At 45.0% G+C, this 144,179-nt stretch overlaps 7 protein-coding genes across 11 annotated transcripts; 5 read left to right on the top strand and 2 right to left on the bottom strand.

Moving 5' to 3' along the window:
- Positions 1-22,757: 22,757 nt before the first annotated feature.
- On the top strand, positions 22,758-29,386 carry hsc70 (heat shock cognate 70). The gene is made up of 9 exons (XM_084336970.1): positions 22,758-22,872; positions 25,518-25,723; positions 26,303-26,508; positions 26,616-26,768; positions 26,855-27,410; positions 27,770-27,972; positions 28,157-28,355; positions 28,654-28,886; positions 29,058-29,386. The coding sequence occupies exons 2-9, from the start codon at positions 25,519-25,521 to the stop codon at positions 29,268-29,270; spliced, it is 1,968 nt and encodes a 655-aa protein (XP_084193096.1). The 5' UTR covers positions 22,758-22,872; position 25,518; the 3' UTR covers positions 29,271-29,386.
- Positions 29,387-31,170: 1,784 nt separating this feature from the next.
- Positions 31,171-39,239, top strand: LOC311246216 (chymotrypsin-like protease CTRL-1; the record flags this gene model as incomplete). The annotated part of the gene is made up of 7 exons (XM_084336337.1): positions 31,171-31,216; positions 32,163-32,266; positions 33,170-33,249; positions 33,383-33,464; positions 35,356-35,536; positions 37,212-37,339; positions 39,078-39,239. 7 exons carry the CDS (start codon positions 31,171-31,173, stop codon positions 39,237-39,239), a joined length of 783 nt encoding a protein of 260 aa, XP_084192463.1.
- Positions 39,240-41,737: 2,498 nt separating this feature from the next.
- On the top strand, positions 41,738-46,053 carry LOC311245969 (chemerin-like receptor 1). The gene is made up of 2 exons (XM_084336003.1): positions 41,738-41,796; positions 44,303-46,053. The coding sequence occupies exons 1-2, from the start codon at positions 41,787-41,789 to the stop codon at positions 45,370-45,372; spliced, it is 1,080 nt and encodes a 359-aa protein (XP_084192129.1). The 5' UTR covers positions 41,738-41,786; the 3' UTR covers positions 45,373-46,053.
- Positions 46,054-47,723: 1,670 nt separating this feature from the next.
- Positions 47,724-48,569, top strand: LOC311246569 (C3a anaphylatoxin chemotactic receptor-like; the record flags this gene model as incomplete). The annotated part of the gene is made up of 1 exon (XM_084336719.1): positions 47,724-48,569. The coding sequence occupies one exon, from the start codon at positions 47,724-47,726 to the stop codon at positions 48,384-48,386; it is 663 nt and encodes a 220-aa protein (XP_084192845.1). The 3' UTR covers positions 48,387-48,569.
- Positions 48,570-50,364: 1,795 nt separating this feature from the next.
- Positions 50,365-118,718, bottom strand: lin37 (lin-37 DREAM MuvB core complex component). The gene is made up of 10 exons (XM_084337038.1): positions 118,685-118,718; positions 118,457-118,537; positions 89,865-89,940; positions 89,727-89,777; positions 89,100-89,129; positions 81,069-81,154; positions 79,795-79,955; positions 73,172-73,303; positions 55,526-55,599; positions 50,365-52,044 (listed from the first exon to the last, which is right to left on the bottom strand). The coding sequence occupies exons 2-10, from the start codon at positions 118,488-118,490 to the stop codon at positions 51,957-51,959; spliced, it is 732 nt and encodes a 243-aa protein (XP_084193164.1). The 5' UTR covers positions 118,491-118,537; positions 118,685-118,718; the 3' UTR covers positions 50,365-51,956.
- A 158-nt stretch (positions 118,719-118,876) lies between these two features.
- Positions 118,877-141,343, top strand: proser3 (proline and serine rich 3). Of its 4 annotated transcripts, none has more exons than XM_084336282.1 (13): positions 118,877-118,985; positions 119,298-119,406; positions 119,558-119,844; positions 120,323-120,474; positions 121,468-121,583; positions 127,598-127,683; positions 127,765-127,895; positions 128,869-129,086; positions 129,792-130,243; positions 130,880-131,093; positions 131,915-132,086; positions 133,602-133,683; positions 141,176-141,343. In XM_084336282.1, the coding sequence occupies exons 2-13, from the start codon at positions 119,344-119,346 to the stop codon at positions 141,213-141,215; spliced, it is 2,013 nt and encodes a 670-aa protein (XP_084192408.1). In that variant the 5' UTR covers positions 118,877-118,985; positions 119,298-119,343; the 3' UTR covers positions 141,216-141,343. The 4 variants fall into 4 exon arrangements, with proteins under 4 accessions (XP_084192408.1, XP_084192407.1, XP_084192406.1 ...); XM_084336281.1 differs by having other exon boundaries at positions 118,886-119,221; positions 127,783-127,895; XM_084336280.1 differs by having other exon boundaries at positions 118,886-119,221.
- hspb6 (heat shock protein, alpha-crystallin-related, b6) lies at positions 141,261-143,360 on the bottom strand. Of its 2 annotated transcripts, none has more exons than XM_084336284.1 (3): positions 142,943-143,360; positions 142,415-142,537; positions 141,261-142,101 (listed from the first exon to the last, which is right to left on the bottom strand). In XM_084336284.1, the coding sequence occupies exons 1-3, from the start codon at positions 143,105-143,107 to the stop codon at positions 141,946-141,948; spliced, it is 444 nt and encodes a 147-aa protein (XP_084192410.1). In that variant the 5' UTR covers positions 143,108-143,360; the 3' UTR covers positions 141,261-141,945. The 2 variants fall into 2 exon arrangements, with proteins under 2 accessions (XP_084192410.1, XP_084192411.1); XM_084336285.1 differs by having other exon boundaries at positions 141,343-142,104.
- Positions 143,361-144,179: the final 819 nt, after the last annotated feature.

Genomic DNA, 144,179 nt, shown 5'->3' with positions numbered 1-144,179 from the left:
GACGAAGTCTAGCGCCACATGTGACCAAGGACGGCTTGGAACGGGAAGTGGCTGTAAGAGCCCGGAGGGTGCCTGGTGTGAGGCCTTGCTGCGGGCACAGACCACGCAGGCCAATACGAACTCCTTGACGTCGTTCCGCATGGTGGGCCACCAGAAACGACGAGCCAGGAAGGAGAACGTGCGATGGACGCCAGGGTGGCAGGCGAACCGGCTGGTATGGCCCCAAAGCAGTACCCGGGACCGGACAGAGTCGGGGACAAAGAGACGATGAATAGGAACGTTGCTTGGAGCACGCTGGAAGCGTAGGGCACGTCTAACCACACCCTCGATGCCCAAGGTGATGGCTCCAACCACTCGGGCCTCCGGGAGGATGGGAGTAGGGTCCTCAGAGGGTGGAGCCCCCTTGGAGTGTAACCGGGACAGGGAGTCGGCCTTCGTGTTGCGGGAACCAGGGCGGAAGGTCAGCGAGAAGTCGAACCGACTGAGGAAACTGGCCCATCTCGCCTGCCGACCGTTGAGGCGCCTGGAAGCGCGGATGAACGTCAGGTTCTTGTGGTCCGTCCAGATGGTAAAAGGCTCCTCGGCTCCCTCTAGCCAATGACGCCACTCCTCCAACGCAGCCACGACCGCCAGCAGCTCCCGATTGCCGGTGTCGTAGTTCCTCTCGGCAGGGAGGAAACGACGCGAGTAGAAGGCGCAAGGATGTACCTTCTGGTCCGAAAGAGAACGTTGGGATAGGACAGCGCCCAGTCCAGTATCCGAGGCGTCCACCTCCACAATGAACTGTCTCTTGGGGTCAGGGTGGAGCAGGATAGGGGCGGAAGTGAACCTCTTCTTGAGGGAGCGGAACGCAGCACATGCCGCTGGGGACCAGTCGAACGGCAGAGCGGGGGAGGTCAGCTTGGTAAGTGGCTCCGCCACTTGACTGTAGTTCCGGATGAACCTTCGGTAGAAGTTGGCGAACCCGAGGAAGCTCTGTAACTCCTTCCGAGTGGTGGGTTCAGGCCAATCCTCCACAGCTTGGATCTTGCGAGGATCCGCTCGGGTCAAGCCCTTCTCAACGATGAAGCCCAGGTAGTCGACGGAGTCGGAGTGGAAACGGCACTTCTCCGCCTTGACGAAGAGCCGATTGTGGAGGAGGCGCTCCAGCACACGGCGGACATGCTGGATGTGTTCCTCGAGGGTCCTGGAGAAGATGAGGATGTCATCCAGGTACACCACCACGAACACCTCCAGCATGTCACGAAGGACGTCGTTCATGAGTGCCTGGAATACCGCCGGGGCGTTGGTGAGGCCGAACGGCATCACTAGGTACTCGTAGTGGCCCCTGGGGGTCTTGAAGGCGGTCTTCCACTCATCGCCCTCACGGATACGGACAAGATGGTAGGCACTCCGGAGGTCCAGCTTGGTGAAGACGGAGGCCTGGGTCAGTGGCTCGAAGGTGGAGTTCATGAGAGGTAGCGGGTACTTGTTTTTGATGGTGATCTCGTTGAGCTGGCGATAGTCGATGCAGGGTCGCAGGTCCCCATCCTTCTTACCAACAAAGAAGAAACCGGCCGCCACCGGGGAGGAGGAAGGCCGAATGAGTCCTGCTTCCAATGACTCAGAGATGTAGAGATCCATCGCCTTCTTCTCCGGAACGGTCAGACTGTAGAGGCGGCTGCCGGGAAGGGGAGCCCCTTGGCGGAGGTCGATGGCGCAGTCATAGGGGCGGTGAGGTGGAAGGGCCTGAGCCCTGGACTTGCTGAAAACCTCCAAGAGGTCGTGGTACTCGGGAGGTATGGACGAGAGGTCCGGAGGCGACTCACCAGCGGGCCTCCGGGGCGGGGGACAGGACGCCGCCTGCAGACACAGGGCGTGACAGGAGGAGCTCCAGCCCTTGATGGTACCGGAGGACCAGGCGATGTGGGGATCGTGCAGCGCGAGCCAGGGCCTACCCAGGACCACCGGGACAAGGGGGGATTGGGTGATGAGGAACTGGATTCTCTCGACGTGGTTCCCAGCGATGGTCAGCACGACTGGGCCGGTGCGTTGAGAGATGTCGGCCAGGCGGTGTTGGTCCAACGAAAAGATCTCCAAGGGCCTCACAAGGTCCTCAAGTGGGATGTTGGCTCGGGTAGCAAACTCGAAGTCGAGGAAATTCTCGTCTGCCCCAGAGTCGATGAGGGCCTCCACCGTGGCTCGTTGGTCCCCCCAGGCCAGGGTGACGCTCATCAGATGGTCAGGTGGTGCGCGGCTCTGGGAATGGGAAAAACGGCTCACCAGGATTTCCCGGGGTCTCGGCGAGCCTGATCTTTTGGCCGGGTGGGGCAGTCGGCGATTCGGTGTCCCTCCCTTCCGCAGTAGAGGCAGAGACCGGACCTGAGCCTTGCCTCACGCTCCGCCTGGCTCAGATGAGAGCGTCCCAGCTGCATGGGTTCCTCCTCGCGAACCGAACGGGAGGACCCGCTACCACCAGTTGTGTTGAGGACAGGGCGTCCAGGAGTGACGTCATGCGTCCGGGGAATCCGGGGTACCTCAGGAGGTAACAGTCGGGTCCTCTCGCGCCTTCTCTCCTGGAGGCGTCCGTCGATGCGGATGACGAGGCTAAACAGGTCCTCGAGGGAGTCGGGCACCTCCCGGGTAGCGAGCTGGTCCCGGACTGCGTCACTGAGCCCCCTCAAGAAGGTTAGGCGAAGTGCAGGGTCGTTCCATCCACTCTCCACCGCCGCCAGTCGAAACTCCAGGACGTAGTCAGTTACCCTGCCGCTCCCCTGTCGGAAGGTCCCCAACCGGGCTCCAGGGTCCAGACCTCGGGCTGGATGGTGGAACACTCTGCGGAGCTCCGCCACGAAGTCTGGATAGGAGAAAACAAAATCTGCATCCATTGCCCAGGAGGAAGTGACCCACTGGGCAGCATGGCCTGAAAGCAAGTTCGTCATATAGGCCACTTGGGACCCTCTAGCAGTAAAACGGCTTGGTTGATGACGGAAAACCAACTCACATTGCATGATGAATGTGGCACACTCCTCGGGATTGCCGTCGAACAGCCGTGGGACGGAGAGACGGGGTTCCCGAGGTGCGGGATCAGCTGGGGCTGCGGGGAATGCTCCTGAAGGATGTGAGGGAAGTAAAGCATTAACGGTGTCGCTCAGCGAGTGAAGCTGAACGAGAATACCAGATTGTTGTCCCGCCAGAGCGGCCAGTGACCCTTGAATAGGCAGGACCTGTTCCCTGAGATCCTGCACCGCAGCCGCAGCCCTCTCTAGTTGGTGGCTGTGATCCTTGGTCAACTCGATTTGATTAGCAAGTGCGGTTCTGACCCTCTCTGTGTCGGCTGGGGTCGTCATTTTGGTTGGATCGTAATGTTATGGTTTGACACCGACCCCAAACGCAACGACACAAGAGAGTAGGATTCACAGTTGCCAAAAACAAGGGCTTGTTTATTAAGACTAAATAAACAGCACAGACTTGGAAGAGTTCAAACAAAGACTGGAATACAAGCAAGGATGAATGTTGCTGCTCTGCAGCTTCTCCCGGGATGGTAGTCAGGGGAAGCAGACGCTGACGTCAGAGCCGCTCTGCAGACTTCTCTCGGCAGAATCTCCGAGGTGGTTGCGGGACCGAGAGAGAGAGAGGGAGCGAGTTAACTCAGAATGCAGGTGGAACAGAGCAGGTGAACAGGAGAGGTGACTTGTACCCGAAAACAGAGTTATCCAAGTGACTGAATCTTCGGTGTAAATACACACTGTGAGTAACGTTCCAAACACAATCCCAAGTGATAGATATCTTCGGTGCAAAATAAACACTGTGAGCGAAGTCCCAAAATACAAATCCAATGTGATAATATCTTCGGTGTGTAAACACACAGTGGGAGATGTTAGGCCAAAATATTATCCCAATGAAACAATCCAAAAAAGGCTAAACGCTGGGTGAGTGACTGTCTGATAAAAAGCTGGAAATCTTCAGTGTTATATAAACACACGAAAAACGGAATTGGATCAAAGACAGTCATAAAAAACTCACCCAGGCGTTGTGCGTAAAGAGCCTTGGAACAGAACGGAGCGAGCGCGTCACCACGGGAAAAGGGTGTCCAAGAGGAATGCTTCTTGAATATCCTGGAGGCAAAGCACAGGGAAACAACAGCAGGCAGCAGGAACGGCGAATGCAACTGAAATATCAAAACGATCCAACAAAACTTGAATGGGGAAACGGGGTATAAATAATACGGGAATGCTTAATTGACAAGCAGTGACAGCTGAGGGATGTGATTGATAAGCGTGTGGACGGGGGAGAACCAATCAACGACGTCTCTGGGAAGAAGCGTGTGAATAGGGGAATGAAATGATTAACAGAAAACAATTGGAAACAGAGCGAGTAGGCTTAAAGGAACAGAGCGAGTAAGTGAGCAAAGGACAAAACCTCACAACATTAGAGCGGAAATACGTCAATCACACTGAATATTGATTGTTGCGCCATGCCCTTTTTTGGGGAAAACAACTTTGGGAATAAACAGGGATTGAATGGTGTTTGTTCATAACTACAACTTTAGGACAAAACACCCCAAAGACTATCAAGACATAGTCATAACCTCTAATTTTAGGTCACTTGGAGATTCATAAGCGTAATATTAACCTCGGATCGGGCAAAATGGGTATTTTTTTCTTGCATATCCAAAGTAATTAGCTATTTTCTTTTTTTTAACACAATTTAAAAAAAAATAATTTTGACATGACATAAAACTAGACACACAAACATTAAAAGTAAAAATCCACAATAAATCATAGGACTATGATAGTCCAGTATTTAAATCAAAATAAATGTAGATTAAAGGATATACATAATAATTACGATACACTACAATACATACAAATGCTCTTGCTGGCTCTTCTGCACCCTTCCTTTCTCCTTCCCCCCCACCCCCCCCCCCCCCCCCCCCCCCTCAGGACCCCCCTTGGACAGTAACCACCATTTCGTTTAACACCAAGGATTACAAATTCAAATGCTGTGCTTTATCTTCTCCACCATATCTGACAAAAATTGCTATGTTGGCTTTATTGACACCTAGAATTTGTGCGGTAGATATCTCTAAATAAATCACATCGAGATAGGTAAGAATCCATACCTTCAGGCACATTTTATCCGGTTGAATCCAGCGTGATGCTATTAGCTTTTTGGCAGCCGTAAGACCGGACAAGATTAACCTCTTAACATGTACTGAGTGTGATAACTGAGAGACATCATTCAGCAACAATACCGAAGGCAGTACAGGTATGGTCAGAAACAAAAGTTCTGGTAATTGTGTGGTTACTTCTTCCCAGAATATCTTAACAGGGGGACATTCCCAATACATATGCATAAATTAGCTATGTATTATACTTTACACTTATAGCACATGCATGAGTCTGGACTCTTTTTAAAGGTAACATTCTGAAGTTTCTTACACAATAAAGAAAAATCGCTTTGAGTGCTAATGAAATAGAGTAACAGAGGTTTGAACACACTGAAGTAAAAGTTGTGTGTACTCACATTTCTTTTTACTGGTTGCCAGATGCCTGTTTTTAAGTCCAAGGTGGGGAAATGAGGAAATATCCTGCAGCTGACTGGGGGAATAGACCTGCCTGAAAACGAATCAAACCTAACTTCTCACAATGGTGTGAACGCTCAATGGTGGCCAATGTTGGACAGTAATTGCTTGACTTACTGTAACATGATGCAAAAACAAACGTTTTAAACAATGTAAATGTTCTGCCGACAGTTTTTATAAAGGCTGAATACAATGGCGGTCAATAGGAACAGTGTCTGTGTTTTCCCCAAAAGTAGGTGCGGTCGCAAGAAAAGCCAAAGTACCAGGCTTTCTGTATGAGAATTGTGTTGCCATATTAGAGTATGACATCGTCTAATATCCTTCATACACAACACTGATTATGCAATTATTTGTGCTACCAAGCCACCCAGATAAAGAAACTTGTGCAAATTTTCAGCTCCACCTAGTATGAATCATTTCCTTTTTAACTGCAAAGTTAACAAAAACTTCACAAGCTGTTTATGGCAGATTTCACTCCCTCTTGACTGAGATCAATTTGCAATTGAAACAGTTGTTGTGTCAATGACTCCTGTCGTAATAAGCATACAGTATGTACAGTATAGCTGGTTATGGACTGGGGGTGCTTTTCTGCACTTTATGTATTTTCAATTGAACTGTAAGTACATGATAGAGGAAGATAGACATCATACAAATGGCTTGCTGCTATTGGAGTGAAATTAATAGCTTACAACTACAAGCAAGTGGTGTTTTTTTGGTTAAAATAAGTGTTAAATAGCTCTACATTTGGGCGGCTACGTAGTGCAGTGGGCAAGGCGCTCACCACGAATACTGGAGACGCTGGGTTCGCCTGTTCGAGCCCAGCGCTCCACATTGCTTTCAGTTTAGCTGGTCGTCCGTACTAATACACATTGGCAGTATTAGGGGGTGGGAAACTGATGGGTGGGGATCGGGCGTTGTGGACAGCGACTCCTACAGGTCGGTTGGTGCACCTGCGCAGTAGAATCAGGAAGCGATGGGGGCGGGGCCCCTCCAAAGAGCAGACCCCTGACGCTGAAAGATCGCGCCGCGCAGGTTAAAAGATGCGACTGCTGTTACCTCGAGTATCGGAGGGGACTCGTGCTATGTATGACTTAGTCCACATTGCAGCCGGCTTGTGGGAGGCAAGAAACAGCGTTCGAGACAGGGGAGGGTTGAATTGGATGATACAAAATTGGGATGGGAGAAAAATAGAAAATGGGAGAAAATGTGGATTAAAAAAAAATAGCTCTACATTCTACAACAGTCATTACTGAGTGTTTGGTCATCAGTGGCTATGTTTGGTTGCACTGTTGGTAAAACAGCTAGAAGTTCCTTGATGTTGTAGCTCAACTTAAGTCCTCCATTACTACGACTTACTACAATAACCGTCTGTAGTGTGTAAGTGAAAGCGTTAACACTTTGTAGTGTGGTAGTGAAAGGGTCAACCTTCTGTAGTGTGGTAGTGAAAGCGTTAATCTTCTGTGGTAGTGAAAGGGTTAACCTTCTGTAGTGTGGAAGTGAAAACGTTAACCTTATGTCATGTGAAAGTGTTAACCCTTTGTAGTGTGGTAATGAAAGGGTTAACCTTCTGTAGTGTGCCAGTGAAAGGGTTAACCTTCTGTTCTGATGCTGATAAATGCAAATTTGTTAACTATAGTCTTTCTTAGAGCTATGTTATAAATATGTCACAATATTGTCAGTGTGTTACATATACTTTGCTCATTGAGAATGTTTATTTCCCTGTGTACCAGCATTTCCCAACTGTATTACAGTTGGCAGTTTGTTTGTGTCATCGTAAAACATTCTTCTGCTGACGCTGCCTTTAAATAAATGTCGGAAATGATGAATGTGATGTACTTTCTTGTCCTCTTCTTGTTCGTAACATGTTCTTATCGTTGCATGTTGGTTGAGCAGACGCCACATTGTACTACTCAGTATGGAAAGAAACTGTAATGTAGGCTACTGTTGTAGTAAATCTGTATGACTATGAACAGAAATGTCATTCGGAAAGAAGGGATTGCCCAGGAAAAGTACTAAATTCAACAAATTTCTATTAACCAAAGTACAGAGAGAATTAGATTAGATTAATCCCTTCCTCATCCCTTCAATATGGAATACATGTACATCCCTTCGTCCAAATATGGTCATGTAGATATATAAAAACAATTAAGTAATATATATTGTTGACAGAGTCAGCTATGGAGCGACAATAATATGTTCATGATGACAAGGTTTCTCTTTAGCCTTTGGCGTGGTTTATTTCACATTGCACCCAACAGTACACATGAGACCTTCTCTTGTGAGAGCGACGGAGGAAGAAAGTGAGGGGGGAGGTAACATCTCCTTTTATACCCCTTACCCTTAGCTGTGGTGTTCCACAAGGAAGCATACTAGGACCGCTACTGTTCCTAATTTATGCAAATGACATGTCGTCAGCTTGTGACTGCAACTTGTTCCTGTTTGCGGACGACTCAGCCCTGCTGGTCTCTGACAAGAACAAGTTACAGGTTGAAAAAACCCTCAGCTCGGAACTAGGCAGAATCTGCATATGGCTCGCTGATAACAAACTATCATTACACATGGGCAAAACAGAGTCCATTCTCTTCGGTTCAAATAACAAACTCAGCAAGACCGACGGCTTCTCAGTTACAGTGGGTGACAATATTGTCACAAGGAAAGATGAAATTACCTACCTGGGTTCCATCCTAGAGGCTAATCTCTCCTGTGACAAAATGGCATCCAATGTAATAAAAAAAGTCAACCAACGAACTCGATTCTTGTACCGGATCTCCTCTCTGGTAAACAAGAATACCCTGAAGACTCTGGCAGGAGCACTCATTCAGGGGTACTACGACTATGCTTGCACCTCATGGTACCAAAGCACCTCAAAGGCGCTAAAAACAAAATTACAAACATCTCAAAACAAACTGGTCAGACTACTGCTTGACCTTACTCCTAGAACCCACCTCACCCCTGCCCACTTTGACAACCTAGGATGGCTTAGAGTAGATGACAGAGTACAGCAACTTGCAATGGGCCTGGTCTACAAGATACACTACACGACCAAGGTACCCATGTACATGGCAAAATACTTCCCAAAGGTCAGTGAATACCACGATCACAACACCAGAGGGAGCTCCACAAATCATGTTAAACCCAGATTCGGCTCAAATAAGGGACTAAACACGTTTCGCAATTATGCCACATCAATGTGGAACGCCCTACCCAAAGCTGTAAAGGAATGTGGATCACTACCCACTTTCAAAACCTCTCTCAAGAGACACCTACGGGAGACTGCAATTCAACACTGGCCCCTGTAAATATTCAAACCCAACCCCCTCCAATGTACAGTCATTTACCTAGTATGGTTTTGTCAATAGTCCAATGTACAATTTTGTTTGTTTGTACAGAGTCTCCCCCCCCTCAATGTACAGTTTTGCTTGTCTATACAGTGTGCCCCCCCCCCCCCCCCCCCAACCACCTCCAATGTAAATTACCCAGTATGGTTGTCAATATCCCAGTGTACCCAACCCCCCCCACCCAACCTCCTCCAATGTACAGTTTCTACGTCAAATGTATATACTCCCTTTTCTTGACTCCTTCTGTATCACAAACAGTACTGTATTTGCAAATCTGGTATGTCATAAATGTATAGATGTAGCAGTACTGACTATCTGTATGTCATGTATGTCATATATGTCCTGATGAATTGAAAATGGGGGACCCTGGTGGAAACAAGACGAAAGTCTTTCTCTGGTCTGCATCCCCTTAACAATTGTGTGTATTGAGCTGTACTGTATTGTACCCATTCTGCAATCTGTTAATAAAGTTTTCAATCAATCAATCAATCAATCAAACCTGGCATCAGCTTCAATAGCTACGCCTATAGCGCCCTCTTGTGGAAACAGTTAGACAGTTACATGCAATCATACATAACTTCAACACTACCACTTATGGTTGTCATGTATACTGTACAACTATTTCAAAAACAATTTTCAGAGAAAATAATACAGTTTAGAACATCAAAAGAATATGGCAGTCAATATTACATAACAGGCAATATTTACACACCAAACATGACCTCTGAAAATCTTCTCAATTTCAGTTTGGAGACAGGCTTTGTCATAGCGTCTGCTACCATGTTGTCTGTAGGACAATAAACAAGTGTCATCCTTTCTTCCCTGATGACAGATCTGATGAAATGATATTTTATATCCACATGTTTACACCTGTCGGCACACAGGGTTTCTAGCAATTGCAATGGTTCCCTGGTTGTCTTCATAAACAACAGTTTTCTATCCATTCCTTCGAGCAGTTGTTAATAGATAAATACATTCCTGTATTGTCATAGCTAGAGCCATGTATTCGGCTTCACAAGTTGACAGTGCCACTGTGGGCTGTTTCTTTGTTTTCCACGAAACCAGTGAGCTGTTTGTGTTCAAACTCACACAATACCCTGTGGTACTTCTTCTGTCTGTGGCGTCTGCCGCCCAATCTGCATCACTGTAGGCTTTAAGCCCTAAGCCCTCGCTGCTCTTTCTGAAACAAAGCTGTTTATCTGCTGTACCTTTGAGATAACGAAAAACATGTTTTGCTGTAATCCAGTGCTCCTCTGTGGGGTCAGCAAAATGCTGTGACAATTTACTCACTACAAAACATAGGTCAGGGCGAGTACATGTTGTCAAATAAATGAGGCTACCTACAGCTTCTCTGTACATTTTTACATCTGTCAATTTCTGAGCATCCTCTTGGTAGTCTAGTTTTTGATCACATGGTGTTTCCCTTGTCCTACATTCCTGCATGTCAAAACGTTTCAGGATCTTCTCCACATATCTCTTCTGGGATATTTTTACACAACTGGCAGACTGTTCGAAGTCCATGCCTAGAATATGCTTTAACCTGCCTAGGTCTTTCATTTTGAATGTGGTGGAGAGCATACTTTTCACCTGCTCTAGGTTTCTAGTGTTGTCCGCTGCGATGATCAAATCATCCACTTCTGTATTTAAACATTGATCCTCTTCTGTATTTAAACATTGATCCACTTCTGTATTTAAACATTGATCCACTTCTGTATTTAAACATTGATCCACTTCTGTATTTAAACATGGAATCCACTTCTGTAATTTGGGTTTTTCTAGCTTACACACTAGCTTCTCTCCTTTCTCCTCGTAGCCTTTAGCTACAAACCTGGCTTTGTACTTGTCGTGGCCTTCAATACCCTCCTTTATTGAGTACACCCATTTTCCTCCCACTGTCTGTCTGCCCTCTGGTAACTTGGTTAGAGTAAAGGTGTGGTTGTCTTCTAGGGACCTCATCTCCTCATCCATTGCTCTCTCCCATTTTCTTGATTCAGGGGACACCATCGCCTCTTTAAAGGTCTGAGGTACTCCACTCACTACTCTGTAGCAGTAATCAATGCTGGTAAGTGTACTGTCATCCTCGTCACTTTCTCTCCGGGCATAGTTTTTCAGATACTTTGGGGGTTTGTGTTCCTGTGAGGGATACCTCCCACTGCATGAGGCACGTGACGTCACCCTCGGGTGCTCCTCGTCATCATCCTCTGGGGGTTGCTGACTGTCTGTCTGCACGACTGTGCTCAGTACACTAGGCTGAGGTGTCTCTGTCTCTTCACACCTTACTCTGGAGTCCAGCTCTGGCTCCTCTGTCTGTGTCTCGTTCTCACATGTTGTCTTTGTGACAAATTTGACTAGCCTGTGTTTTTGCACTTTCCCTTTACTGGGATAATAGACTAGAAAAGCGGGGCTTCCTTTGTCGTGCCCTACAAAGAGTCCTTTTTCACATCTGGACTCGAGCTTTCCTCTGTCCTGCTGGTAAACATAACACACTGATCCAAATTTGTGCATTCTGTCTAGATTACACTTCTTTCCTGTCAGTGCTGTGTACGGGGTGGTGCCCGTGTGCTTATTAAAACACCTGTTTCTGGTGTAAGCTGCTTCTTGTACCGCATAATGCCATAGACTCTTAGGTAAGTTACCATCTATTAGCTTACACCTAGCCATTTTGAAAAGAGTACGTCCTTCCCGCTCTGCCACCCCGTTCTGGTGCGGGGAGTACGGACATGACGTCTCGTGTCTTATCTTTTTCCTTCTCAACAGTGATTGGAACTCTCTATTTGTGAACTCGGTTCTGCTTTATTACTACTGGGCAGTCCAGTAGGGAGAGACAGAGGAGAAATGGGAGACAGAGTGGGGGGAAGACATTCGGGAAATAACGACGGATTCGGGAATCGAACCCGGGTCGCCCGTGTCGCGGCTGAGCGCGCTATGTGGTTCGCCACTGGGGCGCCCCCTTCATTACCCCTTTTCACTTGTATTCTATGTATCTGTTTTGCACTTGATTATTTTGAATACAGTATATATTATTTCCCTGAATACTGTTTGCCTGCCTCTTATTGCAAACCTTATTGTAACTGAGGGGTTACAAAACCCTGACTGTATTAAAGATTGTGATAGATTAAACCACTGCTAGGTATGTACTTTAATTACTGGCCAGACAGTACATCGAATATAGATGGTGAACACTCATAATAACACGGCATTGACAAAGAAATAGTATTTGAGGGTATTTTATTATTATGCAACATTAGGTTACAGAATGAGAATTAGGGTCGCGCTTGTATGGCGAAGAATATGCATAAAGTCAGTCAGTAGCATGAGTCACTGGGAATAGCAGGATTCCTACGATGGGTACTAAGCTGACGCCACCTGGCATATAATAGCAATTATAGAAGGCAACGCTGGTACCGCCTGGAGACACTGGGTTCCTCTCAGAGTTGTAAGGTCTAGAGGATAGAGGAATGTTCGGATACTCAGTCTGATTCAATGAAGAATAAAGGGACTCCACGTACAGAAGCCAGTCCTTGTAAATCCAACGATCAGCAGCAAAAGCAATAACTGTAATCCAATGCTCGATAGCAAACGATGATAGCTAGCCAGCCTCTGTCCATGAGGCCAGCCCGAGTGTAATCCTCACGAGGTTAAATCCCAAATGATAGTGGAAATCAACGAGGCTCTTCTCCGGGTAACACGTTCCAAATCAATATAATCCAACCAGTAATGGTTCTGCAATCGCCGCTGCTGGTTCTCCTGTGCACATGTCCAACGGTTCTCCGACTAGGCCTCCTCGGTACTGGCACCAACGTATTTAGGCCACGCACCCTGGCTAAGGTTCACTAGCTAACACGAACGAACCGTTAGGTAATGCTACACACGAACAAACTGGGTTGGCACGATATACAATAATGAACGACTATTTACTTCACATTAAACTAGGTAGAACTTGACGTTACTGCATTAAACTCTGACACTTTACTATTCTATTCGCACGTGTTCTCAACGCTCTGTTAGACGCACTGCTGTTCACTTCACTGTTACCGAACACTTGTCACACTTTAGACAAACTGCTGCTGTTCGCACCTGCGCCAGCATATATACTTAAGTGGTTATCTAGTCCCAAACCTCAGTTCTTGTCTGGAATCAATACGCTGTCTCCGGGCATGTTACGACATGCCTGGGCTTGTCTTTGAACCTGACTTTGGGGGAGACTGCTTGGCGCCACCGTCAGGGGGCATTATCCTGGGGGAAAGCGAATATTACTATGGTTCGAACGCAGGTTTAAAGGGATATACCATGTATATATAAATAATATACAATGTATATAAAACAATAAATGTAGATTCTCAGCTTTAATCTGGCCCTTCACAACAGCCGCCTCCTAATTAGTCCGCACCTAATTAGTTAAGGGAGACAGATTAATAGTCCAGTCAACGGCTCAATACTTGTTGTGGGGAGGGGGTCAATCTACAATGTCAGTGGGTCATGGTCGTCATCAGGGGGGTCAGGGAGCTCTGGCAACTCTATCAGCTTCGCCAAGGGCCGGGTGTAAGTCCGCCCTTGGACAATAACTTCTGCCGCTCTGACATTCCCGTCGGCACCAGTGATCACTTTGCTTACGCGGCCGGCCGGCCACACAGCTCGGGGTAGTGACTGGTCTATTATCATGACGACTATGTGCCACCTTCAGGTTGTCCCTGTCCTTTACCCACTTCTGACGGGCTGGACGGGATGGTAGGTCGCTTAGGAGGAAGCGAGCCCGAGACTGGTTGATCTGTGCTTGGCTGTGTCTCCACATCCTCCGCCTGTTCCTCTTGTTCGGTCTGTACCCCGTCTGAGGAGGGGCCGGTTCCGGCCGCCCCATCAAGAGGTAGCTTGGGGCGCTGGGTTCGAGGTCAGCTACGTCGCTTGGAGCGCAGCTGAGGGGGGTGGAGTTCGGAACTCCCTCTTCTTGAGCCCACGGTTCTCTCACAGGCTTCTCGTCTAATGTCAATAGCCTCTCAACGGGCGGTACGAGAGAGTGGCCTGTGTCGCTCACCTTTGCGTACAGGCAGCGTGTAGACGTGGGTTGTCTGGCAAGTCCGTAGAGAGGGCCTTGGAGCGTCCAGCCCAGGCGGGTCTTGACCGCGACTGGGCATCCTTTGGGTCCGATGTGGGCCGCCTCAATTGGGACAATGAGGTCCGCGTGGTCGGAGCCTATGAGCAGGGTCGGTGTGGCGCCGTCGATGAGCGGTATAGGTAGTCTGCGTAGGTGCGCGTACTTCACCATCAGCTGTGGGATGGGGTAGTTGTAGCTTGACAGACCTATGTCATGGCCTGTAAATGCTTTAGTGATGCTGTACCGCTTCTCGGGCTGCCCGACCGCTGCTATTGTGAATGAGACGTTCTTGCCCTTTATGGTTTTCAGGTCTCGCTGAATAGTACGGATTGTCATTGTTTCTTTGGTACCCCGCAGGCCCAACTGGGCTGCGGCGGAAGCGAGGAGGAGAGTCTTTTCAGACCCATCGCCTAGGACGGCGTAAGTGTCCAGGACCTTGTCCTCGTAGCTCAGGAGCACTCTGACCACTTTGATGAGCACTCGGGGGCTCCCACTATACTTGGGGTCTATGTGGAGCACTCCTGTTGGTGGGTTGCCCTGTCGGGCTAATCTTCGCTGGTGGGCCCCGCACAGTGATGCGCGGTGAGCGGCGCCCGCCGTGTACGCCTCACGCCACTGATCAATGTCGGCGGGGTTCAGTGTCTTGTATTCGTCGCACTGTGCCAGCCGGTGTCCGCCGTCGCAGTAAGTACAGGCGATCTGCCATTCCTCTTTAGCGAAGGACCCACTGTAATTCGTCGGCGGTGGCACCGACTCGTGGTAGTACGGGTGGTGCTGTGGGTCCCCGTGTCTGCTGCAACAGTCAGGACACCAGGGGGTGGTTTCAGGACTGGTCTGTGGTGACACCGCCTCGGCCTGGTACATCACCGTGACGGGCCTACTTTGTGGTCCTGGCGGACGCTTGTTGGTCTCATGCAGGACGTCTAGATGGGCGCCGTCACACTTGCCGCATCTTTTCTTGGCTGCCATGTGGCCGCACGCGCAGCGGAAGCAGCGGCGTTTGCCCTTAAGCCACTGACCTATTTCGGCTGTGGTTAAGTCTTTGAAGGCGTCGCACTGTGACAGCTGGTGTTCACTGTCACAGTACTGACAGACAGCCTTCCACTTCTCCTTGTGGGGGTTGTGGCTCGTGTGCCGTGACACAACCTCGGCCTGGTGCATCACGGTCACGGACCGGCGGTTGTCGTTGAACCTTCTCGGTCCATCTCTAGGGTCAGAGCCACTCCACACGAATGTGTCCAATTGTAGACTGCTGACCTCCCTGGCGAGGAAATCAGCCAGGTCTAGGAGGGATGGTTCTGGGCCGTTGGGGTCACTGTGGTCTCTCTGCCGCCGAAAACGCTCTTGACGGGCTGGAGGGAGCTTCTCCAGTATCCGCTCCACGTTAGAATTTGCATACAGTTCATATCTCCCCTTCTCCTTTTGGGACCCCAGCATCCCCACAAGGGATTGTACCTTGATAGAGAGGTCATCGAGTGCTCTATTGTCTTTGGCTGGGGGGAGGCGGTCGATATCTCGTATTTCTTGGATCACGTAATCCCATATGCGTCCATAGCGCGCGTCGAGGGCCACCAGAGCATCTGAGTAGGGGGTTCCTGAGTTCGAATATGCCAGCGCTATGTTATGCGCTCTGGGCACTTTAAGATGCTTGAGGAGGATGGCATATTTATAAGACTCGTCGTGGACATCGGACATTATAGTCTCTAAACACATGCGTAATTCTGTGTACTGTGCTCTGTCCTCGCGCGTAAAGTCTGGGAACGTCGGTGTTCCAAGGTAAGACGCCATGGATGGCTGGGACACCGATGAGCGTAGGGGGAGGGGCCTCCTGGGCGAGTCTCCCCGTATGGGTGGTCGTGGGTTAGTGCTGGGTGGGTACCAGAGGCCGGGCCCCCAGGTGCTGCTCCCCGGTGCTGACTGTGTATTAAACTCAACCCTGGGTTGGATCGGGGGTTTGTAACGCAGTGGCTCGGGGCTGAGGTCGGGGCTGTACTGGGCCTCCTGGTCCAAAGTAGGTTCGTGCTGGTGGGCTCGATGTCCCTCCTCTTCCTCCGCGAGGTCTTGGAGTCTTCTAGTTAGTCTATCGGCGACGTAGGCCGGTTCCTCCCGTTGGCTGGGTCCCGTATAGACCGGTCGGGGAGGGGGCTCGGCGACGTAGACAGGTTCTTCCTGTTGGCTGGGTCCCGTATAGACCGGTCGGGGAGGGGGCTCGGCGACGTAAGCAGGTTCTTCCTGCTGGCTGGGTCCCGTATAGACCGGTCGGGGAGGGGGCTCGGCGACGTAAGCAGGTTCTTCCTGCTGGCTGGGTCCCGTGTAGATTTGTCGGGTAGGGGAAGGTGCCCTCGACCCGTGTCGTGATGATCTCCGGGAGCTCCGTGTGGAGGAGTGGGGGGTCGCCCTCTGGATCAATTGTTCTATCATCTGCGCCTGCAGACGGTCTCTCTCCGCTTCGCGCTGTGCATTGGCGGCGTCGCGCTGTGCATCGCGTTGCGCGTTGGTGCGGTCTCGCTGAATGTTCTCTTCAACCTGGAGGCGCCTCTCTTCCAGTCTGATAGTCATCGCTGCGTCAGCCTGGAGGCGGCTCTCTTCCAGTCGGATGCGTTCTCTTTCGTTCTGTTGTTGCGCTTGGAGATGTTCGCGCTCCACTGCAGATTGTTCGCGCGCACTAAGGGCTTGTGCTTGGAGTTGCGCGTGGAGGCGCTCTTGTTCCGCTGCAGAGTGTTCGCGCTCACTAAGCGTCTGTGCTTGAAGGTCGCGCTCACCCTGGATACAGTCTCTTTCGGTTGAAGCTGTCAGCGTGGCGATGAAGGCTTGCGCCAGTCTCTGGTCAGCCTCGCTGGGGGATGACACTGATGGAGGTGATCGGGCGCTGACAGGGCTTGGTGGAGACCTGTTCTCTTGGCGCGCTCCGAGGTCTATCTCTTGAGCGCGGTACTCTTCTCTTGGTTGCGCGCCGAGGTCTGTCTCGGGTGCGCGCTCTTGGGTTGGTTGTGCTCCGGGGTCCATCCCGGTGGCGCTTTCTTCATCCTGGGGCGCTCCGGGGTCTGTCCCGGTGGCGCTGTCGTGAGGTATAGTCACGTCATGTCCCGCTTGGTCCCCCCCGTGAGCTAAGTCAGTTTCGTTTGAACCCACTGGGGTCTCTACTGGAAGGGCCGACAAGTCGATAGGATTGGGCATGCTTAAACTATCCGTTTTATCCGTATTTAACGTCTTTTTAGATAAGCTAGGGGGTAAAACGAAAGCGAAGTCCTCCAGGTAAGGAGGTGGCTGACGTTTGCGCTGCGGGCGCTCTAGTTTGGGGGAGCCGTTTGGAGAGTGTCCACCGCTGGCCATATCAATATTAATATCATATTAAATATTACTGATACCCTCCGGCTCGAAGGACCAATTGTAACTGAGGGGTTACAAAACCCTGACTGTATTAAAGATTGTGATAGATTAAACCACTGCTAGGTATGTACTTTAATTACTGGCCAGACAGTACATCGAATATAGATGGTGAACACTCATAATAACACGGCATTGACAAAGAAATAGTATTTGAGGGTATTTTATTATTATGCAACATTAGGTTACAGAATGAGAATTAGGGTCGCGCTTGTATGGCGAAGAATATGCATAAAGTCAGTCAGTAGCATGAGTCACTGGGAATAGCAGGATTCCTACGATGGGTACTAAGCTGACGCCACCTGGCGTATAATAGCAATTATAGAAGGCAACGCTGGTACCGCCTGGAGACACTGGGTTCCTCTCAGAGTTGTAAGGTCTAGAGGATAGAGGAATGTTCGGATACTCAGTCTGATTCAATGAAGAATAAAGGGAATCCACGTACAGAAGCCAGTCCTTGTAAATCCAACGATCAGCAGCAAAAGCAATAACTGTAATCCAATGCTCGATAGCAAACGATGATAGCTAGCCAGCCTCTGTCCATGAGGCCAGCCCGAGTGTAATCCTCACGAGGTTAAATCCCAAACGATAGTGGAAATCAACGAGGCTCTTCTCCGGGTAACACGTTCCAAATCAATATAATCCAACCAGTAATGGTTCTGCAATCGCCGCCGCTGGTTCTCCTGTGCACATGTCCAACGGTTCTCCGACTAGGCCTCCTCGGTACTGGCACCAACGTATTTAGGCCACGCACCCTGGCTAAGGTTCACTAGCTAACACGAACGAACCGTTAGGTAATGCTACACACGAACGAACTGGGTTGGCACGATATACAATAATGAACGACTATTTACTTCACATTAAACTAGGTCGAACTTGACGTTACTGCATTAAACTCTGACACTTTACTATTCTATTCGCACGTGTTCTCAACGCTCTGTTAGACGCACTGCTGTTCACTTCACTGTTACCGAACACTTGTCACACTTTAGACGAACTGCTGCTGTTCGCACCTGCGCCAGCATATATACTTAAGTGGTTATCTAGTCCCAAACCTCAGTTCTTGTCTGGAATCAATACGCTGTCTCCGGGCATGTTACGACATGCCTGGGCTTGTCTTTGAACCTGACTTTGGGGGAGACTGCTTGGCGCCACCGTCAGGGGGCATTATCCTGGGGGAAAGCGAATATTACTATGGTTCGAACGCAGGTTTAAAGGGATATACCGTGTATATATAAATAATATACAATGTATATAAAACAATAAATGTAGATTCTCAGCTTTAATCTGGCCCTTCACAACACTTATCACATGCTGTTTTTTTGTAGTGGAGGTTACCTGGAGCTAGCCGGTAACAACAGTAAGCTTTAATTTCTTATTTAATTTATTGACAGGTTTTAGCCTGTCTGGCGCCCAATGCACCACTGTAACATTTACACTTTGATTATATTGGGCTGACCACCGCTACAAGGGACAGAAATGGGTGTTTTAGATAGGTGGTGGACTAATAAGATAAGGATAACGCAACGTGCCTGTAGACATTCACAACGTTTACACAGCATCGAGGGCGTGGGAGGGGCTTGCAGGGAAAATATATAGCAAACCTGAAATGACAGTATGAAATGACCTGCAAGTCATGCCATAGTAGAATATAAAAATGCTAAAACCAGAGAGTAGGAGCTCTAGGAAAGACCCATGGACAGTCTATGTACAGAGAACTCCCGGCTTTCAATTTCTTCCTGCAGGGGTACCTGGAACCAAAGGATCGTTTCCAGAGCGGCGGGAAAGATCACCCACAAGGCAGAGTCTGACAACGGGAGGCCGTGTTGCTCCAAGGACACGGCTTTCCTAAAATGACAATGTTTCGATGCATTTGGAACAGAGACAATGGGCGTGTTTATTGTTTAATCATAGACAACAGGGACATTCTTTCAGAGTCAATCAAGAGATCGAGAGACAAGACGACAATGTGAAGTCCTGTGTGTTTATTGATAATAATTTACAGAAGTATGAGATATGTTGAAAACCTTATTATGTTAATGTAGTCCATGTTAACCATTTCTCTAGAATTGCAGGAAGCTTAGCATCAAAGGTTTTCTACAAAAAGATAGCAGGATCTAGGGAGCTGAGAGGTGAGTTCATAATGGGTCCACAAAGAGGGCATTGCAAGATAGCAACAAGCTAGAATGACTGAGAGCAGACAGAGGGGAGGGGGGACCAAAGACAGCCAGGGCGATAAGACAGCCAAGGGAGGAGTTCCTGGGAGGGAGCCCTAATTGTTAAATTGTTATGAATCATTGGATGTTGTTGTTTTAGTGGTCTGTTTCGGTTTCCTTTGTGCACGAGGGGAAGTGCGACAGACATCAAAGCAGCAATATCCCTGGGTTGAGCCGTCTTTGTCTCTTGTGCACGAGAGATGAGGTGGTTTTGCATCAACAACTCTATTACTGTAATCAATTGAAAACCAAGTAGTTTGTTGATTCTAAAGGGTTGATTAAGATTCAAAGGGAGGATTGTGAGATCCGACTTGTTTTTCAATGTGTACATAATGTAACTATCTGTAGATGACAGCATCTACTCTGACGGATCTATAGATCTTAAAAGTGGAGGCAGCCAGTGTGTGTGTTTCCAAGTTAGACGGTGGGAGAGCAGCAGGCAGGGTGCTAGAGATAGAGCCAAGGTCATTGGCCGAGGTGTTAACATCAACAGAGCATGCCGCTGGTAGGGGAGGTGTCAACACCGTTGCTATGGGGAGAGATAGAGAAAGAGTGGGTCAGAGGTGACAGGAGACGTAGAGACGTGGTAGGGGAGGTGTCAACACCATTGCTATGGGGAGAGATAGAGAAAGAGTGGGTCAGAGGTGACAGGAGACGTAGAGACGTGGTTGCTATGGGCTATCAGCCGTCGCTAGGGACTATACCTTATAGATGAGAGCTCTTCCGGTTTGACGCAGACTAGGAAACGAAGCTGACGTGTATACACGTTGACAGAGCGACACCAGTGAGCTGGAGCGGTGGGGGTGGGGGAGGCGAGGCTCCTCCACCCTCCTAGGCCAGGAGGTAGCTAGCTTTGGCTAACAGGGAAGGCTTTTGGCTAACCACCAGGCCTAAAACTGATAGCAGGAGAGACCGGTAGAATTTAAGGAATTCAATATACTTTTCAAAGACCTTTCAGAACTGTTTTCCTTCTGGTACAGAAGCTATGTTTATGGGAATAAACATCAACAACCAAGGAAAGGTATCACGTTTCCAGTGTGTCGTTAATTCTTCTGAGTCGAATGCATCACCAGGGAGAGAGAGGGTATCAGTCAGTACGATGAGTAAGAGATAAACACAACGCAGACATCACAGGAAACAGAGAGATTACTGGCTGAGAACCCGAAAATTCAACAACTATGTAATGTATCACTATGTAACAGAACGGTTGATTGATTGATTGATTGAAAACTTTATTAACAGATTGCAGAATGGGTACAATACAGTAAAGCTCAATACACACAATTGTTAAGGGGATGCAGACCAGAGAAAGACTTTCGTCTTGTTTACATCAGGGTCCCCCATTTTCAATTCATCAGGACATATATGACATACATGACATACAGATAGTCAGTACTGCTACATCTATACATTTATGACATACCAGATTTGCAAATACAGTACTGTTTGTGATACAGAAGGAGTCAGGAAAAGGGAGTATATACATTTGACGTAGAAACTGTACATTGGAGGAGGTTGGGTGGGGGGGGTTGGGTACACTGGGATATTGACAACCATACTGGGTAATCTACATTGGAGGTGGTTGGGGGGGGGGGGGGCACACTGTATAAACAAGCAAAACTGTACATTGAGGGGGGGGGGGGGAGACACTGTACAAACAAACAAAATTGTACATTGGACTATTGACAAAACCATACTAGGTAAATGACTGTACATTGGAGGGGGTTGGGTTAGGATATTTACAGGGGCCAGTGTTGAATTGCAGTCTCCCGTAGGTAGTGATCCACATTCCTTTACAGCTTTGGGTAGGGCGTTCCACATTGATGTGGCATAATTGCGAAACGTGTTTAGTCCCTTATTTGAGCCGAATCTGGGTTTAACATGATTTGTGGAGCTCCCTCTGGTGTTGTGATCGTGGTATTCACTGACCTTTGGGAAGTATTTTGACATGTACATGGGTACCTTGGTCGTGTAGTGTATCTTGTAGACCAGGCCCATTGCAAGTTGCTGTACTCTGTCGTCTACTCTAAGCCATCCTAGGTTGTCAAAGTGGGCAGGGGTGAGGTGGGTTCTAGGAGTAAGGTCAAGCAGTAGTCTGACCAGTTTGTTTTGAGATGTTTGTAATTTTGTTTTTAGCGCCTTTGAGGTGCTTTGGTACCATGAGGTGCAAGCATAGTCGTAGTACCCCTGAATGAGTGCTCCTGCCAGAGTCTTCAGGGTATTCTTGTTTACCAGAGAGGAGATCCGGTACAAGAATCGAGTTCGTTGGTTGACTTTTTTTATTACATTGGATGCCATTTTGTCACAGGAGAGATTAGCCTCTAGGATGGAACCCAGGTAGGTAATTTCATCTTTCCTTGTGACAATATTGTCACCCACTGTAACTGAGAAGCCGTCGGTCTTGCTGAGTTTGTTATTTGAACCGAAGAGAATGGACTCTGTTTTGCCCATGTGTAATGATAGTTTGTTATCAGCGAGCCATATGCAGATTCTGCCTAGTTCCGAGCTGAGGGTTTTTTCAACCTGTAACTTGTTCTTGTCAGAGACCAGCAGGGCTGAGTCGTCCGCAAACAGGAACAAGTTGCAGTCACAAGCTGACGACATGTCATTTGCATAAATTAGGAACAGTAGCGGTCCTAGTATGCTTCCTTGTGGAACACCACAGCTCACTGTGAGGGGGGGGGGGGGTTTAACTATTTAACGTATCACTATGGAACAGAACGGTTAACTATTTAACGTATCACTATGGAACAGAAAGGTTAACTATTTAATGTAATTGGTTATGCATATCTGGCTGGTATGTGCCTTCTCTGATCCATGTGTAAATAGTTATCTACAGTCTGCCTACCACTTATCACACAGCCTAAAATAGAGAGCATGTGAACAACATTATCTACACGTCTACGACCTGCTAAAGAGAGAAATAACAGACAGACTGTATTAATTTACTTTTTAATTTAAATAAAATTGCTCTCTGCCCTGCTACAGTGTCAGAGCACCAGGGAAGACCACCCCCCCCCCCCCCCCCCCCCCTCCAACATCTGACATGTCTAGAACCTTCTCTGGAGTGGGTCACCTGACTCCCTAATGGAATCTTTCTGAGACTGCTGCTCTTTATACACCGGGGAGCGGAGACACTCGCCCTCTTTAGTCTGTCAGCCAGGAGAGGGACAGGAGCGCTGCGTTGGGACTCCAGACACAGCCAGTGTGGGAGCGAAAAAAACGAAACAGAACTTTAATTCAGTAAACTCTTTGCACATCTGACAGAGCAAGGTAACCCCTTTTCTAAAGAAGCATTGCGGTCTGCCTGGCTTCACGAGTCTGTCTTGCTTGCTGCTTTAAGAGCGTGATTGTCAAAATAAAAATTTCCAAAATAAGAGAGGCTTGCATGCTTCCAAACTGTATGACACGAGGGGCATGAGGCAAATCCCTCTGAACTAGCATACTGTTCAGTGACTGTCCACACACACGACAAGATGGTTGTATGTGCTTTTCTGAAGTAATGTCTATGTCACAAAAGTGTTCAGGCTAGATTGTGTGTGATATTCCTTTGCATGATCTTCTCTACAATGTACAACGCACCAACATATGTCTAATTTTGTCACACACTACAGATTATGTTAAATATATATATATTTAATATATATATATATATATATTTCATTTATAATTTTTTTTATATATTGATGTTCCGCATGAAAAGGTTCAAAAGATATTCTTGATAAGCCAAAAGATAAATGAGCACAGAACACAGTTTCTTATCAGATTTACAAGACAGGATAGGCCTATAACACGTAGTGTTTGCAGTAGATGTGGTGGGTAGGTGGGAGTAGCAGAAGAAAACCCAAGTCAGTACTTTCTGCCATGTGTTACACAACTAGATAATACGCCACCATTCAGCCATTTTGAATAGCTTAGCTCTGGCTGTTCATGAAAACAAAGGCCTCAGTTTTGACCGTCAGACTAGGACATTTGACAGTAGATTTGCGCAATATGATCACAATTCGTCGAAGATACTGTATGATGCTCTCTAAATTATTTTAAACAATCGAGAAAGGATCGGTGTCCATCTTGTTTGCAGTGGCTCCTTGTAAACGTAATTTTGATGGGAGAAAAAACACTTTCTAGGTTCCTTATTTCAGCGGAGGCTATGAGGAGCAGTTTCTGTACCAGTGATCCTTAAAATGTACATATTACAGAAAATTGGTTTTGCCTAATCAAACATTACACAGGCACTGTGGGGAAATTAAATAGATAGCCTACTCCTTGCCAATTGACCAGATGTTTGTAGACTTCAGATTAACAAGCCTAAACAAGCTGTTCGGAATTATTAGCATTTGTGATGTCAAATTTAGATTTGGAATACTATTTTTGAGAGAGGGGGGGGGGGCATATCAAACATCTTCCACAGATCCAAGTAAGTCATATATAACTGTTGAAAAGATCCATAACATCCCCTTTAAATGATCACTGTCTTTGTACATCGCCTTCCATTCATCTCCACGTGAGCACAGTAGATTGAGACTTATTATTTTAAGCGCTGTAGCAATAAGGAGTCAGCTGTCGGAAAATAGCCAGTGATTACTGTTCTTGTGTCGGCCCCATCATTTCTCATTAGCCTGACTATGACACTGGAGCGTTATGTTCCTAAAGGAGGGGGTGGAGAGGGTATACGGGAGGACAGCGTGAGATAGAGACCCATCTTTTGGCTTTGGTGGCATGCTGGTGGCCTTAATGCTTCAAGTGTCATGTGCTGGTTTGGAGCGCCACACTACAGCTGGCACTGTGCCATTCCAGGGAACACTTGGAACAGCTGAGCCCAGCATAGAGCTAGCTTGGGTTTCACGTGGCAGTCCATATGTGCCTATGTTCCATACCCTTACTAGTTACACTGCTGGCCAGTATGACTACTACCATACTGTGCACATGCACGTGTGCAGTCGTGCATGCGCACTCGTACTTAATTTTGTTTCATTTAATTTAAACAGATTTAATTAACACTTGTGAAGGCCCAGAGGTTTCCCTCGTTTACAGTGACGAAAAAGACTGTCATAAATAGCAGCGTTTCAAATCACAACAACATGTCGAGGAAGAAGGAGGACAAACAAAGAAATCAACTAAAACAGGTTCAACTTGATGAGACAAGTGGTTGGAGATCAAGGTCCTGAACTCTGCAACAGAGGGGAGAACATCAATCTTTAGAGTGCGTCAGCGGTCATTCCACAAGCTATAGGGGCATCAGATGAAAATGCCATTTGTACCTTAGGTAAACCCAGCAATTGTATTCTATGCTTTTATCCACCAATGATAGACATGACCATAATACCAGACTGATTGATTGATTGATTGAAAACTTTATTAACAGATTGCAGAATGGGTACAATATAGTACAGCTCCATACACACAATTGTTAAGGGGATGCAGACCAGAGAAAGACTTTCATCTTGTTTACATCAGGGTCCTCCATTTTCAATTCATCATAACATATATGACATACACGACATACATTTCAACAATGTTGGAACAACAACTCTAAGAAACATAAATAAGATAATATAAGATATTCCTTCATTGATCCCCTTGGGGAAATTCAGGCATCATAGTAGCATGGGGAGGAGGGGTACAGGTAATATAGAAGACATAAATACAGGCAATACAATTATAGTACAGTAGAAAGGTAAAAACAGGCAGTGTAAACAATATAATTAACTCTGAATATACGCATCAGAGCGAGTAGGCAGTGTGATCAAAGGTGCAGGTGAGGGTCTGTATGCCCTATCAGTTATATTATACATTACAATAAATATGGTTACAATAAACAGTAGAATCTAAATATATACTATGAGCAATAAATTATATATCTGTTGGATGCACTGATCTGGATTTCAAGTATTGATTTGTTCCTTTTGTTCATGTAGCATGTCGAAAGGACCAGCAGTAGGCATAGACCTGGGCACCACATATTCCTGTGTTGGCATTTTCCAGCATGGCAAAGTGGAGATCATTGCCAATGACCAGGGCAATAGGACCACTCCCAGCTATGTGGCCTTCACCGACACCGAGAGGCTGATTGGAGATGCTGCCAAGAACCAAGTGGCAATGAACCCCACCAACACTGTGTTCGGTAAGCCCTGGCAGCATACTGTCTACCGCAGTCTGCCAATAGTAGTAGACCTGTGAGAGGATTTGAGGCACCGTTTCAGTGAATGCAGAGTTTTATTATTATTATTAATAATAATAATAATAATAATAATAATAATAATAATAATAATAATAATAATAATAATAATAATAATAATAATAATAATAATAATAATAATAATAATAATAATAATAATAATAATAATAATAATAATAATAATAATAATAATAATGATAATGATACACTTGATTTGTATAGCACCTTTCATACAAGAAGTGCTTAACAGCAGTAATATAAAACAAAATGAGCATAAAATTGGCATAATTATAGACAGGCATAACATTAGCAGATAATTGACATTAAAAGCTCTCGATTTTCTTCAATAGATTTCTGTTATTAAAATCTATTAAAAAACATGAAAAGTGCACTTTTGCCTTAATGTGATTAAGGAGGAGCGGGGTCTGTTACCAACTTCAAATCACTTTGCATCTCTTCCAGGCAAAACTATTAACTTTACACTCTTATTTTTTCTCTTTTCTTTTCCTTAACGCTATACTCCAGATGCTAAGCGTCTGATTGGTCGTAAGTTTGATGATGCTGTGGTGCAGTCGGACATGAAGCACTGGCCCTTCACGGTTATAAGTGACGGAGGCAAACCCAAGATGGAGGTGGAGTACAAGGGTGAGCTTAAGAGCTTCTTCCCCGAGGAGGTGTCCTCCATGGTCCTTACCAAGATGAAGGAGATCTCTGAAGCCTATCTCGGCAAGGTAGGGTCCCACCGCCAACGGAAAGAGCATATTCATATGTTTCTTCACATTCCTTCGTTTTAGTTGATACCACTAGTTTAATCCAAAGGGTCTTGTGATCTCTCCAGACAGTGTCAAATGCAGTCGTCACAGTTCCTGCTTACTTCAACGACTCCCAGCGCCAAGCCACCAAAGACGCCGGAATCATTTCTGGACTTAATGTGTTGCGTATCATCAATGAGCCCACAGCTGCAGCCATTGCATATGGCTTGGACAAGAAGGTATGAGACCAACCTTTGCAATACAGTCCAACTTATTGTATTCATTTTTCTTCACCTGTTAATAATGGTCTGCTTAATTTATCCAGGTTGGTGGTGAGCGCAATGTCCTTATATTTGACCTTGGCGGCGGTACCTTTGATGTGTCTATTCTGACCATTGAGGACGGCATATTCGAGGTCAAGTCCACAGCTGGTGACACTCACCTGGGCGGCGAGGACTTTGACAACCGCATGGTCAGCCACTTCATTGCCGAGTTCAAGCGCAAGTTCAAGAAGGACATCATCAGCAACAAGCGTGCCGTGCGTCGCCTGCGCACAGCCTGCGAGCGCGCCAAGCGCACCCTCTCCAGCAGCACCCAGGCCAGCATCGAGATCGACTCTCTCTACGAGGGTACCGACTTCTACACTTCCATCACCAGAGCCCGCTTTGAGGAACTCAATGCGGAACTGTTCCGTGGAACCTTGGAGCCTGTGGAGAAATCCCTGAGAGATGCTAAGATGGATAAGGCTCAGGTCCATGACATCGTCCTGGTGGGCGGCTCCACACGTATCCCCAAGATTCAGAAGTTGCTGCAAGACTTCTTCAACGGCCGTGACCTCAACAAGAGCATCAACCCTGATGAAGCTGTGGCTTATGGTGCTGGTGCGTATTTCCCATCTTCTGACGATTTCCTCAATCAGAATGATTAAAACACAAGTTAAATCTTTACCGGGGCGACAGTGGCTCGGGAGGTAGAGCCGTCATCTGGTAACCCAGAGTTTCCCGTTTCGATTCCCACTCCTCCCGGGCAGCATGTCGAAGTGTCCTTGGGCAAGACGCTTAACCCCTAATTGCTCCCGATGAGCAGGTTGGCACCTTGCATGGTTGCCTCCGCCTTCGGTGTGTGAATGTGTGAGTGACTGGGTAAAATGGGAGGAAGAAATTTGGATAAAAGCGCTATATAAATGCACCATTTACAAGTTTTATATCAAGGTTTTTAAATGATCAACTATCGTCTACAGCTGTGCAGGCAGCCATTTTGGCTGGTGATAAGTCCGAGAACGTGCAGGACTTGCTGCTGCTGGACGTCACCCCCCTGTCCCTGGGTATCGAGACGGCTGGAGGAGTTATGACTACCCTCATCAAGAGGAACACCACCATTCCTACCAAGCAGACGCAGACCTTCACCACCTATTCAGACAACCAGCCTGGTGTGCTCATTCAGGTATATAGGGCAATAAGCCAGGCAAAACTGAGAAATAGTATCTTTCATTCCCAACATATTATATGAATGAATGCATATGACACTTAGTGCTCGTACATCCAAAGCTATGTACACATGATGGTAGCTTGCACTGTTTTGGTCTTCTCACAGATGTTTTGATCTGTGTTTTGTGTATTTTTCTCAGGTGTATGAGGGTGAGAGAGCCATGACCAAAGACAATAACCTCCTGGGCAAGTTTGAGCTGGTTGGTATTCCACCTTCCCCCAGGGGCGTCCCTCAGATTGAGGTGACCTTTGACATTGATGCCAATGGCATCCTCAATGTTTCTGCAGTGGACAAGAGCACTGGCAAGGAGAACAAGATCACCATCACCAATGACAAAGGTAGGCTACGTAGTGTTGTGCATTTTCAATCTGAAGGTTTTTAAGATTTGGTTGTTTATGCCTCTTGTTCTGTGGATTTTCTTAATGGAGATTTTACAAGCACAGAGGTGAAACCCATTAAAATGGTAGGCACAGTACACCATTAAATGATTGCTCATTTGATTTGAATTATTATCATTTGATTAAAGTTAAAATGATAATGTTTTTGTAGTGTTATTAGTTGCCATTAGTTAAATAGAAAGGCTTAAAATTATACAAAACTGCACACATGAGGGAAAGTAATGTCGACCTCTTACAGGACGCCTGTCCAAGGAGGACATTGAGCGCATGGTGCAGGAGGCGGACCAGTACAAGGTGGAGGACGAGGCCCAGAGAGAGAAGGTCACGGCCAAGAACGCGCTGGAATCCCTGGCCTTCAACATGAAGAGCACCGTGGACGACGAGAAGCTCCAGGACAAGATCAGCCCTGAGGACAAGAAGACCATCGTCGAGAAGTGCAACGAGGTCATCGGCTGGCTGGACAAGAACCAGGTGAAAGAAACTAGAGACGGAGGAAAGGGCTTTCTTGCTAAACACAGATGAGCCAATTCCTCTTTTTAATATTGTGAAAACAAGGTCCTCTACTTCCCCTTTCTGTCTTCCACACAACGTACCAATTACAACTCTTCCTTTACACACTTCCCCTTATCTCCATCTACGTAGACGGCGGAGAAGGAAGAGTACGAGCACCAGCAAAAGGAGCTGGAGAAGGTGTGCAACCCCATCATCACCAAGCTGTACCAGGGGGGTGAGGGCATGCCAGGAGGCATGCCGGGAGGAATGCCAGGAGGCATGCCGGGAGGAATGCCAGGAGGCATGCCCGGTGGAGCGGGAGGTGGCTCCTCCTCTGGTCCAACCATCGAGGAGGTCGACTAAGCGCTCCGCTGACATCATCGTCTCAGATCCCAACCGTAACCATCAGCAACAATCTAGGCTTTAAACCATTGGCGTATGGACTGTGAAATGTTGAAAACCTGTCTCTCTCTCACACACACACACACACACACACACACACACACACACACACACACACACACACACACACACACACACACACACACACACACACACACACACACACACACACACACACACACACACACACACACACACACACACACACACACACACACACACACACACACACACACACACACACACACACACACACACACACACACACACACACACACACACACACACACACACACACACACACACACACAACCCCAATGTGCAACCACATCAGACAAGTACAAGGCCTCTCTTTAGTGTTGAGAACTCACTCGTTTCTTCATGATTAACAGTGCATCTCTCTTCATCTCTCAGCATTGAATCAATAAAAACACTAATGGGATTCTTGATTTCTCTATTGCAGCCCCCCCCCCCCCCGCTCTTTGTTGCTTTGCACTATAATTTAGTTTCACCCCTTTCAGGCAGAGCATTAAAACCATCTTTATCTCCTAAACCACCCTTTCCTGTTGTGAGAACCTGGGTCTGACGAAGTGTGAAGATTAGTCATTTGTTACTGGTTTGTGGATGAGGTTAACACAGGATGTTCCGCTGTCAGATCAATCACGTGCACAGAACAACCGTGCAAAAGGTGACGGTAGTTTTGTGGCAGCCGCAGCTTCCCCTACTAGGCCCTGCTCGCACGTGAAAAACAGAGAGGTGTATGAGGTATGGACTAAAGGCCAAAGGAAATTCATAATCAACTAAAACCCCTTGGTATAGAATATTATCCCACTGACAACTGAAATTTATACAGATAATAATGAAATAGAATATTGATTGCCATTTATGGTGAATGAATTGTGGGTTCAGGTACGTCTCCACTTGAAACCAATATTAGTGGGCTACTGCTATTGAGTGGCAATGGTGCTTTATGAGAGAACATTGCTATTTGAAATTGTGATGTTTGCTTGGAGATATGAAAATAGAAAAAAGCTCAAAACTACAATCATGTCAGAAAAATCACATTTAAAGTGATGTTGCTGGTTTCTGCTCATAAACTGTTAAAAAGTTAAGTTAAAATTATAATTCTGTCTCAATAAAAACAAAGATGATGATGAATCATTCCCCTGCCTAAACATACTAAATTAGTAGGCTGAAAAACTGAAAAAGGTTTTCTTCCTGTGGTCAGAACGGTTATGTAAAGCCTGAGTTGACCCTCTGTTAGTGTCATGAAATAATATCAACAGGCAGTATTTCACTGAGCTGTATTGGATATTTCCTGGAATAAATCTTCCTAATAAATTAGCTTTATTTTTTGGTGGAGTGTTTCTTTAATATCTGAAAAAAACTAAGCATTTTTTCCAAAAAAATTATATACAATATGAACTTTAGTTATTGGCATGTAAACTATGGCAGGTATCGTCCCATGTCTTTTTCACTCTCTATGTTGATCAAAAATTAAAAAAAATAGCAGATATGGTGTACATGAACATAATACGTACTATGAAGGCCATGTCTACAGAACAGATGGAGCAGATATCTGGGGTCATTGCATCTTGTTGACTCAGAAACCGAGTTGTGTTGACTTGTTTGCAATTAGCCCTGAGTGAGAGTTGATTCGTAGATATGTCTGGGCACTGGAGAAAGGTCTCAGCTGCTCGACAGCGGACATTTGACCACTCGATTCCCAGCCCATATCAGACCTGGGTGGCGACTCAAAGGTGAAGGACAGATGTAGCTCAGGGTCACGTGTGGCGCACAGGTATAATAGCTGGGTGCCCGGAGAGGCTGGGACACAAGAAGGTGAAGCACAGTCTACATCATGCTCTGGATAGTCAGTTGTCTTGCTCTGGTGGCCTCAGTGCTGGGTAAGTGAGTGGCACGCTGGTATGTTTGGTTTCAACATGGGGAGAAGGGGGGGGGGCACTTTAAGCGGGGGGGGGTCCTCCCCCAGGAAATGTTTTGCTTCGATACCTGCATTCTGGTGTACTTTTCTGCACCAATTTGTGCCTTTCCTGCAACAATTTATGGTGGAAATGTCTTTATTTACATAAAGGAACATTCAGGTACCCGCTATAGCTAAACTGTACCTTAAGGCAAAAGAAAGACTAGCTAACGTTCATATTCATCCGTAGACACTAGCCCCTTTCGTGACTGTGATGCAGCCTTGCTTGAATACGCAGTCACTGATTCGACGGTAGTAGCCAGGTTAATGTGCACCATCAAGCACTGGTTAAAAACGAGCGGTTGGTCCAAAATATATCAGATATAAATTTCAACGGTACTCACCGTTGCATTAGGGTTTCACACACAACAGCGGGGGGGGGGGGGGGTTTGAAAGCTTGGCGTTGCTAATAAACATTTTAAATCATTTTTATAAACGAGTAAAAAAATCACTGAGCTAGCCTTGGCTAAAATGGCTGCTTCCGCATTTTGACGCAGGAGCGCTGTGATTGCTGGGCGCACCAGGCATGTGACAAAGCAGCCAGCAATCACAGCGCTCCTGTGTCAAAATGCGGAAGCAGCCATTTTAGCCAAGGCTAGCTCAGTGATTTTTTTTACTCGTTTATAAAAATGATTTTAAATGTTTATTAGCAACGCCGAGCTTTCAAACCCGATGAGCAGGTCAGCACCTTGCATGGTTGCCTAGGCCGTCGGTGTGTGAATGTGTGAGTGAATGGGTAAAAATGTGAGGAAGAAAATTGTAAAGCGCTTTGGATAAAAGCTCTATATAAATGCACCATTTACCGTTTTAACTGTGCAGTTGGGCCAAAGATACTCTAACCTATGAAGTGTCTCATGGCTTGGTCTCAGGGTGCGGAGTGCCAGCCATTAGGCCCCAAGTGAGCGGCTACAACAAGATTGTGAATGGTGAGAACGCCGTCTCTGGGTCCTGGCCCTGGCAGGTGTCCCTCCAGGTAAACTACCCAACACACACACACACACGCACGCACACATGCATGCATGCGCATGCACACACACACACACGCACACGCACGCACGCACGCACGCAAGCAGAACATTCTCAGAAAAGTATTTTCCACTGATCAGTGTGGTTTTACCAATAAGGGTAGCACTTTACATTTACAAATTAGTTCTACATTATTTATAACTCATTATCAACATTGTTTGTACTTGATTTGTTCATCATTAAATAATGTTGTTTAATGTGTAGTAACACATTTGTAAATAGCATCTGCAAATGATTTATAGATGCTTTATGAATGTCTTAACAAATCTTTTGTTGAACATGAAAAATAAATGGAGATACAGTATAGTAGTTTTTTCATATCCATTTTTCAAAGCATCTACAAATGCGTTACTACACATTAAACAACATTATTTAATGATGAACAAATCAAGTACAAACAATGTTGATAATGAGTTATAAATAATGTAGAACTAATCTGTAAATGTTATACAAATATAGTTATAAATGATTTAATAATCATTTATGAATGTTTATAAATAGTTTGTTCATGATTAGTCCATTATCCACTAATGCGTTATAAATACTTTGTAAATGTTATACAAATATAGTTATAAATGATTTAATAATCATTTATGAATGTATATAAATGGTTTGTTCATGATTAGTTCATTATCTACAAATACCTTATAAATGTATTATAACAGGGTGTTATTATAAAGTGCTACCCAGTATCCTAATTTGGTCCCGACTCCCACTTCTACATATCTCCACACAGACACACACACCCCCACACACACACACACACCCCCACACACACACACACACACACACACACACACACACACACACACACACACACAGAGGTTAACCCCCGACCCTCTCCCCACAGGACGGCAGTGGGTTCCACTTCTGCGGAGGATCTCTGATCAACCAGTACTGGGTCGTCACAGCTGCTCACTGCCGCGTGACGTGAGTAATCCCTCCACCTGACCTCCACTATAATATTGTATTCAGATAAAGGAGGAGTCCTATATGGATCCCCGACTACTAACAATCTCTGTCGCTTTTCCCCCACCCCTCTTCTGTTCCACCCCCCCCCCAGTCCTGGCCGCCATCGTGTCATCCTGGGAGAGCATGATCGCCAGTCCAACGGTGAACAGCTTCAGGTCAAATCCATCTCCAGGGTAAGAGAATAGCCAATTCTTTGAAACCTCCCAGGACCAAAGCTCCGTACTGTGGGAGATTGGGGCCTTCTGCTCGGCTGCTCCAGTCTGTGGGGTGCTCTCCCATCTGAGGACACCACAGACTGTGGATGCCTTTAAAAAATCTGTTGTATTAAAGGAAAACTCCAACATTTTGGGAAATTAGCTTATTTAACATCTTCCCTGGAGTTAGACAAGAAGATACATACCTTTTTGGTCTCTGTGCGTGCATTTAGCTTTGGGAACAGTCGCTCCGTTAGCGTAGCTTAGCTTCATCACTGGAAGTGGGGGAGATCCGGAGCTTCATCACTGGAAGTGGGGGAGATCCGGAGCCTGACGTTCCCTTACACTGTATACAGTCACGAAATACACTCCAAATACAACTCCAAAACGTTCATGTAAACATGTTGTGACCTGTGTATTCACCATGTGGAGAAATAAAAAATAATTGAATTAGACAATTACGTTTTATAAGCAAATATACTCGGAACTATTTTTTGCCTAACCACTCCTCTGGGCGCAGTGATTTCAGTGCTACCTGCTATTTTTTTTTTTTTTTTTTTTTTTTTTTTAAATAAATCTCAAGGCCCCCCCTGTCATGCCTCTGCGCCCCCATTGGGGGGCGCGCCCCCCACTTTGAGAAACACTGCATTAGGCAATGCAATTCAATAAATGCAAATCATTAATTATGATGATTTCTTCTCAGGAAATTTCCAGGCCAAGTGACATTGCGATTGCGGTACAGCTATACATGAATTTCTATTCAACCCAAATGTAAATTCTGACATAGGAAGACTTAGCCCCTTTTGTGACTGTGATGCACGCCAACAAGGTTTGGCCGAGTGAATCCACAGTCCCTTGCTCCTCAATAGGAAACCACCCTATTTTAACTCTGAAGAACTGGTCCGACGCGAACCGTTCGTTATACAAGTATCACAGAGACATTTCAAAGGTACTCACAGTTGCACGAGGGTCTTGGACAGAGAACGGCAATGGTTTGAAAGCTCGGCGTTGCTAATAAACATTTAAAATATTTTTTATAAACTGGTCAACACCGCTCAAAATGGCTTTAGCTGCCTGATGCGCCTGCGCTGTGATCACCGGATGCCGGAAATAAAGCTGTGTTGACCAGTTTATAAAAATTATTTAAAATGTTTATTAGCAACGCCGAGCTTTCAAACCATTGCCGTTCTCTGTCCAAGACTGTGAGTACCATTGAAATATCTCTGCGATACTTGTATAACGAACGTTTTGCGTCGGACCAGTTCTTCAGAGTTAAAATAGGGTGGTTTCCTATTGAGGAGCAAGGTACTGTGGATTCACTCGGCCAAACCTTGTTGGCGTGCATCACAGTCACAAAAGGGGCTAAGGAAGACTTTCCTAGAAACCCTGAAGCCACTGCAGGACTGTCAATCAATACTGATTTGTGAAGCAGTTGTATTCTTAGCCAGCATTTTAAATCCACATCTAATCTCAATACTGAAATTCAAACAACGTAGAAGCCATGTCTAAAGACATTAGAAAAACAAGTAGTGCAAATTTACACATTATATAATTGCACTACCTCTTCTACCCCATTTTGCATTACATTTTTTGCATTTTGTACATTTCTAGCTTTATATATTGTATATTTTGTATAGTGTTTGATCTTTATCCTTTAACTTTTTTTTTTTTTACTGTATGAAGCACACTCGAAACAAAACTTGAACGTGAAACATTTCAAGTTCAACATTTCAATTCATTTTGACCCCCTTTTTGGGCCTATGTTTGGATATCCTGGCCCGACGGCCAATAATATGGCTAACATGGTTTGCTGCGGGTTAGTTCAGTCAACTCGTGTAACCTGTGTCTCATCCCCTTGCTCTCTGCACAGGCCATCACCCACCCCTACTACAACAGGCAAAACTTCAACAATGACGTCACCCTGCTGAAGCTGTCCTCCCCCGCACAGATGACATCCCGCGTGTCCTCCGTGTGCCTGGCCTCGTCCAGCACCAGCATCCCCTCGGGAGCCAGCTGTGTGACCACCGGCTGGGGCAAGACCGGCCAGAGCTGTAAGAGGACGACCGCTTTGGTTTGATCCAATCCGGAAATGGATTATAAGAAAAATATGCCTTCGTAAACTTTTATAGGGAAAATATAGTTTCTGCCCTCAGATATCATTACCTTACTCATTTCATGTTTTTTAATGCTATTATATGATGGATTACTGGTTGTCCAGTTTTTGGTAGACCCTATAAAACTCTTGTAAGATTTTGTATATATCTTTTCCATATAGGTTCATTTAAAAGAAGACAATAAGACGTCTATATGGTACATAGCTGTCTTAGGCTAGAATCTGGTTAAATTAGGTTTAAAAGTGAAAGTTTAGTAGACGTCTAGGTGACACCTAAATATACTAAATATGTAATAATGCTTGGGCTAGAAGTGGACTATATCTAGCCTTGACATAGCTGGACATTGAGAAATTGCAATTCAAATTATTTTAGCACAATATATGGACTTCAGTTGTGCATCTTACACATTTACAGTCATCTGTGTGATATTATAAATATGTACTAATAATGAATTAAACAGCTTGGCCTAAAGGTGGTCTATATTAAAAGGAACACGCCAACATTTTGGGAAATTAGCTTACCGTCTTGCAGAGAGAGACAAGAAGATAGATACCAGTTTCCTCTCTGTGCGTTCAGTAGAAAGCTGCAGGCTGCATGTTAGCCTAGCTCAGTGGTTCCCAAAGTCGGGGTCGCGACCCAAAGGTGGGCCGCGAGATGATATAATATAAAAAATTTAAAAAAAGGCCACTGAACTTAGAAGCAGGCCAGGACAGTGTTTCTAGTTGTATTCAAAAATTATATTCTATTGTATTCTAAAATTTGACTATATGGTTTTATATTAACTTAATAAATAAACAAAAACGAAAAATCTACTTATTTCAACGAACATTTCAAACTAAATTACAGATTATGCACATAAAATGCTGAAAACAACCGAAGCAACAATAGTATTTTAATGAGGCTATTATTATTATCATTATTATTTTGCAACAAGTTAGCCCTCTCATAAATAGCACATATAAATGAATAACTAACTTGAACTAACTTAATAGGATTGAAGTGATATTTGGCTTAAAAAATCGGTCGCCTGGCAAAAAAAAAAAAAAAAAAGCCTGACGATGTGCATTGGGCCGCGGCTCTCTGACGCCTTATTTTCTGGGTCCCGGCCTGAAAAGTTTGGGAACCCCTGGCCTAGCTTAGTACATGGCCGGTTAGCCTAGGCATTATTCGGGAGAGGTGTTAGTTGGACAATGCCTAGGCTAACCGGCCATGTCTGGATCCATTCATTGTGCTAAGCTAGGCTAACATCCAGCCAGATAGATTTCTACTGAGCGCACAGAGAGGAGACTGGTATCTATCTTCTTGTCTTTCTCTGGAGAAGACGGTAAGCCAATGTCCCAAAATGTTGCCGTGTTCCTTTAAGCCTGACATATTCTGGGCTACATGGTGGCTATAGCCTCATCATCATTGAAATCGGGTCTAGTGCTCACTGGGATACATGCACACACACACACACACACACACAAAGTCACAGACATATGCATGGTGGTGCGCATGCAAGTATAGTCGCATCAGATTATTTTTTCACCAAGGAAAACAAGAATGTCCTATATGGGACATATCTACAGGACGTGTTTGTGTATAGTTACCCTCTCTCTCCTTGTGTTCTCAGCGAGCCCTCGCTACCTCCAGCAGGTCGCCCTGCCCCTGCTGAGCCCGGCTCAGTGCAAGCAATACTGGGGTCAGAAGATCACCGATGCCATGATCTGTGCTGGGGCATCTGGAGTGTCTTCCTGCCAGGTAACGCAATTCTTACACAAAACAATAGGATTTGATTCTTAGAATATTACTTTATTGTCAATGTACACAAGGTTATTTAAATGTGTCTTTTCGCGTATCCTCTTACACACAGTCCTCATATCCTTCCTGGTTACACACACACAGTCCTCATATCCCTCCTAGTTACACACAGTCCTCATATCCCTCCTAGTTACACACAGTCTTCATATCCCTCCTAGTTACACACAGTCCTCATATCTCTCCTAGTTACACACAGTCCTCATATCTCTCCTAGTTACACACAGTCCTCATATCCCTCCTAGTTACACACAGTCCTCATATCTCTCCTAGTTACACACAGTCCTCATATCCCTCCTGGTTACACACAGTCCTCATATCCCTCCTAGTTACACACAGTCTTCATATCCCTCCTGGTTACACATACACAGTCCTCATATCCCTCCTGGTTACACATACACAGTCCTCATATCCCTCCTAGTTACACACAGTCCTCATATCCTTCCTAGTTACACACAGTCCTCATATCCTTCCTAGTTACACACAGTCCTCATATCCCTCCTGGTTACACACAGTCCTCATATCCCTCCTAGTTACACACAGTCCTCATATCCCTCCTAGTTACACATGCAGACCTCATATGCCTCCTAGTTACACATACATGTACAGGTGACTAAACTGGGTATAAAATATATAAATTGGTACTACCGAGTGTAGTGCTAATCAGGTGTATGTACAGAGTTGTAATATAATATGTATAATAGGTATAAAGACTGTATACCTCAACATCCATGTTGACCAACCTAACTCAAACCTCACACCTGACTTCCTCTCCCTCCTCCCCTGACCTCTGCAACTCGTTTCTCCTCTCCTTCAATAACAAAATATCTCAAATCAACAGCTAGTTAGTGCAGCCTTTGACACAGTGTGTCACTCCATCCTCCTCCAAAGGCTGCACCAACTGGGTGTTGAGGGCACAGCACTTGACTGGTTTTCCTCCTACCTCACAGACACCAATTCATCTCCCTCTCCGACTAATAGTCGACTATCGGCAAATTTCGGCCAATCATAGTCGACTATCCAAATCCTTAGTCGGGGACAGCCCTATTATTATTATATAGTATCTACAGATATGTAAAAGGATATGTGCAGGTAAGTACAGACAGGTGTGGACAGATATATACGGTGAGAATAAATATACAGCATTATTGTAACAGAGTTGTGGGTTATATGCAGGTGGGTAAGTATATATAGAAGGATTATATGCAGGTATATTCAGGCAAATATGGATATATATATGCAGCAAATATAAATGTAAACATGTGGTATATACAGCACTGTTGTAGGGTAGTTAAAGGAACACGCCAACATTTTGGGAAATTAGCTTACCGTCTTCTCCAGAGAGAGACTAGACTAGAAGATAGATACCACTAGTTTCCTCTCTGTGCGTTCAGTAGAAAGGCTGCATGTTAGCCTAGCTTAGCACAATGAATGGAAGCGGACATGACCGGTTAGCCTTCGGGAGAGGTGTTAGTTGGACAATGCCTAGGCTAACCGGCCATGTCCGCTTCCATTCATTGTGCTAAGCTAGGCTAACGTGCAGCCAGATAGCTTTCTACTGGACGCACAGAGAGGAAACTGGTATCTGTCTTCTTGTCTCTCTCTGGAGAAGACGGTATTTACAGTATATTTACACTTAGCAGTATGTTCTAATTATCCCATTGTATTCCGTCTCTTCTAGGGCGACTCCGGTGGCCCTCTGGTCTGTGAGAACGGAGGAGTGTGGTCCCAGGTAGGAATCGTGTCCTGGGGCACTAGCAATTGCAACGTGCGGACCCCGGCGGTGTACGCCCGCGTGTCCTACCTGCGCGGCTGGATCGACCAGACCGTTGCCAACAACTGAAGTGTCATCAACACACATAACCTGTAATATCCATACCTGTCCCTGTGTGCCGTGTGCATGTGCACACACACACACACACACACACACACACTCCTGCTGTTGTTCAATGGACTTCTGAAGGTGAACTGTTATGGCGCTGTTATGGGTGGTCCAATTGTAACAAATAATTCAAAGTAAAAGTGTCAAAACCACCGGTGTTGTGTTTCCGTTCCGTGTGTAGCTAAGAGGATTTTTAATTTGAATGATCTCGAATGCAGGGGCGTGCACAGACAATTTGGGGGGCAGGGGCTCAAGGGGGGGGGGGGGCATGTGGGGTACTTTCTAAGTTGATAAGGTACAGTACTATGTTTTCTTGGATAGTAGTAGTATACATTTACATTTTCATATTTGGGGGGGAATTAGGGCCCCCCTTCGGCCCTATCTGTGCACACCACTGGCTCAATTTCTTTCTTGAAAACATGAAAGTGAGGTTTTGGCAAATGTACATTTATGAATGTAAAATATGAGCTTGATTTGGAAATATAATTTTTTATATATCGTGTTGATCATATATGAATTTATATTCCTGAGTTGATAAGGTATATGTTTTCGTGGATAGTAGTATAGATAGTAGTACCGGTATATAGTATATTTCAGTCTTATTTTTTTTTTGGAGGGGCACTTGGAGCAAAAGGGCAGGGGCTCAAGCCCCGCTTCTGCCCTATCTGTGCACGCCACCACTCAAATGTACACAAATGTGCAATATTTGGAAAATAGTAAAAAAAAAAAAAAAAAAAAAAAAAAAAGTCTTATAGTTTTTTAAGTACATTTCAGTTCATTCATAGAGTAGGGACTATGGTTGCAAAGGGTCGGAAAAGTTCCGGTAAATTTATGGAAATCTTCCATGGGAATCTGGGGAATCTTTTGCTAATTTCAATAAATAACGTTTATAATAGTGAACTTGCCTGATACATATAATAATGCAATACTAGGCATGTTTTAGTTCAAATATCCCCATTTAAAAGGTGCTGTAAGTGGTATCTTTGTTTGTTAAAATAACTGGTCTATATGTTAAAATAATAGCTCTACATTCCATCACTGATATAGAGTGTTTGGTCAGTAACTTTCTTATATAATAAAATAATAATCTTGTATGGGTCTCTCAGTCCCTCCCTTGCTTTTAAGCAAAATTATTAAGTAAAATAATCTACCAGTGCAGTATGCAAATTTAGCTTGGCAAGATTTCCTGAAATAAGTACAAATATATAGGGTTCTCTCTCCTGTTTGAATAAAGTGAGAAAGGATACCAGAAAATGTATTTTCTGTTTACTGCAGAGTGGAGGGACTGGCCAAACACACTATATCAGTGATGGCTGTTGGAATATAGTGCAATTTAACACTTAATCTAACAAAAATAAATACCACTTAGAGCATCTTTAATGTGAATTCACTTGAATTGCAACTGTACAGTGCACTCCTCCATTACATGTACAGATAACTGCCAGCATCCAGAGACTATACGAGTCTACTATATGAGACAGATCACTGTGGTAGTTTTGAATGGGGAAATCCATAACACTACGACGGTGGCAACGACGAGACTACTTACTGCAAAATAAACATATTCTGAGAAAATAATTAACTGTGATGTGATTTCATGTTTAGTCAAATTATAATTTACTGCATCTTGAGGTGACATTGCATTTTAAATCACTAACGCACCACTCTCGACAGTGGCTCATGAGGCAGAGCTGTTGTCTGGTAATCGGAAGGTTCCCGGTTATATTCCGGCTCCTCCTGGAAGCATGTCCTTGACCTTGAGCAAGACATTTAACCCCTAACTGCTCTCGATGAGCAGGTCGGCACCTTGCTTGGTCGCCTCCGCAGTCTGTGAGTGAATGGGTGAATGTGAGGCACAAGTTGTAAAGCGATTTGGTTAATAAACGCGCTATATAAAATGTAGTCCATTTACCATTCTCTGACAACCTTATCTTGAAGCTAGGGGGACATGTATTAAAGTGACACTTTGGGCACTGGGAAGCTTGGAACTAGTTGCGCCTCGTGTTTTCGGCGAAGAATGCCGACATTATATTTTATGGAAACAGGAAGGACAGATGTAGCAACGTTTCTCCTGGATATGACAAGTGTCCAGTGAAGAATAGCCACCAAGGTTCAAAATATCAAAGCTTCCCTTTAAGCTTGAAAAATCAACACTTTCGTACTGAATGGATGACAATTGCGTGTGTCCTCCTCATGCAGCCTTAAGATCAAGTCACATTGGATCTGATGAGGCCATAAAATAAGAGAGAGCTTTTGAAGAAGGTTCACAAACAAACAAATTGCAAAATCTCTCGCCTGGTGGAAATAACTCTAGTTCCCATACAGTCCTATTTAGTATCGTGCAGAGGAAGGGCGGATTCAAAAGACTAAAGCAGACTCCTCCCTGCACCAAAAACCAAATATATTATCAGTTCCATCAACCCTGCCTAGCCATTTGCATTCACCGCGCTCATCATAATAACCGGGTCAACTGAACTCATTTAGGAGTGTTGCAACACAAACAAAGAGATGGGGAACGGTGAGATAAAGTTCTTTTTTCCCCCCTGTCTAACTTTAAATTGAGAGAATATGATGTGGTTATCTAAAATATGTCACTGCAGCCTAAATGACAATAATGTGTAATTCATTTGTGGAGAATTGATCTGAAAATGAATGATTTAACTCTGATAAAAGTGCTTAGTTGAAAGAATAGGACTTATCCTAGACATGACATACAGGTATAGAGTACTGTTACATTTTGTTACTTGCTGCTTGGAGTCTTCTTAAAACATTTAATTGCAGACTGTATGCATTGTAATTATAAATATCGGATTTGGAGATTACTACCATTTAACTGTTTATCCAAGACTGCCATGTAAAATATATTATAGACAAATCGACATGCTTAAAAAAAAAAAATAAAAAGTAGCTCCGACAAGGGAAAAAAGGGATTTGTCAGCAATTCAGATAGCTCACTGCTTTGAGAGGTAAAATCTCAAATCCAAACAGTTACATTACAGTTGTCAACAAACAACAAATTCTCATGAACCACTAGCAGCAGGGGTAGTACTTGAGTAATTGTACTTCGTTACAATACTTAAGTATTGTTTTGGGGGATTTGTACTTTACTCAAGTAGTTTTAGGTTTGTATACTTGTACTTTTACTCAATTACATGTCAGAGAATAAAAACATACTTTTTACTCCTTACATTTAAAATGCAGACCTACAAAGTACAAATCTCGCAGGTTCAACCATTTTAATTAGTATATTTGTTTCTCTGGCCGAACGTTAACGTTATTAATCCTGCGGCCAAAGTTTATTTAAAAACAGCCAATCAAATCCCCATCATTGGAAAATTAACCCACCCATACCAATGCTGATTGGTCCTTGTGCAAGACTAGAAAGTGGGGATCTTTGATTAAACACCTGCTATCAGAAGAATAGACAGTCAGAGTGACAATTGATTGAGTGATTGAAAACTTTAAGATTGCAGAATGGGTACAATACAGTACGGCTCAATACACACAATTGTTAAGGGGATGCAGACCAGAGAAAGACTTTCGTCTTGTTTACATCAGGGTCCCCCATTTTCAATTCATAATGACATACAGATATATATCATGACATTTATGACATACAGGTATACAGTACTGTTACATTTGTGACATACAAGATATGCAAATATACAGTACTGTTAAACAGAGATCTTATAACAGAAAATATATACATACGAGGGGGAGGAAACTGTACATTAGGGGTGGGTGGGTGGGTTTTTGGACATTTACGGGGGCCAGTTTAGAATTGCAGCCTCCCGTAGGTGCTTTGAGAGCGGTTTTGAAGGTGGGTAGGGATTCACATTTTTTACGGCTGTGGGTAGGGCGTTCCACATTGATGTGGCATAATTGCGAAACGTGTTTAGAAACCAAATCGAGCTACAAACGATAGTACGAGTGATGAAGAGGACGCAGGAATTTCAAATTAGATGGAGAAGTGCATTAAATCATTTTAATGTAAAAAAAAAAGTGTCCTCCGTTCTTTAATTTCAGCATTGTCTATCGCAGAACACATTCCATTGTGGGCCAAGTGATGCTTGGTTTCATTACAGCCTTGCCTAAACACCAGCTGATGATTTCACTAATTGGCTCACCTCTTCAACTAACTCACCTGGTGCAATGTGTAGTTTAAAATAAAAACTTGGCCCACGATGGAATGAGTTTGAGACCCCTGGTCTATCCCTTGCAATAAAAACAAGTTTTTACTGTGTGAGCCAGATACTCTGACTTTTACCTGAGTACGATTTTGAGACGGTACCTATACTTTCACTTAAAGGAAAACTCCAACATTTTGGGAAATTAGCTTATTTAACATCTTCCCTGGAGTTAGACAAGAAGATACATACCTTTTTTGTCTCTGTGCGTGCATTTTAGCTTTGGGAATAGACGCTCCGTTAGCATAGCTTAGCTTCATCACTGGAAGTGAGTAGGGGCCGGAGCCTTACAGTGCCTTACAGTGTATTGCAAGGTCTGACATTGACCAAACTTGATATGCATGACCTTGGTGGGCTCTAGGTCAACGCCTGAAAAGGGGGTCAATGTCAGACTTTGCAATCAAAAATTAGGGGGCTAATAACCCTTGCCATAATTTCAGTGTGCCCCCTAACTTTTGATTGCAAGGTCTGACATTGACCCCCTTTTCAGGAGTTGACCTAGAGCCCACCAAGGTCATGCATATCAAGTTTGGTCAATGTCAGACCTTGCAATACACTGTAAGGCACTGTAAGGCTCCGGCCCCTACTCACTTCCAGTGATGAAGCTAAGCTATGCTAACGGAGCGTCTATTCCCAAAGCTAAAATGCCCGCACAGAGACAAAAAAGGTATGTATCTTCTTGTCTAACTCCAGGGAAGATGTTAAATAAGCTAATTTCCCAAAATGTTGGAGTTCCCCTTTAAGTATAATTTCTGGGTACTTTTTACACCCCTGCAGAGCAGGTTTGCATACCACCTTCACACTGTTAAACTAAAAGAATGTTGTTTTCTTTTGTAGATTCATATAACGATTCCAGTAACTGCACGGCGCCCTCTCTCCACGCCGTGCATGTCGTCAGTTTGGTCATCTACTGTGTGGTATTGTTGACCGGCACTTTAGGCAATGGCCTTGTCATCTACGTGACGGGGTGCCGGATGAAGAAAACGGTCAACTCGATTTGGTTTCTCAACTTGGCCCTGGCTGACTTCATCTTCACAGCCTTCTTGATTTTCACAATTGTTTCCGTGTCCCAGGGTTACAAGTGGCCTTTCGGAGACTTGATGTGCAAGCTCAACAGTTTAATCCTTGTGATTAACATGTTCGCCAGCATATTCCTCCTGATGGCCATAAGTCTGGATCGTTGCCTCGCCACATGGGTGGTGGTGTGGGCACAGAACAAGCGAACCCCTCGCAAAGTCGAGTGCATGTGCGTTTGCATCTGGGTGGCAGCTCTAGCCTGCAGTCTCCCTTACGCCATTCCTCGTGAAGTTACGTCACATAACGGCACGTTCTATTGCGGATTTTCAAAATCATATCCACAAGAATTAAAGACAATACTCGTAGTCTTTCGCTTTGTTGCAGGCTTTGCTATTCCCTTCTTAGTAATAATCGCCTCTTATGTTGCCATCGGTGTGCGCATCAGGCGCCTCCAGAAAGGCAAGAAGCAGAGCCAGAGGCCTCTCCGCATCATCATTTCCCTCATACTCGCCTTCTTCGTCTGCTGGATGCCCTTTCACGTGTTTCAGTTCATGTTTGAGTTCAAGCCGGCCCTTCGGTGTCTCTGCATGGCGGGTATTCCCCTGTCCACAGCCCTGGCCTTCTTCAACAGCTGCATCAACCCTGTCCTCTACGTCTTCATGTGTGACGAGTTCCAGAAGAAGCTGAAGCAGTCCGTGTGCCACGTCCTGGAGAGCGCCCTGGCGGAAGACGGCCAGTCGTTTACGTCGTCTCGCTCCATGGCTTCCCATCTTCCGAGGATTTCCCGGAAATCCAACTCTGGCTTCCTCGAATGCACTGCCACATCCTTAACGACGAGCACAGATATTGTGGAGGAGCAAAAGGCACTGTACTCTAAACAAGACCACTAGATCCAACAGCCACTGTGATTGTTTGAAAATCTTATTAACAGATTGCAGAATGCGTACAATACACAGAGTACAGCTCAAGGGGATGCAGACCAGAGAAAGACTTTAGTCTTGTTTACATCAGGGTCCCCCACTTTCAATTCATCATAACATATGACATACAGATACAGTACTGCTACATCTAGATATTTATGACATACCAGATCTACAAATACAGTACTGTTTGTGATACAAAAAGAGTATAAAAAAAGAGAGTATATACATTTGAGGGGGGAAAAACTGTACATTGGAGGAGGTTGGGTAGGTGGGTAACTGTACATTGGAGGGGGTTGGGTTAGGACATTTACAGGGGCCATTTTCGAATTGCAGTCTCCCGTAGGTGCTCTTTGAGAGTGGTTTTGAAAGTGGGTAGTGATTCACATTCCTTTACAGCTTTGGGTAGGGCGTTCCACATTGATGTGGCATAATTGCTAAACGTGTTTAGTCCCTTGTTTGAGCCGAATCTGGGTTTAACATGATTAGTGGAGCTCCCTCTGGTGTTGTGGTCGTGGTATTCACTGACCTTTGGGAAGTATTTTGACATGTACATGGGTACCTTAGTCGTGTAGTGTATCTTGTAGACCAGTCACATTGCAAGTTGCTGTACTCTGTCGTCTACTCTAAGCCATCCTAGGTTGTCAAAGTGGGCAGGGGTGAGGTGGGTTCTGGGGGTAAGGTCAAGCAGTAGTCTGACCAGTTTGTTTTGTGATGTTTGTAATTTTGTTTTTAGCACCTTTGAGGTGCTTTGGTACCATGAGGTGCAAGCATAGTCGTAGTACCCTTGAATGAGTGCTCCTGCCAGAGTCTTCAGGGTATTCTTGTTTACCAGTGAGGAGATCCGGTACAAGAATCTAGTTTGTTGGTTGACTTTTTTGATTACATTGGATGCCATTTTGTCACAGGAAAGATTTGCCTCTAGGATGAAACCCAGGTATGTAATTTCATCTTTCCTTGTGACAATATTGTCACCCACTGTAACTGAGAAGCCGTCGGTCTTGCCGAGTTTGTTATTTGAACCGAAGAGAATGGACTCCGTTTTACCCAGGTGTAATGATAGTTTGTTATCAGCAAGCCAGGTGCAGATTCTGCCTAGTTCAGAGCTGAGGGTTTTTTCAACCTGTAACTTGTTCTGTAATAATTTGTGCTTGTTAAAGTCATAATCCATCCATCGAATGACACGCTGTTGACTCATTGGCTTTGTTTGCATAGTGGATCCCGGATTGAAGACATTTCCTTCCCACTTCGAAGATTCATTGTTTGAGCCTTTGACAAAAGGACTAATGGTGTGTAACAAGTAAATGTGAGTTTTACACAACATTTGAGGCCATTAGTAAAAGAGCTGTCTACATTTTTTATGTTTGCAAATACTAGAGTAAAACTCTTCCAAGCACATTCATCGCATATATATTGCATTGTGTATACAGATGTTCTGTTCATGTTGTATTATATTATTCTGATGACTCTTGGGAGCATGTGATGAAAGACACATTTTCACATGAACAGACAATAATTTTATCTTATCTGAATGCATTGTTACTGTTCATGATGCGTTATGTTTTGGAGTGAAGTAGAACTGAAATGTAAATTCCCAATGTTTCATTTTGCTAATTTCAAGCCCTACCTTTGATGATTCTGTCCAAGATGTATGACCTACAATTAAATAATTAAAAAAAACTGCTTAGTCGCATTTTCATTGTTTATTTTATTGTATCCCCCCCCCCCCCCCCCCATCTACATTCTATAGCCATTAATCTTCTAGATTATATTCAAAAAGTAATCTTTATTCCCCTACCACACCACGTAGAATCACTCACCATTCCAGAAAATGTTTGGCATGTTGTTGGGACAGAGGGAGTGATTGTATGTGTAAAGTAAGATGGATTGACCCAAGTGATTTATTTGTGACTACAAAAGAAAAGTTTATGAAAATGGAGAAACAAATATATAGTATTGAAGTATTCATGTGTATCTACAGTACTTACTTACTTTTCCAAACCTATCTAGTCACAAATGAAATTCCATACTTTTATCCATCCTATCAAAATGTACTTGTATGTTCAGTAAAGAGTTTACTAGGATTTACCCCGGCATAACTAAGCATAATAGTCAAAAGCTGCACGCGCGAAATAGTCAAACGCAGCTAACTCACGCCGGCGTACTACACATGATGTAAGTAACCACTCCCTTCGTTGAAACCAATAGTATGTCTGCTGCAGAGCCCCAGAGCTCCAATAGTGAGTATGTCACTGCAGACCCAGGAACAAGTCAGACACATTCTACAAACGTGTCTAATGTAAAATATATAAGTCCAGTGCATGTGCGTTTGCATCTGGGTGGCAGCTCTAGCCTGCAGTCTCCCTTACGCCATTGCTCGTGAAGTTACATCATGTAACGGCGCGTTCTATTGCGGATTTTCAAAATCATATCCACAAGAATTAAAGACAATACTCGTAGTCTTTCGCTTTGTTGCAGGCTTTGCTATTCCCTTCTTAGTAATAATCGCCTCTTATGTTGCCATCGGTGTGCGCATCAGGCGCCTCCAGAAAGGCAAGAAGCAGAGCCAGAGGCCTCTCCGCATCATCATTTGCCTCATACTCGCCTTCTTCGTCTGCTGGATGCCCTTTCACGTGTTTCAGTTCATGTTTGAGTTCAAGCCGGCCCTTCGGTATCTCTGCATGGCGGGTATTCCCCTGTCCACAGCCCTGGCCTTCTTCAACAGCTGCATCAACCCTGTCCTCTACGTCTTCATGTGTGACGAGTTCCAGAAGAAGCTGAAGCAGTCCGTGTGCCACGTCCTGGAGAGCGCCCTGGCGGAAGACGGCCAGTCGTTTACGTCGTCTCGCTCCATGGCTTCCCATCTTCCGAGGATTTCCCGGAAATCCAACTCTGGCTTCCTCGAATGCACTGCCACATCCTTAACGACGAGCACAGATATTGTGGAGGAGCAAAAGGCACTGTACTCTAAACAAGACCACTAGATCCAACAGCCACTGTGATTGTTTGAAAATCTTATTAACAGATTGCAGAATGCGTACAATACACAGAGTACAGCTCAAGGGGATGCAGACCAGAGAAAGACTTTAGTCTTGTTTACATCAGGGTCCCCCACTTTCAATTCATCATAACATATGACATACAGATACAGTACTGCTACATCTAGATATTTATGACATACCAGATCTACAAATACAGTACTGTTTGTGATACAAAAAGAGTATAAAAAAAGAGAGTATATACATTTGAGGGGGGAAAAACTGTACATTGGAGGAGGTTGGGTAGGTGGGTAACTGTACATTGGAGGGGGTTGGGTTAGGACATTTACAGGGGTCATTTTCGAATTGCAGTCTCCCGTAGGTGCTCTTTGAGAGTGGTTTTGAAAGTGGGTAGTGATTCACATTCCTTTACAGCTTTGGGTAGGGCGTTCCACATTGATGTGGCATAATTGCTAAACGTGTTTAGTCCCTTGTTTGAGCCGAATCTGGGTTTAACATGATTAGTGGAGCTCCCTCTGGTGTTGTGGTCGTGGTATTCACTGACCTTTGGGAAGTATTTTGACATGTACATGGGTACCTTAGTCGTGTAGTGTATCTTGTAGACCAGTCACATTGCAAGTTGCTGTACTCTGTCGTCTACTCTAAGCCATCCTAGGTTGTCAAAGTGGGCAGGGGTGAGGTGGGTTCTGGGGGTAAGGTCAAGCAGTAGTCTGACCAGTTTGTTTTGTGATGTTTGTAATTTTGTTTTTAGCACCTTTGAGGTGCTTTGGTACCATGAGGTGCAAGCATAGTCGTAGTACCCTTGAATGAGTGCTCCTGCCAGAGTCTTCAGGGTATTCTTGTTTACCAGTGAGGAGATCCGGTACAAGAATCTAGTTTGTTGGTTGACTTTTTTGATTACATTGGATGCCATTTTGTCACAGGAAAGATTTGCCTCTAGGATGAAACCCAGGTATGTAATTTCATCTTTCCTTGTGACAATATTGTCACCCACTGTAACTGAGAAGCCGTCGGTCTTGCCGAGTTTGTTATTTGAACCGAAGAGAATGGACTCCGTTTTACCCAGGTGTAATGATAGTTTGTTATCAGCAAGCCAGGTGCAGATTCTGCCTAGTTCAGAGCTGAGGGTTTTTTCAACCTGTAACTTGTTCTGTAATAATTTGTGCTTGTTAAAGTCATAATCCATCCATCGAATGACACGCTGTTGACTCATTGGCTTTGTTTGCATAGTGGTTCCCGGATTGAAGACATTTCCTTCCCACTTCGAAGATTCATTGTTTGAGCCTTTGACAAAAGGACTAATGGTGTGTAACAAGTAAATGTGAGTTTTACACAACATTTGAGGCCATTAGTAAAAGAGCTGTCTACATTTTTTATGTTTGCAAATACTAGAGTAAAACTCTTCCAAGCACATTCATCGCATAGACGGTAAGCAAATTTCCCCAAATGTTGGCGTGTTCCTTTAAACGCAAATAAAAACAGAGGTCCAAAGGTGGAGTTTCTGAATACGGGCTGGATGCGAAATCTGACTGAGTTGTCTTATTTCAGTTTATGTTAGTAAGTGTGAGTTGCAGCTTAGATGTACCTTATATATTGCATTGTGTAATGTTGATGATCGCTGGAGGGCGATCATACAGATGTTCTGTTCATGTTGTATTATATTATTCTGATGACTCTTGGGAGCATGTGATGAAAGACACATTTTCACATGAACAGACAATAATTGTATCTTATCTGAATGCATTGTTACTGTTCATGATGTGTTATGTTTTGGAGTGAAGTAGAACTGAAATGTAAATTCCCAATGTTTCATTTTGCTAATTTCAAGCCCTACCTTTGATGATTCTGTCCAAGATGTATGACCTACAATTAAATAATAAAAAAAAACTGCTTAGTCGCATTTTCATTGTTTATTTTATTGTATCCCCCCCCCCCCCCCCCCCCCCATCTACATTCTATAGCCATTAATCTTCTAGATTACCGTAATTCCTCTAATAGTAACCGGTATTCAATTAAAAACCGGGTCTCTATTAATGACCGGGTGCGCTGTTGAGCTAAGCAATTATAAGCCGGCCTCCTAATACAAGCCGGGTTTCATGTATATTCGAGGAATTACGGTATTTCCCTCAACGGATTTACCATAGGCAATATATTTTGTTATTGTTGTTATATACTGGCCTGGCTGTGCAGTAAATACCATATAATGGTATGGTGTTAATGTTTACCAAGAGAGTAAGCCTACCTCAGAATTGTATAAAACGAAGTTATTATTATTATACCAGTATTGTGATTGCACTATTTTACTTTATTTAACTTTTTTGACCACCTGTAATTGCACTGTTTACTACCGTATTTCATACAGTACTTGGTTTCAATAAATGAACCCAGTACATTTTACTGGGTTCAAACTGACACAAAATGTTGATTTATTCATTATGATCTGTTTGAAAATTAGAAATATAGGCCTCTCTCTTATACATGCCTCCTCCTAATACAAGCCTGGTATCCGCTACAGTCGAAACAAATACAAGCCGGGGTTACTATTAGAGGAATTACGGTATATTCAAAAAGTAATCTTTATTCCCCTACCACACCATGTAGAATCACTCACCATTCCAGAAAATGTTTGGCATGTTGTTGGGACAGAGGGAGTGATTGTATGTGTAAAGTAAGATGGATTGACCCAAGTGATTTATTTGTGACTACAAAAGAAAAGTTTATGAAAATGGAGAAACAAATATATAGTATTGAAGTATTCATGTGTATCTACAGTACTTACTTACTTTTCCAAACCTATCTAGTCACAAATGAAATTCCATACTTTTATCCATCCTATCAAAATGTACTTGTATGTTCAGTAAAGAGTTTACTAGGATTTACCCCTGCACAACTGAAAAATACATTTCTATAGGGTGCTGGCTAAGTCACTGTTACAATGTTCTGATTCTTGACTCATTGTGGGGCGGCGTGGCTCAGGGGTAGAGCGGGTCGTCCAATGATCAAAGGGTTGGTGGTTCGAATCCCGCTCAAGCCCATGTCCATTCCACTGCCGTTGCGTCCTTGGGCAAGACACTTAACCTACTTGCCTCGTATGAATGTGTATGCATGTGAATGAATGTTGGTGGTGGTCGGAGGGGCGATGATTATTCGCCACGCTTCCGTGAGTCTGCCTCAGGGCAGCTCTAGCTGCAATTGTAGCTTACCACCACCGGTATGAACGAATAATGGACTCTGTAAGCGCTCTGGGGTCACTGGGGTGTCACGAAGAGCGCTATATAAATCCAATCCATTATTATTGTGAGATCATCTATTTATTTATGTTTTAACTTGACCTCACTGTATAAATACATATTGTGACCACAAACTAGACACCCAGAGCATTCAGAGGATGTATATACGACTAGAATGCAGTTTACACTTCACATTTCCTACAATATCAAAACATCAAGTGTCCCACACTCTCTGCATGTGTTCGGCAGATGGCAAGTGTGTTCCAATGTAGCCTGCTACCCCGCGGCTTCATTTCCCGTTGTGAAATGCCGAAAAAGTACCCATCTAGCGGTCATACATTTCCTTCATCTCCTTAAGGATCTTGATGCTTTCACTGTATCGTAACTGGTTCTTGTTGGAGGACTCCTTCCATCTGAAACAAGAGAAATTACATTTAGGCATTTGGCTGAATGTTTTACCCCAAAACTACTTAAATAATCGCTTTGGATCAAATAAATAAGGATTATGTCAACATTTTTGTAGCACATTATCCTCTTTTAAACATGCATGCGTAAGTAGGGTTAGGATATATGGGGAAAATAAATATCACAATATCCACAAGGACTACTTTACATAAGGAGAAATCATTGACCTGTAACAAGGATTGAAAGTAGGGCTGTCGCGGTAACCGCATCACCGCAATCCTGCGGTGTGTCAAGGCACTCGCGGATGGAGAACAGACAACCGCGACAACCGTGGTAAAAAAAAAAGGGAGTCATCATTTTTAACTCAGTTCATTTAATGACGAGATTGCCTCGTGCGTCCGTTTTCCAGTAGCATGAGCTAACTTCACGTTTCCATACAGTTTACAACTCAGATGAAATCAGGAAGTGCCGGTCATGTAACGTGCTTGTTATAACTAGCCGGACTTCGGGGTAATTCCATCTGTAAGGTAGTGACAGTAGACCAGGAAACCGTTCTCTCAAGGACTGGGCATTTATTTCTGTTTGCCGCTTTCTATTCTTAATGTTATTGACTAACGTTACACGGAAATTAAGTGCTGCCTCTCTCTACCGTCCCCGCTACACTCAGGACTACATTAACGTTTCCCTAATCCCTACGCTCACTTCGTTAACGTTATTATAGCTATTATGATCTGTAATGTCAACTGAATAATGTTAGCTTTGTTTGCAAACGTTAGTAAACGTTCGCTATCTATAACGTTAGCTAGTTTTCCCCCATGAACAATGAAATAACAAGTTGCGATATTGTTATTGACTAACGCTACACGCTAATTAAGTGCTGCCTCTCTCTACCGTTCCCGCTACACTCTTGACTACATCAACGTTTCCCTAATCCCTACTCTCACTTCGTTAACGTTATTATAGCGATTATGATCTGTAATGTCAACTGGATAACGTTAGCTTTGTTTGCAAATAACTACTCTGAAGGTAGGCTAGCTATCTATAATGTTAGCTATAGGCTAGCTATTGGCTAGTTTCCCCCAATGATGAACAATGATGACACAAGTTGTGATATTTAACTAGCTATGTATGTGCATTCAAATTCACTAACGTTAAAATAGTGTTATAATAACGTTAAATGTTCGCTCAAATAACGTTAGTTTTAAGTTGGAGAAGGGCATATATCCCACAACGCATCACTCTTAAAAAAGCAGGCAACACCCTAATCTACTTTTATCACATTTCAGAACGTTGAGGGAAAAATGGATAGATTTCTCAAACATATTTAAAATAGTTTCGGGACTCCTACGACCGTAGACTTTTTTTCTAATCACGATCGCGGGGTAAACTCGCATGTCTTAATAATAAAAAATATATATACAGGTGAAATTAAATGAAAGTCCCAGATGACATCATTGGTAGCCATATTTTTAAAAACACATTTATTCTCAATAACTGTCGAACTAAATCAATGTGTGCAAAACAGATTTTGGGGGATTTTGTGTGAGATTAGGTGCAAAATATTCAGCATTCCCCGCCAACAGCGAGTATACTCGTTATTGGCAGCCAATCGTTGAACAACAACAACGAGTATACTAGTTATTTGATCGCTATTTCTTTTATTCGATATATATAATTTTTTTCTCCCCATTTTCTATTTTTCTCCCATCCCAATTTCGTATTATCCAATTCTACCCTCCCCTGTCTCGAACGTTGTTAGACCATGCCTCCCACTGGTCGGCTGCAATGTGGACCAAGCCTTGCATCACGTGTCCCCTCCGGTACACGAGGAGGCAGCCGTCGCATCTTTTCACTTGTACAGCGCGATCTCTCAGTGGCGAGGAGTAACGCGTGGGAGGCTCACGCTGCCCCCGTTGCTTCCTGATTCTGCTGTACAGGTGCACCAACCGACCTGTAGGAGTCGCTGTCCACAACGCCCGATCCCCACCCACCGGCTTTCCCACCTCCTAATACTGCCAATTGTATTAGTATGAACGACCAGCCAAGCCGGAAGCAATGCCGAGAGCTGGGCTCGAACCCAGCATATCCTGCGTTAGTGGCGAGTGCCTTGCCCACTGCGCCACTTAGCCGCCCCTTTATTCGATATTTCTATTCATTACAGGCGCATGGACTCGGGTTTAACATGGGGAATCCTCATGAGAATGTAAAAGTACAATACCGGCCGCATCACGCTAGACGGCAGTATCGGGCACCCTTTCTACCCTTGTATCTTTCTCTGTGGGACGGCCCCAGTTCTCCGGTTTCACTTTTCCTTGTCGGGCGAGGGGAGTGGTTCTCCCGGTTCCATCGAAGCGCGTCAAATATATCCGATCCATATGTTGTGGTGAATTATGCCGTAGACTAAATGGACATTGGATATACCAGATGGCAATTACACAATTGGAATATTATCAGATTTTTTTCTCCCATCCCAATTTCTCACATTACATTCACCCTGAATGTTGACGTTATCCAGGTGAAAAGTTAACTTCATTCAAGCGAGGCATTGCAACCGGAGTAATCTAAAAACTCTGCCTCCAACCTGCTGCTTCATGAGCAATGGCGCCATAGTCTGTAAAAATCAGGTGACTGCAAGTTCTGCAACTAGTGGATGTCCCTCATCCTTGACATAAATCATTTGATGTATAATTAAATCAAAGGAAATGCGTTTGTTTTGGCAAAATTATTCTGCTCTGTGTGACAATAAATAAATGAATGATGATATGCAATTTAAAACCAAAACTAAGGCCTCAGTATGAGTTTAAGACGTGAACATGGTCATGTTTGTTGATTTTTATTTATTTTTTTATCCCGATCTTCTGAAAATCACGTGATCGGCCGCCGATCCCGATCACGTGATCGGATCGGGACATCCCTACTCCCGGCCACAGGTAAGGGCGATTTGACGTACATTTTTGCTTGATCCTACAATGCTTTCATACCGATCGGGCTGATAACCGTTTTTAGTGTTCAATGCGAATGCCGTTACTGACAATCAAATAATCAGAAACGACCCCCCCCCCCTTCCATGCATTCATGATGGAACATAATAGCTATGATCTAGATTTGATTTCGGGATAATAGCGTATACAGGGAAGAAATGGCAACGTTTCAGCATTTTATGAATTACCCTAGACCGCTCTAAAACCATACTTATATTCACCACGGTATAAAACGGGAATGTATGGATGGAAACATTTCTTTTTTGCATCTTGAATGGAAGATAGTTACTGTCAAATGACCATGGTATTGTATCCATAGCTATAATATAAAATATAGATTTAGCTCTACAAACAAGGTGACTCAGTCCTATATTTTAACGTGTGGCAATGCAACCACATGGCCCGACTAATCCCCGGCGCTGAATGAGTTAAGTCACGATATAAAAGAAAATATAATATACAAAATATATATATCGTGATTTATTACCAATATTTTAAGTAAACATACTTTTGCCTCATCTTTTTCCAGCGTTCCATGTGGTCGCATATGAGGGAACCCGGTACAGGAGCTGGATCTGTTAACTGCAGATACAAACAAACATAGGAGGCGATTATGATGGATGCATGTAGTAACTTATGATAATAATTCATAGGGCTCATACTCCAAACACCTGAAGGACATACAGTACATATATACAGAGTACATACAGTGGGGTGCATCTCCGTGTAGCCCTTTCATGAGAGTATAGATATGCCATTATGAATACTGGGGATGAGTCAGAATTGCTCTTTGATAGTCACTGGGAACTATTTGAATATAGTTAATGTATGGTTTTGTTTTTACTTCATAGTGAACATGAGATAATCCAACATGCAAGCTAGTGTATTTCCAGGAACAAAAGCAAGCTAGATGCTGTCTCAGTGTCTAGTCTCGCAAAAATCCTGCATGGGCGCACACAAAACTATTTAAATAATAATAAATAATAATAATAATAATAATGCATTTTATTTAAAGGCCCCTTTCAAAGCACCCAAGGGTTAAAACAAATACAATTACACAAAGTAAAAACACAATATTACAGAGTTACACATAGAGGAGCAGTTATAATAAACTTAAAATTAAAGTGAATATGCCAGAATAAACATGTGTTTTGAGACGGGAAACAAAGGTGGGGAGATTGTCTATTGCACGGATGTCTTGTGGTAGGAAATTCATTTTAACATACAAAAAAAAGAGAGTCCAATTCAACTGTTGTAGAGCAATATGCAACCGAATAATGCCTTCTTGCCACTAGTCAACTTTCACCATGGTGTCCTATTCATAACGGCAGGTAAAAGTATTCCGTTTAAACTTGAGTTCAAGTGATAAACCTGTTCAGATGGGGACTGGTGCTACTTGGAAAAGGACCATATAGTTATCAGCGGCACGGTGGAGCAGTGGTTATTTAAAAGGTCCTGTGTCTTATAAATTGCCTTTTCCAGTGTTTAGCATTGTTTCCTAGCAATGGGGTTTGTATCAATGGGGTCTGTGTCTCTAATTCTCATTTTGGCGGATTGCTCCAATTCAGTTGAGACAATCTCCTCCCCCAGTGAACTAAGCTATTCTGATTTGACTCGCTGTCCTATGTAGCAAGGAACTGATCTGCAGTAACGCCCCTCTATGGTTGTAGCGCAAACATTCACTCAACAACAGAGCGAGTGGAAATACACTTCCTCAAGCGGGTGCCGACAGAGAGAGGCAGAGAACGAGCGAGCGAGAGAGATAGAGAGGGATAGAGAGATAGAGAGAGATAGAGAGGGAGGGACAGGAGCTTCTCGAAACACATACACACAACCTCCCGACCGCAGGGATGGGGCTTCTCCACTCGCATATCACTGTCAAAATATCTTTGACTTCCACGCGCGCGCCCGTATTCCGATCCGTGCAATAATATTCACAGGGGTATATATTGTCATCTGAAACAAGTTACCAATGCATTGTCCCGTGGGATTATGCCCCCCGTGGCGAAATTAATTAGTATCCCCCTCAATCTCTCTCTGTCTGCCTCTGTCTGACTGTGGGTGACTGTCACTCAAAGCGCTTATGGGCGGAGCCCAGCCCAAAACAGCTTGAAATCTTGAAGTGGAAAATGCTGCTTTAGAGTACTTGATTAGAAATACAAAACGATGAATTATTTTGAAAAAAAACTTTACAGATGCGTTCCATAGACTCACAGGAATTGTGTAAAGTTGCCCAAATAGTGAAATAGCAAGACATGTCCCCTTTAACACATTGAGTGCCACGCACTTCCGTGCCGCCCATTAAACCCATGTAAACGTAGTTGTAGTTTGTAGAACTAAACCTATATTGTATAGTATCGCTATGGGTCTAATAACGCTGTCGAGTCTCATTGAGCTACTTCTGGTCAACGTGCAAAAAACAGATTTTTTTTTTTTTTAGCGTTTATCGCTTTTCTGGTCAAGCATGACCGACAAACAGGTTGAAATGGGATGTAGAGCAGGGGAAGACATTCTGAGAAATGACGGTGGGTCCGGGAATCGAACTCGTGTCCCCCAGATCCGTGACGAGCACGGTTTTCCCCAACGCAGAAATAGCGCCGAGATATGCGGTGAGCTACGGGAGCTCCCCCAGATTCTTTTTTCATCCTAACATTTCCGTTTGATACCGTTTTGAATATGAACATAGTCCGGCCGCTTCTGAGCAATTCCAGGGAAAAGACACGAAAACAGTGTTTTTGTGTAACCTGATTATCGGATCTTCCTGAAATCAACGCTAGATCATCACTATTATCCTTTGTGGTGCATGCATGCAATGTGGTTTAGACCGGCGCGCACCCCCCCCCCCCCCCCCCCGCATCCCAGCGGCAGAACAGCCAGACACAAACACATATTATAGCTTCAATCGCAGTAGAAATAAATATCAGATCAACGCAAGCTGGTCTCTGAAGTAATGCAAAAAAAAGAATCCAATAATCTCATTGCCATTCCAGTTATCCACAGCGATCGTCCCTCCGACGTTATTGGGCATTGCTCTTCAGCGGGCGGGCGGGGTCAGTTGTCCAAGCCATCCCTATAAGCGTGTGTTTTGCCGGAGTGTTTAGGACCCGCCCCCATGCCGCAGCTCGGTATAGAAAATAAACGAACCCATTTCTAACCGGGTGCATTACTGGCCGAAGGCGTTAGAGGGCGGTATAATACAGTCTACCAGCTTAGACACACAGTATGCACAAGGTGTCCCGCTGAATTATGAATGGATATACCGGTAGATAATAAAATAAATACCGTGACAGAAACGTAGATCTACGTTTCCGGCACTCAACGATCGGATGACAGAACCGTAGATCTACGTGAACGGCATTCAAAGTGTTAACACTCACAGCAAGAAGGTCCTGGGTTTGATATCTCCCGGGCCTTTCTGTGAGGAGTTTGCATGTTCTCCCAGTCTCTCCAGTCTTCATTAAAAAGGAAGGTACTGTGAGATCCGACTTGTTTTTCAATGTGTACATAATGTAAATCAGAAATGTGATTGCGCCTTAAGAAAAAAAACCTGAACATTTTCAAAACCATTCTTTTTTCTTCTTTGAAATAAACAAACACTGAACTGTTCACAGGGAAGAGGAAGGTGGGAGAGGGGTTGGAGAGGGACAAAGAAAATGAATAAAATATCTCTCTCTAACCTCCAGGTATCTCTCTCTCTAACCTCCAGGTATCTCTCTCTCACCTCCAGGTATCTCTCTCTCTCTCTAACCTCCAGATATCCCCTTCTCTCTCTCTAACCTCCAGGTATCTCTCTCTCTCGAACCTCCAGGTATCTCTCTCACCCCCAGGTATCTCTCCATCTCTCTAACCTCCAGATATCCCCTTCTCTCTCTCTAACCTCCAGGTATCTCTCTCTCTCGAACCTCCAGATATCCCCTTCTCTCTCTCTAACCTCCAGGTATCTCTCTCTCTCGAACCTCCAGGTATCTCTCACCTCCAGGTCTCTCTCTCTCTCTCTAACCTCCAGGTATCTCTCTCACACCTCCAGGTACAGTGTTTCCCATTAATTACCTACACTGTGGCGGCCCTAATTAGTCCCGCCACAGTTGTATAATGAACCAATTTTTTTTTTTTTATATATATATATTTTTTTTTATTTAAAGTTTGCCAATAGAGATGTATCAGTAGTATTGGCAGTGGTAGTAGTCGTAATAGTAATCCAGTATATATTTTTTATTTTCTAAAAAATAAACCAGTTCTACACAGGTAACCACTTTTGCGACATTTCTTTGATGGCTCAAATGTCTGCTCTAGTCCAGGGCAGTGGCGGACTGGGACACAAATTCAGCCCGGGACATTCAGACGCACCGGCCCACGCACCGGCCCCGAAACCGGCCCACACAACGGCCGTTATGAAACACTTGTCCAGTATTAAACAACCCAAGGCTGTGGCTAAGGAGTCAACATCAGGGAGACCAAATCTACACCCCGCCCCTAGATGTGCACTCGTGCACAGTGCACACACACACACACACCGTTACTTTGGCTTTTTACTTTTTACTAACATCTTAGTGCCTCATTAGCCTAGGGATTAAGGATACATGAAGTATTAACTACACCATAATAATATTGAGGTTTTGATCCATAGAAAGGTCTGTGCTACACAATTTCAGTTAGATTGGATTTATTGTCCTTTAATTTGGCACTCATGACATTAGTTGCTTGCCGTTTAATCAACATCGAAAGACCCCCCACTTCCTCCCAGACACCCATTGTCTGAGAGTCTCTCTCTCTCTCTCTCTCTCTCTCTCTCTCTCTCTCTCTCTCTCTCTCTCTCTCTCTCTCTCTCTCTCTCTCTCTCTCTCTCTCTCTCTCTCTCTCTCTCTCTCTCTCTCTCTCTCTCTCTCTCTCTCTCTCTCTCTCTCTCTCTCTCTCTCTCTCTCTCTCTCAAACACAGCTGCCCTGTGGCAGACTGACGGAATCATGTCTGCTATTCAGCGCCAACCACCATCAACAACCTTCATAAATACATTCAACATTAATGGAATAGGCTAACTACCAACTTAGCTGTAGCAGTTAGCTGTTATATGCAATCACATTTGTTTAACTACGGGGTAGTAGTTGACCGAGTTGTTAGCTTAAGCTAGTTAGCTGTGGTTATTTACAAACATGTAGATGAGACTAATCATATCGAGAACATGGCTAACAGTTGGGAATTCTAAGGTACATCTTATTTAAGCATGTAAAATGGCAACTAATCAATTCAATCAATTAGATTACCAATATTATATCAACATGAAAATTTGGAAGGGAACATAATAGTATTTTATTTTAGTATTTACTATTATAATATTAGTAGCCGATTAATTTGCAGCCCGTCCTAGGTTCTGATTGGCTCTCTAGGTTAGCACTTTAGCTTCTGATGCTGTGGTGGGCACTAGTCCTAACATTGCTAACTAAACTTTTAGTCAGAGAAAAAACTTCACGAGTCACGACTATTTATGTCCACGTGCTGTAAGGAATCAGGAATACGGAAAGCACATTGTCTTGTAATAGAATGACTGAAATCACTGCAAGAGCTAGTATAGGCTAGCTAGCCCTCATGAACCAGCAGACACCAACAGTAGAATATGCACTAGGCTACTGCACGCACCTGTCATGTTACTGTTGGTTCCTTCCACTTGAACTTCATCATTATTAGCAGCAGCAGCTACTCTAACGAGAGCCCTTCCTCTACTAAACATGTCTGTAATTTTAGAACATTGTTCTGCGTCTTTTACTAGCAATTTTTGTTTTTTTATTCTAGCTTTTTCAGCTCCACTTTTTTTTTTTTGCGTTCTCCATTTCTGCGCTTCTAGGCCTACTCGCGGTTGGGAGGAAACGTGAATCTCATTCACTGATGTCTCATGTCTCATTCAAGACAAAAACAAAAGCATGTCTTTCACTTAACACCAAGAAAACAGTGTCTATGATGTTCACAAAGTCACCAGTAGAGGTCACTCACTCTAATGTGTTTCTGGGAGAGGCGGAGCTGGACATTGTACATTAATTCGGGAGCATGTCTATGTTCCCCGGGTCCTATGTTCCCCGGGTTCTATGTTCCCCGCTTTGATTGATTGAAATTTTTAGACCACCAGCCCTGATTCCAAACTCTAACCGTAACCAGTTCGAAAGAGGGCCTAAGCTTAACCAGTTCGAAACAAGGCGGACATTCATAATTAATAAAATAATAAAAATTAATAAAAATTTCAATCTATTAATCAATCAAGCGGGGAACATAGGACCCGGGGAACATAGGACCCGGGGAACATAAGGATGATCCCATTAATTCAAGTATCTTGGGGTCACATTGGACTCTACATTGACCTTCAAAAAGTCATGTGAAGAAAGTGACAAACAGTCAAGTTTAACATCGAAAACTTCAGGCAGATCAGGCCCTGCCTGCCAGTTAATGCTGCAAGGATGTTTCTGCATTCAATGATTTTATCACACATCGAGTACTGTTTTATCAACTGGTCTCTTTCATATGTCACTACTCTTACACCAATAGAATTACTCTACAAAAAAGCCATAAAAGTATTTGATAGGAAACCAATTTCATTTCATCACTGTAATGTTTTAGAAAAACATAACATGCAACAAGGTTCTGCATGGACTTGCCCCTCCCCCATTGAATGAGTTCATCCAACAGAAAGCAGACACTGGCATTACCACCAGGGCCATCAGTAGAGGGGACTGTAAGGTGCCTTTTCGGTATACTACCTTTGCAAAAACTGTGTTCTCTGTTAAAGGTGGTAACTACTGGAATAGCCTACCAGTTGTGATTAGAGAGTGCCCTACATACTCCATGTTCAAGACCCATCTTAAACTGCATCTTAAGGCAAACCAGAACTGTGATCATTTTTAATCTGATTTAGTTTATGCAACTTGTTTATTGTTTTATTGCCGGCCCACACAATGGCCCACATACTGGCCCACACACCGGCCCACACACCGGCCCACATACTGGCCCACACACCGGCCCACACACTGGCCCACATTAGTGGCCCACACACCGACTCACACACTGGCCCACACACCGGCCCACACACTGGCCCACACACCGGCTCACATACTGGCCCACACACTGGCCCACATTAGTGGCCCACACACCGACTCACACACCGGCCCACACACTGGCCCACATTAGTGGCCCACACACTGGCCCACATACTGGCCCACACACCGGCCCACACACCGGCCCACATACTGGCCCACACACTGGCCCACACACTGGCCCACACACTGGCCCACATTAGTGGCCCACACACCGACTCACACACCGGCCCACACACTGGCCCACATTAGTGGCCCACACACTGGCCCACACACTGGCCCACACACCGGCCCACATTAGTGGCCCACACACCGGCCCACATTAGTGGCCCACACACTGCCCCCCCCCCCCCCAAAAAAAAAAAAAAAAAAAATTATATATTTTATTTTATTTTTTATTTAATTTTTTGGACCAGCCCACTTTGGTTCCGGCCCATCGGGATTCGTCCCGAACGTCCCGATGGCCAGTCCGCCACTGGTCCAGGGGTTCCCAAACTTTTCAGGCCGCGACCCCCGAAATAACGGTGTCAGAGAGCCGCGACCCCCACTATTATAGGAGGTAAAAAAATATATAATTTTCTTTTTTTTATAAATGGAAATGTATGGTTGAAACATGCAAACGTTCAAACGCACACACACTAATAAGCATTGGAGGTTTTTAACCAGGGCCGGACTGGGGAAATCATTCAGGCCAGGAAATATAGTGTGAAATTTTGCCCCAGTCAGGCCACTTTTTAAGCAGGGGGTCTTGCGGGTCCTCCACCAGGATTTTTTTTGTTACAACAACTTCATTTCCTGCATTCTGGTGCAGGATTTTTTTAATTTGTACCCTTTAAATGCCAGTGTTTGTGAAGGCATCACAAATTATTGTTAAAAAACAGGCTAGCATATGTATGATTAGCAACAACACTGATTTTGATGGATCTTCTGTTTTTTTGTAATGTCAGATTGAAAAAATACAATCTTTTATTAAACTTCAGCCCTGATCATAACACCACATATTGATTTTATAATTCTAACCCTTTAAATGCCAGTGTGTGTGTCTGATGGCATATATTTGCAATATATCAAATGCAAAGTAGATTTTTCTGGGGGGGATTATTACAGGCTAGCATGGTCAACCACGCGTGATGAGTCATAACGTCTGGGACCTTGTACAGTTAAAATTTTTAATCTGGCATCAATCGGTATCAAATTGCATTTAATGATGTAATATATGCATAGAGGGTGAGGGAGGGATGAAAGTCTCTGATCCACGTCCGCTCGCGTCAGCTTCGTGTCTAGATCTAACTTACACCCGGAAGGAAACTCATATTTATAATATTAATCATCATCATTATCATCTCGGCATATCAATGACAGGCCCCGCCCCTCTTCTTGTTGTCATGTGACGCGCTGTCATGGCAACTGCTGTTCACCCTTAAACGTCTGTTTCTAGTGGCGTCACTCTCTCTCTGACCATTCTGCCTGCTCGCAGTCCTTATCAGTTGTTATGTGCTGAACCGACCTCGGCATGCCCTGGGCTCTATCTTAGTCTGCTGCTAAACACATTGACTCTCTCTCACCGCCTCCACCACCACATCTACCTCTCTGACCTGGCCCTTTTAGATGCCGTCATCTCCCCCAATATATACATTATATACATTGAAAAAACCTCGACATCCTTCCCTAATCTTGTACAGAGTATGTTTATGGAAATAAACATAACGTTCCAAGGAAAGGTACCACATTTCCAGTGTGTCGTTTTTCTTCTGAGTCTAATGGATTATCTAATGCAGCGGTTCCCAAACTTTTTTGGCCGTGCACCCCCTGTCACCTTCCGACCTAGCTGACGCACCCCCCAATGGGTTTCTGTTAGAAAAAAATTGTTGCTGGTCTCCGTGCACAGATCTTATTTTTTATTTTATCACTTCCCACGGCGACTATGGATAGGGAATTTCTTTATTTAATTAAAATGTTCACGACAACATGGATGCATGTACTCTGCCAGCATGTTTAATATCCATAATACTAAAGGTTTGACTAAGATTTTTATGAAATTTTATTGTAATTTTTTTTTAATTAAAAAAAAATAAAATCCACCATTAGCCTTTTCATGTCACGCACCACCTAGAGGGGGCTCGCGCACCACAAGGGGTGCGCGCACCACAGTTTGGGAACAACTGATCTAATGGATGAGTAAGGTATCAACAACACAACGCAGACTTCACAGGAGAGATTACTGGCTGATAAACAGGATTATCCAACAGTACTGATCTGATGGGAATTGTGGCTCATTGAAGGGAGCTGGATCTTTTCGCTTCGTTCCTTTCCAAGAGCCGTTCAAAATCACGGCTCATTGTGCTTTGATTTTTAAATCAGAATATTTGGTTCATCAGCGGAATAATGACTAGGATAATGATAGATAAAGATACGATTTGGATCAGATTCAAACTTAAAATAGTTCAAAGTCCCTGGAAACAAAGCCTCAAATCGTTGAAATGTACCGGTATGTATGATGGCGGTCAGGTGACGTAACGGAGATTGCGTTCGTCACCAAACCCCGGAGCGGCTAGATTCGCCTGTTCGAGTCCAGCTCACAGCTCTGGGGTTGTCACCAGCTTGGCTGGCCGTTCACACTAATACAATTGGCAGTATTAGAGGGTGGGAGAAGCTGGCGGGGTGGGTCCGGGTCATTGTAAACAGCGACTCCTACAGTTCGGTCGGGGCGCCTGCTAAGCGCGGATAGGACTTGAGTGGGATAGTGTGATCCTTCCACACGCTACGCCCTCTCAATGAGAATCCGCGCTGCCAGGTGAAAAGAAGCGGTTGATTGGCTGGACGTGTGTCGGAGGAAGCACGTGATAGCCTCCACTCTCCCAGACCGACTGTGGGGGGTAAGTGCGCAGCGACCAGGAAGGGGAATGGGAATTGGCATAACGACTAACATTGGGATGGGAGAAAATCGGAGGAAAATGGAGGGGGGAAAAGATCAAAAAAAAATTATGTATGATATCCAACACGAGCGTCCACCAAAGTTTGAATGAAAATATAGGTCTATATTAAAGTGACAAGACGTCAGGGACAGTCCTTTAATCAAGTAATCTGTCCTCGACCATATCCTGGCCCCAAATGCTTATATCCTTATCGCGTTATAGAAGGCAGAAGGAGAAATTAATCATGCTTGTTGCAATTTCGGATCAAAAGAAACTCTGTATGAGAGTGAAGAGAATGATACAATGTTGCAGTTTTCGGAATTCCACCCTCTGTATGAGATGTGTCACGGCTCCCACCAAGTATGACTCGGTTCCCTCCGTTCGTACCAAAGAGCCCCTTCAAAAGAATCAAATGGTCACCTACGGAAACAGGATTGAGGCTAAACTGATTCAGGCCAGGTTAAACAAGGAAATTAAAAGTAGGCCAAAAGAGAGTACAAGGAGAAGGTGGAAAGGCTCTTCCAGGAGGGCAAAGCCAGAGATGCCTGGAAAGGTGTCAAGCCACTTGCTAGCCTGCAAAACAACAGACCCCCATCCCATTTAAAGGGGAACTCCAACATTTTGGGAAATTAGCTTATTTAACATCTTCCCTGGAGTTAGACAAGAAGATACATACCTTTTTTGTCTCTGTGCGTGCATTTTAGCTTTGGGAATAGACGCTCCGTTAGCATAGCTTAGCTTCATCACTGGAAGTGGGGGAGGGTTAGAGCCTTACAGTGCCTTACAGTGTATTGCAAGGTCTGACATTGACCAAACTTGATATGCATGACCTTGGTGGGCTCTAGGTCAACTCCTGAAAAGGGGGTCAATGTCAGACTTTGCAATCAAAAGTTAGGGGGCTAATAACCCTTGCCATAATTTCAGTGCACCCCTAACTTTTGATTGCAAGGTCTGACATTGACCCCCTTTTCAGGAGTTGACCTAGAGCCCACCAAGGTCATGCATATCGAGTTTGGTCAATGTCAGACCTTGCAATACACTGTAAGGCACTAACCCTCCCCCACTTCCAGTGATGAAGCTAAGCTATGCTAACGGAGCGTCTATTCCCAAAGCTAAAATGCACGCACAGAGACAAAAAAGGTATGTATCTTATTGTCTAACTCCAGGGAAGATGTTAAATAAGCTAATTTCCCAAAATGTTGGAGTTCCCCTTTAAGAAGAGAGGAATGTGTGGAGTTTTCAGATAACCTGAACAGCTTCTACTGCAGGTTTGATACACACACCTTCACTCAGGAGAGGGAGGAGCTGACCACCAATCTCCTGTGTAAAGCAGCGACTAGCACCAACCTAGAGTTTCACCCTAGGGAGGTGGAAAGGGTGCTCAAGAGTACAAACCCTCATAAGCAAGATCCTGGAAAGAGCAGTGGCTGCCCAACTGCACCAACACCTGTCCAACCATGAGCTCTATGAACCCTTTCAAATCTGGCTTCAGGAAACATCACAGCACCGAGACAGCCCTCACCAACGACCTTCTCATTGCCACCGATTCCGGTCACATAAGCCTCCTCATCCTCCTGGATCTATCTGCGGCCTTTGACACGGTCTCCCATTCCATTCTCCTCAACCACCTCTCTGACCACCTGGGTGTTACTGGGACTGCTCTCACCTGGTTCGAGTCCTACCTCACTGACCGAAAATAGTTCATCTCCATCTGTAACTCCACCTCCACCCTTGCCCCAGTCAACCGAGGTGTGCCGCAATCACAATCTACATGCTCCCCCTTGGTCACATCATCCGGAAACATGGTCTCAATTTCCACTCCTACGCTGATGACACTCAGCTCTACATCACCTCACCCTCCACTCCTCTCCCCCACAGCACCTCGTCAACTGCCTCCTTAACACCAAGGCCTGGATGTCATCCAATTTCCTGAAGCTAAATAACAAGAAGACTGAGCTCATGGTTGTGGCCAAGCAGTCACTGCTCCGGTGGATGTTGGATGGCTGCCTAATCCACCCTTCCCCAGAAGTTCGCAACCTGGGAGTCATACTGGACTCCACCCTCTCATTTCATTCCCACATAAAAACAATAACTAAATCAGCTTTTTTCCATCTCAGGAACATTTCCAGACTCCGGCCATCTCTCCCCGACTCTGTAGCAGAAACTCATTCACACTTTCGTCACCTCCCGTCTTGACTATGCAAACTCTGTCCTCATAGGGCTACCCAGCAATGCCCTGAACAGGTTACAATATGTGCAAAATTCTGCTGCCAGGGTTCTCACCCACACCAAGTCCTGGCACCACATCACCCCCACCCTCATCCACTGGCTTCCAGTCAAGTCCTGCATCAATTTCAAGATCCTCCTCATCACCTACAAAGCCCTCTACTCCCTTGCCCCCCGGTACCTGACCTCCTCCATCCCTACATCCCGCCCCGGAGGCTGCGGTCCTCCGACTCCGGTCTCCTCTCCATCCCCACCACCAACATGCAGACTGTTGGTCCCAGAGCCTTCTCTGTGGCCGCACCCACCCTCTGGAACTCACTTCCCTCAAACATCCGTAGTGCTACATCCCTGCATTCCTTCAAATCCCAACTCAAAACCCACCTCTTCACCAAATTTGTAAATGACTGCCTGATTTCCTTTCTTTCTTTCCTTTTGATTATTATTTTGTTGTTACGTTGTTCCCTGTTCCCCTCCATTAGCTGCCCCCTCCTGTTAAGCGCATTGGGTCTCCTGAAAGGCGCTATATAAATTTACGATATTATTATTATTATTATTAGGGATGCACGATAATTATCGGGCCGATATCAGCAATTATGACGTCATCCCGATAAACCCGATAACGTTATTGATAGCTCCGATAATATATAATACATTTTTTGGTTAAAAGAAATCCGGTGTGGGTGGATTTGGATGCAGGGCGCTTGTTTTTATTATAGCCTCCTCCCGTTTTGCCAGTACTGTGGTAAAACTGATAGCGTGTGGTTTAGGAACAGGGCGTTTTACACAAATCCAGCGCTCCCTTTCTTGGCTGTGACGTCGCCACGTACGTTTCTTGAAAGCAGCGCGGATCATGTAAACAAAGATGGCGACGCTACAGTGGGGATTGTTTCAGAGGGGAAAAGTTTGCTTGCTATTTGTAATAAATGCAATGCAGAAGTTCCACGAGGAGGGAAAAGTGCAGCGGCTTGTGATACATCCAACCTAGCAGGTCACCTGCGGCATCACCACCGCTGCGATGGTGTGTTATTGTGTTAAAGCCTGCGACGACGCGGGGAGCTAAGCAAAGCTAGCCCCGTTCATGGCTGACGCAACCCTTGGTTGAATACGCAGTCACTTATTGCTCCGTAGTAGCCAGGTTAATTTGCACCACCAAGGACTGCTTAAAAGCTAGCGGCTTGAGCCCTTGGGTCATTTCTGTCAAACGTCTTTAATTTAGCAAACGACTCGTCAATGGGTACAAGCGTGCTCGCGCCGTCGTCGGTGGTGATGCCGCAGGCGACCTGCTAGGCTATGTGTCCACTCAAAGCCTTTCTTTCAAGGCGGACAGCTTTGAAAAAAGAAGAAAAAAAAGCTTCGAGCGTCTTAGGTTGGATGTATTATAAGTTGTTGACGGATTGTGAATTTTCATTTGGAAAAATAAATATGGTCACTTTATCAGTCAAAACTGTTGTCTTGGCTTTTGTTTCTGTTGTCTGGTTAGGTAAAAACTACAGGAATATACATTTAAGTTGGTGTTAAGTTATTGTCCTGGGAAGTCTTTTTATGCATTATTATTATTGTATTGTGATGTTTTGTTTCATGTTGAAAAAAATATATATATACATTAAAAAAAAATTGAATACAATAAATATCGGTTATCGATATCGGTTATCGGCTTGAGGAGCATAAAGTTATCGGTATCAAAAAATCAATATTGTGCATCCCTAATTATTATAAGGCCCCAGGTCCTGACAACATCAGTGGGCGCTTGCTGAAGGTCTGTCATGAGCAGCTGGCTGAGGTCTTCTGTAACCTCTTTAACCGATCCTTGTCTGAACACTCCATACCAATCACATGGAAGTCCTCCATCATTTGCCCAGTCCCTAAGAAAAGTAACCCCACCTGCAATAATGACTACTGCCCTGTAGCTTTAACATCTCTGGTGATGAAGAGCTTTGAAAGGCTCATTCTACCTCAGCTACAGAGGGAGGTTAGTGGGCACACAGACCCACTCCAGTTTGCATACAAGCAGCAGAGAGGTGTGGATGATGCAATGATAACCCTGCTGCATCACACCTACACACAGCTGGAGAAGCCCAAGTCCTTTATCAGGATGGTATTCGTGGACTTCTCAAGTGCATTCAACACCGTGCAACCTCATCTGATGGGACAGAAACTCCTCCAGATAAATGTCAACCCCCACCTCATACTGCTCATTCTATCCTTCCTCACAAATAGAGTGAGAGTGGCAAAGTGGTGTAAGAACAACTTCCTGGACCTAAACCCCAGCAAAACAAAGGAACTGCTGGTGGACTTCAGGCGTGACCCCACAACTCCCCCGGCTCTGGAGATAAATGGCCAGGCAATAAAGCGCGTTGAGGAGTACAAATACCTTGGCACCACCATCGACCACAAGCTCACCTTCAAGACCAACGCAGAGAATATCCACTCTAAGTGCCAACAGCGACTGTTCTTCCTCAGGAAGATGAGGAAGCTTCAAGTCCGACCATCAATGCTGCAGGCTTTCTACAACTCCTTTGTGGAATCTAGGGCTGACCTTCGAATTTTTTTTGGGCAATCGAAGCTTCGGGGCCGAGCTTCGATTTTAATTCGAAGCTTCGAATTGGTAAACGTTGTTGTTTTTAAATGTGCTCTATAAATAAAGTGGATTGGATTAATGAATTAAGTAGCCCCTTTCGTGACTGTGACGCAGCCAACACAGTGTGATTTAATTCAAGGTGGATCGCTGTTGTCGTTTGAACAACTTCAGATTTCATGGGAACTACCAATCCCCCAAATCAAGAATGTTTAAGATGAATGAAGTAAGATTTTGATTATTTGAAATATGGCCTGTGTAGACTAAACTATGCACAGAATTATGTCAGTCTACAAGGTCCGGATTCTACATGGTCCGGCAATGTAGATCTTGTAGACTCCACTAAAGACCAATTATCAGTGAATGTTCATGCATTTTTAAGAAGGGCTACTTCCACAAAAAAACAAAGAACTCTCCAAAACATCTCAGTAGCACCTTATCTAAATGTTCTATTTCATATATGGAGATTCATATTTATTTATGTATTGCATGCATTTCTACATTTTATTTCCTATTTTGTTTATTCATCCCAGTATCTTTCTTTCTTATGTGTGGAATTCTACAAGGCATATACATTCACATTTACATTTAGTCATTTAGCTGACGCTTTTATCCAAAGCGACTTACAAGTTCTGTACGACAGGTCATCAGGAAGGATACAACTCTATCAGCTGAGTAACAATATTCATCAAAGTGTTGTGTGTTACAGTGTAGGTTAGTTTATTAGGACAAGTGCATGACAGTAAGGTTAGTTAGGGTTCGATTTTTTTTATTTTATTTTTTAAATTTTATTTCAGATAATGGTTGAAGAAGTGCGTCTTTAGTCGACGGCGAAAGATTGGATGGGATTCGGCTGTCCTAACTGGGGTGGGTAGTTCATTCCACCATTGTGGGGCAAGGACTGAGAATAGGCGTGTAGGTGGTGTATATGTGTTTGAGGATGATATCCTTCAAACAGGCAATAGTGATGATATAATTTGGGCAGTGCTGAGCTGGGTTACTTTCCTCCAGTGTATTTGTCCCCCGGCCCCACCCAATGGCCCCATGCACACACACACACACTGAAGTAAAAATAAAAATAAAATAAAAAATTTGAAAACAAAAAGGTTTGAATTTTTTTTCCTTTTTTTTAAAACTTCGATTTTTTTTTTAATGTTCGAAGCTTGTGCCATCGAACGAAGCTTCGAAGTATTTAAGACAGCCCTAGTGGAATCAATAATGTCCTTTAACATCACATCATGGTTTGGAGTGATGTGTGCCATCAACCGGAAACCTCTCGACAGGGACGTTAACACTTTGGCTGCCATGGGTTAAATTCATTATCAACCGTAGGTTGCCGGCTCTATTTGTCTATAGAGAAAGTCCCCTTCTTTGCAGGGCTATAACTTTTTAAATTCTATTGCTACATTGCCATTATTAGGGCCCATTCAAAGTCCTATATATATTGTTCATTGTGTAGCAACGTTAAACTTTTTCATTCACATATTCATAGTAAAGTATGGTCTAATGTATAAGTATGTTTTCATCTCTTTCTGCAGCCTTCTCCAGAACGTGATCTATAGCCCCAAATACATTATATTGATGATGCAATACAGTTTTATGGCAATCAGCGCGATATAAAAAATTCCAACTAGACGTACTTCTAGAAGTTACTACACGTCATCTGATGTTGACCGGATGGGCTAGGGGGCGTTTATAATTCCGTGGGCAGCGTTATAACCATCATCTAATGTGGGTCAAATGTTGATAATAGCAGTTAGTATCGAAGACGGTAACTTTACACGCTAAAACTCACCCCAGTCTCCGCGCGCCGTTGGGCGATCATTGTAGAGTAGAAATTTTATCATTATGGGATGTAGATTTACCCGGTCCATCTCCAGCTTGTATAATGGTATATACGTCCAAATCATGTTGTTTATCGAGTTATTGGCAATCGATCGCTATGTAGTGTGTCGAGATCGAGTCCCGGGACCTATTAGCGAGTGCCCGGAAGTAATACGGCCGTCCAGCACAACCTCTACGGCACTTCCTGTTAAGCGATTGCGCCGATCGGCCACCAGATGGCGCTCCTGAACCGCCAGAGAGCTCAGTGGGTCCTCCTGGTGGATCTCAGGCCAGCGGAGGGGACATATGAATCCGATCCCAGATTTTTGAAATATTGATATTAAAGACGCTGTAAGGCGTCTTCGGCAACTTGAGCATGGCCGGGAATGACGTGTTTAGGCGTTTCCCGGCACCTACAGTGTTAAGATCAGCGTCAAGATCATTGGGAAGGACCAGGAGCCACTCAGCAGCATCCACAAGAAACGGACAGTTAAGAAGGCCTCTCAAATAGTTGAGGACAACACACACACACACCCATTACAAACTAATTCCCTTAGGCCAGGGGTCAGCAACCTTTACTATCAAAAGAGCCACTTTTCCCCCCTCCCACAAAATAAAATGCTCAGGGAGCCGCACAACCTATTTACCCTTAAAATGAAGATAACAGTGTATAACGTTTTATATATCCCCAAGCATAACCCACATTTAGCATAAAACGCCTATTTATAGCACACAGTTTGTTGCATTAATGGAATTATAAAGCAACAAAAAGAACAAATTTTACTTTTTATTGCCGTTTTTACCCGTTATAACTAGGGTTGGGCACAGAGAACCGGTTCTAATAGGAACCGGTTCCTAACTTCTGGTTCTGGAACCGGAAGTAACATATTTACATTTCAATTCTTAATTTTGATTCGTAAAAAAAAAGATTAAAACAAATATTTCTTTTTACTTTGTTAATTAATACCCTAGTTAGTAGTTACAGTACAGCAACCAAATTAAACTGTATCAAGTCAACTGACAATGTGAATAGTATGAACAAATTTTAAGATTTACCAAAAAAAATAATAATCTCCTGCGAAATAAGCTGTGACCCGTTTTGACATGCACCTCAAAGAATCGGAATCGAGAAATCGGAAACTCAAGATTAGCCACTTGCAGGCGGCAGGGAGAGGCACGGGGTGTGACGTACTGTATATTTTAGTTGATGAAATATTTTTGTTGATGAAATATTTTTTCATTTCAGTGTCACAGTATGACATCGATCTCAAAAAAATATGATTATTATTTTTTTTTGGCTAGGGAGCCGCAGGTGATTGGCTAAAGAGCCGCAGGTTGCCGACCCCTGCCTTAGGCCGTCGATACAGAGCTTCAACACTGAACAAAAGTGGCTTAGGTCGCTTCGTGCCAACCTCCATCGAAGCTGGTGTTTTTGTATAGTGGGGAGTGTCTATGTATTGTGACTGTATGTTTGTCTTTTAACCACTGCACAAATGAAGTTCCGAAAGGAAAATAAAGTAATTTGAAGTTGAAGTTGAACCTTGTTTACGGTGGGCTTCTCGGTCTGTGGGATCCTCAGGTTGACGGGCTCTCCCGAGGGGCCGAGTGGACAGGAGGTGGGAGGGGGAAGCCGGTACACAGTCTGTCCCTTACCGTTCAGCACATCTAGAACCTGGCAAAACAAACGGACCGAAACAGAGAAGGAATACAATTGTCAGGTAGTTATATATAAAAATACATTTAAATAGAAATACTCCCAGAGAGGAAATTGCAACATGGTCAACACCGTCATCTCACAGCGAGGAGGTCCTGGGTTCGATTCCCGCTTGGGAGCCGGGTTGCCAGGTACCCATGTGGGGTATCTCCCAGGCCTCTGTGTGGAGTTTGCATGCTCTCCCTGTGCTCGCAAGGGTTTCCCCTCCAGAAAAAGATAAACCCAATAAAAAGATATAAAAAAAAAAACATTGCACCGTTTTTTGGACTTTCGCCGATACAACATAAATATATTACATATGGCTATAACAACGTACATTACATACATTTTTCTTGTGGTTGATAAGAACTTTATTTAAGTATTTTAAGCGAGCTCGGGCAGCAAACAAATAGTCCTGAAAACAGATGGCTAAATCCAGATTTGAGGGAGAAGAATACTACAATTGGTGCCAGAATATCACAAACACTGAGTTAAGTGTATTTCATTGTATTGAAGAGATTCAATACCCCAAATTGACCAATTTTCTTTTCCACCATCTTGGGACTTATACTCCAATATTCCAAGTATTTTTTACTGTGGCGTCCCACATGCAATGGGGATACATGCTCCTAAGCAGGGCTCTATGCTAACCTTTTTCCCTGGGTGCACAGGTGCTCCTAAAAAATAAAGAGAAATTTAGGAGCACAGTGCAAATTTGTACTTTACTCTAGTATTATTAGGTTTGTACACATACTCAATTACATTTCAGAGAAAAATATATACTTTTTACTCCTTCCTTACATTTAAAATGCAGACCTACAAAGTACAAATCTAGCAGGTCCAACTATTTTAATTAGTATATTTGTTTCTCTGGCCGAACTAACGTTAACGTTATTAATCCTGCTGCCGCACTTTATTTAAAAACAGCCAATCAAATCCCCATCAAAGGAAAATGAACCCGCCCATACCCATGCTGATTGGTCCTTGTGCAAGACTAGAAAGTGGGGTTCTTTGATTAAACACCTGCTATCAGAAGAATAGACAGTCAGAAAAAAAGTTTACACTTTTACTTTTTAGTACATTTAAAAGTAGACACTTTTTTACTTTTACTCAAGTGTGTTTTAGTCAGATACTCTGACTTTTACTTTTTTGAGATGGTACCCACTTTCACTTAAGTATAATTTCTGGGTACTTTTTACACCCCTGCCTACTAGACGCAAAGGATATCGGTTGTCCAGCTGCTTTTGTATGTTGTAGTGTTGTCACTCATGATACCAACATCATGACTTCGATACCAATAGGAAAGGTAATGGAATATATTATTAGATGACAGACATGGAAAGATCTTTATACAATTCTTTAATTAATTATAATTTAAATTAATATTTTGACGCTGTTGAAACGTAAATAATCAAACATGTAATTATTCTGTTACAGCTGCTGAGCTATATACTATAGCCAATGTCCATCAATATCTTCCTTTTGAATTAAATAGGTTCAGGAATCAGAGAGGATGCAAAGCATGTTAGACCATGTTGCTATATGTAATTATTTATTTAACCTTTATTTGAGATCAATGATCTCTTTTTCGAACAAGACCTGGGCCCTATTCCCCGTACCTGGCTAACTGAGTTAGCCGGATAATTTTCAGCATAGCTTGACTTAAGCCAGACATTTCCATTCCTCGACGTCGGATTTTCTAAATCGCCATGGTAACAGATCAGAAAGTTTGAACCTGGTCGAGGGCAGGGTTAAGTTCAGTTAGCTGGATGAAACATGGCCATGCCCCTGCAAAGAAATGCCAGCTCGCTTCCTGAAATATTTCTCACAGTCTAGATCCCATTATGCCATTCTGAATTATGTTTTTGTGCTTCGTTTGAAATGTAAAATAATAGGTCTACCTAAAATGCTGATAATAAATCATATTCAGCCTATGAATTTACTTTGTCCTATATAATGCACGTCATATTTATACGGATACGGCGCTCGCGACAGTTATTTTAATAACGGACTAAAAGGATCATTGCAAATGTGAATCCCGCAGGGATATTTTAATGAATGAAACCTATCGGGTGTTTGGCTCTGATTAGTTTAATATTCTTCGCTGTGTATTTGCTTAACGGAGCACCCGGATGCGTTTCATTCAAGCTGAAGCGTCTATGCGCGGATTGTGGATATGAATTATGAGGAATCTGAATCTGTGGAGTATTTAATTGTATCACTGTCACTGTGACAGTGTCACAAGTTATTGTGATATTGTAACTGGGATTAAAATATATGAAGAGATGCGCTGTTTGATGGATTTGATGACGTGTCGTGACTTGATAAATTGAATGAGCCTTTGATGTTTTTGATGAATGAAAGAAAATGCATTTATCTTTTCAAGCACTGTTATCTGATGATGAACATGAGGTGTCACTGGTATAAACCAAAGGGTAATCAATTCAATGCATGTATGGATTAGGTCCGAAACAGATTAAAACCTGATTAATAGTGTAACTGCAAGCCTCCCTCCAAGCCTCTCTTTGGAAACCATGTATTTATAGAGTACATAATACCTAAGCACATACAGTACAGATATCCTCATAATATAATTCGTATCAATTAGATATACTATTTGGGCTTGTTTTTATCCTTATTCTGAAAGAGTTGAACTAATTATTTTCGCTAGCAAGATCTCATTTGATTATTCATTCCATAAGCCTACTGCCAGCAGGCACGTTTAAAGAAATATAATCTGATTGATTGGGGTAATGAGGGACTTAAAATTAGCCTATAGATTATGCATTTAACTTGTCGGCGAGGCTATTGAGCCGTACTGCATTGTACCCATTCTGCAATCTGTTAATAAAGTTTTAAATCAATCAATCAATGCCGTTAGAAGATCAGGATTTCTGCGATCGACACCTGCTGTCTTTTCAGCTGAGGCGGCTGTGCGCAATTATCCTGAGTCTCAAGTCTGGTTCAAATGAACGAGACTGAATCCACCTTCGAGGAACAGGAACATCCCGGATTCAAACATCGGGTTAATTGAATCTGGATAATGGGACTTTTGATCGACTTAGTTGAACCAGGTACGGGGAATAGGGCCCTGGTCAAAATGGCAGCAAAACAAAGACAAACATACAAGACATAAACACATAAAAGGCAAAGTGGGGCAAGGGGGTACATTTGAGCTGCAGCAAAAAAGACTGAATGGGATTGGGGGGAGATTGGAGGGTAGGGTAAAAAAGGTAGAAAGAGGAGGGAAGGTGAGGCTTTGCAGGAGGTTGCTGGGGAGAGAAGGTCAAGTTAATAAATATAAAATATAACACCACATTATGCAGTGAAGCATCGGCATTCTCCCATCTCATTCTTTAAAATGCCCGCAATTTGAACTTTAAAATCAGATGGTAGTGAGGGCCTGGTTCAACGTTTTTTGAAGTACATTCCAGGCAGAGGGAGCAGAGAACATGAAGGCCCTTTTCCCAAACTCTGTGCAGGTTCTGGGTACTGAGGCATATAAACAGTCCTGTGATCATAAGCTGTAAAATGAGTTTGATTTGATGGTGAGGTATGGACTGAGGTAAAAAAAGGGAGCTGACCAATAATTGCTTTATAAAACTAAACCATTGGACCCGCTGCTCGCAGTGTTTTCCTTACACACACACAGAGAGAACATGTTTACCGCGACGAGGATGCAAAGCATTTTAGACCATTGGACCTGTTGCTCTGGGAGTTTTCCTTACACATAGAAGTTTCAAGTTTCAAGTTTCTTTAATATTTGTCATACAGAAGTACAGAATACTTTTATACAAAATGCTTCTTACTGTTACGCTCCAGAGACTGTGCAAGACAAGATAAGTATGAAATAAAATAACATAGTAAATTTAGAAGTAAAAAAATGAGGTCACAGTGTTCAGTTTAGACATATGTACAATGTTCGATGCAGAATAGACGTAGTTACCATACAATATACAATACTGTGCAGTGTACTAATATACAATACTATATAGTGCAAGGCAGAAATGGGACGAGGTGCAATTTAGGTACAATTCACAGTAGGTGTACGAGTTGTAGTGCAAATCCTTTATCAATAAATATAAAGTGTAAAGTGTGTTTGTGTGATCTAAAGTGTGGAGAGTGGGTGCTGCAGTGTGTTGTTTGTTTGAGTGAGTGTGTGCGTGTGGGTGTGTGCTGTGTGCATTTGATGGTTGTTGCATAGTGTTTATTGTTCGTTTAGCAGCCTGATGGCCTGGGGATAGAAGCTTCTTCTGAGTCTTTCTGTGCTCGCCTTAAGACTCCGGTATCGCTTGCCTGACCGCAGCAGTTCAAAGAGGCAGTTGTTCGGGTGGCTCGAGTCCTTAATAATTCTCTTAGCCTTCCCCTTGCACCGCTTGTTGTAAATGTTCTGGAGGGTGGGAAGCCCCCCTCCAATTGTGCGTTCGGCTGAACGCGTCACTCTTTGTAGTCTGCTACGGTCTTGTGCAGTGCTATTCCCAAACCAGGAGGTGATGTTGCCGGTCAGGATGCTCTCTATTGTACATGAGTAGAAGTTCCTAAGGATCTTCTGACTGACTTGGAACTTCCTTAGGCGCCTGAGGAAGTAGAGGCGTTGTCGTGCCTTCTTCACAACACTGTCAATGTGTGTGGTCCATGTCAAGTCCTCGGATATGTGGGCTCCGAGGTACTTGAAACTGTTCACTCTCTCAACCGGTGCCCCGTCGATGCTGAGGGGGCTGTAGTCCTTGACCCCCGACCTCCTGAAGTCCACAATCATCTCTTTTGTTTTGCTGACGTTCAGGGAGAGGCAGTTCTCCTGACACCACTGTGACAGGTTCTCTACCTCTTCCAGGTAGGCCCTTTCGTCGTTGGCAGAGATCAGGCCCACCACTACTGTGTCATCAGCAAATTTGATGATGGCGTTGTTGTTCAGCGTGACTCGTGAGATAAGTTGTCACAGAGCTGTTAAACGCAGGGCTGAATAGCTAGATGTCATAGCTTCTCTAGAAACATTTTCCGGTTTGTACAAATCTATTTTTAGGGGCAAATGCGAGTGAAATAGTTGCACTGTAGAGCCCTGCTAAGCGTGTGCACTAGCAAGGATGTCTGATCCCGTGCCCTTCTCTGACTGCCCTTAGATACATCTGAATGTTTACCATTCACAGGCATATAAGCCTGGCTGGCTACGCTTTGCAAGATCAGCACCAACTGTCTCCCAATAACTCCCAATAACCATCTCAGACCAACCCATAACCCTAACTGAATCATTCACTGCCATCATCAAAAAGGCCCAGCAGCGCCTGTACTTCCTCAGGCAACTGAGGAAGTACAGAGTCCACCAACGCCTGCTGGTCCAATTCTACACTGCCATAATTCAAAGCATCCTCACCTCATCCATCACAGTCTGGTACGGTTCCACTGATTAAACACACCAAACACAAACTCCAACGCATCACCAAGACAGCCTCCAAAATAATTGGCTGTCCCCTCCCCTCTCTGGACTCCATCTACACCTCACGCACAGTCACCCGCTCTGGTAAAATAATCAACGATCCCTCTCACCCAGCACACCACTTATTCCAGCACATGCCCTCAGGTCGCTACAGGTCCATTCTAACCAGACACACATGCTTCACAAACAGTTTTTTCCCCACAGCAGTCCGAACACTGAACACCCTGGCCCGCGCCCCTTTGCACAGACGGGCAAGCATCCGTCACTGACACTGTTACCGTGACTGTCCTGTATGTATTTATGTATATATGTATTTATTGTGGGGATTGGGAGGTGGGAGGGGGGGCGTTTGATGTTTCATGTTGTGCTTAACAATCTGTACCGCAAACAATTACCACCAACCATCGTTAAAGTATCTTGTATCTTGTGTGTGCAAGTGTGGAAACTTTAAGTTTGGCCGACATTGAGTTGAAAGGGATCAGCCATCTAATTTAAACAGGTTATTACATTGGATGTCAGAATAATTTGCAATTTGTTGCATTGTTAACAACTAACGTTTGATATATTGGTTGATGTATATTTCCTGAGATAGCTAGTATATTTTGAGTTTTAATACATGCTTCAATAGAACTGGCACCAAGCAGAGCATACACTGTAAAAACTGAGCGTCATCTGGTCATTTTTGAACCATCAGCTAATTTTATTCAACCAAAACTGTAAAATGCAATTCATAAATGGTTCAAATTCATTTAATTCAGCTCAATTAGATTTCAAATTGCCCAAAGTCTTTTTTTATTATGTATAAGTTACTAATAATTATTTAATAAATATGAATTAACCCCAATCCCAGTTTTTACAGTGTAGAACACTGGTATTCCGACGTGATGACCCTTCCTTTTTTTTTTTATATATTGTCCTTGTTCTCCAGTGGATTTTTTATATAAAAAAAAGGGGGGGGGGGTGGGGGGCAGAGCCTCTAAAAAGGCAGACTTTAATGAATGATTATTCAGCATCACTATCACCGGTAAGACCTCACCTCTTCCTCCCCCGTGCTGTGAGGGGGGCTCGGGGATGCAGCTCGCTCTCTAACCGAAGGGTTGTTCCTCATCCAGGCACGGCAGATGGGGTACAGGGGGGTAGTGTTGCTGAACTGAGCCAGATCCACGCTGCGATCAAACAACTTAATGACGTAGGCGTCTGACAACGAGAAGAAGAGGGTAGTAGGGAAAGCAATGAGAAGACAGGAGAGTGGATGGAAATAGAGCTAAACAGCCATTAAAAAAAGGTGCTGTAAGTGATATTTCTTTGTATAAATAAGTGTTAAATAGCTCTTACATTCTGACCAAATATAGGGCATTTGGTCAGTAACATGGGTCTCCCAGTCTCTCCACTCTGCATTAAACGGAACAGAAATATTCTGGTATTTCGTTCTCACTTCATCCAATCAGGAGAGAGAACCCTAGATATTTTGACTATATTGCCAAGCCAAATTTGCTTACTGCACTGGTAGATTAGTTTACTTATTTCAAGCACATTTGCTTAAAACTAGGTTTTATTTCTTAATTTTGTGTAAAATATATATATATATATATATTTTTTTTACAGTGTGGAGTTCTCTCTCTTGATTGGATAAAGTGAGAATGGGATACCAGAAAATGTAGTGGAGGGACTGGGAGACCCATGTTACCGACCAAACACCCTTTATCAGTAATGCCTGTAAGAATGTAGAGCTATTATTTTAATTAACATGTAGACTTCTTGGCGGTCAGGTGGCGTAGCGGAGATTGTGCTCGTCACCAATGCAAGAGGCTGCGGTCTCGACTCCCGGAGAATCAGCATTCCCTTGGCTTGGGCTGATCGCTATACTAACTCGTTTGGCTGAGTTAGGGGGAGGGAAGCCGTGGGTGGGTCCTGGGCGTTGTGGACAGCGACCCCTACAGTTCGGTCGGGGCGCCTGCACAGCGAGGGTAGGATCTGGAGAAAGGTAGTGTGACCTTCCACACGTTACACTCTCCCGGTGAGAATCTGCGCTGTGTCGGAGGAAAGCATGTGACAGTCTCCGGCCTCCCGGACCAACAGTAGGGGGGGGGGGGGGTGCGCAACAACCAGGAAGGGGGTTGGGAGTTGGCATAACGACTAACAGTGGGATGGGAGAAAAATCTAAAAAAAGGAGGGGGGAAAAGATTAAAAAAAACATGTAGACTACTTATTTTTACAAAATACCACCACTTACAGCACTTATAAGTGGAGAAACATACAATCGCATTCTTTTTGCATAATTTTCAAGAAACGTCAGACAGCGGGGTTTACTTTGCTTATGCTGGTTGCTCTCCGGTAAGCCATCGTCCATCTCCTTTCGCTTCTTTCTCCGATGCTGTGGGAACCGCGATGATGGCCTAGGAATTAATCACAGGGTTAAGGACTGTGTGCACACAGGTCCCAATAGACTCTACTCCTACGCCCCTGGTATGGTTGTATACCATGAAACGTGTGAATTTCAATCTGCAGGTTTTAACAAGTAAAATGTAAGACTTTTTAACCCTCTGAGGTCACAGCTATTTTGTGATTGTGACCCAGCACATACTCTGAGTCCTCAATTTTTTATTTTATACATACAAAAAATGCAGGTTCATACCTTCAAAATAAGCCATAACTTGTACAAATCAGGCAGATACTTTTCAATCCATGTCTTATCCTTATACTTTTCTTATCCATGCTGATAACACACTACCACTTAACCCATTCTCTGCCACCACTTTGACCATCCTAAACCATCCTCTGCCAGCGCTATTTGTCTATGGAGATGTTCACCTTCTTTGCAGGGCTATAACTTTTTTTAATTGTATTGCTAAATTGACATTACTATGGCCCATTCAACATCAATTATCTATCATTCAGGATGTAGGAACGTTTTACTTTTTCATTCACATTCATACTAAAATACCGTCTAGAGTATAAATATGTTTTTATCGTTTTCTGCAGTATTTCATAGAACGTGAGATATAGGCATAAATGCATATAGTGATGCACCGATGTGAAAATTGTGGCCGATACCGATAACCGATATTAATATTGCTGTTCTGGCCGATACCGATATTTACCGATGTCGATATCTCTGTATAGAAAACACTTTTTTATGATAATCAAATAAAGAGCTATTTTCCAAAATGCAAAATATTTTTTACTTTTGCAACTTATTTTCAGAAATGACTGATATTTTGAAACTATTTAAGGCCAAAACATGTAAAAAGAAGAAAAAAAAGATAATAAAAAAAAAAAAAAAAATACTAATTTTTTTTTTTTTTTTTTTTTTTTTTTTTTTTTAATATCGGCCCTATCTTGATATCGGACCGATACCGATGTGTAAAAAAACGGCCATATCGGCGGCCGATATATCGTGCATCACTAAATGCATATATTAGATTATCAAATGCAGTTTGATACCGATCCATGCTATATAAAAGATTTCAACTGTACATGGTCCTAAACCTCATGACTGATCATCTGCGGGTGAACACGGAGGGGGGGGGTCGTTTATAATTCAATGACCGACGTTAAATGATTTATGTAGTATGGGTGATATATTGATCAGAGCAGTTTGTATCGAAAATGATAAAGAAAAACGCTGAAACTCACGTCAGTCTCCTCGTAGCGTTGGGCGATGAGTGGAGCAAACAGATCCTAATTATGTGATGTTGATCGATGCGATCCATTTCTGGTTTGTATATTACTAATACACGTCCAAATCATGTAGATTATTGAGTTATGGGAAAGATCCATATCCACGGTGTCTGTATTGAGCCCCGGGACGATAAACGAGTGGCCGGACGAAATTAGGAGACGGACCGAGCTGCAACGGGCACTTCCGGTTTGGCAACTCGCCGATACCAGGTGGCAGTATTGAAGCGTTGCAGAGTTGTGCGGAGTCCTACAGCATCAGCCAAGACTCCGTGGGTGAAATATGAATACCATGACGAAAATATGAAATATTGATATCAAAAACACCTTACGGCGTTATTGGCAGACAACGCATGGCGGAGAAACACATCTTAACACGGTATTGGCGGAGAATGGGTTAAGAGCTAAATGTAATACCAATTTCACGACCATACAAGCTAAATATATATATATATATATATATATATATACACACACACAGAGATTAGAGACATTGAACTGGTGTCCTCCCAAAATTGTAATACCTGTGCAAAAAAAAACATGATTATTGACCATAATATATTCATGTATAAAATGGAAAGATATGGGATGAGAGGCTTAGCATTGAGCTGGTTAAAAAGTTACATTTCTAATAGACAACAGTTTGTTAAGATGGGTAATCATATGTGACCCGGCACGGTCTAGGCCGCCATATCTCGCAAGGGAGGATTCTTCAGAATCGCCGTAAACGTTGCACCATTCAGAAATAGGTCAAAAATGAGATATTCTCAATTTCTAGTGCTTTGAAATGTCCTCTGTTTCCTTATTTGCTAAATGTACCATAATTTTCGGACTATAAGCCGCGCCTTTTTCCCCCATTTTTCAACCCTGCGGCTTATATAACGGTGCGGCTTATGTGTGACTCGACGTGACCAAACCCGAAAATGTAAAAATCTAAATATTGCTTTTTTGACTACATTGAAATGTTATTTATCTGTTCCCTTATTTGCTAAACTTAATACAACTTGTAAATGAGTTAATTCTTGTTATTTGTCCAACAGTATTGTGTCCCAATGCTGGTGGGAAGACCGTAATTAAACATTAAAACACCTGCGGCTTATAGTCCAGTGCGGCTTATACATGTACACATCATTCAATTTAGCTGCTGCGGCTTATATTCTATCTATCTAGGCCGTCCTCGGACGGGCCCTCCATCGGTGCTTCCAGTCATCCCGATCCTCCATGCATCTGGCTAGCTCGCCGGTGCTTTCTGTTCCCGCATCTCTCCTGAGTACGTCCACATAGGTGCGGCTTATAGTGCAAAAATACTTGTAAATGTGTTAATTGTTGTTAGATTGCCCGACAGTATGTATTCCGACGCACTGAAAATAACTACATTTGCCTCGGAGGCTCGGAGGGCTGTGGTTAAATACTCCCGAGGGAGATGCGCAGATATTACAGCTCATTTCCATTCCGAGACAACGGACTCAGTAGGGTACTTTGTTGGCGGTGTGAAACATTAATATCTTTGGAACAGTTTGTGTTAAATTGTATCTGAATCAGGCATACAAGCCTGACTGGCAGCAGTGTGCATAGATTAAGTCCAGAGCGCGCTCCTCAGACTGAATGGCTCATAACGGAGTCTGTCTCCGTCTCTCTCGCTCTCAAGTAGCCAAACGTTACATTATAAAAACGAACTGGATAGTTGATTTAACTTCATTAGCTGAAATATTCTAAAATCATTAAGTCTGATATAAGCATAAATGTGTGTGTGTCTGTGTGTGTGTGTTTGCGAGCGCTCGTCCCATCTCTGGTCTTTGGAAAGTTTGAGGAGTTTTTTTTTTGTATCTACTTTTTTCTCCCCATTTTCTATTTTTCTCCCATCCCAATTTCGTATTATCCAATTCTACCCTCCCCTGTCTCGAACGTTGTTAGACCATGCATCCCACAGGTTGGCTGTAATGTGGACCAAGCCTTGCATCACGTGTCCCCTCAGGTACACGAGGAGGCAGCGGTCGCATCTTTTCACCTGTACAGCGCGATCTCTCAGCGGCGAGGAGTAACGCGTGGGAGGCTCACGCTGCCCCGGGCCCTGTTGCTTCCTGATTCTGCTGTACAGGCGCACCAACCGACCTGTAGGAGTCGCTGTCCACAACGTCCGATCCCCACCCACCGGCTTTCCCACCACCTAACACTGCCAATTGTATTAATATGAACGACCAGCCAAGCCGGAAGCAACGCCGAGAGCTGAGCTCGAACCCAGCATCTCCTGCGTTAGTGGCGAGCGCCTTGCCCACTGCGCCACTTAGCCGCCCTGATAGTGGAGTTTGATAGTATTTACTGAGGATGGCCAGATAATGTTGATATGTAAGTTAAGTCTGCTATAAGAGTAAATGTGTGTGTGTGTGTGTGTGTTATTCGCGCACCGCATAACTAACATAAGGGGACATGCATTGCTATTCCTTTCACTATTTGGGCAACTTTACACAATTCCTGAGAGTCTATTGAACACATCTGTAACGTTTTTTTTTTTTTTTTAAAGAATTCATTGTTTTATATTTACTCAAAAGCAAAAATGTTCGACTTCAAGATTCCAAGCTCTTTGTGCTGGGCTCCGCCCATAAGCACTTTGAGTGACAGTCGCCCACAGTCTGCGACTGGCACAGAGAGAGAGGTAGAAATATTGAGGGGGATACTAATTAATTTCGCAGCGGGGGGCATAATCCCACGGGACAATGCATTGGTAACTTGTTTCAAATGACAATATATACCGCTGTGAATATTATTGCACGGATCGGAATATGGGCGTGCAAGTTATTTTGACAGTTATATCCCAGGGGGAAGCCCCACACCAGCCCCGCGCGCACACACATTTACACACTCCTGCGTGCGGTCCCTCTCCCTCTACCAGGGAGAAGACCCTCCATGCGGGCCGGTCAGGTTGCGTGTAAAACGCGTGTGTGTTTTGTGCTTGCCCGGCGTCGGTCGGTCAGAGCAATCCGCCAAAAGACACATTGATACTAACCCCCCATTGCTATAAAACAATGCTAAACACTGGAAAAGGCCATTTATAAGACACAGGACCTTTAAAATCATGTTCGAAATAAGATTCATTCAAATGAAATTTAAGACTAAGTAAAACCTAACCCTAAACATATCTTTACCAAGGAACACCTAACCCTAAACGTACCTAACACTAACCCAGAACATAGCTTTACCAAGGACCACCTAAGCCTAAACGTACCTTACCAAGGAACAACTAACACTAACCGAGAACATAGCTTTACCAAGGAACACCTAACAGTAAACAGTGTATTGTTATTACTGCTATTGAATGACACCTCTTCTATGAAGTCACTATGTGACAGATACCTCTCATAAGACTCATAGCTGCTAGAGGATGGTAGCGTGTCGATGGAAGCCATCACACAGCATCAATAAAAGAATGGCGTTTAGCTTACCCAGCTGGAACTTTCAATTGCTGGATCACATTTTGTCAAATCAAAATATTATGCTGGAATGATGGTAAATGGCTGCTTTTTTATATAGCGCTTTTATCCAAAGCGCTTTGCAATTTGTTACTCACATTTGACCCATTCACTCACCGACGGCTGAGGCAACCATGCAAGGTGCGAACCTGCTCATCTGGAGCAATTAGGGGTTAAGTGTCTTGCTCAAGGACACATCGACACGCTGCCCGGGAGGAGCGGGAATTGAACCGGGAACCTCCGGATTGCCAGACGACTGCTCTACCTCCCGAGCCACTGTCGCCCCTATGATGATATAATTAATGATATAATACAGACATCCATTATGTATCCTTGTTACGTATTACTTTCACATAGTGGAGGGATACTTACCGTCTGTGGTGCATATTCGCATTGTGGTTGAAGTGTGCCGTCACTAATTGGTGGTCTGTGATTGACACTGTTTCTTTCTGTTGTCTTTTTTCTTGTAATTAAAATGGCCGCCCTTATCTTCTCTTCTTCTTCTTCTTGGGGTTTTACGGCGGACTGCCACCATCTGAATGGGGCATTTACCGCCATCTTCTGGAATCCTTTATCCCCTACAGTGTCCATTTTCCCTTCCCCATCATTAAGTGCAGCTAATGCTGCTCCTCCCTGACTGAGCCCCCCCCTGTGAGACACTCCTTGCCTTCTATGGGCTGACTCTGGACTTCTTGGATATTCACAATCCCCTTCTCTAATTCTCTAACCACTACCTGCCATGTCAGACCATCCATGCCCAAGTGTTGAACCGCCACTAACAATCACCTTAATCCTCTCCGTTCTGCCCTTAACCAATGCTGTAGCATTAACTACTCCTGCAAAAAAGGCCACAATACTAAATTTCTCCTCCCACACCCTCTCTCTATCCTCCTGTACTACCCTTTCTGCCAAATGCCCTTCTCTAAACCCCTGCACCTTATCTTGACTTCACCGTCCTACCCTCCTAGCCGCCTCTGCATATGACAACTTAGCTTCCCTTCTCACTCTCTGAACCACTACCTCCCTTTTCATCACCTCACAACCCCTAAACGCTACACTATGCTCCCCACCACAACTACAACACATCGGCCCCACTCCCTCTCCACACTTCCCATAGGCATGTTCCCCGCTACATCTTGCACATCTCTGCTTCCTCCTACACATAATAGCTATATGCCCAAACTCTTGGCACCTATAACATCTCAGTGGATTCTGAACAAACTCCCTAACCCTAAACACCATATACCCTACAAACACCTCACTAGGAACAACCTCATCGTCAAACTGAATCACCACTGTCTCCGTCTCCGTCTTATCTGCTCCTCTCTTCATACTTTCTGCACTTTTAACTTTCCAATTATGTATGTTCCTCTTTAAATCTCCCACCAGCTGCTCTATGCTAACCTCGACCGGTATCCCAGCTATCACCCCCTTACACCCCCCCTCCCTCTTCTCCCCTACTCTTACTACTTTACATATACTAACTCCACCAATGCTCCTCATCTTCCTAGCTTTCTCCACCTGCTCTACACTTACACACCCTACAATCAGATTCCCATCTCCCAAAACTTTTGCAAACTTTACCTCACCTAATTGCTCGTGTATGAGTTCGGACAACTCAAACATCCTTATTTTCCCCACTCCCCCTCAAATCTAACCACTATATGAATCACTTCTGTAATATCATTTGCTCTACCCTCACCATCTGACCCACTTGAGCTATCTCCCCTACCCTTCTTCCTCTTAATCCCCTTCCCCCCACTTTCCCTGCTCCTCTTCTCCACCTTACTCCACCCTTCTCCCCCGCACCACACTCACTCCATACTGACTCCTTTCCCCTGCCATGGCCGTTCCCTTCCCTGTCGTCATCTCCTTCGCTCCCACTACCCGCCTCAGCTCCCGACTTCGAGCTCATTCCACCAGGGATCAGCAAGGCGGACACATTCATCGCCTCGACTCAGTCATAGCCGTCAAACCCCGGATACTTCTTGCCGTCCCCCGAAAATACAGCACGACAGCGGAAGCCCACCCTCCACGCTAGTGCCGCCTCCATGTCTCCGTATCCCAGTAAACAGTTATCTCGAGGACTGGGCATTTACGCCAAACTAACCACCACTAGGCCAACTTCGAATCTCCCACCAACCCCTGTCCCTGGAGCAGGTCCGCCTCCCCCAGAAGAGGACCGTCTGACATTATCTCTCTCTCTCCTTCAACCGTGTCACACTGACTGTCCGCTCCACCCCGGCCGCCCTCATCATTTACACAGGTGTGGTGATGAGGCACCACGCCCTATGAAAGCAGCTCAGAGTTCTCTCACAGCTGTCTCTCATCACAGTTCTCCAGAGCCTGACCAGAAGAGCTCACTTGTGCTCACACTGCCTTTTCACCATTTTGCTGTTTGTCCATTTTTGCTTTGTTCTATTTTTGACCATGTGCTTTACTTTATTTATATCCTGAACTATGGAGTCTGGAGCACCCAGCTCCCCCATTATTTTGTTATTTAGCTAGTTGCTATTTTTGATAACACTTGTCCGTTGTCCTGTGTCCATCTGCTTACATTCAAGGCCTCCCGGGGAAACGAGCCATAGTTTCCTGACTGCTCAAGCCTTAGGGCAAGTCAATGTAGGATTGAATGTAACATGGGGGCTCGTGTCCGGTCTTCCATGTGGTTGTTAACATGGGGGCTTCAGTCCAGTCTTCCATGTGCTGTTAACATGGGAGCTTCAGTTCGGTTTTCATGTGCTAGTAACATGGGGGCTCTAGCCGATCTTCAACTCAGGTGAGTATGCTCTTAATTTATAATTTGATCCGATTACTTGTATGCTTTAAAGTATTTAGTTTAGTAAATCCATTTGTTTGCCTACTTGTTTTATGTTATTCAATTACAGCTCCATGACATAATGTAGATGAAAAGAAAATAGCGATACCTTGTCTTATAGGGACTGCTACCTTATCATTTCATTGAGCTGTAATTAAGACAACACAAGGATTCAATGTGCCCGATGACATCACTGGTGGCCAATATTCAAAATGAATTTACACTCAATAACAGCCAAACTAAACTAATGTGTGCAAACTGTTTTAGTAATTTTTGGATGTGTGTGAGATCATGTCCAAAATAAATCAGCATTATTTTTGGTGAAGTGTGTTCCTGGAATTGATTCACAGAAGCAGATTCTTTTTTCAAGAGACTTACCGCTTCCCAGCAGATGATGGTGACAAATCCCTAAGGAGAACATAAGAAATACAACGTTATATAAAAATACAATTAAGAGATTCAAACCTTTACCATTTAGTTCATGCATGTGAAAAAAAACTAAAATTGTAAAAAAAGATTAAATATGTTTATAGTTGGGATTACTTTACACAGGGTATCTGCGGGTTACAAGTTAAATAAATGTAAGACTTTTAAGACCTTTTTAATACCACTTGGAGCTAAATTTAATACCACAACCATACTACTAGCAAAAAATCTATATATATATAAATAATAATAAAATCACATACACTGACCTGGCGGCTTCATTTGCACACCAATTTAAATCCTCACGTGTTCCATACAAGCTCTCGCACGACTCACCAAGATCCCGGTAGCCCCCCAAAAAAAATTACTTGAAATTCTTGAATACAAAAACATTTCATATGTAATATTATTTCATCTCCCGACAGCCAGGCTACTGCCCCCCAAAAATGGTATACCTGTGCAAATGAGACCTTTTAATGCCTTAAATAGATTTTTAATATTTTAAGACTTTTAATACCCTGCAGATACCCTGTTACAATATCATCTAGTCTACTTAATGCATTCTAACAGTTTCCATACTTGTTCAAAGACTCTGCAGCGATCTTTCCAGTATCATCTTCATTTTGCTCCCTGTAGAAAACAAGGTCACATTAGCGTTGTTAGAAAGTAATCAAGAAAAACAAAAAGGTTTCTAGTCATAGTGCAGCACCTACTAACCTTTCACTGTCACTCTTCTCAACCAGCACCTGTAACACAGCATCCAATCGACTGCGCGCACCAGTCCCCTCCAGATCTGCAGAATCACAATGATGAGTCCTAAATGATGCTGCTTGCAATGAACAATTTATTCAAATTGAATACTAGAGACCGAAAAATTCTCATTGTTTCCAAGCATATAGGACCTGCAGGACCTGTACACCAGGAGAGAAGAGGGATGAAAGTGAGCAGAGGCAAGACTGAGTACATGTATTGTGTGTGAATGGGAAGGAAGACGGAGGGGTGGTGTGGTGATGATGCAAGGAGTAGAGGTATCAAAAGTGGACAAGTTTAAATACTTGGGGTCAACTGTCCAAAGTAATGAGGACTGTGGTAAGGAGGTGAAGAAAAGAGTGCAGGCCGGGTGGTGCGGGTGCCGGGTGGAGAAGGATGACAGGGGTTATCTGCGATAGAAGGGTACCAGCAAGAGTTAAGGGAAAGGTCTACAGCAGGGTAGTATGACCAGCTATGCTGTATGGTCTAGAAACTGTGGCACTGACCAACAAGCAGGTGGCAGAGCTGGAGGTGGCAGAGATGAAAATGCTATGGTTCTCTCTGGGAGTAACCAGGTTGGACAAAATAAAAAATGTCTACATCAGAGGAACGGCCCATGTTGAGCAGTTTGGGCAGAAAGTGAGAGAGGCAAGACTGAGATGGTTTGGAGTTGGACATGTGCGGAGGAGGGAGGTGGGGTACATCGGGAGGAGGATGCTGGAGATGGAGCTGCCTGGAAAGAAGAGGAGGGGAAGGCGCAAGAGGAGGTTTATGGACACTGTGAAGGAGGACATGCGGGCAGCGGGCGTGACAGAGGACAGAAACAGATTGAAACGGATGATCCGCTGTGGCGACCCCTAACGGGAAAAGCCGAAAGAAAAAGAAGAAGGACCTGTACACCAGGAGGTGCAGATAGAGCCTGCAGGATAATGAAAGACCCTCATCACCCCAACAACAGTCTATTCAAGCTGCTGCGGTCAGGCAAGAGCCTCCGCATTCATGCGGCAAAAACAGGGACTCAGCTTCTTCCCCCAGGCCATCAGAACACTGAACACTAATCTCTCCACACACAAGCACAGATGAACACACTCTCACTTACACTCTCTCACACACAAATAACTACAAAAAAGGTAACTTTAATTTGTTTTCTCTTTTTTTGTATTTATATATTTGTATACTATTGAATATATTACTCATGGCCTTTATTCTTAAGCTTAGCATTGTATTTTATTCGTATTACTTTTTTATTATTTGTATTGTTGCACTATCAAGGCGGGCATGGCCAGCTACATTTCACTGCATGTCTCGTGTATGTATGTGACAAATAAAACTCTTGAATATCGAATATAAATAAATGTAAGACTTTTTTTTTTCTTTTTTTGTATCTCTCTTTCTCCGATTTCTCTGTTTTCTCCCCGTCCCAATTTAGTCGTTGTGCCAATTCCCCCCCCCCTCCCCGACCTGGTTGTTGTGCGCATGTTCTCCTACTGGTCGGTACAAGGGAACCCTGAAGTATCCGCACGCTTCCTCCGACACGTGCGGTGACTCTTCTCACCTGGCAGCGAGGGCTCTCATTGGTGAAGTGTAACACGTGGGAGGTCACGCTACCTTCCTCAAGTCCTGCCTCCGCTGAGCAAGCGCCCAGACCTGACCTGTAGGCATCGCTGTCCACAACGCCAGTTTCCCACCCACGGCTTCCCTCCCCCTAACCCAGCCAAACGAGTTAGTATAGCGATCAGCCCAAGCCAAGGCAATGCTGACTCCGGGAGTCGAGACTGCAGCCTCTTGCATTGGTGATGAGCGCAATCTCCGCTAGGCCACCTGACCGCCCCTAAATGTAAGACTTTTTAATACCTTTTATGGCCTTAACACATTCAGTGCCGTTCACGTAGATCTACGGTTCTGTCACTATTTCTTTTATTATCTATATCCATTTATAATTCAGCGGGGCACCTTGTGCATACTGTTCCGAGTGTTTCTAAGCTGGCAGACAGTATTATATCGCCCTCTAGCGCCGGTCTAAACCACATTGCATGCGTGCACCACAAAGGATAATAGTGATGATCTAGCGTTGATTTCAGGAAGATCCGATAATCAGGCGAAAAATTCCGTGTTTATTGAATTACACAAAAATTCTGTTTGTGTCTTTTCCCTTACATTTACATTTACATTTAGTAATTTAGCTGACGCTTTTATCCAAAGCGACTTACAAGTTCTGTACGACAAGCCATCAGGAAGGGCACAACTCTATCAGCTGAGTAACAATGTTCGCCAAAGTGTTGAGTGCTACAGTGTAGGTTAGTTTATTAGGACAAGTGCATGACAGTATGGTTAGTTAGGGTTAGATTTTTATTTTTATTTTTTTTAATTCAGATAATGGTTGAAGAAGTGCGTCTTTAGTCGACGGCGAAAGATTGGACGTGTTTCGGCTGTCCTAACTGGGGTGGGTAGTTCATTCCACCATTGTGGGGCAAGGACTGAGAATAGGCGACTTCTCTTTGATGACCCTCCCGGAGCTTGGATAGGAGTAGGTCTGAGGCGGCCAGAAGAAGCAGAGCGTAGGGGTCTTGAGGGTGTGTAGTTAGAGACCATTGACCGGAGGTAGGCGGGAGCAGTTCCCTTTGCCGCACGGTATGCTAGGTCGAGGGCCTTGAAGCGGATTCGTGCAGCAATGGGGAGCCAGTGCAGGTCCCTAAGAAGTGGGGTGACATGGGCCGACTTCGGTAGGTTTGAGATCAGGCGGGCCGCTGCGTTCTGAATGAGTTGAAGAGGCTTAGTGGCAGTGGCCGGGAGGCCAGCGAGCAGTGCGTTGCAGTAGTCGAGGCGGGAGATGACTGTTGATTGGACGAGGAGTTGGGTGGATTCTTTTGTCAGGAAGGGGCGGATCCTTCTGACGTTGCTCAGGAGGAATCGGCAGGTTCTGGTTGTCGCTGCGATGTGAGCAGAGAAGTTCAACTGGTCGTCGAGGACAACACCAAGGTTCTTGGCGGTCGGGGACGCGGTCACAGCTGCATTCTCGACTGTGATGGAAAGGTCGGTCAGGGGGGAGGATTTGGCCGGCAGGTGGAGCAATTCTGTTTTGCTTAGGTTCAGTTTGAGGTGGTTGGTCGTCATCCAGGCGGAGATGTCGGACAGACAGGCCGAGATCCGCTCAGAGACGTGGATATCTGAGGGAGGGAAGGAGAGGAAGAGTTGAGTATCGTCGGCATAACAGTGGTAGGAGAAGCCATGAGACGTGATAATGTTACCCAGTGATTTAGTGTAGAGGGAGAAGAGAAGGGGTCCTAAAACCGAGCCCTGGGGGACACCCGTCCGCAGGGGGCGGGTGGCCGACAGGGTCCCTCTCCATGACACTTGGTAGGAGCGGTCATTGAGGTATGATGACAACCATGTCAGCGCAGAGCCAGCCACTCCCATTCCTGCGAGGGCCGCGAGGAGGATCTGGTGGTTGACTGTGTCGAAGGCTGCAGATAGATCTAGGAGAATCAGGACAGAGGAGAGGCCTTTCGCTTTTGCTAAGTGAAGTGCCTCTGTGACCGCAATGAGGGCTGTCTCTGTGGAGTGACCAGTTCTGAAGCCTGACTGATTAGGGTCTAGGAGGTCATTCTGTAAGAGATAAGCAGTAAGTTGGTTGGATACAGCACGTTCAAGTGTTTTAGAAAGGAAGGAGAGAAGAGAGACAGGACGGTAGTTGCCTATGACGGTAGGGTTCAGGGATGTTTTTTTTATGAGGGGCGTGACTCTGGCTTGTTTTAGGGAGGTGGGGACCACCCCCGAGTTGAGTGAGGAGTTGATGGTTGCAGTTAGGAATGGGAGGATGTCTGGTGCTATGGTCTGGAGGAGTGGGGAAGGTAGCCGGTCCAGCTGGCATGTAGTCGGACGGTTCGACGTTACCAGTGTCAGGGTCTCGGCTTCTGTAATGGGAGAGAAAGATGACAGAGTGAAGGATGAGGTTCTCGATTCAGCATTTGGAATGGGTGGGGGTTGGGAGAAGGAGCTGCGGATGTTCTCCACTTTTTCCTCAAAGAAGATCGCAAAGTCTTCGGCAGAGAAAGATGATGGAGGGGGGGGTGGGGGGGGAGTGAGGAGGGAGGACATGGTAGCATGCAGTTTGCGAAGATTCTTGGCAGAGGCCTCGATCCTATGGTGAAAGAAAGAAGCTTTGGCATTAGTAATGGTTTTGGAGAATGTTAACAAGAGGTTGTGATATGTGTCGATGTCAGCAGTGAGGCGTGACTTTGATTTGCTCAGAAGAGGCCAGACTATGTTCATATTCAAAACTGTATCAAACGGAAATGTACGGATGAAAAAATAATCTGTTTTTTGCACGTTGAACAGAAGTAGCTCAATGAGACTCAAGGGCGTTATTAGACCCATAGCGATACTATAAAATATAGGTTTAGTTCTACAAACTACAACTACGTTTACATGGGGTTAATGGGCGGCACGGAAGTGGTCACTTCCCGGAAGGGGCGTGGCACTCAATGTGTTAATGGCCTTAATTGAGAATGTAATACGTTCAAGACTTTTGAATACCCTGCAGATACCCTGTGCTACAAAAATTATGGCCCAGGAATAAATTACATTTTCAAAGCAGGTTAACTCACTGGAGGCCAAACCCGAGATAGTCCGGGTTAACTCGCCATGCTCTGGGCGCCAAACCCGAGAAATCTCGGGTTTTAATCGACATTTCTTTTATTAGCGATATCCATTCATTTTTCATCCATCCAGCCTGACGTTATCATTGGGAATGGATCTGAGCTCGCAAAGGGCAAATACCGCCGCCTATCATCTCCCGGATGGTATTGCACATCATTGGATTGGATTGGCTGGGACTGTGCATCAAAAAAAGTCCGGTCCAGGTCTCGGGCATGCAGTATCATTATGACAGATGGACTGAGGACACTCAGAGTAGCGTGGATTATGTGTTTTGGATATATAACGTTGGATCAATAAACCCGATCAATATTTGGAATGGCGATCAGGAATTGGATTAATCTTTTTGCATGACATCAGATGTGAGGTAAGGACTTTATATTACGAATCTTGGGGTAATCAGATGTTCCTTTCACCGCCATCGGAGCGTGTGTGTGTGTGTGTGTGGTTCGCGCCGACCAAAGTATGGAGAAGCGATTTTTCAGACCCACTTCTCTTCGTGCATGAGGACACGTATACTATCGGTAATCTAGCATTTATTTGAAAACGATTCATAAATCAAGCGACAAATGGCACGATTTCTAAGGAAATACATTTAAGCTCGATTTGCTGGAGGTTATTGAGATGACACAGAACGCCCTAGAAATATATTGATATTCATCACTGTATAAAATGGAAATGTATGTATGAAAAAATTATCTGTTTGGTGCATGTTGACTGGAAGCAACTCATTGACGATCACTGTTATTTAGATCTATTGCTATTATATTTTATATGTTTTTTTAAGCACTCGCAATTAAGTCCATTCCTCCATTGGATAAAGCATTGGCACCAAAGGGCCACCAGCAGAGGGCGCTGTTGGCCCTGAATGAGTTAATGCAGAAACATTTGAGCATTCCATTTCAGCCACACACTTTTCTAAAAAAGTGTTCGGATTAGGACTCCACACCAAAGACGGCAGAGGGTTTGTCATTACTGGTGTAACAATTCACCAAATCCATTTATAATATACAAAATGATTTAACTTGTGCGAGCGTCATAGATTCCATAGAGAAGTGGATTTCCTCCTAATCTTCATTAGTGTGCTGTGGTGCACTGGAAGTCCATCCATCCATGTCAGGGCAATTAATTATGCATTTGGATTTGGGGGAGGGGGGGGGGGGGTTGTGACATGTATGTACAATATTGAGAAGAGGTAAATTTGTCACCCTCAAAAAATATAGCTAATATGAAAGACAACCCCTCCCCAAAAGAGGTAAAACTATTTAAATAATAATAAGGGTCAAAACATTAACCAACTGAGCCTTACTGTATTATATTTGTGTCAGCGGGTACCTGAATGTTGTCGTTTCCTTTACATAATTTAGACATTTCCACCATAAGTTGATGCCAAGTCGAGTCACTAAATCTCAAGTCAGTCCCCAGTGTTAGAGTCCAAGTGACCAAAGAAGAGCCTGAGTCGAGTCTGAGTCCCCATTATCCTAGTCAGAGTCAGAGTTATCAAGGTTGAGTCCACTCCACTTTGGCAGTCAAAGAGCTGACATACAAATAAAAACAGGTCTACATTAAACATAAATTACACAGCGGTCACCATTTCAAGGGAGTTCATTTACTTTGTGACACAATAGTCAAACAAATGCAATAGCCATCATTATTACATGGCGTTTTAACATTAGCCAAAATGCTTGATTGTGATTGGTCAATAGCGCTCGGTTGCCCCTGACAGCAGTCAATTATTTCTCGATAATTCACCGCTGTCATGGGCAACGCGCAATAATGGCCGCTGTTCGGGGCAACAGAGCGCTATTGACCAATCACAATCAAGCATTTTGATCGCAGTCACGAAAGCTAAGCATAACCATTATGCACAGCTGCACTACATCAGGTGCAATCAAGTCCACACACCTGCCGGCTGACGGCGATGACAGAGGAGCCACAGAACAACTGCGTCTGCATTTGATCTCGTCTCGTCGATGGTGTAAAATGAATTAGGTATATTGTTAGTAAGATAGCCATGTAATAAGCGGGATAATGTATAGCTATACTCTGTCATTGTCGCAAAATAATTGCCCTTCACTGCGTTTAGAACACCGTGTCGGTCAATTATTTTGCGACAATGACCTTGTAGCTATACTTTATCCCTTACATATCTTATGCCAAATTATTAGGCCCTATTACAAAATAATAATAAAAAATAACTGTATTTATCTATTAACAAGTCAGAGTCAGAGTCTGCACCTTCCCGAGTCCGAATGCAATCAATGCTCAAGTCCGAGTCATCAGTGCTCAAGTCAAGCGGAGTCAGCATTGCCTTGGCCTGATCGCTATACTAACTCGTTTGGCTTGGTTAGGGGGAGGGAAGCCGTGGGTGGGAAACTGGCGTTGTGGACAGCGACGCCTACAGGTCAGGTCTGGGAGCTTGCTCAGCGGAGGCAGGACTTGAGGAAGGCAGCGTGACCTCCCACGCGTTACACTTCACCAATGAGAGCCCTCGCTGCCAGGTGAGAAGAGAGCCACTGGCTGTCGCCGCACGTGTCGGAGGAAGCGTGCGGATATTTCAGGGTTCCCTTGTACCGACCAGTAGGAGAACATGCGCACAACAACCAGGTAGGGGAGGGGGGGGAATTGGCACAACGACTAAATTGGGACGGGGAGAAAACAGAGAAAAATCTGAGAAAGAGAGATACAAAAAAAAGAAGAAAAATCAGTCCAGGACTCGGACTTGAGTACTACAACACTGGTTGTTACAAAGGGTCAGATTAAACCGAATATATATATTTATTACTTGAGATATATTGTATATAGGGATGCCCCGATCACGTTTTTTGCCACCGATACCGATCACCGATCGTCGTGAGCCATATCGGCCGATACCGATCCGATACCGATCGTTTTTGATTAAAAAGAAATTAAAAATTATTTTATATAAAACGTTTTTTTTTTTTTATAAAATATATATATTATATAATTAGACTTGTACTTGTATTATCTGTGAGACATCGCCACCACGCAACAAGTCAAAATGCTCGCTATCTGCAAACAGCTCCACTGTCTGTGTGTACTCTAGTAGCTCCAAAAAGGATTCTCCGGCGCTGCAGCGGGACCCTATTGTATTGGTAACGTTATGCTTTGGTCATTTCACATTCAGCAAGCCCTCAGCTCGAATACGCATTCAATCAATGTTATAAGACATTGATATCAGGAGCTATCTGTAGCTACTGCTAGCCGGCTAGATGACGCTAAGACAACTATTTAGTTCAATCGGACATTTCGTTTTGAACTGTGAAGTAACGTCAGCTGACGCAAGCTAACGCAAGCTAACGGAGATATCAACATGGACTAATAGACTTCCTGGGGCATTTGTTGATATCCGGAGCTATCAGTAGCTAGCCGGCTAAATACCGTTAGACAATGCCAACTAAAAGTGAATAGTTGACTGGGTAATTTTGTTTAAACAGTAACGATAGCTAGGTAGCTAACGTTAGCTCAGGTCGAATGCACTATCTAGACTCAGCAGAGGAGGTCCGCCTCCTCTGTGTTTACAAACTCTACACGGGTACGGGCGGGGCTAGGGAGGAGGAGCAGTTTGCAGGTCCTGTGCGTCTGAGACAAGCGAGTGAGATATCCACTTGATCAGTTTCCGCGATCGGCGAATATGACTAATTATCGGAATTCCCCGATCGCATATTTATACTGATTTATCGGCCGATAACGATCGGTGGCCGATCGATTGGGGGTATCCCTAATTGTATAGTATTTGTATATCGTCTGATATCCCTTGTATATTCTTTGTACATATACACGGAATATCCCTTTACCTAGTACAGGCCAGACCATAATATTCGTTCTCCTATTGGACAGCGACCCCCTAGGCGCCACGGCCATACCCCCAATGTCTAGTTCAAAGTCACCGCTAAGACATGTCTCAACATGCCCAGGTTTGCGCAGTAATACGAGACAGAAATAAGGCTGGTACTAGATTATTCACCTTACGTATAAATACGGCGCAGGTGGATACAGCAGTAATCATCTTAGTAACAAGTTGAAGCCTTCACCACGATACAACGTGCTGTGAAGTGGGCCCGTTTTGCCCCGAAATAGAGCCTTGAGACCACGTGCGAATTGATAGCTGAAGTGTCAAGAGTTTAACGCTGTATCGTCGAGTTCGACCTATTCTATTATTAAGTAATAGTCTATTATGTATAGTGTATCGTGCGGCTACCGTTCTACAGTGACCAGCATTACCAACGTTTCATCGTACCGAGTTAGTGTGCTTATCCAGGCTGGGCGGCCTAACCTTGTGCCGCCATCCGAGGAGCCCTAGACGAGAACCGTGTGGATATGTACACTGGATAACCTACACCGACGACTACAGAGCCCTTTTCGGCTGGATTATATTGCTTTGGTCCTGTGGCTGCTGGAGCAGAGAATCGTCTACCCCCACTACCGTGTGGGATCTACCCTGTGAGGAGCCCCGTCGAGCCCGCCTCTAGGACTCTGAGGCTGGCTAGCTTTCATCCATGCTGCAGTGCATACCGGAGAATAGCTGTTGCTTTGTCTACGGATCAAGGGATTATTGCACCGTCTCCTGTACCTGGAGTCTCCTTATTCCTCGTTGATCCAGACTTTTGCTACCGACAAATCCTCTCCCCCTGCTGGCTTACAACCGGAGGGAACCCCCCTAGTATCTCCAGCTGACCTACGAGTGTACCTTATATAATTCATGCTACAGGCGGTATTAATTATCTCCTTCGTAATATGCTCATGGACTTACGCTCTTGACCTATTCATGCACATTCTTCGCCTTACAAGCGCAACTCTAATTCTCAATAATGTAAGATCATATTGATGCTCTTCTAATAAATATTACAAACAGTACTTTCTTTGTTAAGCCGTGTTATTGTGGGGGTGTTCATCTCATATACATGTGTACTGTATGGCCAGTAGTAATGTACATAACTCAGTAGTGGTTTAATGATACCATACTTATTCAATACAGTCAGGGAATTGTACCCCTCAGTTACAATTGGTCCTTCGAGCCGGATGGTAATTAGCGTAATATTAATATAATATTAATATTGACATGGCCAGCGATGAATCAAATCAAATTTATTTATAGGGCCCGACAACACACGTTAATGTCCCCATGGGCCGTACAGATCTTCTTTAAACAAGTCAAGAAGAAAACATAACAATAAGTCAAGAACAGAACAAGAACACCATAAGGTGCAAACATTTTTAGATGAATGCAAATAAATGAAAGAATGCAAGCACTCCCAGACATACCCCACGCGAAGGTAAGGAAAAACTCACTAAAACCTAACAATAGGGAAAAAAGCTCCACAGGCAGTGTGGAGGAGAGAAACCTTAGAAGGGCCATTCAAGGGGGGATCTCCCTTCTTAGATGTTGGTGATAGTAGTGTTGCAGACGGACAGTTGGTAAGCATGCACTCATGTGTGTGGTGAAACACAGATGAGTGCATGCAATAGCAACTGTACATTTTGAAAAATTAAAGATAGAGCTAATAGCGATAGCAACTGAACATTTTGAAAGATTAAAGATAGAGCTGAACACTCCACAAACGGTTCTCCTAAGCTAGATCGCCCGCAGCGCAGACGGCAGCCACCTCCTTACCTAGAGGACTACGCTGCCAGTCTACTACCTAGCTTTATACAGACGTTAAACGCGGAAAAAGCGGATAGTAAAAGTATGTCAAACCCTACCGACCAGGCGACCCTGCCAGTAGAGACCCTAGTGGGTTCTAACGTAACTGACCAAGCTCACGGGGGGACCAGGAGGGACATGACATGACTTTACCCCCCGACAACGTCAACGGGACAGTCCCCGGAGAGCTCCAGGATAAAGAAAGCGCTCCAGGGACGGAACCCGACCCACTACCAGAAGAGATGCGCACCCAGGAGATGGACCTCCTCGGAGCGCGACAGGAGAACGGATCTCCAACGAGCACTGTCAGAAGCCGATCACCTCCATCAGTGTCTTCCCCCAGCGAGGCGGACAAGATGCTGGCGCAGGCATTTATCGCCACCCTGGCAGCCTCCACTGAACGCGATCGACTCCAAGCACAGACGCTTAGCGAGCACGAACATTCTTCCATGGAACAAGAGCGCCTCCGAGCGCAACACCAAAGTGAGCGCGAACACTCTACCATGGAAAGAGACCGCCTGCAGGCTCAACAACTGAGTGAGCGCGAACAATCTGCAGACCAAAGAGAACGCTTCCACGCGCAACTCCAAGCGCAAGCCCTTAGTGAACGCGAACACTCTGCGACCCAGCGAGAGCGCTTCCAGGCGCAGCAAAGGAGTGAAGACGACCGCATACGCCTGGAGACCAGACGCCTCCAGACGGAAGAGAATATTGAAAGAGACCGCGCCGAAGCCCAGCGCGCCGCCGCCGATGCACAGCGCGAAGCCGCCAATGCACAGCGCGACGCAGCCCAAGCCCAGCGCGAAGCAGAGCGCGACCTCGCTCACATCAAGCGCGAAGCCGAGCGCGACCGATTACAAGCGCAGATAATGGAGCAACTGATTGCCAGGGCGACTCCCCCTCCCTCCGCACGGAGCTCCAGGGCCTCGTCAAGACAAGGGTCTAGGGCACCCTCCCCTACCCGATCAAGCGACCCGGAGCCCGGCCAACAGAAAGAGCCTATACACGTCTCCGAACCCCCTCCCCGACCGGTCCATGCGAGACCCAGCAACAGGGAAGAACCGGCCTACGCCGCAGAGAGACTGAATAGACGATTGCAAGATCTAGAAGACTTAGCAGAGGAAGAAGAAGAGGAAGAGGAGGAAAGTCAAGCCCACCAGCAGCATCGTACTCCACAGGACCAGGAGGTCCAGTACAGCCCAGACTTTACACCCGAGGCCCTGCGTTACAGACCCCCAACCCAACTCAAGGGCGAGTTTGACGCACGACCAGCCCCGAGGAACAGCACCTGGGTACCCGGGCCTTGGTACCCACCAGGTACCAGCCCACAACGACACGTAAGGGGAGACTCGCCTAGGAGGCCTCTCCCCCAACGCTCACCGATGTGCCAGCCATCCATGGCATCGTACCTTGGCACACCGACGTTCCCGGACTTCACACACGAGGACAGAGCACAGTACACAGAGCTACGAATGTGCTTAGAGACAATGATGTCCGATGTCCCCGATGAGACGTACAAGTATGCTATCCTACTCAAGCACCTGAAGGTGCCCAGAGCGCATAATATAGCGCTGGCATATTCCAACTCAAGTACCCCATACACCGCGGCTCTAGTCGCCCTCGACCAACGTTATGGACGTATATGGGACTACGTAATACAAGAGATAAGGAATATTGACCGTCTACCCCCAGCCACAGACAATCGCTCATTGGATGACCTCTCTATCAAGGTACAATCCCTGGTAGGGATGCTGGGGGCACAAAAGGAAAAGGGTAGGCACGAACTGTACGCGAACTCTAATGTTGAGAGGATATTAGAGAAGCTCCCGCCCGCCCGACAAGAGCGCTTCAGGCGGCAAAGAGACCACCGTGATCCCAACGGTCCCGAGCCATCCCTCCTAGACCTGGCCGACTTCCTGGCGAGAGAAGTCAGCAGCCTACGACTGGATACGTTCGTGCGGAGTGTACCAAGCTCCAGAGAGGGACCTAGGAGATCAAACGATAACCGCAGGCTGGTGACCGTCATGCACCAAGCCGAATCAGTACCGCGTAACAAGAACCACAGCACCCCCTCGACGAAAGAGAAGTGGAAGATTGTATGCCAGTACTGCGAAAAGGAACACTGGCTGTCACACTGTGACACGTTCAAGAAGATGACCGCCGATGAGGTGAGTCAATGGATAAAGTCCAACCGCCGCTGTTACCGCTGTGCGCGCAGTCACATGGCAGCCGAGTGCCGCTTAAAGAAGAGGTGTAGTCGGTGTGACGGAGCCCACTTGGACGTTTTACATGACAGTAACAGAAGAAAACCCGCACCCTCAAGCAGCACCAAAGCAAGCGTCATGTACATTGACCCCGCCAGCAGCGGGGGCGCCCGGGTGCTCTTGAAGGTGGTCCGCGTAACATTGAGCTACGAGGACAAGGTCAAGGGTCAGAAAAGACCCTCCTCCTCGCATCCGCTGCGGCCCAGCTGGGGCTGCGGGGGAGCGAAGAAACGATGACGATTCGGACTATAAGAAGAGACCTGAAGACGATCAAAGGTGAGAACGTCTCCTTCACTATCGCAGCAAGCGGGCAGCCAGAGAGACGGTATAGGATCACTAACGCTTTCACCAGCCAAGACATAGGCCTGTCGCGGTACACCTACCCCATCGCCAAGCTGATGGACAAATACGTGCACCTGCGTCAACTACCTATACCGCTCATAGACGGCGCCACCCCGACCCTGCTCATAGGATCCGACCACGCACACCTCATCGTCCCGATGGACCGGGTCCACACTGGGCCCAGAGGCTGTCCAGCAGCAGTCGAGACCCGCCTAGGATGGACACTACAAGGCCCCCTCTCCAGGTCTACCAACCGAACAGCAGCCACTCGCTGCCTCCACTCCAGAGTGACAGAAGAAGACACCGCCCTCTTACAGCACGTCGAGAGGCTATGGACACTAGAGACAATGCCCTTTAAGAACGAAAAGAAACACATTCGTTCCAAGGAAGACATTTACGCCATAGCCCTCCTCGAGCAGGGGACAAAGAGAGTCAAAGTCAACGGAGTGATGAGATACGCAACTCCACTCCTGAGGCGAGAGGGTATGCCTACCTTCCACGCCCCAAAAGAAGCGACGGAGCGGTATCTACTGAACACAGAGCGGCGCCTAGCCAGAGACCCCGCTCAAGCTACTGTGTACCGCGCTGAGATTGACAAGCTAATCACAGCGGGACACATAAAGAGAATTGACATTAAAGAGGCCGATCAGACGACCGAATCATGGTACGTGCCCCACCACAAGGTCCACCACAACGGCAAGGATCGTATTGTGTTTAACTGCAGCTACCAGATCGGATCACAAAATCTGAATAAAGAGCTCTTGCCCGGCCCAACACTCGGCCGCTCTCTACTAGGCGTGTTGCTACGTTTCCGCCAGAACAAGGTGGCCATCAGCGGCGACATCAAAGGGATGTTCCTGCAGGTGCGACTAGTGGAACCCTGCTGCGGTTCTTATGGAGAGAGAGGATCGGGGATGAGCAACCATCCATCTATCAATGGGAAGTCCTCCCTTTCGGAACCACATGCAGCCCATGCTGTGCTACGTTCGCACTGCAAAAACATGTCGCAGAGGACCCAGCAGCTGATGAGGTCCGACAAAGTGTAGAAAAGAGTTTCTACGTGGACAACTGTCTGCAAAGCGTCTCGACGCCAGAAGAGGCCGAGGCCCTCCTACTCAAGCTCCGCGCCTCCCTGATCAAAGGCGGCTTTGATCTCCGGCAGTGGGCCAGCAGCGACCCTCAAGTATTGCGCAGCCTCTCCCCAGAGGACAAGGCAGCAAGCAGCGAGACCTGGATGGCGACCATCCCAGGTGAAGCCCAAGAAATGACATTGGGACTAGTCTGGCGCTTCAAAACAGACTCGCTACATTATAGACACACACCCCTGACCAAGGAGCAGGGAAGGTCGATTTCACTACCGACCACAAGACGGAGTGTATACAGAACACTCGCCAGACAATATGACCCGTTGGGATGTATTCTACCTTACACCACCAGGGCAAAGATGATTGTACGAGCGCTAGGGGACAAGGACCAGGGCTGGGACGACCCCATACCCGACCACCTTGCTTCCACATGGAGAGAGTGGGAGACAGAACTCAGCTCGCTCCCAGGTGTCAACATACGCCGCAGCTACTTCCCACCCACAGTGCGGCTGGAGACGTGTCAGATGGACAGGGGAGGAAATTAGGCCACTTTACTCGCCAATTGCGAGTATTTTTTACGTTTGGCGAGTAATTCATGAAGAGCACTCGCCAGTCTGGCGAGTACTAGTAATTACAAAACAAAACAAAAAAATCATTCTGCAATCTGCTGATTCGCTCACTGACACAAACCGAACTCTGACTCCCCCCTTGATTCCTCCCATTTGCGCCACATAATAATCAGACCATAACCAATGAACATCATCGTTGTACAGATGCGCTCTAAGCTCCTCCAATGAACACTCGTTTTCTAGAAGATGACGCCCATCTAGGGGAAGTGGACATACCACTGCGCGCAGACCTACTAACTCCTGCCACCGGCAGCCGGCTTGACAACGTAGACAAACTTACAAAAACACATGAGTGGATGAAAATAATTGCATGTAGAGTCGTCGCTTTCGGATATCGGTGCGGTCTGACATGGGGGCGAACAACAGCACGCGACGCGTCTCCTTCGAGTCGGATGAGAATGACAGTCAACCAGCATTAGCCGGCTAGCTACCTAGCATGTAACAAGCTACCATAACGCGCATTCAACATAGTGGACGACTATACTGAGCGGCTTTGCTTAAATGCAGCCGAGTGACATTTTATTATTACCGGGTTTCCCAGCATATCACCACTCGCCCATATGCCCTTCACAACGGTGATGTTGTCATATTTGGCATTCAGAACACACCTGCTGAACCCCTAGCGTTGTCGATTCGGTTCCAATGTATTGTCATCTTACAGCACAAGTATTGTTCTTCGTTGATCCAGACTTTTGCTACCGACAAATCCTCTCCCCCTGCTGGCTTACAACCGGAGGGAACCCCCCTAGTATCTCCAGCTGACCTACGAGTGTACCTTATATAATTCTTATGCTACAGGCGGTATTAATTATCTCCTTCGTAATATGCTCATGGACTTACGCTCTTGACCTATTCATGCACATTCTTCGCCTTACAAGCGCAACTCTAATTCTCAATAATGTAAGATCATATTGATGCTCTTCTAATAAATATTACAAACAGTACTTTCTTTGTTAAGCCGTGTTATTGTGGGGGTGTTCATCTCATATACATGTGTACTGTATGGCCAGTAGTAATGTACATAACTCAGTAGTGGTTTAATGATACCATACTTATTCAATACAGTCAGGGAATTGTACCCCTCAGTTACAATTGGTCCTTCGAGCCGGATGGTAATTAGCGTAATATTAATATAATATTAATATTGACATGGCCAGCGATGAATCAAATCAAATTTATTTATAGGGCCCGACAACACACGTTAATGTCCCCATGGGCCGTACAGATCTTCTTTAAACAAGTCAAGAAGAAAACATAACAATAAGTCAAGAACAGAACAAGAACACCATAAGGTGCAAACATTTTTAGATGAATGCAAATAAATGAAAGAATGCAAGCACTCCCAGACATACCCCACGCGAAGGTAAGGAAAAACTCACTAAAACCTAACAATAGGGAAAAAAGCTCCACAGGCAGTGTGGAGGAGAGAAACCTTAGAAGGGCCATTCAAGGGGGGATCTCCCTTCTTAGATGTTGGTGATAGTAGTGTTGCAGACGGACAGTTGGTAAGCATGCACTCATGTGTGTGGTGAAACACAGATGAGTGCATGCAATAGCAACTGTACATTTTGAAAAATTAAAGATAGAGCTAATAGCGATAGCAACTGAACATTTTGAAAGATTAAAGATAGAGCTGAACACTCCACAAACGGTTCTCCTAAGCTAGATCGCCCGCAGCGCAGACGGCAGCCACCTCCTTACCTAGAGGACTACGCTGCCAGTCTACTACCTAGCTTTATACAGACGTTAAACGCGGAAAAAGCGGATAGTAAAAGTATGTCAAACCCTACCGACCAGGCGACCCTGCCAGTAGAGACCCTAGTGGGTTCTAACGTAACTGACCAAGCTCACGGGGGGACCAGGAGGGACATGACATGACTTTACCCCCCGACAACGTCAACGGGACAGTCCCCGGAGAGCTCCAGGATAAAGAAAGCGCTCCAGGGACGGAACCCGACCCACTACCAGAAGAGATGCGCACCCAGGAGATGGACCTCCTCGGAGCGCGACAGGAGAACGGATCTCCAACGAGCACTGTCAGAAGCCGATCACCTCCATCAGTGTCTTCCCCCAGCGAGGCGGACAAGATGCTGGCGCAGGCATTTATCGCCACCCTGGCAGCCTCCACTGAACGCGATCGACTCCAAGCACAGACGCTTAGCGAGCACGAACATTCTTCCATGGAACAAGAGCGCCTCCGAGCGCAACACCAAAGTGAGCGCGAACACTCTACCATGGAAAGAGACCGCCTGCAGGCTCAACAACTGAGTGAGCGCGAACAATCTGCAGACCAAAGAGAACGCTTCCACGCGCAACTCCAAGCGCAAGCCCTTAGTGAACGCGAACACTCTGCGACCCAGCGAGAGCGCTTCCAGGCGCAGCAAAGGAGTGAAGACGACCGCATACGCCTGGAGACCAGACGCCTCCAGACGGAAGAGAATATTGAAAGAGACCGCGCCGAAGCCCAGCGCGCCGCCGCCGATGCACAGCGCGAAGCCGCCAATGCACAGCGCGACGCAGCCCAAGCCCAGCGCGAAGCAGAGCGCGACCTCGCTCACATCAAGCGCGAAGCCGAGCGCGACCGATTACAAGCGCAGATAATGGAGCAACTGATTGCCAGGGCGACTCCCCCTCCCTCCGCACGGAGCTCCAGGGCCTCGTCAAGACAAGGGTCTAGGGCACCCTCCCCTACCCGATCAAGCGACCCGGAGCCCGGCCAACAGAAAGAGCCTATACACGTCTCCGAACCCCCTCCCCGACCGGTCCATGCGAGACCCAGCAACAGGGAAGAACCGGCCTACGCCGCAGAGAGACTGAATAGACGATTGCAAGATCTAGAAGACTTAGCAGAGGAAGAAGAAGAGGAAGAGGAGGAAAGTCAAGCCCACCAGCAGCATCGTACTCCACAGGACCAGGAGGTCCAGTACAGCCCAGACTTTACACCCGAGGCCCTGCGTTACAGACCCCCAACCCAACTCAAGGGCGAGTTTGACGCACGACCAGCCCCGAGGAACAGCACCTGGGTACCCGGGCCTTGGTACCCACCAGGTACCAGCCCACAACGACACGTAAGGGGAGACTCGCCTAGGAGGCCTCTCCCCCAACGCTCACCGATGTGCCAGCCATCCATGGCATCGTACCTTGGCACACCGACGTTCCCGGACTTCACACACGAGGACAGAGCACAGTACACAGAGCTACGAATGTGCTTAGAGACAATGATGTCCGATGTCCCCGATGAGACGTACAAGTATGCTATCCTACTCAAGCACCTGAAGGTGCCCAGAGCGCATAATATAGCGCTGGCATATTCCAACTCAAGTACCCCATACACCGCGGCTCTAGTCGCCCTCGACCAACGTTATGGACGTATATGGGACTACGTAATACAAGAGATAAGGAATATTGACCGTCTACCCCCAGCCACAGACAATCGCTCATTGGATGACCTCTCTATCAAGGTACAATCCCTGGTAGGGATGCTGGGGGCACAAAAGGAAAAGGGTAGGCACGAACTGTACGCGAACTCTAATGTTGAGAGGATATTAGAGAAGCTCCCGCCCGCCCGACAAGAGCGCTTCAGGCGGCAAAGAGACCACCGTGATCCCAACGGTCCCGAGCCATCCCTCCTAGACCTGGCCGACTTCCTGGCGAGAGAAGTCAGCAGCCTACGACTGGATACGTTCGTGCGGAGTGTACCAAGCTCCAGAGAGGGACCTAGGAGATCAAACGATAACCGCAGGCTGGTGACCGTCATGCACCAAGCCGAATCAGTACCGCGTAACAAGAACCACAGCACCCCCTCGACGAAAGAGAAGTGGAAGATTGTATGCCAGTACTGCGAAAAGGAACACTGGCTGTCACACTGTGACACGTTCAAGAAGATGACCGCCGATGAGGTGAGTCAATGGATAAAGTCCAACCGCCGCTGTTACCGCTGTGCGCGCAGTCACATGGCAGCCGAGTGCCGCTTAAAGAAGAGGTGTAGTCGGTGTGACGGAGCCCACTTGGACGTTTTACATGACAGTAACAGAAGAAAACCCGCACCCTCAAGCAGCACCAAAGCAAGCGTCATGTACATTGACCCCGCCAGCAGCGGGGGCGCCCGGGTGCTCTTGAAGGTGGTCCGCGTAACATTGAGCTACGAGGACAAGGTCAAGGGTCAGAAAAGACCCTCCTCCTCGCATCCGCTGCGGCCCAGCTGGGGCTGCGGGGGAGCGAAGAAACGATGACGATTCGGACTATAAGAAGAGACCTGAAGACGATCAAAGGTGAGAACGTCTCCTTCACTATCGCAGCAAGCGGGCAGCCAGAGAGACGGTATAGGATCACTAACGCTTTCACCAGCCAAGACATAGGCCTGTCGCGGTACACCTACCCCATCGCCAAGCTGATGGACAAATACGTGCACCTGCGTCAACTACCTATACCGCTCATAGACGGCGCCACCCCGACCCTGCTCATAGGATCCGACCACGCACACCTCATCGTCCCGATGGACCGGGTCCACACTGGGCCCAGAGGCTGTCCAGCAGCAGTCGAGACCCGCCTAGGATGGACACTACAAGGCCCCCTCTCCAGGTCTACCAACCGAACAGCAGCCACTCGCTGCCTCCACTCCAGAGTGACAGAAGAAGACACCGCCCTCTTACAGCACGTCGAGAGGCTATGGACACTAGAGACAATGCCCTTTAAGAACGAAAAGAAACACATTCGTTCCAAGGAAGACATTTACGCCATAGCCCTCCTCGAGCAGGGGACAAAGAGAGTCAAAGTCAACGGAGTGATGAGATACGCAACTCCACTCCTGAGGCGAGAGGGTATGCCTACCTTCCACGCCCCAAAAGAAGCGACGGAGCGGTATCTACTGAACACAGAGCGGCGCCTAGCCAGAGACCCCGCTCAAGCTACTGTGTACCGCGCTGAGATTGACAAGCTAATCACAGCGGGACACATAAAGAGAATTGACATTAAAGAGGCCGATCAGACGACCGAATCATGGTACGTGCCCCACCACAAGGTCCACCACAACGGCAAGGATCGTATTGTGTTTAACTGCAGCTACCAGATCGGATCACAAAATCTGAATAAAGAGCTCTTGCCCGGCCCAACACTCGGCCGCTCTCTACTAGGCGTGTTGCTACGTTTCCGCCAGAACAAGGTGGCCATCAGCGGCGACATCAAAGGGATGTTCCTGCAGGTGCGACTAGTGGAACCCTGCTGCGGTTCTTATGGAGAGAGAGGATCGGGGATGAGCAACCATCCATCTATCAATGGGAAGTCCTCCCTTTCGGAACCACATGCAGCCCATGCTGTGCTACGTTCGCACTGCAAAAACATGTCGCAGAGGACCCAGCAGCTGATGAGGTCCGACAAAGTGTAGAAAAGAGTTTCTACGTGGACAACTGTCTGCAAAGCGTCTCGACGCCAGAAGAGGCCGAGGCCCTCCTACTCAAGCTCCGCGCCTCCCTGATCAAAGGCGGCTTTGATCTCCGGCAGTGGGCCAGCAGCGACCCTCAAGTATTGCGCAGCCTCTCCCCAGAGGACAAGGCAGCAAGCAGCGAGACCTGGATGGCGACCATCCCAGGTGAAGCCCAAGAAATGACATTGGGACTAGTCTGGCGCTTCAAAACAGACTCGCTACATTATAGACACACACCCCTGACCAAGGAGCAGGGAAGGTCGATTTCACTACCGACCACAAGACGGAGTGTATACAGAACACTCGCCAGACAATATGACCCGTTGGGATGTATTCTACCTTACACCACCAGGGCAAAGATGATTGTACGAGCGCTAGGGGACAAGGACCAGGGCTGGGACGACCCCATACCCGACCACCTTGCTTCCACATGGAGAGAGTGGGAGACAGAACTCAGCTCGCTCCCAGGTGTCAACATACGCCGCAGCTACTTCCCACCCACAGTGCGGCTGGAGACGTGTCAGATGGACAGGGGAGGAAATTAGGCCACTTTACTCGCCAATTGCGAGTATTTTTTACGTTTGGCGAGTAATTCATGAAGAGCACTCGCCAGTCTGGCGAGTACTAGTAATTACAAAACAAAACAAAAAAATCATTCTGCAATCTGCTGATTCGCTCACTGACACAAACCGAACTCTGACTCCCCCCTTGATTCCTCCCATTTGCGCCACATAATAATCAGACCATAACCAATGAACATCATCGTTGTACAGATGCGCTCTAAGCTCCTCCAATGAACACTCGTTTTCTAGAAGATGACGCCCATCTAGGGGAAGTGGACATACCACTGCGCGCAGACCTACTAACTCCTGCCACCGGCAGCCGGCTTGACAACGTAGACAAACTTACAAAAACACATGAGTGGATGAAAATAATTGCATGTAGAGTCGTCGCTTTCGGATATCGGTGCGGTCTGACATGGGGGCGAACAACAGCACGCGACGCGTCTCCTTCGAGTCGGATGAGAATGACAGTCAACCAGCATTAGCCGGCTAGCTACCTAGCATGTAACAAGCTACCATAACGCGCATTCAACATAGTGGACGACTATACTGAGCGGCTTTGCTTAAATGCAGCCGAGTGACATTTTATTATTACCGGGTTTCCCAGCATATCACCACTCGCCCATATGCCCTTCACAACGGTGATGTTGTCATATTTGGCATTCAGAACACACCTGCTGAACCCCTAGCGTTGTCGATTCGGTTCCAATGTATTGTCATCTTACAGCACAAGTACAGTACAACCAGAATACATTTGGCATACAACCAGAGTGCAAATGTAACAAGTCAAGTTCAAGTTGTTTTATTTAGCTATTACATTACAGTGAAATGCTTGGTTCTTTCACTGCCCAACCCAGTATTGATTGATTGATTGAAAACTTTATTAACAGATTGCAGAATGGGTACAATACAGTACAGCTCAATACACACAATTGTTAAGGGGATGCAGACCAGAGAAGGACTTTAGTCTTGTTTACATCAGGGTCCCCCATTTCAGTCCTGTTTGCTTAATGCCTTGTCCACTTCCTCCACACTCCAATATGTTATGATGAATTAAAAATGGGGGACCCTGATGTAAACAAGACGAAAGTCTTTCTCTGGTCTGCATCCCCTTAACAATTGTATGTATTGAACTGTACTGTACCCATTCTGCAATCTGTTAAGAAACTTTTCAATCAATCAATCCCTTCAACCCTGCTCCTGTCAAACCTGCTCTTTCCATTCCCTCCATCATGTCCCCCCTTTCTGATGAATATTTCCTGCACTTAAGAGTCAGACACACATTCCTAGTAGTTGAGCTGTGATGAATGAAAACTTTATTTAACAGATTGCAGAATGGGTACAGTACAGTACGGCTCAATACATGCAATTGTTAAGGGGATGCAGACCAGAGAAAGACTTTCGTCTTGTTTACATCAGGGTCCCCCATTTTCAATTCATTTTCAATTCATCATTCAGTATAACCTAGACCAGCCCAACCCAGCATCTTTCACTGCCCAGTTCAGCCCAACCCAGTCCAGAATAGTTCCCTCTTTCATGTTAATATGTGATTTAATGATGTAATATTTTGAAGAGTAGAGACAGTGTGATTAATTTACTATGATTGAAAATCAATTTAGACGAAGACGTACAAAGAAGTAATTATCACAATTAGCGATTTTTTTTGTCTGGTAAAAAATCTATTTGGCTGGTAAAAAAAATCAGATACCCGCCAGTTGGCTGGTAAGCCAAAAAGTTAGTTTCCTCCCCTGCAGATGGACCTGCACGTCTTCAGCGACGCCTCCGAAGTAGCCTACGGTTCGGTGGCCTACTTGCGGGCCCGAGAGGAGGGAGGAGAAATACATACTGCCTTCATCCTGGCTCGTTCAAGAATAGCCCCCCGCAAGCAACAATCGATCCCGCGTCTAGAGCTCTGCGCAGCCCTAGTAGGAGCGCAACTCGCCACGTTAATCCAACGTGAACTCACCATCCCGGTGCAAAGAACAATCCTGTGGTCAGACTCCATGACCGTACTCAAATGGATCCAGTCCGATTCGTGTAGATACAAGGTCTTCGTGGGAGTCAGAATCACAGAGATCCAAGATTTAACAGAAGCAGCATGCTGGAGGTACGTGGACACAAAACAGAACCCAGCAGACGTCATCACATGGGGAATGTCCCTGGATGACCTCACACGTCACAATCTCTATAGTGGCGGTCCCGAGTTCCTCAAGCTCCCGGAAGAAGAGTGGCCTACACCCACCCCACGGGAGGCTAGTAAAGAGGCAGAGATGAAGAAATCTATGTTCTGTGGGTTGACACACACACCAGTCCCCACAGATCCCAACATAGACGACTGCCCCACCCTTGAGATTGCGCAGTTAAAGACATTCCTGTGGCACCACCCTGAGGTTCCCTCCACTACTGACATTAATGCAGCTAACTACGAAGAAGCAGAACTCCTTCTGCTACAGCGAGCCCAAAGAGACTTGTTCCCCGACGAGCTAGACCAGGGGTCGGCAATTAGGTTTTGCCGCGGGCCAGATTTTCCCCAAGCCGTTGCTTCGCGGGCCAGGATCAAAAACAATGGCTAATTTAATATACTGATATTGAAAAAAGACAAACGTTTTTCTCTGGTCTGCATCCCCCCAACAACCGTGTGCACTGCGCCGCACTGCACTGCACCCACTCTGCAATCCGCCAAACAAAGTTCTCACTCATCCATTCATTCATGAACAGCTCTCAGCTGTTGCAGATCAGCTTAACAATTGTGTGTATTGCGCCGTACTGTATTGTACCCATTCTGCAATCTGTTAAATAAAGTTTTCATTCATTCATTCATGAACAGCTCTCAGCTGTTGCAGATCAGCTTAACAATTGTGTGTATTGCGCCGTACTGTATTGTACCCATTCTGCAATCTGTTAAATAAAGTTTTCATTCATTCATTCATGAACAGCAGATCAGCTGTTGCAGATCACCGCGGCGGGTGATGAACAGATCAGAAGACAGAATGCATGAAAACACGACTCACCATACCTTGTTTGTTGTTCAGTCCTCCAAAATCCCTGCTAATGTTTGAAACATGTCACATATCCACTCGCCGCCCTCCAATTCCAGATTGGCGTTGAATGCAGCTACTTTATCTGCCAACTTGAACACAGTTGTAATAACAACCATTTCCTCGTTGTTGTTGTCGCCACATATTATGCAGAGAGGACGTCGGCTCGGCACGCAAGAATCACCGACCTGTTGCAATAAACCCGTATTTTAAGTATGGCTCCTATTTATTAAAAGAAGCGTTATATTTCCCTGTTGCATTTCCCTATCCAAAGATGTTAGTTTTGTTTTTTAACACATTTTGTTACTCGCTCCATCTCGAACGCGGAAGTGAAAGTTCGTTAGGGACTATTCCATTGGTTCTCCCAGTCCACGTGACCATTTCTAGCATTTCAATTGGCTATAGTGCTATTGATGACTACCGGTAGATAGATACAGCTTCACAATAAAAGACACCCTGGCGTCCCGAGTGAATATTTCCTGCGCGTAAAATAAATATCATATTCTCAAAATAATCTGACGGGCCAGAAATTATTGCTGGCGGGCCAATGTCGGCCCGCGGGCCGCCTATTGCCGATCCCTGAGCTAGACTGTCTGCAGGGATCAAAGCCAGTCCCGTCAGACAGCAGACTGCTCCACTTGGCCCCTGAGAGCGACGCCCATAATCTCATCAGAGTGGGTGGTCGTCTGAGAAGGGCCCCAGACTTAACGGATGACGTCAAGTTCCCGATAGTACTAAACAGCCGACACAAGGTCACAGAGCTCATCATAAAGAAATACGACGAAGACGTGCACCACGCCGGGGCAGAGAGAGTCTTCGCTGAGATCAGACGTCGCTATTGGATACTGCAAGGAAGAGAAGCAGTACGACGCTTCCAGCGGACCTGTCTAGACTGTCGCAAGTGGCGAGCACAGCCCACTGAGTATACCCAGGATGGCTGACCTACCCCCGTCGCCTCCGACTCGGCGACAAGCCCTTTCACTCCACCGGTATGGACTGTTTCGGCCCGCTGTATGTGAAGAAAGGAAGAGGGACGGAGAAGCGGTGGGGTATTGTATTCAAATGCATGACCACCCGAGCGATACACATAGAACTCCTTCCAACCACGAGTACGGACTCATTCCTTATGGCCTTCCGGAGATTCACATCGCGGAAAGGAAAACCGTCTATATTATTGTCTGATCACGGGACAAACTTCAAAGGCGGAGAAAGAGAGCTGAGAGAGAGCTTCCAAGCTATGGGCCCAGAACTTAAGACCCACCTCGCTCCCTCTCAGATTGATTTCCAGTTTAACCCCCCGAATGCCCCTCACTTCGGGGGAACTTGGGAACGAGAAGTACGTTCAATAAAGACAGCCCTGTACGCCGTGCTTGGGGCCCAGACCGTGGCGGAAGAAGTCCTCACGACAGTCCTCACGGAGATCGAGGGAGTATTGAACTCAAAGCCCCTCGGTTACGTCTCAAGTGATGTAGCAGATGTCGACCCAGTCACCCCCAACACTCTCTTGATGGGGCGGCTGGACCCCGCGCTCCCACAGACAGTGTACAGACCTGAAGAAGCGAACGGCCGAAGAATGTGGAGATACAGTCAAGTATTGGCTGACAAGTTTTGGAACAGTTTCCTCCTCCACTATCTACCGTCTCTACAGACCCGCCAGAAATGGGTAAAAGAAAGAGACAATTTGACGGAGGGCACAGTCGTCATGATTATCGACCAGTCACTACCCCGAGCTATGTGGCTGGCCGGCCGCGTAAGCAAAATGATCACTGGTGCCGACGGAAAGGTCAGAGCGGCAGAAGTGCTCGTCCAGGGGCGGACATACACCCGACCCGTGGAGAGGCTGATAGAGTTGCCAAGGCTCCCCGACTCTCTTAATGACGACCATGACCCCCTGACTTTGTGAATTGCCCTACTTCTCACAACGGACATTGAGTAGTGGACAGTGCGGTTAATCTGTCTCTGCTTATCTAATTAGGTGCGGACTAATTAGGAGGCGGCTGTTACAAAGGGTCAGATTAAACCGAATATATATATTTATTACTTGAGATATATTGTATAGTATTTGTATATCGTCTGATATCCCTTGTATATTCTTTGTACATATACACGGAATATCCCTTTACCTAGTACAGGCCAGACCATAATATTCGTTCTCCTATTGGACAGCGACCCCCTAGGCGCCACGGCCATACCCCCAATGTCTAGTTCAAAGTCACCGCTAAGACATGTCTCAACATGCCCAGGTTTGCGCAGTAATACGAGACAGAAATAAGGCTGGTACTAGATTATTCACCTTACGTATAAATATGGCGCAGGTGGATACAGCAGTAATCATCTTAGTAACAAGTTGAAGCCTTCACCACGATACAACGTGCTGTGAAGTGGGCCCGTTTTGCCCCGAAATAGAGCCTTGAGACCGCGTGCGAATTGATAGCTGAAGTGTCAGAGTTTAACGCTGTGTCGTCGAGTTCGACCTATTCTATTATTAAGTAATAGTCTATTATGTATAGTGCGGCTACCGTTCTACAGTGACCAGCATTACCAACGTTTCATCGTACCGAGTTAGTGTGCTTATCCAGGCTGGGCGGCCTAACCTTGTGCCGCCATCCGAGGAGCCCTAGACGAGAACCGTGTGGATAGGCCTGCCACGATAACAAATTTTGCTGGGCGATTAATTGCCCCCGAAAATATCGCGATAAGCGATATTATTGCGACCGGTTAGAGAATTTTTTTTTTATTTCCCAAAACTTTTATTTTGAAGCCCACCGCTCCGTCTTTTCCGGTGTTTTAGACTTTTATTTTGAAGCCCACCGACCGGACCGGAAGTATTGTTGTTATTATCCTAGCTTGCTGATGCTGCTGGTGGACTGGGGCCAGCTAACGTTAGCTTGCTGATGCTACTACTACTTCGACATGCTGCTAATGGGCTGGGGCCAGCTAACGTTAGCTTGCTGATGCTGCTGGTAGATCGACATGCTGCTAGTGGACTGGGGCCAGCTAACGTTAGCTTGCTGATGCTACTAGTAGATCGACTAAATGTTGAGATTGTTGGTGAACAACTAACTTTAAGTTAGTTTTAACGTTAGCTACTAACGTTAAAACGCTAACGTTACACTACAAATAACGCTACTTGGTTAAAAGGAGCAACACTATTGAGAAATGTAGTTAAGCTATGTGGTGTTGCCCCACGGAGCTCCTGTGCTGTGCTCTCTGCTCTGTAGTAAAGCCAGCGGCCCGCCTCCCAACACGGACAGTGACTGACAAGGGGCACTGGTTCCGCCTCATTAAAACAAACGCGCAAATAGCAATTAATCGCGCCCGTCAAAATCATTGCATTAATTTTAATTATCGCGGCAATTAATCGATTTATTGCTTATCGCGGCAGGCCTACGTGTGGATATGTACACTGGATAACCTACACCGACGACTACAGAGCCCTTTTCGGCTGGATTATATTGCTTTGGTCCTGTGGCTGCTGGAGCAGAGAATCGTCTACCCCCACTACCGTGTGGGATCTACCCTGTGAGGAGCCCCGTCGAGCCCGCCTCTAGGACTCTGAGGCTGGCTAGCTTTCATCCATGCTGCAGTGCATACCGGAGAATAGCTGTTGCTTTGTCTACGGATCAAGGGATTATTGCACCGTCTCCTGTACCTGGAGTCTCCTTATTCCTCGTTGATCCAGACTTTTGCTACCAACAAATCCTCTCCCCCTGCTGGCTTACAACCGGAGGGAACCCCCCTAGTATCTCCAGCTGACCTACGAGTGTACCTTATATAATTCTTATGCTACAGGTGGTATTAATTATCTCCTTCGTAATATGCTCATGGACTTACGCTCTTGACCTATTCATGCACATTCTTCGCCTTACAAGCGCAACTCTAATTCTCAATAATGTAAGATCATATTGATGCTCTTCTAATAAATATTACAAACAGTACTTTCTTTGTTAAGCCGTGTTATTGTGGGGGTGTTCATCTCATATACATGTGTACTGTATGGCCAGTAGTAATGTACATAACTCAGTAGTGGTTTAATGATACCATACTTATTCAATACAGTCAGGGAATTGTACCCCTCAGTTACACTGGTTGATGCAGAAAAGGCACAAATTGGTGCATAAAAGTACACCACAATGCAGGAAGTGTTTCACGCTCAAATTCTCAAGGGGGAGGAGGACCCCCACTTAAAATGTACCCCCCAATGTTGAAATAAAACCTACGCCCTTGCACGGCACAATTACAACTCATCATTTCAAATACTTGTGCAGTAGCTATATGGAAGGATTCCGTTTCCCCCTCCTTGGTGGCAATGCCAACAGGAAATTAAGTAACACAGAAGGGGACACATAATATTCGATCAAATGTACATGGGATACACGAGGTTGCAGTGCAATCTGTACAAATGGGTTGAGATATCAGCTTGTCCAACGTTATCCAGTGTACAGTGTCCCCCACCCACCCCTCCTACCTAACCCCCCCACCCAACCACCTCCAATGTACAGTCCCCCCCCCCCACCTACCCAATCTCCTCCAATGTACAGTTTCTACGTCAAATGTATATACTCTCTTTTCTAGACTCTTTTTGTATCACAAACAGTACTGTATTTGCAAATCTGGTATGTCATAAATGTATAGATGTAGCAGTACTAGCTATCTGTAAGTCGTGTATGTCATAATATGTTATGATGAATTGAAAATGGGGGACCTTGATGTAAACAAGACAAAAGTCTTTCTCTGGTCTGCATCCCCTTAACAATTGTGTATTGAGCTGTACTGTTAATCTGTTAATAAAGTTTTCAAGCAATCAATCAATCCAAAAAGTTAGTCAGTGTATCACCACCCCAATATTACATAGCATAGCTATAAGTTATACCGTTATTTCTACAGTTTCTCACCTGGCCTTTCGGTCTTGATCTTGACGTGATGCATATTCGCTGTGGCGTTAACGTTACTACTGTGTTCGCCTGAGCTCCTTGCTGGAAAGAAAGACAGTGAGTTTAATAAGACCCCCAACGGTAGCAGCTAACATACTAGTTAGTTACCATACAACAGTTTATTGTAAGTTGACTGGATACAAAAAGCTAGCTAGCCTTCAAGTAACCGTTTTGTTAATAGTTGTTTACCTTGCTAGCTTCCGACTAGTTCGCTTGACCCGCCTTGTTTTTTAGACTTTCCTCTTCCGCGCGCTGCCGGGTTCCTATCTACTGATTGGTTTAAATTGATGTCAGTCATTTGAAGCCCCGCAGTTGCTTATTGGCGTGTAGCAAATGGTGTCCGCCTTTTGTGGTCGCGATCTGCCATTAAACCAAAGAAGAAGAAGAAGAAGTAAACAATGCGACTCTTTTTCACAGATTATTTCTGATGTGTGCACCCAATAAAAAAAAAAGCAATTCGGAATTTCAATTTTGGACTTGAGGGATACAGGTATTGAAATATCCAGAAACACTTTATGCTAGCGAACATATCGAAAGTATTGCCGATTGGTTCCTTGGTAGCTTTCTTGTGGACAAGCCAAGCCAACGATAACCCGGAAGGCGGTGGATAATGTGGTGTTGGATACCTAATCCATGCATTCAATCGGACCAAGACTAGAGTCAGCCAATATTATGAATAATCTCTACGACATCCCATCACCGGCATGTAACTAATATGAAATCCAGGTAACGGTTTCGAATACTGTAACGTTGGTTACTGTCAACAAGAGCACCGATCTTATCATTATTTTTTCTTTCTCAGTAATGCTGTGTTTACGAGGCAGGACCCATTCCCACCACCAGACCGAATGGGAAAGACATATTACCACCCTTCTCACATGCAAAGGCTGTCGAAGGAGAAGAGAAAAACAGTAAGTTGCAATGTAAAAATGGGTAATTAATTACTGTACTTCATACACATCCAGTTAACACAGCGCCATTGCATGACCTGCACATTTTGTGGTGTACTCATTCACCGTTTTATTTAATTTTTAATAAAATGCCTCTCCTTGCTCTGTACAGACTTTGAGTCCTGTGCGTCTAAACCAGCCAGCGGGTCCACCGTCACAGATACACTCACTAGACCAAGAGGACCAGTGCTTCCTTGGCAAAGCCAACCTACATGACACCTGCCACCATCCAAAGGCCAAAGGCCAGCCCAGTTTCTCAGAGTCCTGGCCTTCCACTGACCTTGGGTCTTCCCCACCCAACACCAGATCCTCTTCCAACGTGGAGGCACATGGAGAGTCTGGACCGGCTAAAAAATCCTCTTCTGACCAGGGAGATCAACAGGATTCAGTGCTAGCAAAGTACACGTCAGACTGTTCTCAATGTAGCATAACCCTAACCGTAATCACTCACTTGTTAATATACAGTATAGGTAGTAGTAATTGTTTCTGCTCAAACCTAGCAGTACCATACTCTCCCCTTTGAGCTATAACAGGTTGACAGTGGTTCAGGAGGTAGAGTGGTCATCTGGTAATCTGAAGGTTCCCGGTTTGACACTCAAACCCCTAACTGCTCTTGACGAGCAGGTTGGCACCTTGCATGGTCGCCTCCACTGTCGGTGTATGAATGTGTGAGTGAATGGGTGAATGTGAGGCACAGATTGTAAAGCACTTTGGATAAAAGCGCTATATAAATGCAGTCCATTCCATATAACAAGACTATGCTATAGGTAGTCTCGTGATATTAAGAGGTTGGGAATCAGGCATGTAAGTTGATCGGCTGGAACTTTACTATTTGAGTGGCGGTCCCTGTAACAAGCTGTGATGGTTACTCTCCCAGGTACATGGAACGTTATCGCCACGGTCGACCACAGAGTCGAGAGGAGCGCCAGCAAGCGGCTTCTACAGTGGGAGGGGAGTGGCAGCCTTTCTGGTGGATATCACCCTCATCTTTACCGCCTAGTTCTACTCCTACTCAAACCTCAGACAAAGGTGTGTGTGGTCACTTGTTTTCAACTTTTTTTCTTTGGGGAAGGTGGTACCCATAGGTGTAGATTTAGGGGGGGGGGGGGGTTGCAGAGGACATGTCCCCCTCAATATTGAGAAGAGGTAAATTTGTCGCCCTCAAAAGAATATAGCTAATATTAGGGCTGGGCGATTAATCGATATTATCGATTAATTCGAATTAATGATTTAGGACGATTTAAAAAAAAAATATATATATATATATTTTTTTTTTCAATTGTCACCTTTTATTTTACAAAAAGTGATGTTTGGTGAAAGTTAGATTTGCACTTTATTAATCCCAATAGGGAAATTCATTCTTGTTTGATGATCAAGAGGCACCGTTTATTTGTTTTAAGTGAAGTTTGGTGAAAAAGCAAGTTATTGCACTATTAATCCCAATAAATAGGGACATTCATCTTGGTTTGATCAAGAGTAACCTTTTATATATATATTATTATTTATCTTTTTTTTTTTTTAAGTGAAGATTGGTGAAAGTTAGGTTTCAATCCCAATAGGGAAATTCATCTTGGTTTGATATTTCTTTTGTGTCAAATAAAAACAAAGCTTATTTGAATGATTTCTAGTTTTCAAGAGAAAAAAATCGATTAAAATCGTAAATTGGATAAAAATAAATCAGAGATTTTATTTTTAGGCCATATCGCCCAGCCCTAGCTAATATGAAAGACAAAACAAGGGGGTCAAAACATTTCTATATCCTTCTTACATGTAACTATATATTAACCAACAATTTCAGACACCCCTACAGGACCGTACCATCTCAACCTGGCAGACGTGCCGCTCATAAAAGTACCACCAGAATGCAGGAAATTAACTGTTTGATGCTTAACATTTCCAGGGGGAGGAACGCCAGACCCCACCCCCCCTTAAAGTGCCCCCCCAATGTTGGAACCAAAACTATGCCCTTCCGATATTAAGATATCTTAATAATATCTCCTTTGGCTCCCTTTACCTTAACAGATTTCACCCTAATTCTAAGAGATAATCGCACAACCAACACACGGAGTCCAGTCATGCGGCCTCGACGTGGCCGCACTCCCTCCCCGCCCGGAGAGTTCCTTGATCTCAGTGCATTGGTGAGTTACGGCGGCAATGTGTCTTTTAAAAAAATATATTCTTATAAAAATATATTCTTTATTAATGAATCAAGTTTGGAACATGTACAATAATATATATATATATATATATATATATATATATATCCACATCTGTCTGTACATACCTGCATACAATTCTTTTTACAATCTGTACTAGATACTATATCTAGACTATATCTGTACATATCCCTTACCTACTCTTACTAGTTACACTGCTGGCCAGTATGACTACTACCATATTGTCTTTATACCTGTATCACTGTACATATTAATATTACAACTCTGTAATATATTACATACATTTGATTAGCACTATACCAATGGTACTAATTTATATATTTTATACCCAGTTTAATCACAAAAATATATATATATTTATTTTACGAATCAAGTTCTGGAGCGTGTACAGAGCAAATTGAGACCACTGACGCTCGCAGGTGTCACAATTACACGTTAATGCTGTAAGCAAATCTGTGTAAGTGCTCTGTAAGTGCTATCGTCATGAAAGAGACCGGATTCAAATTAAGGCTGCTCATAAATTTGCATCCCACACTTTGATCACATGTTCAGCTGTGGACCTCTGTTTATATGGATTGAGAAGCAAACCTCTGTTTATTAGAATTCTTCAGAAGTCATTGATCATGCAACTGGGTTAGATATATTTATAAGGGTTCTCACAAGTCCTGGAAAACATTTCAAACCTAATTATCTGAAGAAGGTAAGTTTTGAGTATTGTGTGTCTATTCATAACTAAATACAGTGGAGTTTGAGTACTTTCGGGTCATGTATCACATTAATAATAATAATAACGTTATTTGTATAGCACTTTTCATACAGAGGTTGCAGTTCAAAGTGCTTCACAACAGTAAGAAATACAGGCATAAGCGAGCATAAAAAGATAGACAGGTAGAATCACAGTGTTTCACATTAGGATCTAGCATCCCAATAGGCTCTCCGCTTACAGTTTTCAGTAACACAAATAGTAAAAATAGTTTAAAATGATTCAGTTTAAAAATAGTACAGGCATGAGCGAGCATAGCAAGATATGGCAAATCACAGTGTTTCACATTAGGATCTAGCATCCTAATAGGCTCTCTATTCAGTAATACTCCTGTAATTCATGAACAAATAATCACAGTGTTTCACATTTGGATCTAGCAAATAATAAGAATAGTTTAAAATGATTCAGTTTAAAAATAGTCATCAGTAAGAAGTAAAAAGTGCAATAACCGACACATGAATTTGATAGGCAGTGTATAAGAGTAGGCAGGGTAAGAATAAATACAAGTTGTGTCAGGATATCCCTGATGTTTCCTCTTGCCACTAGGTGGTAGCAGATATCTATCAGTGAAATGCCTGAGCAAAGAGATAGGTTTTAAGCTGTCTTTTAAAGATGTCTAGCGAGTTGGCTTCCCTGATGTTTTGGGGTAGTTTGTTCCATAGTTTTGGGGCATAGTTGATCAAGGCTGCATTACCGATCCTCTTTTGACTGCTTCTGGGAGCCTCTAGTAGTCCAGCAGCTGATGATCGCAGTGTTCTTGCTGGTGTGTAATTTATTAGAGTGTTGGCGATGTAGCTAGGTCCCTGTTCATTTAGAGCTTTGTATGTAAGGAGAAGGACCTTAAAGTAAATTCTAAATGTTACAGGAAGCCAGTGTAAAGCGGCTAAGACTGGACTAATGTGCTCTCTCCTTTTGGTTCTAGTTAGCAGTCGGGCTGCAGAGTTTTGGATTAGCTGAAGCCTCTCTGTGGTTTTCTTAGGGAGACCTGTGAAAAGTGCATTACAGTAGTCTAACCGGCTAGATATGAATGCATGAATTAGCTTCTCAGCATATATTTCTGAGATGGAAGAACGATGTTTTCGTCACTTTGCTAATATGAGAATTGAAGTTCAGTTCTGAATCTATGATAACCCCAAGACTAGTGACCTCAGATTTGATCCAAGGGGTTAGTCCCCCCAGGTTCTTTATTAATGTTTCTTTTTTAGTTTTGGAGCCGATAATTAGAATTTCAGTTTTGTTCTCGTTTAGTTTCAGGAAGTTCTTACTCATCCATTTATTTATTGCCAGTAAGCAGTCTGTAATGGAGCTAATCGCTGTATCATTTGGTTCAGCAGATATGTACAGTTGTGTATCATCCGCATAGCTATGGAAATCTACATTATGTTCTCTGATGATATCACCCAGCGGTAACATGTAAAGGGAGAAGAGTAAAGGACCTAAGCAACTCCCTTGTGCAACTCCATAGTTGTTGTCGTATATATCAGACATGTGATCTTCTAGTTTAACATAGAATTTCCTCCCTCTGATGTATGTTTTAAACCAGCCCAGCACATGTTCTGAGAAACCGACATGGTTTTCAAGACGATCAATTAGAATATCGTGATCGATTGTATCAAATGCTGCACTGAGATCTAACAGGATAAGGATGGAGATCTTATTCTCGTCAGAGTTTAGTCTGAGGTCACTGATTATTTTGGTGAGGGCAGTTTCAGTGCTATGATATTTTCTGAATCCTGACTGAAATTCTTCTAAGATGTTGTTTTCTTCAAGAAAGGAATTTATTTGAACTGAAACTATCTTTTCAAGTACTTTACTAATGAATGGTAGGTTGGATATTGGACGATAATTTGCCATTTCATTACTATCCAAGTTAGGTTTTTTTAGTAATGGCTTTACAACTGCTGTTTTAAAGGCATCCGGGAAAATACCAGTCCTAAGGGAAGTGTTTATGATATCTAGCACAGGGCTTGAAACACTATTAAATACCCGTTTGAAGAAAGCTGTAGGTATAGGGTCAATGTCTGAGGTGGAGGAGTTACATTCTGAGACAGTTTTGCAGAGTACATCTAATGTGATGCATGTGAAACTTCTCATGGTTACATTGCACGGTTTGCCGCAATCAGCTTTATTTCCATCATGAGTAATGCTGGCCCTGATCAAGGTTATTTTGTTGAATAGTGCAAGTTCTTCACACTTAACCGTTGATGACTGAGGAGGTGTAGGGGCAGTGTTGAGTAGTACATTAATAGTGGAAAAGAGGATTCTGGAGTTTCCAGCATTTTCTGTAATGATTTTAGAGAAGTAATCTTTCCTTGCTAAGCGGACTTATGCTGGAATATAATTTCCTCAAAAAAGTTGGAACCACATTTCTAAGGTTACTTCAGCCTGCTTATGTCAAATATATGTCAATAATGTCGCATGGATTGTAATTTATTATTATTTTTTTTAATATGGCTGTCTGTAACCTTTGGTGACTACTTTAGAAAGAAAATGCCTAATTTCTGTGCTGTCGTATATAAGTGGGTAAAACGCTGGAAAAGCATGATATTACTGTTCCACTGTGACTTGATTACAGGATCCAGTAATAAGACAACAATTTATTACATCCTCGTTGATGCTTCTCATTTATCAACATATAGCAACCGTTGTCTCTTCCAACATGGAGGACACATGGGACATTCAAAACATGCTGTGAAAAGCCTCTATTCGGGGTATCTGTGGGGTATTTGGGGGCAGCGGTGGCCTAAAGGTTAGAGAAGCGGGTTTGTGACCGTAAGGTCGCCGGTTCGATCCCCCGGACCGGCAGGAAAAATCTGGGCTGGGGAAGTGAATTAATAACTCTCTCCCATACCCTTAACACCAACTGCTGAAGTGCCCTTGAGCAAGGCACTGGAGTTGCTCAGTGGCCAACGGTGTCAGACTGTGGTTGTACTGGGCAGCTCCCAGGTGTGAATGGAACTGTGTGAATGTGAAGCAGGGCGTAGCTGAAAAAGAGCATCCATGCTCAGCGAACCTACCCTGTGTAAATAAAGGTAAAAAAAAAATGTATTATTAAAAAGTCTCGACACATTCCCTGCCATTGGTTATATCCATCAATATAGCCAGTCTGCCACCACTCTAAGCCTATGGAGATGTTCACCTTCTTTGCAGGGCTATAACTTTTTAAATTGTATTGCTAAATTGACATTACTATGGCCCATTCAACATCGATTATCTATCGTTCAGGATGTAGGAACGTTATACTTTTTCATTCAAACATTCACACAAAAATACCTTCTAGAATATAAGTATGTTTTTATCGTTTTCTACAGTAATTCCTAGAACGTGACTTATAGGCATAAACGCATATATAGATGCGTTTATTCCCGATACACGCTATATTAAAAATGCAACTGTATATGATCCTATACGTTATGTGTCATCATGCGCGGAGGAAATGGGGGGGGGGGGGTCGTTTATAATTCCGTGATCGTCAGTAAATGCTTTATGTAGTATGGGTGATATATTGATCAGATCGGTTTGCAGTGAAATTAATGAACAATTGGGCTGAAAATGACGTTAGCGTCCTCTTACCGTGCGTCAATGAGACTGGCGGTGAAAGATCCCAGGTATACGACGCCGATCGCCTAGGTCCATTTCCGGTTTGTATGTCGCAATAAATGCCGAAATCATATCGATTTATTAAGTTTATAAAGCGATCCATATGCACATAGTGTTTGTCAGGAGTCCCGTAACGAGATGTGACTGCCGGAGGACTTTCATCGATGCACTCATGGCACTTCCTCTTGTTCGAGTGTAACTCGCCCGACCATCCACCAGGCGGTGGTATTGAGCCGTCGTTGTATTGAGCCGTAGGGTCCAGCTGCAGCGCCGGAGGTGTATATATGAATTATGAATGCCATGGCGAAAAAATGAAATATTGATCTCAATATCGCTGTACAGCGTGGTGTGGCAGACAATGCATGGCGGGCAATAACGCTGTACAGTGTGAACGGCGGTGGATGTGTTAAAGTATTGAATTCATAATTCTCAATTTAAGTCCTTAAAACTTAAATAAGTCTTACATTTAATCTGCACACGTATTACATTGTTTTTTTGCGGGGATACCAGCTGCTTGGTGCGTCTGGCGAGAGCTTGTATGGAGTGCGCAAAGATTTGAATTGGTGCGCAAGTAGCTGATGTGTAAAAACGAGACTAATCACAGTCGTAATACATTTAATTTATATAGCACATTTACAACAGTTGTGACTACCAAAGTGCTTCACAGATAAAACATAGAGCAAAGAAGAAATACATATACAATACATATACTAAATATAAAAGTGCAAATACAAATAAGTGCAGGGGTTCAGATAGAAATAAAAACAAAATAAGAATAAAAGAAAAAAGTGCAGTAGAATACAAAATAAGGCATGAAAGGACTAAAACGACCTAGGAGGCAGGCTCAGCTCTGGTCAAAGGCCAGGGAGAATAAATTAGTCTTAAGCTGGGCTGGGCTGATGTGGAAGGGGAGGCTATTCCACAGTTTAGGGGCGGCTATGGAAAAAGCTCTGTCCCCTTTTGGTTTTGAGCCTAGACCTGGGCACATGTAGCAGCAGTTGGTCGGCTGACCTTAGGGCTCTGGATGGGGTGTGTAGACACAGGAGCTCGGGCAGGTACTGAGGGGCCAGGCCATTTAGGGATTAAAATCAATGCGGTGACAGACGGAGAGCCAGTGGAGTGAGGCCAGGACTGGGGAGATGTGCTCAAGTTTTTTAGTGCTGGTGAGGAGTCGGGCAGCCGCATTTTGGACGAGTGATGCCTGATCAATGCCAGTATAAAGAGCATTGCAGTAATCCAGCCGAGTTGTTATAAAGGCGTGGATCACTCTCTCCAGGTCGCACTGGGAGAGGTAGGCCTTGGTCTTGGCTAGGGTTCTGAGGTGGAAGACTAGGCGAGCCTAGTTAAGCCAGACAGCCACAACACTCACACATGTGTGTTTCAAGAACGGGGAGTCGGCCGGTCATTCAGTCAGTTAGGTACATACGTTATTGTAGGCCAACCTTCCGGGTCCGTCAAAAAATAGCATTGCCATCCAAAGTACATGCACATGATGGAACATAGAAATGATTCACACAATAATGTTATTGTTCTCCGTACTATGTGGATGGATCAGTGTGAGACGACCAAGGTGGATTTTATTCACGATTTCCCCTCTCCTTGCGATTCCTAGGGCCTGTCGGACACCTCCCAAGGTGACCTTGGTGACCCTGAGGTTCTGCAGTTACAGAACAGGGCCAACAGACTGCTGCAGAAAAGGTACGTTGACCAACGGGTCACTCTTAACAATGGCTTAGTTCAAGTTGTTTGACCACGCTTACCTGGCTGTCTCTGTCCCAGTGAGCACTCGGTCAGCAGTGACTCTATCCCCATCAGCTCAGAGGGCCTGGGCTGCTCAGACTTCTCTCCCATCAGTGCAGATGAACCAGTCCGAAGGCCTATGATTCCCAGTCTAATGGAATCAGCTACTGGTAAGTTGAGGCTTGTGCAATGGAAATGCTGCCGTATAATGCTGTATATACCGTATATATATTTATATTATTACAATATATATATATATATATATATATATATATATATATATATATATATATATATATATATATATATATATATATATTAAACTAAATAAGACTCGTGCACATCTGGTTGGACCCCGACTGGAGGTGCAGGTCAGCGCAAGAGAGATATATAAAAACTAAAAGGAGAATACCTTCAAGAGAAAGAAGGGACCGCACACTCCTCAGGACTGGTTTTTGCTTTTTTATTGTTGCACAACGCGTTTCGCTATCTGCTTCCTCAGGTGCACCTGAGGAAGCAGATAGCGAAACGTGTTGTGCAACAATAAAAAAGCAAAAACCAGTCCTGAGGAGTGTGCGGTCCCTTCTTTCTCTTGAAGGTATTCTCCTTTTAGTTTATATATATATATATATATATATATATACATACATCTGTCTGTACATACCTGCATATAATCCTCTTTAAATATCTGTAGATACTATATATCTGTACATATCCCTTACCTACTAGTTACGTGGCTGGCCAGCATGATCAATACCATATTGTCTTTATACCTGTATCACTGTACATATTAATATTACAACTCTGTACATACATACATCTGATTAGCACTACACTCAGTAGTACTCATTTATATATTTTATACCCAGTTTAATCACCTGTACATTATATATACAGTATATATTGCACTTTATTGTTACACTTGCACTCTGGTTGGATGCCAAACCTTTTTTCCGTTGTACTGCACTTGTGCTGTATGACGACGATACATTTGAATCTAATCCAATCCAATCTAATGGAAAGCAGCTGAGATAGAATTTTGTTGTCATATTCTTCCAACTTCATATCATAACCAATTGCGTAGCTATTTTGTTGTTCCTCTCTCTCGTTCTCACTTCATATTTTGTTCTTCCCTTCCCGTAGACCCCTCCTTTCGAAACCCTCTCGTGGCTGCAGCTTCAGTTGCACGTAAACGTCCAGAAGAAGACATCCTGTTCCAATGGCGTTTAAGGAGGAAGATGGAGCAGGCCAGGCAGTGGCCCCACTCACTGTCGCAACAGCATTCCAGCCTTAACCAGCCCACGCTCAACAGGCTTAGCCCCGATTTTCATCAGTCCTCACTTACTGGACAGACCCACAAGGTGGCGAATATACATTTATCAATTCAATTATTCACTAGCCGTGTAAAACATTAGGAACATATCCCTAGTATTGGGTTACATGCTCTCGGAAACTATCTTTTAAAAGGTGCTGTAAGTGGTATTTTCTTTGTTAAAATAAGTGGTCTACATGTTAAAATAATAGCTCTACATTCGGACAGCCATCACGATAAATAGTGTTTGGTCAGTAACATGGGTCTCCCAGTCCCTCCGCTCTGCAGTAAACGGAAAATATATTTTGTGTTTACTGCAGAGCGGAGGGACTGGGAGACCCATGTTACTGACCAAACACTCTATATCAGTGATGGCTGTCGGAATGTAGAGCTATTTAACACTTATTTTAACAAAGAAGAAATCTTTTTTAATTGGTCTACACCACCCCCCATGATTGAAGTGGATTTATAAAGTAAAATCAATAAGGAATTTTCATTTTCACCTAGTCAGCATATTTTATGAAAACTACAAAATGTTTATATTTTTAAACCCGGCATTGAAGAATCCTTTACATTGCATAACCAGCATTCCAAATTATCCTATAGTCAGAAATCTTCGCTTTTGTCATGAAAAGAACCGGCTTTGCTAATGTTTTGTATACTCTTGTGTATATCAACAGGTGGATGATTTATCATACATGCTTCATGTAACGGCTCCTTTAATTCCCTTGTCCTTTTACATTGTCTGTTGCAGAGTCTTCCACCTCCTCATGCCTTGCAAAACGCCCAGGAAAGCCTGCCGGTAGCCCCTTCTCCCTCTCCTCACCTCCCCGTCTCTAGCCCCACGGTCTCCAGACTCCGGACGTATGCCCCCGTGCCTGCCCACACGCATCTCCTCTGCGACGTCTTGCCTTGCCCCGCCCAGCCGCACCGCCCTCGGAGGAGGAGCTCGCAGAGGTCAGACGGGTCACGGACCAAAGCGGCTTCCAAGAAAGCCCAGCAGGCCTCTGCGGGGAACTCAACGGACACCTCCGCCGAGGAGCCGGCTAGTAAAGGCGAGTGGTCTCCTCTTGCGGAGGATGGGCGGGTCTTTCACCACAGGAGGGCTCAGAGGAAGACCACTAAGGAGAACCTGCACACGAAGGAGTCCAAGGAGAAGGAGAACAGGATGGGGATCTCCAGCAGAAAGCAGAAGAAATCATCTAGGTACTACGTGCTTCAAAACACCTGCACGCAGACACATTTGAATAGTTGATTTACATTTCATTTAATTTAATTTCAAACCTTAATAAACGTATTCTAAGTGCTATTGACTATATGTATTATTACTAAAGTATAATATAACTGATAGGGCATACAGACACTCATCTGCACCTTTGATTACACTGTTTACATGCTCATATTCTATATTCAGAGTTAATTATATTGTTTACACTGCTTATTTTTATCTGCACTATAATTTCATTGCCTATATTTATGTCTTCTACTATTACCATGCCCATACCTGTACCCCCCCTCCCTCATGCTGCTATGACGCCTGAATTTAACTTAATAACTTATCTTTATTTAAACCTGGCTGAAAGGCAACTGAGGTTTCCCTCGTTTACGCCGAGTTCACATACAGAAATAATCACAACAATCGCACAGCATATAAAATCAGAACAATAATCAAACAACAAGGTGAGGCAAAAACATAGATTACAAACAAGCAAGGGATATTGTAACTGTAGTCAGACATTCGGAGACCTTTCAGTTACACAGACACACACACACACACATACACACATATACACCCGTTAAATAAGTTAGGGTGTTGATTAATCCATAATGCTTCCTCTGCAGACATCATAATGCAGATGGGGACCGTGCTGAGAGGCCCAACTATCCAGGCAGGAGCTCCTCGTGCCACGAAGAAGGTCCAGAAAAGGTCCCACCTTGGACAGACGGGTCCGGCAGAGACGGGGGGCAACAGGAGAGATGCCAGGGGTTGTCAAGAGAGGGCCGGCCCGGTGACTGTGCACCGCCACCCTCTCCGATCCATAGTGCCCTGGGACAGGTCAGCACATAGTGTGAAGCTTTACTGCTTGTACCAGATTTCACAGCACGGATACACTTGCTTCTATTCTAAGCATCATCGTATCATAATTAGCTGAACTCTCTGATCCCATCTTTGGTGTACAGCTTTGTTTTGTTTTTTTATTTCATTACAGGGTATCTGCAGGGTATTAAAAGGTTTTAAATTCATAATTAGGCCGCCAGTTGATTGTATGTATTGCAATGCATTGTATTTGTATGTATATAATGTATTTTATGTATATAATGTATTTTATCAAACAAGTATTGCAATGTATTGCACACTACTACGGTTGAGGAGCCAAGGAAAACAAGCCGCTCACGTTTTTGGAATGCATGTACATTCTAAAAGCTGTGACAATAAATCTATCTATCTATCAGTTCAGTGTCGCTATGTGTATTATTATTATAATTGTTTTGTATGGGGGTAGAGTGGTATTAAAAACTCTTAAATTGAACTTGTTGAAACCTGCAGATACCCTGTATTAGATGCAAAGCACCTCATAGACTGGCATTGTCACTAACTCACTCATTCAGTCAGTCTGGCGGCTTTGATCATAATTCACACGGTGGCCATTTTGCCCTCATGTCATGCTCAGGTTGGATTATTTTGGAAAGGGAAAGGAACCAAACCTGAGCATGACATAAGAGCAAAATGACCGCCGCGTGAATATGGTCAGATAATCTGCCCTCGTGTTTCACATTTATGACGCTGTGTGTCCATGTTTTTGTCAAAATGTTTGCCATGGCGTCGGTACGAGTTAGTGCTGTAGGAATTAAATACCCTTCACTTGACCTCCGCAGGTCATCTCGGAGGTATTGTTCCCTACTCTGGATTCACCTCCCGCGCACAGGACCCCTGTCTCTTCCGACTCCCCTCGATACACTCCTCCCGCACCCCCACAGTCCCCTGTTCCTTTAGCCGACGTACAGCAGCCCATGGAGATCATTTCCCAGCTGCTGCAAGAGGCTGAAGGTGAGGGCACAGCGGTGCAGAATAGCGACTGTTGCCATTCCTGGTGTTACCGCCATGTTTCACACAAACTGATATGGCGCAATACGACAGCTCCTTCGCGTTTTAATGATGATGATTACTTCTTATTTGATTGCAATCGCCTGTGTTTGTACCGGCCAAGGTAATAATAATAATAATCATAATAAACTTTATTTGTATAGCACTTTTCATACAGGAATTACATCCCAAAGTGCTTCACAGCAGTGATGTAGACACAAAATAGACATAGGCATAAAACAAGCATAAAATTGGCATTATTATTTAATAGATTTCTGTCATTGAAATCTATTAAAAATGAAGACAGAATTAAATGAAAAAATAGATTAATTTGTGATAATATTTCTGTCATTCAAATCAATACAAAAAAGATTGTAATAGATTTCTGTGTTTAAAATGTCCAACCCCAAGAGGGGTTCCTGCATATATAGGTCCCACCCGCACCATGCAGGGTCTGAGGCCCCACTTGTATTGGGAATTCTGACATCGAAGACAATTAGCAGATGTCTGCGATTGAATATTGTATAGGGATCAGGGATATAGATATGTTTTCATACACGCCAAACAAGTCAGTTAGGTCCAAACCTCTGGAAGATGTTTTTTTTTCTAAAAATGTCTAGGTATTGATATGGACAACCAGACATTTTAGTGAATTCTGTGATGCATACATCCAGTATGCACAACTGTGACTACAGATTGCTTGCTTTCCACAATCTAGTTTTAAACTTCAGTCTACTACCCTCTAGTGTTGGATTAGAACCAAAGCAATACATTCAGAATAGGAAACCCTTCACTAGTACTAAGAATTTGTCTTAGTGACATTTGGTGCAACAGCACAACTGCCAGGTTTTTCCACGGAACCCCTTGAGTTCTGTCTCCAATGAATGTAATCCTGGTCACATGACCAAAAATGAAAGCAAATTATGAACAAATTATCACCCAAATCTGATTTCTTTGCTCATATGTGACTCGGATCTGATATTTTCCACAACAGTGGAGGAGATGACTCCTCTTGAACAACACAAATCACAATGAATCTGATCTTTTCAATTCTGATTTGGGCCACTTTCATAATGTGGTCCTAAATCAGATACAGGTCGGATTTCTTGGCAACGCAACCTCAGTTTGAACAGCCGTGCGACTTTCATGTGACTTTTACGTCACTCTAGATTGACATTTTCACCATTTTTTATGTCCATCTTCTTTATTGTTAATTTACTCATGTGGGTCAGTTCAGGAGAGTGACCGGTTTACACTGGAATCTGATTAGGCACATTAAAAATAAAAATGAATTATAATAAACAACCAAATGTATTGATCTGAGCAATAAATCAGAATTGAGCGCTAAGGCTTGCTAACATAGCCCAAAACACTGTGGCAACTGCACAGGGTGACATCTTTTATTCTTCAAAGTGAATGTTTTCTGCTGTCCACCTGTCCCCATCCCCCTCTTTTTCATGCAACATGTTTTCTGTCCAGATTCAGATGAAAGAGACTTCGAAGACGACCCTTTACTGAAGGTTCTCCGCAAGCAGAGACAAAAGGTGAAAGAGCAAATCAGGTAATGGGGCTTTCATGATTTTTCATTTAATTTAATTTCAAACCTTTATTTAAACTCGAAAGGCAACTGAGGTTTCCCTCATTTACAGTCACGTCGAGTGTACATACAGAAATAAGCCACACAAAAAAGGCATATAAAATCATGACAATAACAAGGCGAGGCAAAAAGTAAAGATAACAAATCAATTAAAACATGTACAACTTCATTGATCAAGGTTTTAAACTCTGCAACAGAGGGGAGAATCTGCAAGCTTTAACATAAACATTGACTGTTGGAGTTCAGTCCATGAGCTATTGGGAGGTGTAGTGGTTACGTCATTGCTGTTTCTCCGCGGTCCACCCTCTTGAAAACGCAAATGTATTTTCCCATTTCTAAATCGTCTTGTTTCAAACAAATAAAGCATGAAGATTTGCATGGTGTACCTTTCTGTGCCTATTCATCCACAATCTATTGCTCAACATGAAAATATTCGCAATTAATCGTAAAGGTAGCAAAATAACAACGTTTATGTTTTCGTTCACTGAGAAACTACACTGCCATTTGGCACTGCTGACTGACGTCACCACAGCGTAGACTCCTGGCTTTAGTCGCAGACCATATTTACCATATTTGTATTTATAATTTAAATCGTATAATGTTATTTCGCTGCATATTAAATCACTGTAAAACTAAATACTAGGGCTGTCCCCGACTAAGGATTTGGATGGTCGACTAGGATTGGCCCAAATTTGCCGTTAGTCGACTATTGGTCGACTAAAAAAATAATAATAAAAATAAATCATTCCATTTGGGCTGTGGGGGGTGCTTAATGTCTGAAGGAGTCGACTAAAGGCTTCTTGTCCTCTGCAAAAGCATGCAATTGGTCCACTGATGGATACATCTTGATATTTGTCTAGTCTAGTGTGTTCATTAGATGGGTGAAATCCTCTTTCAGTGCCTCTGTGCCTGTTTTCGTAGGCAGTTAGCCTCTGGTATGCGTGCCATTAATAATAATAATAATAATAATAATAATAATGGATTGGATTTATATAGCGCTCTTCGTGACACCCCAGAGACCCCAGAGCGCTTACAGAGTCCATTATTCGTTCATACACAGTCATACCGGTGGTGGTAAGCTACAATTGCAGCCAGAGCTGCCCTGAGGCAGACTCACGGAAGCGTGGCGAATAATCAACGCCTACGGCCCCTCCGACCACCACCAACATTCATTCACATGCATACACATTCATACGAGGCAAGTAGGTTAAGTGTCTTGCCCAAGGACACAACGGCAGTGGGATGGACATGGGCTTGAGCGGGATTCGAACCACCAACCCTTCGATCATTGGACGACCCGCTCTACCCCTGAGCCACGCCGCCCCACAACGTTAGCCACGCTTCTAGGCCTCTTTTTTTTTTTTTATATATATAATTATATTCGACTAAGAGGTTGGCCAGTCGACTACGGCTCCTTTCGACCGATTAGTCGACTAATCGATTAATAGGGGTCAGCCCTACTAAATACTAATGTTTCGTTGTACATATTGTGTATAGTTTATAACGACGGTTATCCTATAACCCTAGTTATATGAATACTGGCTGACGGTCTTGCTCTGCCATTATGAGATGTATCTCCTGCACCTACTGTACTGTGCGCGTGAAAAAAGTGCACATGCACATCACTTGCACGTGACCACGCCTACTCCCATGCGTGCCTACAAGACACAGGGAATGGTCACGTCCACGCCCTTCCAAGTTTGAATTCCATACGTGAAAAACATCCAAGGGACCTCAGGGCGCTGAAGAGTGAGACGCTCAGCCAGTATTCATATAACTAGGGTTATAGGATAACCTTCGTTATATATTCATACTGGCCAATCGTGTCTCGCTCTGCCATTATGAGATCAAAAGGGGCAGAGCGGATGCGTGGCCACGTCAAATGCACCCCCTGAGGGCCCATAAGCCCCTGCCAGGGAGGAGGGGAGTCCCGTCCACCCGTCCGTCCTAACGAAGGGGGGGAGGCAGTCAACTACAACCAATGTGCGAAAAAGGGAACCAGTCACCCTAGAACGCACAGTGCAAGCGGGACCACGTGTGACACAGCACTCTGCGGTCCACAGCACTCTGCGGTCCACACCCACACACACCTGCTAGCCCACCTGATGGCGGGATGCAGGAGAGGTCCCGGACCTCAGGACTGCCTGGGAGACAGAGCCCCCAGTCATGTCCATGAGGTAAAACCTAACAAAAGGACCCGGGGAGGACCAGGACGCCGCAGCGCAGATGTCCTCCACCGAGGCCCCCCCAACAGGGCAGCGGAGCTTGCCACTCTGCGGGGGGAACCCGTCCAGCCAAAGTGTAGCAGAGGGCAATGCCCTCGCACAACCAATGTGACAGGCGTTGCTTGGACAGCGCCTTACCCGCATGAGAGCCACCGTAACAAACAACAGTTGATCGGTAGCCCTGAGATCCTGCGTGCGACTAAGGTAAACCTTCAGCGCACGGACAGGACACAACAGGTGAAGGCTTGCCTCGAACTCACTAGTGTGAGGAGGAGGGTGAAACGCCTGAAGCACAATATCCCTGGAGCGATAAGAGCTCCGGATATTCTTTGGCACGAAGGCCGGATTAGGCCACAGAGTCGCCTGCTATCGGCCCGAATAGACAGTTACTCTGACCGCACCGAGAGAGCACACTGCTCACCCACGCGTTTAGCGGAGGTGATGGCCAAAAGGAACGCGGTCTTAAAGACAGACGATCCAATGGTGCCTGCTCAAGAGGCTCAAACGGGGCCCCCAACAGCCTTTCCAGGAACAGTTGGAGGTCCCGACTTGGAGACGGAGCACGTTCCACAGGCTTGAGACGCCGTGCACCAAGCAGGAAACGTCCCACGAGAGGGTGGCAGAACGGTGTTCTGCCCTCAAAGCCCACATGACAAGAAGATATAGCTGTGGCGTATACCTTCACTGTCGAGGCCGACCGCCTATCCAGGATAGACTGGAGGAAGGACGGAACCGAGTCCAGGGGGCATGACACCGGGTCCAGGCCCCCAACCTCACACCACTCTCGAACCATACGCCACTTCCCTGCGTAAACCGCGGTAGTGGACGGAGCGCGTGCGTTCTGGATGGTGTTAACCACAGTAGAGTTAAGACGACGCATCCCCTCCAGACATTGATATGTAGTGCAGACCGGGCAGCATGGTCCTTGCCAGCTGCCCCCTACTGCGTCTGTCCGACACGTCCCCCCCCCCCATCCCGTGAGGGAGGCGTCGGTGAAGACTGTGACGATGTGTGACAGCCTGCTGCCCATGGGGACCCCGCTGGTGAGGGCCCCAGGCCCCCCCCAGAGGGCGAGGTCCCCCAGTACTGACATGGGAACCTTCAGCTGCTTCCACTTGACTCTCACAGGGTCTATTTTCATACTGAAAAACCTACCTCTGTATCCTCCTCATGAAGAGGAGGCCAAGAGGGACCACAGCTTGAGCAGATGCCATAATACCGAGCAGGCGCATCACGGACAGCGCCGTACCCGTCCTGCCAGGACGGAACCTTCTTAGTGCGCCGAGAATATCCTCTCGCCGCCGCTCTGAGAGGGATGCCCACATAGACCTTGAGCTTACAATTAAGCCCAAGTACTCCACCCGTTGACTGGGAAGAGGAGTACTCTTCTTCCAGTTTACAGCGGTGAGGGATTCCACCACCTGCCTGGTATGAGACCTGGCGATCTCCTCTGACCGGCTGAGGACCAGAACGTCGTCTAGGGTAGAATACAATTTGTATCCCCTGATGACGCAGAGGCCCCAGCCTCCACGCACTTGGTGAAGATGCGAGAAGCCAGAGAGTAGCCGAACGGCAGCCTCTGGTACTCGTACGCTAAGCCCTGAAACAGGAAGCGTAGGTATTTCCTAGGAGGGAAGATCGGGATGTGAAATACGCATCCTTCAGGTCTATGGAGGTGAACCAGTCTCTCACTCTGACAGCGCTTAACAGGTGGTTGACGGTCAACATTCTGAACCTTCCATGGGACAGGTCCAGTATGGGTCTGACACCCCCCCTCCCCCCCGATTTCTCGGGCACCAGAGAATATCGGGAGTAAACGCCACTCATCGCGTCCTCCCATGGGACCACGACGATGGCCTGCTTCGCCACCAGAGAATGAATCTCTTTGGCCAGGGCTGTCACTGCCGCGGACTCTGACAATAGAGTCTGTACCAAACCCAAAAACGGAGGGCGGGGGTGTGCAAACTGTAACACAAGCGCCGCCCTCAGCGTTCTCTCCATCCACACGACATATGGCACTACTGTAGCCATACGTGGTAAAAATCCCAAAGCGTCCCCGCCGCCAACTGGCGCCGGTTCGCTAAGAATCGTAGACAGGTGGCCCGGCCCCTCCCGCTGTGCATTGCAAACCCTGGTTTCGCCAACCGCGCGAGCAAGGTGTCTCGCGGAGTCGGGATATCGCACCCTGACTACCAACGAGGCAATCGCACCCAAGGGGGACCCCGACAAAAGAGGGGCGGTCTGATACCCCCGGTGAATGAGGTAGTTCCCCCGCTGAGCATCTTCCCGGCTTAGCTTGCTGGGGACAGCCTGCTCTGCGGCTGGACATGCATGGTGTGTGGTCCCCACACTGCCCGATAGGGTGAGTCCCTACACACCGTCCCTGTAGTGATATTACTACCACCCAAATTACGCGTGCCTGACTGACCACCGCGGGATCGGAAGTCCAGACGGGGGAAGCACTAACGTAATACCCGGCCTGGCGAGGGCGGGGCTGGGGGAACCCACGCTGCGACCTCCTGGGCCTAAAGTTCCCCCTCTGACAATTTTTTTTAGATACGGAACCCTGCTCCGTCGTCAGATACAACACCAGGCTCACCAACACAGACGCAGGACGTGTGGTGCGGGAGCCTCCTGACAGTACAGCATTCTCATAGACAGACCCAGGCCTAGCAAGGAGCTGGGTCTCAGCCCCTGTCTTCATGAGAAGTGATATGTGGGGCCGCTTGCACTTCACTGGAAGAACGCGGCCCGCAGCCAGAGGGGACAAATCAGAGCCTTGGGGCCCCTAGTGTAGCGGGGGGGAGTGACCGGAGAGCGTGCTAGACACAGCTAGATGGCAACGGTTTTTTAGGGCGTGCCCATCTAATATAGCCGATCCCTCTGCCGCCACCATGATAACCTGTTCTCTTGTGTCCAGGGTATCTCAGGCGGGGGACACATGGCCGCCGGTCGGGGGTCTCGCTGCAGCCGCTGGCGAGACCGTGCTCTCACCTCTGGCTGCGCGGTGTGGGGCGGCGTGGGGCCCCGGTCAAATACCGCCCGCGCCTCCGTGGACAGACCAAAAAGTCCATCCGCGGAGAGGGGAGCCCTGAGGAGGAGAACTCTCCTCTCCTTCAGGGGAGATCGCTCCAACCAAAGATGCCTGTGAACAAGCGTCGACAGCATCCTAGCCCTCCCTGCGGTTATAGCTTGCGGCTGGGTCAAGAGCTGAATAACCTCAAAACCTCGCACGATAGTTTTGACGTCGGCTAGCCCTAAGGCCCCACCACCCGACACCATTTTTGACAGAAAAGCAGCCAATTGAGCACTGTTATTAGTTGCTGCTAAATTCTGTACTGCGGCGGTATAAGCTTCATCAGCCCACTCAGCCACCTGCCGGGCCGACTCACCTCTTGGCGTTCTACCATGTCAGGGCAAAGGACCGATGCCACCTGCTTCCCTAAGCACGGCACACCTGTCCTGAGCCCTGTCGTCAGACCATCCACCCGTGTAAAGGGTAAATAAGCCTCAGCCAAACCCCCAACATTAGACACCGATTGACCGTCAGTAATGAAATGGTTAAGCGGAGGGAAAACTGGAGACAGTCCCGGCGGGACACATGGAAACGGAGCCCCAAAAACATTGGCAGTAGCTGCGCGCGCCAGGATAATTGGAAAAACATTCAACAACGAGTCATGTTGACCACATTCATCCAAATACCCAGCCCCCCGTGCCAACACATCGCCCGGTCGTCTCGCGAGACTGAGTAGTATTGAACATGCTAGTACCAACGCCTGACGTTGTCGGTCCTACCTGAGCGTGACATGGCTCGACTGCCAAACGCCACGCGTAGTCCATCGGTCCACTGCCAAGAGACTAGGACAGACCAGAATAGGACCGACGTTCCGTCTGGACGCGCCAAGAAGGGTCCAGGGGCTGGCGAACCTCTGGCGAAAGTCCAACATTGCGTAATTTCTCTCTTTGCTTCATAATAACGTTCCACCTGGTTGAAGTGCATATGAACAGATCCACGGATGGAAAAAAACACGGAAGGGCGTGGACGTGACCATTCCCTGTGTCTTGTACGCACGGGAGTAGGTGTGGTCACGTGCAAGTGACGTGCATGTGCAATTTTTTCACACGCACAGTAGGTGCAGGAGATACATCTCATAATGGCAGAGCGAGACGCAATTGGCCAGTATGAATATATAACGTTATTGTTTTTTACATAATGTTAATAGCTAGCTAGCTAGCCGGCATGGTGCAGTGCGTTGCCCCAGAGTGTAACCACAGATCTGAGAAGAGGACCTGCACATTTTACTCATTCCCGAAACTCCTCTACATGCCCCGATTTAAAATGGTGCTCTCCTCTTTGTATAGTTTTGTCCTCACCAACAAATTATTCTGCCAGGGAACTTATGGACACGACAGTAGACATTGCTAACGTCTAGTACGTTCAGCTAGGTAACGTTAACTAGCTTGGTATCAGCTGGCCGTGACGTGTATTAGGCGACAGCACTGAACGACAGGCGTTCTACTGCCTGTACTGGTAAGTGTAGTTATTTTTTAACGACAAATTAAAAACCTTATAACTACCTTCTATTTCAGCCAGAAATGCTTAAACAATTATGTTAGTGGTAGAAGGGAACTAATTTTGTGCAAAAATGGAAAGCTTGCCAATGTCCATGAGGCAGAATTGTTACAATAGCCGATAATCCATTTTCCAAATGATAAAATCCCTTAACGGGTGGACCAACCGCATGGGCCAAAGTGACGTCAGACTACACCTCCCTTATTCACCCTGTTCCGAGCAAACTCGGGGGACCTTAATAAGGACCATTTATGGTACCTAATAGATTTCTGTTGAACCTTACTTCTAAACCAACGTTTCGGTTCTTCGGTGACCCTGAAGGTCTGTTGACCGAGACGTTGGTTCACAGTATTCCAACATAAAGTGAAGTAGCAATAATACCAGTGTGCTCCAGTATTCCTTCCAAATTCAACATTAATGTCCTACTCTTGAGAACCTGGAAAAAATGAAGGTGTGAAAACTGTGGTAATGAATTGAAGTTGAACCAATAGATTGCTCACATCTAACCCAACTAACCAATCTACAGAAGCTAAAGCCTACACTGTGTTAACGTGTTTTCTTGTGAAATACTACATGTACACACATTATAAAATTGTGCTTTTGGTATGCTTACAGGTAAACAAAGCATTTAAAGTCTCTTCACATATTTGTCTTTCAGTGAGGTGGACTCTATGTTGGATGAACTCCAGGAAGAATAACTGGCAGTCGGAATACAAACAAACAGGCACAATGACTCAGCAGAAGTTTCTTTTTTTAATAATATACAGTGCTTTTGTATTTTTATTTTTGTAACAGAAATATTCATACATTAAATAATTTGGAAATATGTCTGTGAAATTCCTTAATCACATCAAACAATAACACGACAGTGCATTTTACATAACTTTCCTCAGACTGAAACAAATCAATAATTTGAAATTGTGAATAAATTATATTTACAGCGACTGGTTCCTTGAAACATTAAGATCGATGAGTAACTGTGACTCCTCAGGGCGGTATGTACAAACCACGGAGAAGGGAATTTCAGGACAGTGCCAGGAATAAACCTAATGCGCGTTTGGCACATGCAATCGGGTGCTTCCTGACGGTGTTGCTGCGATGATGGTTCGAGCCTAAAGTACTGATGTACTCTTCGTGCCTGATGTTTACCTCGGATTCTGTTTTCAGAGTCATCCGCGGTCAGGACGATGAAGGAGTGTGCGGTGTGTCCTATACGTACATTTATTCGCGGTAGCCCACCGCAAACGGATGTCCTAAACCGATACAATAACACATTTCTCGACATGTTCTAGTTTTGCATGCACACACAGTCCTTTTCGCTGACCCGAGGGCGTATCTTGCCCCCACTCCGGGCCGCCACCGTCACTACAAGTAAACCTGTGGAAAACACTGGGCCTGTATGTTTTGCGTTGTGTGTTGTTGGTGCGATTATGTGAGGGGTCTGGTGTTCTTGTCTGGCAGCAGGGGGGCAGATATGACGAGGACACCCTCTGGGGAGACGGCAGACTCCAAAGCCATGGTGTCCACTCCCTCTGGGATCCTGTAGCGACGGTTGAATTGCCGGGTGGTCGTCCCGGGGCCATCCTTCTAATGATTGATTGAACATTGTATTAACAGATTGCAGAATGGGTACAATACAGTACGGCTCAATACAACAACTGCTAAGAGGATGAAGACCAGAAAAAGACTTAACTTTTGGGTTTAAAAGGGTCCTCCATTTTCAATTAATGAAAACATTTAGAGACATACAAATATACAGTACTATGTAAGAGAGAGTGAACCACATGGAACATGAGAGTGGAATAATGGTGTATTTAGATTATTAATATATATGGCTGATGACGTGCAACAAGGCAATAATTACAAGCGGAGAGTGAAACAAGGACATAGCGCTAACCTTTTTCTCCTCATGCTTCCCTTGTACTTCCACAAAGTCTCCCGTCACCTTGACCATTAGATCTTCTGGTTTGAAAAACTTCACGTCAACCTGGACCATGAATCCATTGTGGTCACAATTCACCTGCCAATGTGAGATGCATGATTGCAATGTTGTAACATTGTAGATGTTACGTTTTATTTTATCTCTATCGCTGCTTCACAAACAGTCAAACACTACTGATTGGTCTGGTATGTGCTATAGTCTGCATTATAGTCAATAAGAGGAGCAGCAACACTAGGCCTTTGGGGCAAAGGCATATCATAATTTGGCTACTGATACTGAATATTTTGCATACACTATGGAGAAGATAAAAACATTTGATTGATGTTAAGCTTTGATTAATTTCTGTGGCCTATGGATCTCTATTTAGAAAGCCATGCATATGTTAGAAAGGTATTTTACCTTTCTGTTTAGTGCCCTCAAAAAAGGGCTGGGGAAAAAAGAGAAATAAAAAAAATAAAGGTATTTACGGGTTAATTAATTTACCTGTGTAGACCCGGTATGGTCGGTCTTTGGAATGAGTAGGTCTAATTCCGGCGTCAAACTATAATAATGTCCAAATGTCCCACTCAGCCGAGGGATGAGAGGCGACAAGATCTTCTCCCACGGGATACCGCTAGCTGGAAGGGTGGTTGACGTCATGAAGTCCATCCCAGATCTGAGAAAACGAAAACTAGAAACGATTTCTAAGTAGTTGAGTAAATATCAACGTAGTGTTGTAGCCCACAAGCACAAGATCTGAATCAAGCTCTTAAAACGACGGGCTTTTTTAAACGAGTTTAAGGCGAACGAGGGTCCGAGAGTCGATCCTCTAATTTTAAAGCGCGCTGGGAAGTCGACGCGCTCTTACCGTCGGTTAGATGGTTACAGTATATCCCGGCAGCCAATAAGAGATCGATGCGTCCGCCTGTCTGTGACTGCTCGCCTCTCTCTCTCTCTCTCTCTCTGTGGCGGACTTGCCCGATGAGGTCTGTATTTATTATACAGGAGTTACATAATAAGTTGAGAATTTACAGTGGGGCACCTTGATTCTGTTTAGACTACTGCGCAATCCACCCAATCACCCTAGGGTACGCAGACTGCGTACCCTAGGGTGATTGGGTGGATTGGGCGATGTCCTAGGATCAGAGCACATTGTTGACAAGTATGCAGCAGCTGTTTGCCTGTTGGCTCTATTAGCTCGAAGAATGAAGGCTTAAGCCAGACATGTTTTAGGAATACTGTAATATAAATGTAAATTCCCTGTGCGGTGACGGTGGTTTCATTGTATGCACGAATCACGATTATTCATCATTACGCCTTCCAGAATAGTCTTTAAAAAAAAAAAAAGGTCTTTCCAAAAATAAGTTCATAGGCAATAATGTTGGTGCTTGTGTGAGCTAATGGCAGACAGTCTGTCACAACGGAACATCGCTTTCACATGCCGGAGCACGTGTCATAATACCCCCCCCCCCCCCCCTCACACATAAACACACATGCTTAATTTAAATTGTAATGCAAGTCATTCACATTAAACTTTCTTCATTTTGGCACGAGTTTTTTTCCATATGGTAATAAATAATTCTTTTTTTAAGGTAAGCCTATATCATAATTTAACTTCATGTTCCATCATTACAGCATAACATTGATGAACATATCACTCGTTTTCATCTCATCACCTCATAATAATTATCGTCTTCATATATCTCCTAGACACCCTTGTGGAATCAATGAATGCCAAAAT

Source organism: Notolepis coatsorum (genome assembly GCF_963971535.1).
Source record: "Notolepis coatsorum genome assembly, chromosome: 19".
Classification (NCBI taxonomy): domain Eukaryota; kingdom Metazoa; phylum Chordata; class Actinopteri; order Aulopiformes; family Paralepididae; genus Notolepis; species Notolepis coatsorum.
This window is presented reverse-complemented; position numbering and strand designations above follow the sequence as displayed.

Excerpts from the sequence above, each read along its gene's own strand:
- hsc70 (XM_084336970.1), top strand. The coding sequence starts at position 25,519 with ATGTCGAAAGGACCAGCAGTAGGCATAGACCTGGGCACCACATATTCC. Across the intron at positions 25,724-26,302 it reads CCCCACCAACACTGTGTTCG|ATGCTAAGCGTCTGATTGGT; the intron begins GTAAGCCCTGGC and ends GCTATACTCCAG. Across the intron at positions 28,887-29,057 it reads GCTGGCTGGACAAGAACCAG|ACGGCGGAGAAGGAAGAGTA; the intron begins GTGAAAGAAACT and ends CCATCTACGTAG.
- proser3 (XM_084336280.1), top strand. Across the intron at positions 127,896-128,868 it reads TCTAATGGAATCAGCTACTG|ACCCCTCCTTTCGAAACCCT; the intron begins GTAAGTTGAGGC and ends CCCTTCCCGTAG. Across the intron at positions 129,087-129,791 it reads TTACTGGACAGACCCACAAG|AGTCTTCCACCTCCTCATGC; the intron begins GTGGCGAATATA and ends TGTCTGTTGCAG.
- hspb6 (XM_084336285.1), bottom strand. The coding sequence starts at position 143,107 with ATGGACTTCATGACGTCAACCACCCTTCCAGCTAGCGGTATCCCGTGG. Across the intron at positions 142,538-142,942 it reads ACCATACCGGGTCTACACAG|GTGAATTGTGACCACAATGG; the intron begins GTAAATTAATTA and ends TCACATTGGCAG. Across the intron at positions 142,105-142,414 it reads GGAAGCATGAGGAGAAAAAG|AAGGATGGCCCCGGGACGAC; the intron begins GTTAGCGCTATG and ends ATCAATCATTAG.
- lin37 (XM_084337038.1), bottom strand. The coding sequence starts at position 118,490 with ATGCATCACGTCAAGATCAAGACCGAAAGGCCAG. Across the intron at positions 73,304-79,794 it reads ACAGCACGGGGGAGGAAGAG|GTTCTAGATGTGCTGAACGG; the intron begins GTGAGGTCTTAC and ends TTGTTTTGCCAG. Across the intron at positions 52,045-55,525 it reads TGGAAAAAGATGAGGCAAAA|ATGGAAGGAGTCCTCCAACA; the intron begins GTATGTTTACTT and ends CTCTTGTTTCAG.